The sequence below is a fragment of the Eupeodes corollae genome, chromosome 3 (genome assembly GCF_945859685.1).
Source record: "Eupeodes corollae chromosome 3, idEupCoro1.1, whole genome shotgun sequence".
Classification (NCBI taxonomy): domain Eukaryota; kingdom Metazoa; phylum Arthropoda; class Insecta; order Diptera; family Syrphidae; genus Eupeodes; species Eupeodes corollae.
In genome coordinates, this window is record NC_079149.1 from 751,369 (window position 1) to 895,547 (window position 144,179).

General features: G+C 31.3%; 7 protein-coding genes and 1 long non-coding RNA gene across 19 annotated transcripts; 4 read left to right on the forward strand and 4 right to left on the reverse strand.

Moving 5' to 3' along the window:
• Window positions 1–11,946: 11,946 nt before the first annotated feature.
• Window positions 11,947–29,260, forward strand: LOC129949905 (aquaporin AQPAe.a). Of its 2 annotated transcripts, none has more exons than XM_056061628.1 (7): window positions 11,947–12,137; window positions 24,514–24,630; window positions 24,913–25,016; window positions 28,014–28,157; window positions 28,245–28,392; window positions 28,461–28,735; window positions 28,797–29,260. In XM_056061628.1, the coding sequence occupies exons 2-7, from the start codon at window positions 24,543–24,545 to the stop codon at window positions 28,830–28,832; spliced, it is 795 nt and encodes a 264-aa protein (XP_055917603.1). In that variant the 5' UTR covers window positions 11,947–12,137; window positions 24,514–24,542; the 3' UTR covers window positions 28,833–29,260. The 2 variants fall into 2 exon arrangements, with proteins under 2 accessions (XP_055917603.1, XP_055917604.1); XM_056061629.1 differs by having other exon boundaries at window positions 28,461–28,684.
• On the reverse strand, window positions 18,373–19,051 carry LOC129949906 (uncharacterized). The gene is made up of 2 exons (XR_008782065.1): window positions 18,721–19,051; window positions 18,373–18,663 (listed from the first exon to the last, which is right to left on the reverse strand). It is a non-coding gene; the product is annotated as an uncharacterized LOC129949906 (long non-coding RNA).
• Window positions 29,261–33,427: 4,167 nt separating the features above from the next.
• On the forward strand, window positions 33,428–37,026 carry LOC129952605 (dnaJ-like protein 60). The gene is made up of 5 exons (XM_056065279.1): window positions 33,428–33,616; window positions 33,689–33,797; window positions 35,930–36,123; window positions 36,542–36,688; window positions 36,747–37,026. The coding sequence occupies exons 1-5, from the start codon at window positions 33,570–33,572 to the stop codon at window positions 36,895–36,897; spliced, it is 648 nt and encodes a 215-aa protein (XP_055921254.1). The 5' UTR covers window positions 33,428–33,569; the 3' UTR covers window positions 36,898–37,026.
• A 1,439-nt stretch (window positions 37,027–38,465) lies between these two features.
• Window positions 38,466–89,038, reverse strand: LOC129952127 (arylalkylamine N-acetyltransferase 1). 5 transcript variants are annotated; one of them, XM_056064571.1, is made up of 5 exons: window positions 88,172–89,038; window positions 75,955–75,982; window positions 44,058–44,228; window positions 39,636–39,788; window positions 38,466–39,568 (listed from the first exon to the last, which is right to left on the reverse strand). In XM_056064571.1, exons 1-5 carry the CDS (start codon window positions 88,201–88,203, stop codon window positions 39,149–39,151), a joined length of 804 nt encoding a protein of 267 aa, XP_055920546.1. In that variant the 5' UTR covers window positions 88,204–89,038; the 3' UTR covers window positions 38,466–39,148. The 5 variants fall into 5 exon arrangements, with proteins under 5 accessions (XP_055920546.1, XP_055920548.1, XP_055920550.1 ...); XM_056064573.1 differs by lacking the exon at window positions 88,172–89,038 and adding an exon at window positions 85,972–86,165 and having other exon boundaries at window positions 75,955–75,981; XM_056064575.1 differs by lacking the exons at window positions 75,955–75,982; window positions 88,172–89,038 and adding an exon at window positions 75,119–75,397.
• A 6,654-nt stretch (window positions 89,039–95,692) lies between these two features.
• Window positions 95,693–98,699, forward strand: LOC129950146 (N-alpha-acetyltransferase 35, NatC auxiliary subunit homolog). The gene is made up of 8 exons (XM_056061982.1): window positions 95,693–95,847; window positions 95,908–96,173; window positions 96,226–96,374; window positions 96,435–96,809; window positions 96,872–97,070; window positions 97,129–97,310; window positions 97,378–98,370; window positions 98,429–98,699. Exons 1-8 carry the CDS (start codon window positions 95,834–95,836, stop codon window positions 98,567–98,569), a joined length of 2,319 nt encoding a protein of 772 aa, XP_055917957.1. The 5' UTR covers window positions 95,693–95,833; the 3' UTR covers window positions 98,570–98,699.
• LOC129950147 (programmed cell death protein 2) lies at window positions 98,691–100,057 on the reverse strand. Its single transcript, XM_056061983.1, has 4 exons — window positions 99,766–100,057; window positions 99,608–99,705; window positions 99,470–99,551; window positions 98,691–99,413 (listed from the first exon to the last, which is right to left on the reverse strand). The coding sequence occupies exons 1-4, from the start codon at window positions 99,952–99,954 to the stop codon at window positions 98,712–98,714; spliced, it is 1,071 nt and encodes a 356-aa protein (XP_055917958.1). The 5' UTR covers window positions 99,955–100,057; the 3' UTR covers window positions 98,691–98,711.
• A 2,829-nt stretch (window positions 100,058–102,886) lies between these two features.
• LOC129949738 (protein tamozhennic) lies at window positions 102,887–118,564 on the forward strand. Of its 2 annotated transcripts, none has more exons than XM_056061367.1 (6): window positions 102,887–103,281; window positions 115,668–115,887; window positions 115,949–116,148; window positions 116,212–116,479; window positions 116,541–116,615; window positions 116,682–118,564. In XM_056061367.1, the coding sequence occupies exons 2-6, from the start codon at window positions 115,764–115,766 to the stop codon at window positions 118,541–118,543; spliced, it is 2,529 nt and encodes an 842-aa protein (XP_055917342.1). In that variant the 5' UTR covers window positions 102,887–103,281; window positions 115,668–115,763; the 3' UTR covers window positions 118,544–118,564. The 2 variants fall into 2 exon arrangements, with proteins under 2 accessions (XP_055917342.1, XP_055917343.1); XM_056061368.1 differs by lacking the exon at window positions 102,887–103,281 and adding an exon at window positions 103,372–103,544.
• A 6,576-nt stretch (window positions 118,565–125,140) lies between these two features.
• Window positions 125,141–143,207, reverse strand: LOC129951186 (putative uncharacterized protein DDB_G0274535). 6 transcript variants are annotated; one of them, XM_056063219.1, is made up of 7 exons: window positions 142,883–143,207; window positions 131,480–131,508; window positions 130,749–131,093; window positions 128,674–128,762; window positions 128,074–128,506; window positions 127,669–128,006; window positions 125,141–127,494 (listed from the first exon to the last, which is right to left on the reverse strand). In XM_056063219.1, exons 3-7 carry the CDS (start codon window positions 130,963–130,965, stop codon window positions 127,402–127,404), a joined length of 1,170 nt encoding a protein of 389 aa, XP_055919194.1. In that variant the 5' UTR covers window positions 130,966–131,093; window positions 131,480–131,508; window positions 142,883–143,207; the 3' UTR covers window positions 125,141–127,401. The 6 variants fall into 6 exon arrangements, with proteins under 6 accessions (XP_055919194.1, XP_055919193.1, XP_055919198.1 ...); XM_056063218.1 differs by having other exon boundaries at window positions 130,749–131,296; XM_056063223.1 differs by having other exon boundaries at window positions 127,678–128,006; window positions 130,749–131,296; window positions 142,883–143,204.
• Between the last annotated feature and the right edge of the window lie 972 nt (window positions 143,208–144,179).

Sequence of the window (144,179 nt, forward strand, 5' to 3'; positions counted from 1 at the left end):
TGCATCATATCGAGTCCTACAGCGTTAGATTTTATCGATAGAAGGGCCTCAACTACATCCTCCGGGGTAATGGGAGAGAAGTCGAAAAGGGGTGTATTAGGCCTAGCATTTGATATATTATTCTCCGATGAATTAACCCGGTCTGGAAAATGCGAGGTGCCTGTCGTGCTTGAGACGAAAGATAAGTTTAGGGCATTTATGTCAAGCAAATCTGTAGATTTGTTATCGAATTTACCAATTCCTATGTTTTTCAGATTCTTCCAAATCTCTTTGCTTCCCAATACGGCATTGAAACGTGTTGAATATGTCTGAGCTTTGGCCTTGCGTATCTCTCGAACAATTTTGTTTCGCAGTTTGGAATAATTTACATAAAAACTGTCAATGCGAAATAATTTCCAGCGTTTGAAGAATAAATCTCTTTTTTTAATGAGAGAGAGAATACTTCTCGTTATCCACGGTTTGCTATTTGGACTGAAAGTTTTAGTGCTTAGGGGCACATGACTATAATAAAGTTCATTAATTTTTTCAGTAAAAAATTCTACCTGCATTGAGGGCGAAGATATATCTAACAAAGAGTTCCAACTAATAGTGTTAAGATTTTGTTCCAAGGCGGCGTAGTTCAAATTACGGAAATCCCTGTATTCGATGGTATGGTTTTGCCGTGGAAATCATAAACTAAGAAAATAAGGTCGTGTTTTGAAAAACCTGGAGCAGATAGTTGATCGTAGTGAATAACTTTATTTCGATCACATACTAAAAAAAGATCCAACAATGAAGGATTACCATTATTAGGGAAATGTGTAGGCTCAGATGTGTTTACAGAAAATAGATTAAGCGTCAGAAATTGGTCATACACGTTATTTTCCTCTAAGATATTGCAGTTGAAATCACCACTTAGGATTATGTTAGAGTACGAAATTGAAACCTCTTCTAAAATAGAGATAAGAGGAGAAATACAAATGTTTCTGTTGGGTCGATATACTGTTCCCACTAAAATTTTTTCTTGACCATTCGAAATTTCTACGAAAGCGAATTCCATTTCACTTTCGTTACAAGAGACAGCTATCTGTCTTGATTTTAATGTTTCTTTGACATACATGGCAACTCCCCCACCTCTGCAGCGTACTCTATTTGAACGATATACCTTATAACCTGTGAGAGAGCATATGTTGTTGTTTTGAGATTCAGAAAGCCAAGTTTCAGATACACAAACCACATCAACCTTAGAACCTTCAAATGTAAAGCGAAACTCGTCAATTTTACATAGCAAACTTTGTGCATTGATGTGAGATACTCTAAGGCCAGTTTGATGTCCACTCAAAATATTAATCATGGTGCGCAAATTAAGATCACCCATCGCAAATGAAAACAATAAAATTTAAAGTGCACAAAGAAAAAACAAAGAAGATTTACTGTATGCTAAAAATCCTTGAAAGATAATGTATTGTAAATATAATTGAAGTTGTAAAGCTTAGTAGGAAGTTAAAGACAGTAATAAAAAATATGATGAAAAATTAAAAAAAAATTATAGAGTAAAAGCAGAAATTTAAAAAAAAAAAAAATATGAATATATTATAAGTAGGTATTTAAATATTAAACATTATTAATCAGCGTTGGCAACCATATTCAAATCCTCCAAGCAGTCGATCAGTTGAGCTTCTTCATTCATAAGTCGCTTGATGTAAACAACTCCTCTCGAAACAAACACAGTGCATAGTTTTTTTTGCTTTCTCAGAGCCATTGCATGCTGGTATATTGACAGATTGTTTTTCGTTAAAGCCTCTCGCATAAACAGAGCACTTGTGGAGTTTATGTCAATGTCTTGCAAACATAGCTCTCTATTATTTACTTTTCGAAAAAGAGCAACTGACTTCAACACATAATTTCGATCATACGGTGTAATGAATTTGATTAGAATCGGTGTGTCTTTAGATTCATTTCGAGGTCGCGTGCGATAAATATTTTTAATCGTAGGTGGTTTTATCGAAAGTGCATTACACAGCAAATTAAAAGTAGACTTTAGATTTTCGTCTACAAAATGTGGAATACCGAAAAGAAAAGCATCATTTGCAACGGCGCGATTTTCCAAAATTGATTGTTTTTTTTTTACACTTTGGATTTCGGTTTGAGTGATTGTGGCTTGTTTGTTTACATCGCCTACGGTTTTTTTTAATTCGCACAGTTCAGATTTTAAAGTGTCGATCGTTTTATTAGCGCTCAAAAGTGCAGTTTGAAGTTCGGTAACTTTAATATTAGTGGCGTTTATGGAGTTTTGCAAGAATTTAATTTCGTTGCTTATTTTATCGGATATTCTTGTTTCTGAGTTAATAATTTGTTTTGATAAGAGATTGATAATATAGTCGCTTTGTTCTTTACACTGCTGGCTAATAATATTACACTCTTCTTTCGCACTGATTACAGTTTTTGAAGGGGTAGATTGAGGATGATTATGTGGTGTTTTCGGTGTGTTTGTAGTTTTACTTCGCGTGCTAGCGGCAGGTTTCGCTGAGTTTGAGTTTGACATAGTTCGATTCGATTTCTTTATATATTTTTATTTATTATGTCTGAACAGAAAAAATAATTTTTTTTTTATCAAATATCAAATGCAGTTTTAATCAAATAAATTTTACAAAATATTCACTGTCACTGAAGAGGCAAATCAAACACAGAGCTCTTGGTAAGTTTTAATTTGAGTATTAACTTGTTACACTTGAGGTATAAGAAATAAAAGGAAGCCGAACTCTTATATACGTCTACTCCGTAGCCATATGACTTCACGTTTAGTTTTTCTTGAAGAAACCTTTATATCAATGTGACATGTCGATAAATTTTTTCAATTCTAATAGAAGAATACAAAATCAATGAAAAATAATATTGAAAATACATAAGCCTTTTTGAAACTTCCGTTTCCAGATATTTGATTCAAGAAAGCACGAAGGCCCGAAAACATGCTCTTGAATCACTTTGCGGTCCATTTGACCTAATCCGCTCCCGATTGTATAATTTGTAAAAAATACTAAGCTTCATATAATCTTGACTCTTTTGTTCAAGGTCAACAAGCTTTTAAAAATTTGGACAAATTGGTTAACTTGAATGATGTGAGTTTTTTTTTGCTAGTTTTGCATGGCTTTAAAAAAGTAGGCTGATATTCAAACACCTACTGCAAATAATAGCCATATATGAACAAGAAGGTGGTGAAATTATAACTACCGTGTTGTATCTTGTAGATATCCAATTTGATTTAGCCAGAGGGTATTTTTATTTTAACAGGTAAACTTAGTTTACTTACTTTTCAGGCTTTTGTTTTGTTGTTTTGTGGTTGCGCACTTTAAATTGACTCCAATTGCTTTCGTACGAATGATTGGTACGAGTACTTAATGATGTTTTTTTCTCTTCTATGAGCCTAACAATTATTAAGTGTTTCGCAAGCATTTTCAAAAATTGAATGTACACATTGTGTTTCTTCTCAACGTATGAACGATCAGCGAAAGAATTGGCTTATACCTTGTTTTAATGTTGATTAATGAGCTTAACTCACATCTATTTGGGCATTGTTAACAAAAGTATCTAGAGTAACTGCTAAGGTATCATTTTTATCTAACAAAAATATTCCCTGACATTTTTGCATCATAACTTTAAAATCAACTGGAGCTTGCGATGACAAGCACAGGTAGATCAAAATTTTACCAAAACGCAAAAAGAATTGTTGGTAGTGCTGAACAAATGTTTGAGTTCAATTAATAGTAAATAATCTTCATAGATCGTTGCATATAACGTTAACAAATTGTACTCTTCTTCTCCCGAGTTATTCCTTCAACTTTCAAAAGCTCATTCACCACTAAAAATGAAAAATTCACCAAATTTAGTTAAATCTAAATAATACAGTAGCATGTAAGATGGTATAATAAATTATGTTTAAAACACTTTCGATAGAATTTAAATTTCCTTTGTTTGTTTTGATTTGAATTTTGAACAATTTTGAAATGGAAACCGATTGAATTGATCTATCCTTTATTACGCTAGTTAAAACAAAATCTGTCCAAGATTATAATTTCTCCACCAGGTTGAGATATTTCTTCTTTTTTTAAAAGGTAAAAAGACATTTTTCAAATACTATGAATGCCATTTCAATCTTCAAACTCGCACCTCTTTTTCAAGGTTAATCAATCAATCCTTAAATATAAAAAAAGAAAAACATTCTTAGCCGACTAATCATAATCCGTTTTAAGAATTCAATTAACGCATCGAAAAACATTAATGATCAGATTGATGATTAATTTTACGTACGTTACAAAGTTTTGAGTAACTTGATGGAAACACCAAGTAAGGTAATAATGATGCTGCACCTTTTGCGCCTTCCTTAATGATCTGATCAAACTCCACCTACTTGGAATTTCCACCGCAAATCAATCAAACAATTTAATAATGTTTTATAATATTGAATTTTTTTACATTTGATAAGTCGCTGCGTATACAAATTTCCCTTTCCAGGATATAATAAATGCCAAACAAAGATCATTAAAATTCCATATCAACATCAACGTTGTTAACACATCAAAATGGAAGAAGACTAACTTTTGATGTAATGTTTTGCGATTACTTTTGTTTGTTAACAAAACGGCGTTTAAGTACGAGAAAATCCGCAATGAACCGCAATAAATTTTCTATCATTTTGAGATACTTATTTTCAGTTGTATATTTTTTTATTAAATTAAGCACGCCTTTTTGCGTGTTTGGAATAGAAATACTTTCAGGCTACGGAATGCAATTTTCCTTTGCATTTTAGATACAAGCCGTTTTAACTATACCTGATATGCATCGTTAATATCAACTATTTTGCGTTTTAGAACTTAGATGAGTTTTGTTTGTTGTGTTTATAAAATTAGATTAAATCACCTTCAGTTTCACACGTCTATGCACGAGTAAGTCTTTCCTCAAATTGAATTTAGCTTTAAAAGAATTGTAAAGAATGATTTTATCTTCCTGAAATCTGTAAATAAAAAATGAGGAATTAGGAAACTTAAATAAACTATCAAGAAATGAGATCTTATTATAATTTTGGTAGTTAAAGAAGACAAACATTAAATAAAGTTTAATTAAATTGTACCTAGTAGTAGAATTAGTTTTTTCAAAACAAGTGGATTTTAATTGGATGATTTTATTTCAAATTTAATAAACTTAACAATGTTAATAAATCATCTATTTCATACATATACAATTTATCTGACTTTATAACGAAGACGACGACCCGAATTCCGCTGTCAGATAGGATGATCCGTTCGACATAGACGACGAAAGTCAACAAACCAGTCCTCCCGACTTAGACGAAGTAAAGATTGCCATATCTAAGCTAGAGTCATAATAAAGCCACTGGAGCGGATGGCTTAAATGTCGAGCTCTTTAAAGCAGCTGAAGATGAATTGGTTAGGAGCATGCACCAACTTACCTGTAAGATATGGTCGGAAGAAAGCATGCCCGATGAATAGAACCTCAGTGTTGTTTCCCCGATCTTGAAAAAAGGAGACCCTCTTAAGTGCACCAACTAAAGAGGAATCAGTCTACTTAATACCGCCTACAAAATCTTCTCTTCCGTAATATGTGAACGGCTAAATCCCATTGTCATTAACCTGATGTCCTTATCAGTGTGGTTTTAGACTATTTTAGCCCACAGTCGATCAAATATTCACTGCAGATCCTGGAATAAACCCAAGAACACTAAATCCACACCCACCATCTTTTTATCGATTTCAAGTCCGAATATGACAGCATCTACAGGGTTGATCTGTATAGAGCCTTGTCTAGTTTTGGCATACTGGCAAAACTCGTTCGTTTGTGAAGGATAACCATGGAGAATTCACGCTGCTCCATAAAGGTTGGAAACAACTTAACAGAACCTTTCGATGTCAAAAATGCTTTAGACAAGGTGATGCGCTGTCATGCGATTTTTTAACATCGTGCTTGAAAGAATAGTGCAGTGCTCACACGTCAACGCTAGAGGCACTATCTTTCAAAAGTCTGTCCAATTACTGGCATATGCTGATGACATCGACATAATCGGAAGAACTCAGCGTGATGTCTTGGTCAAAACGTCCCCATCGACAGACGTAACTTTGAGGTAGTCAAGGACTTCGTCTACCTAGGCCTTCGCTGTAAACGCAGAAAACAACACAAGCGCTGAGATCAAACGCAGACTAACTCCTGCTAACCGCTGTTTCTTTGGACTAAGAAAGCAATTGAAAGGAAGAGTCCTCTCTCGAAGGACCAAAATGTGACTATATAAGACCCTTATCATCCCAGTCCTTCTATACGGTGCAGAAGGACTATGATAAAAGCGGATGAAAGCACCTTGGGTCGTTTCGAGAGAAAACTTCTTCGTGCGATCTGCGGTCCCGTATGCATCGAAGGGGAGTGTACGAGAAGATGGAACGACGAGCTATACGGGCTGTACAGCGACGTAGACTTAGCCATAAGGGTAAAAGTCCAACGACTAAGATAGCTGGGTTAGGTAGAGCACATGGAAGCCAATGCTCCGGCCCGGAAAGTCTTTGAATCCACACCCACAGGACAACGCAGTAGAGGAAGACTGCGGATCTGGTTGCACGCACAAGTGGAAAGTGACCTTATCCAACTTGGAGCGCAAAGCTGGAGACACCTAGCTAAGGACCGAGCTATATGGAGAAGTTTGTTGGGTGAGGCCCTAGTTCACAGGTGTGTAGCGCCACATAAAAAAAAAAATCAGTCCGATTTGTTTAAATGAAAATGTTGACATTTCTCGGCGTTTTAAGGTCCCTAGAATATATATAAAGATTTGTAGAGAGATGTCGGTGCGTACGTTCGTACGTTCGTGTGTCCGTTCGTTTGGAAAGCTTTTTTGCTGTCCATATCTTATAACCAGTAGAGATCTCGAAACCAAATTAATTTTGCTATACAGGTTATTATGCAGAGAGATATAGAAAGGACTCTTAAAAAATATAGTGGGTGTTTTTTTACCATAACCATTCACCCCAAAATATCTCACGAGCCAATACCACTAGCTACTTGAATTAAATCGTATCATATAAACTGTGACGTGATACCAAACCAATATAATATTGAAAAAAAAATTAAATGACGGTTTTTTTTTATAAATCAAAAAACTGAAAAAAAAATTGTCGCCTCGAATATCTTACGAACAAAAACTGATTTATCTCCAAAATAATTGTATGCTAATAGTTTTTGGAGACAGCGTTTTCGATATCTGGTATAATTAAAAAAAAAAAATTGTGAATTTTTAACAAAAAATAAAAACCTAAACAAAATTACCCGTAGTACCCGTGGCATGATGGTTAGTGCGTCGGACTGTCATGCAAGGGGTTTTGGGTTCAATCCCTGCCTGTGCTACCTTAATTTAAAAAAAAAAATAATTTTCGCGGGTACTACCTCTTGCGAGGAATTGACAAATCCTTCAAAAGTAATTCTAGTCATGAAAAAGTGCTTTCTCAAACTAGCCGTTCGGATTCGGCCTAAAATTGTAGGTCCCTTCCATTCCTGACAACAGTACTCGCACACAGGAATGGTTGAGAGTTGTAAGTCACTAGGCCCTGGTTCACAACGGACTGTTGCGCCACCACATTTGATTTGAAACAAAATTACTAACAGTTGGTAAAAAATGATTTTCAACTCAGAAATTCCCAAATATGTAAATGAAGGCATTCAATATGTGCTATTTTTGCAAATGTTAGTGGTAATTTTTATTAAATTTCTTAGAACATTTCAACTGACAACTTTTTTTTACAAAACACGAAAACGTAAGAAATTGTTTTCGACTCAAATATTAAAAGAACAAAGAAGAATATTGACCTCAAATTAGTGTGGGTCGCATCTACAAATGTAACAAAATATCGTTCAATTCTAAAAAATCACTGAACCAGGAAAAATTGCTTCAGAATGAAATCTGGGATTTGTTATTTACCGTGGCTTACAAGTCCTAAAAAGCAACAAAATTCAACACCTTATTTTTGTTTTTATGTATTTCAGGTGGATTCCCGACTCACCTCGTTGGATGATACAAATAGGTCGCGTTCTCGAAGCTAAAATTATTTTACAAGATTGCATTGAAATTAATGGCACAAAATACTGTCTACCCCATGATATTGACCAACAGAACAACCATCGGGTTGGTGGTCCCTATGGAAAGGTCCTCATGCTATTCGCCATATGATCTGTGTGCATCCTTGTTGGTCCTTATATATTGTAGTGAATGCTTTTAAAATATGTTCAAGCAATTTTCAAAACAAAAATAAAGTTATTTAAGATGCCAACGCTTTTTTGACCGATATAACTTCATAGGTACGCAAGTAATTAATGTATCATTTTATTAAAAATTGCATGGTTTGATCTCAGGTTATATTCTAAAAGAATGGTATTATTTTATGTTTAAGGTAATGGATGGTAGCTGGGTCCATCGATTCCGTGCGTCTACCTGACGCACAAAACGCACCCTAAACCCCAAAGTACTAGGTCGATTAACAGAGTTATTGGTCAAAAATGGAAAATTCAATTTTTTTCAAAAAAGAACCGATAAATTATTTTTTCTTTTTGGCTAAAATGTCATAATATGGCTTCCTTCAATATAAAAAATGTATTTGTATTGCTCCAGAAGGTAAGGAAAGAATGAAATATAAAACTTATATTGATAAGCTCTAAATAACTGTAAAACTTTATATATAAGACATTTATTTTTAAAAAACCTGTTGAAAAATAAACTATTTTTTTTTTTTGAGAAATTAAATGGTAAGTTTTCGAAAACAAGCTTTGTTTTCAGTTCCTTTTTTTAATCTTAAAACAAATAAAATATTTTTAAACAGATTTTTTGGATGCCTGAGAAAGTTCCGGCGGTTATTTTATTTTTTTGGAATTTCGATTCGTATCTACAACTTTTTTCAAAAAAAAAAAAAATTTAGTGTACGGGTCCCCTTTATTTAACCCCCTTATTTTCGTTGCTAAAAAAAACTTAGAGAGTTTCAATGACTTATGAATGAAGTTCTCTACCAAAATTCAACTTTGTCGGAAAATTGGAAAATTCAAATTTTTTCAAAAAAGAACCGATAAATTATTTTTTCTTTTTAGCTAAAATGTCTTAATAGGGCTTTCTTCAATATAAAAAAATGTGTTTGTATTGTTTCAGAAGGGAAGGAAAGGATTGAAACATAAAACGTATATTGATAAGCTCTTTCGAAAACAAACTTTGTTTTCAGGTCCATTTTTTTAATCTTAAAACAAAGGAAATATTTTTGTTTTTTAAACAGATTTTTGGATGCCTGAGAAATTTCCATCAGTCATGCATTTTATTTTTTGGAATTTCGATTCATATCTACAACTTTTTTCAAAAAAAAACTTTTAGTGTACGGGTTCCCTTTATTTAACCCTCTAATTTTTGTTGCTAAAAAAAAACTTAGAGAGTTTCAATGACTTATGAATGAAGTTCTCTACCAAAATTCAACTTTGTCGTAATTGCTTACATAATATCATCTACAAATTAAAAAAAAATCTAACAGAGAATTTTTATTTGGATTCTACTGTTCAAAGGTTTTTCCTAAAACTATGCAGTAATATACAATTACCAGCAATAAAATTTGAAAATATATCAACATGAAATTAAATCCATACATTATCTTCTGCATGGATTCCCACTGCCAATCGACTAAATAATACTGAAAAGAAATATTGCTATTTCCGCCCGCAATCTACTTAATGGAAATTTTTATAATGACATCAATAACACAATTTTTGTTCCGAGGTGTTTTGTTTTATTGTTAAATTATTTCATAAAGGTATGTGATTCACTTGCATAAAATTAATGGAAAACGATTAAATTACCTGCATTAACGAATATATTCATTATAAAGTAAAATTGTGTATATGTATCTATGGAATAAAGGTTTATACCTATGGTATGCCTAGTCAGAGTAAATGATCGTGATAATTGTCAGCACTGTCATTCTTAATGCGGTAAATATTATCACTAATTCTATACTTGTAGGTTTAGATACCTTATTCTGAAATATACATTACAAGGTTTTCATAGTTTCTTTTTCAATCAAAGTGCAAGAAACATTGTTGTATTCGAAAAAAAACTTAAAAAGTTGTAAGATTTCCCCTGTCTTAAGAAAATTTAAAGGAAACGCTAACCATTTTGGTGAAATGGTTTTCAATAGAAAAAGGCAATACAGTTAAAAGCAAATTTTTTCTATAACAAATCTGTTGTCTAAACAATTCTATAATATATAAAGGTTTTGAAATATATTGCAGAATATAAAAATTATGTTGAAAACAGTTTTTTTTTTAAACTTGAGCAAGTAGTTAAAATTAGAGGTTGGATTCGAATCAGCACTAAAAATCAAGTACACAACGTATTTTTCAAAGCTATTAAGGTAATAAATTAAATTTTTTTTCGAAACATCATATAGATTTAAATAAAGACTCATAGCTAATGAGAATTTCCAGAAACTAATTAACGTACTTAAATGATTTAAACTGTATTAAAAAGATAAGAATTGTACTTTTCAAACATAATATAATTTATTCTTAAGAATATTTTGAAGTTTTATTTAGTCTTAGGTTGTTTTAGCATTTTTAAAGTAGCATATTTTAAAAAACTGATGAGATTGAAAAATGTAAAGGCGAGATTAAAATATACGACATCTTTATCCTTTAAAAAACTGTTGTTTTCGTGTGTGTAACAATAAGTTATGCTTGTTAAAAGAACAACTTTTGATTTAAAGCATTTATAGGGTGTTTTTAAGCTGCATTATAAGTTTCTTCGGTTGTTTTCAAAGGTTTGACAGTTCAGCATATCAAACTGTGTTGACATGTCTGTTCAGTATGGCTTGACAATTCATTATGAGTCGTGAACATCCAAAACTCAAAGCTTCATAAATGTGGAAATTCACTAGAAAACATATGAATCTTTTGGCGAAGTTCATTGAATACTACGTTCGAGTGTTCATTGATGATGCTCATTTCAGGTTTATTGGCTTTGTTAGTATGCGAAATTTCTATATCAAGAAGACATTTAAGAATGTTAGCATTCGTTTTCAAATTAATAATTTGGATCACTCTTCAAATCTATAATGTTATGGCACGCTGTGGCATATGTAAGATATTTTTGTTTGCATCCTAGGAGTTTTCAATGCCACAAATAATATGGAATATTTGACTAACATCAACTAAACATGTTCAGAGTAAAATTTAAAATATTTAAATTTGCTCTGCTTCATTTTTGGTTATCACATTAAACAAATCATTTGTGCTACTTTCGTTACAGAGACATCAACCACTTCAATTTCAATTAATAACAATTATTATCAAAGAGAGGTCTTCAAGTCGCATAAAAGAAACTCAAACAAATTCTACACCAAAAAATCATCTCCAAAAAAATCATCACCAAAATAAATTTGCAACACATTATTCAATTCATGATTTAACCGCATCTGGAACTAAATTCTTATTATTATTTCTTCATTAGAATGATCTCAACCGAATTCCAGGCACATGTTTGGCTATGCTTCTCACTAAGGATTTAGGTATAGGTTCTATTAAAAGATCAAAGCATAAGAAAGCTTTGCAGTAAACAAAAAAAAACATTTGAAACTAGCACAAGCTTTATGTGATATCAGACCATTTTGAGTTCAAGTTTTGGTGTAACTAAGTCATCATCGTCTTCAGGTATCAATATCAAACCTCGTTAAACAGCCTCAGCTATAAGAAGGCTATAAACACATCAGTCATTACTTCATCGTTCATCATCAGTATAATTCTTCTCTGGCCTGGAGCTTAGCGTCGAGTCGCGTCATTTTAATTTCATTTCGGTCGTTCCGAATCAAACCAAAATAAAAATTCTGTAGGTACATATCTGTACTCCACTCCGAGACCCGAGTCCGAATGGCTTTAGTTGCTTTCGTAAGGTTCATTGCTTATTGTTAAACTGCCGCGATCGCACGCTAAAAAACTGTGCCCTGCATGCTTAATATCAAAAAGTATTTTTTATGTAGAATCTGTGTTTAATTTTGATTTCTTGTGAATTAACTGTTACAAAGCGGTTCAACCAACAAACCAAAGTTAAAGAAAGTGTTTGTCTTAAGTTTTATTCTTCGCAGGTATGATCAGTATTTAAAATTTATATCCTTATTTTATTTCAAGACAAATACAAAATAATTAATTTAATTAAAATAATTATACACAAACTCCAAGAATTTAAAATCTATTGTGTTTGTTTTTTAATAGGTATATTGTATATAAACTAAAAATTAATTATTTAAAACTTGTTAAATACATTTAATTAGCAGTGCTTTGGAAAAAAATACTTTTACAGTGATCTTGACAGTGTCCGTGATTTTATCTGATTAGCTGGTAGATAATTTTTGGCGTAATGATTTTGAATTCTAGTGCGAAAATAATTTAATGTACAGCGAAAAATAATATGAAACAGAGTGCAATTTAAAATACGAGTATACAACTTAATGTATTTCTTAATCAAACGATTGTTTTTTTAAGGCTGGTTTGCAAAAAATTGCCTAGCTCAAATTCTTTAGATCTCTTTTTCACAGAAATTAATAAATTATAAAAACATTAAGACTAATAGAAAATGTCTTGTATATTTTTAAGAACACTTTTAAAATTAATTAAATAAAAAGAAGAAAGACACTTTAGTTTCAATTTTTGACAAAAACAAAAACAAGAAATGTTCATCATTACTTTTTTAAATTCAACACAAAATACAAATATTCAAAAAATAAGAACAATTACTCAATTCTTTCTTTTCGTCGTTTTGATGATGTGGGGATAAAAGCCATCAGATAAACTTTTGCTCAGCAATGCAAATATAATTTTTTGTTTTTATTTAAATTATATTTTTCGAATATGAATCTAAATAATTCAAGCATCTCTGAAGTACATTATAACAGACAAGTATTTTATGAAGTAATTATATAAATTTGAGAGATGATCTCAAGTCCTAAAAAGTAATGATTGTGGTTGACACCATAGTTTATTTGTAACCATATTTTGTGCTGTTTATTACTTTCACCCATAAAGTATACGCGATAAATGTCTGCCAAAAATGTCTGCATTTATAAACACGTTTTTCCGAAAATCATTCAAGTTTAAATCTAAATAATTTATTTATCTGTGGGGTGTCCAAGTTTAACGTCGGTTGAATGCTTACTGTTCCTAGCCTTGGAGCTTTTTGGTTAGGCATGGTTTTAGAGATTCATTCTAGAAGCATCTAAAATTTAAAGAATAAGAATTTCCATCTTCAGAAATAATTTAAAATAGATATTTATATAAACAAAACAGTGATTAACTAAACACTTTTTTTCTTAAGTAAATTATAGCAGGTCATGATTGTTATGGCACCCAACCTGTTAAATAGCTTTTTTATATTTTTCACAGGCAATTCACTTAAATATTTTCTGTTGAGCATAAAACACAAAAACATTAAGAAAAAAAAAATAACGAAAAAAGAAATAACAACAAAATAAATCAGGAATATTAAATTTAAATTAGCTGACCATCCCCACAATGCTCGCTCTCACTTTGCTATAACTTTTTCGTCACGTATCACAAAACTCAGAGTGAACATGTAAATCTTAACAAAATATATTATTGTTGGAATACTAATATTTCATTATTGTTATTAAGCTCGACATTGAAATCTGCTTTCAAAAATCAATCAATAGGAAAAGCAACAAAATAAAATTACTTGACAATTGTTTTTTCGTCAAAAAAAGAAAAAAAAAAACAAAATACTAATTTTAAATTTATACAAAAACATTTGAGGATCTAAATAAACTTTTAACATAACTTAACGAAGATTTCTATTTTGTCTATGAAGTGGGCGGGAAAATACAGTTTTTTATAATGTACATACATATGTATGTATGTGCAAATATTTCTATGTACATTATGTAAATATTTAAAACAATTTAAGACAACAAATAGAATATAATGTATACAATTATCAATTTAACCAATGTGTGTATGATGTCGTGTATAAATAACAATTTTTTTAATAAGGTATTCTCAAATGTTTCCGCTCATGAATATTTTTGGTTTCAACTTTTTTTCGGAAAGATCATGACGCATGACGTCATTATAGTTCCAAAAAAAAAAGGTTGAAATAAATTTTACAAATATAAAACAGTAAATTTCTTCTACCTGAATGTAGTTTGGTTGTGGTCTTAAGACAATCTCGAGTTAAATTGATTTGGTATTCAGTTTGTGTATTCAATAAATTTGTTTAATTAGGTTCTAGAATTTTCATTAATTGATTTCTATTTAAAGTTTGGCTACATGTAAACAATAAAAAAACAAGTAAGAATTAAATTTTGGTTAAAGAGCAATCATTTTTGTTAAATAACAAGAACAATTTGTATGCATTGTTGTAGAGTTATTTTGTTATGACCTATTTTAAATGATTAAGAGCTCTTAAGGCTTTGAGCAGTATAGATTTCGATAGTTTTTATACAGAATTTAAAATAAATTGGACAGATGTTTTCATGGTAATTAATCCTGGTTGTTAGATAATTAATTTAATTATCATTATTTTCTTGCGTTTTTGTTGTTGTATTGTATTTGTTTTTTTTTTTCAATGTCTTATATTAAAAACCCCGAAGGTCTTAAGTCTGGGTGTATTTTATTTGCTAATTTAAACTAATTTAACAATTATATCTTCTCTTTTGGGATTTAAAATCATGAAAAATCCAAAAAATTCTAGATTCATGCTGCTAAAAATAATTTGTATTAAATTCAGTATTATGTTATATGTGCTAGTTACTTATTAAATTTATCTAAATTAATAAAATTTTCTAAAGAAAAAAGAGGCTGGGAGGACCCACACTAATAATTTCCTATTGGTAGCAGGTAAAAAGTTGCAAATAGTATTTTTTGTAATAAGATAATTTTATTATTAAGCAAATTTTTTTACGGAATAGATAGACATGCAATTCAAAACTTAAGTTTTATGTTAAGATGTATTCCAGGAGGTGCATTAATAATCAATTTTATAGGAAATCATTGGCTTTAAATATTATAAAATATTAACAAAAACATTTCCATGGCATTAAACAACTTTAACTCATAATACAATTTTTAGTACTTTTTTAATATTTTTTGTATTTCAGGTTTTTATTTCACTCTCAATTGGTTATAGCTTCACAAAATAACAATAACAATATTTGGTTTGAAATGTATTCAATATTTGTTTTTTTTTGTTATCAAGGTACTACAGTCGAAAATCATTTTTTAACTGTTGGTCCATTTTAGTAGAATTTTTGGATGGTTTTTATTTTTTATAAACAAAACTTTAAATTAGATTTTATCATATTTATTACATAATATTGTTTACAGTATCTTGTTTTAAATTAAGTGATTTTGAAGGCAGCTTAAATATTAATTCCTAAGTTATTTAAGTAGGACATTTTATTTTAATAGTAATTTTGTAGGTTTATATTATAAAAATAACATGCAATTCGATTTTGTTATTCAAATTTTTATTCTTCTTTATATAAAATTATTTTCAAAATTATTCTTGTTTGAAAAATATTTTTTTTCGGTTATTTTAATTTATAAAAAAACCGTTAGTTAAATTTTTTATCAATATTATATTTAGGACCGATAACTTCCCATCCTTTCTGTGGATTTGTTTTCCTTAAAAGTTTGTAGTTTTCGTGTTAGGTTTAAGAAAGTTGTCAATAGTTTAGTTTGAAAATCGAGTTTGATTAAAAAGATTTTTAGTCGTAAACATATTTTTTTACCAATTTTAGTAGCATTTCTTAAATTTTTACAAATTGGATGAATGAAATTAATTTGAGAGATATCAAGACCCGACTATCAATTTTTACCAAATTTGACTACTATTTCTTGTAGATTTTATTTTTTATGAAAAAACGGATTGTTGCATTTTTATAAAACTACTGAATATCGAAAATAATATTTTCTATGAAACAAAAAAATTAAAGACAATATTTTTAATTTTTGAAAAGCTTTTCCATTTAAAAGCAAATTTTTACCAAGTTTTAGTATTGTTTTTTTTTTGTTTAAGTTTTTATTTTTTGTAAAAATATATCAACTACATTTTTATCGAAATTCCAAAATCAAATTTTCCCAACTTTTATTAATTATTTGCTAGGTTTTTTTTTTGTAAAAAAAACTGTCAATACGATTTTTCTCAAATTTTTTTCAGAATGCTGCAAACAATATTTCTTATAATTAAAAATTAGTTGGAAGCTATAACTTAAATTTTTGAAAACACATTTGAGACCAAAATCAATTTTCACCAACTTTTGTTAGATTTTGTTTAGGCTTTTAGTTTTTTGTAAAAAAAAACTGTCAATTCGATTTTTTTCAAAATTTTACTGAATGTTGGAAACAATATTTTTTAAAAGATAAACGTAGATTAAAGCCAATATTTCAAAGTTATGATCAGATATATAAGTCGAAAATCAATTTTAATCAAAGTTTATTAATGTTTTTGTTTAGGTTTATATTGTAAGAAAACTGTGAATGCGTTTATTTTAAAAAACTGTCCGAATGTTGAAAACATTATTTCTTATAAGATTAAATAAGTTTGAAGTTATAATCTTAAGTTTTTGAAAAGACATTTAAGTAGAAATTTAACTTTACCAACTTTAAGTAATGTTTTTATTTTTTATAAAACAATTGTCAATTTTACCAGATGTTAAAAACGTTATTTTTCGTTGCACATATTTGTTTTGGAGATGAAATCATTTTTTATTCGTAAAATTTTCGAGGTGAAAATTTTTTTCATTTATTTTGCTATATAAAAAACCGTTCTTTGTTTTTTTTCCAAAAGTATGTTTGTTTGTTATCACGCTGCAATATATAATATAAAATTTAATTCAAGACTCTAGCGTCATTGGTTTGTGAGATTTTTAGGGTTAACCAAAATGTTCACCTTTTTTTAAACTGCTATGGTAAAAAAAACACTCATGTTATTTTATTGAGAGCTCTTTCTGCATCTTTCTGCACTATAATTTGTATAACAAAATTTATTTGAAGTCGATATCTCTTCTGGTTCTTGAACTATGGACGACGAAAAAAACGTCGCGAAGGAACGAACGTACGTACACAATCACGCACAGAAATCTTTCTAAAACTGTTTTATTTCGACTCTAGGGAACTTAAACGAGAAGTGTCAAAATTTTCAATTTGACAAATCGGACCCCTTATAATAACTTTCTATAAGAAGTTAAAAAAATGAAGAGATTAATCAAAAAGTTATTCAAATATTCGATATGGCCTAATTTTATAGAAGAACAAATTAGTTCTTTTGCATTTTTAAGTCATTACCAATAAGTATTTGTTTTTATACTCTTACATTTGTTGACATTAAAAATGTAAGTTGTACTGACATTTCTTTTCTTGGGTTATCAGTTTAAATAAACAAAACAGCCTGCTTAAGCTTTAAGATCATTCACCCAAGAAGATAAATAAAAATAAAAACAAAAATGTAAAAATAAACAAAAATATCATAAAAAGTGAAAAAAAAAAACACATTGCGACCTGTTTGTTAAAGTTGTATTCGTAAGGTCGGTTTTGTGTTATTTGAAAAAGATTTAAAATTTTACAAGAAATACATAAACAATTTTTAAATCTATCTTTTATCTCTTAGTTAAATTTTTGATATCCTTCAGAAAATTTCGTAAATATAGCTCAAAGAAAGAATCAACTCGAAATACCGAGTGGAACGTTTTATTGTTTAATAATCACCTTGCATAAAAATTTGACGGGATCTTTAATAATTTAGCATGACAATGGCAGAAAGATTTATTTCTTTTCTTCTTTTTCTTCTTTCTGAATGTATTTAATTATTTTCGTTGTCCAAAAATTACGCACTGACGTCATGTTGTTGTCAGTTTCAATAAAAATAAATTGTCTCTTTATTATAATATAAACATTTTGAATTCAAATTTTATTATTTTATATTTTGTTATTTTATTTCTATCTTAAGAAATTTCACTTTTATCATGACATGTTTAAGAAGAGTTGCATTACTCATCATACCACATAAAAATGTTACACCAATTTTCCATTGAAAAATATATAATTCTGAAAATAATTTTTGAAATATATTCGTAATACATAGATATTTTCAGAAATAATTATGTTAGCTCATAGGAATTTTTAAAATGTTTTTATGTTAGTCACAGTTTTTATTATTTGCAGTTTCTAATAGAGGGCGTTCCAAAAACAAGAAAGATTTGAATTCACATTCGATTGAGTTCAACCCAAACAAATTTTAGTTGTTATTCTAACTTTTTTTTTAATTTCTGTTTTATTATTTGCAACGCTTAAGAATTTTGAAGATATTAATTTCAAATAGAACAACAAATCCTCCTTGGCATTGCTCTTATATTTATTAATATGGATCCAAAAATAAAAAAGAAGCAACAAACTTAATGTATTACATCATAAACTCAACACTATTAATTTGTATTAAGTCACGTAATTCAAAATTACTGGTCCATATTACACTACACGTTTCGTTCAAATATAAAGAGAGATGCCTTTGAAACCTTATAAAATCCTAAGTTTAGCATTACCAACCTCGAACTTCTCCCCCACAATGACTCTGTCGAAACAACTTCACAAGTTATAGTATTCCTTGAATATGTAAATTGATTTATTGATCTTAAAGATTGATATTTATATCTGAGTTACCTTTTAATGTTCAAGTTTTTATACAACCATTTAAGTGGAATGAAATTATTATACTTTCCAGTTGACTTACTATTCAAAACTACCTGAATAATAAAGTAGAAATCATTAGGAACGTAATTTGTCATTTCAGTTGAGGTTGGAAAATGTATCTATTATTATCTCTGAAAATCAGTGCAGTGTCATGTCATGCAACTGAGATAAAATTACCACCTAATAAATTATATTACTTACAATAATCTTTCGAGTAATTTCATTCATAAATTGCAATTTTAAACAAGTGTATTTAAATTATTGAACAATCAAACACTGAGCTGAGTAGATAATAAATAAAAACATAGGATACTAATTGGTATAGTTAATCAATTTTGTTCTTTATCATTTCTACAATCAATAATAAAAAATAATATTCCTACGCACTTCGAATTCATAGACCGTGAACTTAAAATCGGCGTGGCAGCCAAACGTACTCGTATTATGTTATAAGAAAACTTTAAATTATTGTTTTGATGGTTTTTATTTTTCAATTAGTACTCTCTATTTTCCCGCCTACATACTTAGAAAAACGTCTTTTTTTAAATATGTCCCTCATTCAAAATGGATCATCTAGAGCTCTTAAGTTTGAGACTACTTGAAATAACTTTTTAGACTCTATCGCCTTGGGGACATATGGGCTTTCAGTTGAAGACTTTTTGAACTACATATGTACGTACAATGTATTCACATTTATATTTCTCTAACAGTTTGTGGTCTGTTAAACTCTCTACAAATTGGAATTGGTTCACACCGCTGATCGTTTAAGGCTTACTACAAAAGCGAAGCTCTGCGGGCATCATATTAAAATTGAATTGTCAATTAGGAATGTGACCATTCTATTATTTTTTAAAAGTTGTGACTTTTTCTATGAATTTATAAATTGAGACTTAGCCGATTGTGCAAAATATTTTGAAATTTGTCAACAGAATTTTTACCAAAGTAAATTCAAAGTAAAATAAATTATAGGTTTGGAGAATTTTTTGAATGAAGTTGAGACCATTTTTATTTCTAGAAAAGCTTTAAATCATTCACCCTCCCTAATGGTAACACTAGACGTGGCCGAGAGCTTATAATTCATTCGTATTATACTATGCCGGTTGCCGGCGGCGGTAGTGCCTGACCGGCAAATAGCTACTCTTGTTTAACCTATTATAGAATTGTGTTGATCTTGAAAATATTGGCCAACACGAACATTGGGAATATTTACCTTTACCTGGTAATTTATTTATGTATACATTACATTATATACTGCTTCTGCTGACAGTCAGAATGATTAACTATATTACTTTAAATGATGTCAGAATAGTTTTAGGGGTTAAATTTGATGATTAATTTTAAAAAGTTTAAATCCATGGAAAAGAAACTGGTTTTCAACATTTAAGACCTAATTTTATGTTGTGTATAGTTTTATGGTTTTGTGATCTTATAATTGAGTTTAAATTATTCGTTTTTTGTTTTTATTTTATGATTCATAAGAATGCTCGTAAGTCTTTCTAATTTGATATGATTTTCTTTGTTGTTGTTATCCAATTGGGATAGAGTGTTAACAATTTGTTTTTTTACGACTTTATATTTTTAAGACAACAATAACACTTGTAGTAGATGCTATTGCAAAAATAATTTATGACGAATGTGGATTCAACGACCGATGGCGTAGACGCGCGCGTACAGCTTGGGCAAATAAAATTTCCGATGACAAGCACGTTCCAAAACATTGGGATTTACGTAAAAGAATGTTTGCCGTCATTTGCATTTCTTTTTAACTATAACTGCAGCTACTGTATTGTTGAGATATTGATTATTGCACATTTATAATTTAGTATTTAAGGCTTCCTAAGCATAGAAGTAAAAACATTAATCAAATGATAAATATTACTATTGTTAACAGAATTTAAAAAGAATAGTTCAATTTTAAAAGAGAAAATTATAAGCGTCAAATATGCAAAAAAGTTTAATAGCTTTAATTTTAAAACAAAGATCGCGTGTTTTTTATTTACTTAATAGTTTTAGTTTTCTTAAGTGTTCTTTATCTTTGTTTATTAAAACAAACGTCTCAAAACAAACAAATTTATCATTTATAGAATTTAAGAAAATGTAACGAACAATATTTTCTTTAAGTACAAAATTCTGAATAATACAAAATCGATCAATACTATGAACAAGTGAACCATCTTAGAATATAGAAGGCGGACACTAAAATTATGAAGTAAGTTTAAGAAACAAGAAAATATTTTTGAACAAGGAATCTGTAATGCTAATTTATTGTAAAACCGAATCTAAGCATTTTTGAGATAAATATTTTTGATTTTCTTCAAAAAGCATAGCAATATACAAAAATTTAAACGTAACGTGAACATTAAGTAAATAGACCTAGAGCTGGAATCAAATTTGGGAAGTGGTGATCAAAATTAAATATTTTATTTAAACATTTATCTTATAGAAAAATCATTCATCATCAGACTCATCCGATGAAATATTCAAAGTCATGTCTTCACTATCAATTTCAGTGTCTTAATTTAGATTTTTGTTTACGCAGACATTTACAATGGTTTCTAGGGCCATAATTCCGTTAAACCATTTTAGTTACACGATGTTATCATCGATCTATCTTAATGTCTAAAATATTGAGGAACGGGAGTTAATGGATATTTAAAAAAATCTTTCATATCAATTTTGGATGAACTCTGTGAAAAGTAAAAAGTATCCTTCCTACCAAATTCTTACTATTTTTATTTCTCGAATTTTCTACGTGCAACTGTCTTTGTGACTTTGTATTCTGAAGAGTTTTCGGGATCGACTTTGCACTCATTTAAAAGTGTGTCGCGTTTTTTTCTTTCAATATCTTTAAACTGAGCAAAAACTTTTCGGTGGGCTGGGATGTACATTTACCAATGCAGATGTTAAATAGTCTATTACTATGCAGACGTGTTGTATCCGAAAAAGGATAACTGACATTTTCTGTAACCGTGTTTTTTTTGGAATTCCATATATAGTACAGTGAGAAATTGACAAAAACACGAACCCCAGTAGTCCAGTTTTTACATTTGAAACTTAATGAAATTGAATATTTGCCAGAATAATTTATCAAAAAAAAAAATAGCGAAATTCAGACCAGGTTTAAAATCGAATAAAATTCGATTTCAAAGTTATAATCAAACAATTTGACATAAAATAAAAACTTCAAAAAGGGGGTTTGTTCGTAGACTACTACATTAACATGTGGTGTTGAAGCGAGTTGGAAGCTCGCCTCAATTCTTTATATACCTAAATCGAGTTAAAATGAGCTTAATTTGCCTCGATTCCTGTCGGGGATCGGAGTCGATTCAAATATTGTGAAGAAACTTGTGTGGAGGTATTGGTTTCACAGATAATGCGTTATGTTTGTTTACAAAAAATATAGTTTTGTTTTAATCAAATTAAGAAAAAACAATTGCACATGGAGTAGGGAGCATATTCTTGTATGGTGCTGAACTATTCAGTTCTTCATTGTTTACCACGGATAAAAGTATCTCACTTGCGCTTTATAAGAATCATCGAAAAACCATTTGCATTTTCGAAAGTGCTGTCAAACTTAATCATTTTTAAATATTCTTGTGCGGTGGAAACACCGCATTTTATTTATTTAATCTAAACTTAGATAAACCTTTGGTGAAATCATAGCAAAACTTAATTATCTTTTCTATTGTTTGCTCTTGCAACATAAGCCCAGTTAGTCCATTTTCATTAACAAAACTGAATAATATCAACAGTAACAGATAGATTTTTTAACTGATGGAAAACACATGATTCCAAATGCACAACTACTTAACGAACACAGCCATCGAGATACAAATGCAATATCAATCGTACCAACATTTGAGAACGAAATCAATTAAGATCCATTCGAGACTCGTATAGATGTCAAAAACCCATCTGTAGTAAGATTGTACTTATCCTTTTATCGGTAGTATTCATATTGCGGACATTGTTTTTGATATTAGTGTAAGATCTTACTATACTATTGATAGAATTTCCAACAAAACACGGGTTATTTCTGTGGTCAATTTCTTGAAGTATTCGCGGGCCAAACCAAAGAGTCTTGCATGCACTTTTTTTTATATAGGGGATTTTTTCAGATTTTTGGATGTATCTCTGAACTCAAAATCTGAAAAATAACCATTTTCGAACTACCAGACGGTTGAATTTGATATAATGCTGCGTATATCTACACATTCACATCAAAGAACTTTGCTTACCGCTGCACTCCCAAAATTTGCCGCCGGCTCTTACACCATAAGTTATAAATAGTTGTCAATGTCTTAACTATTACACATCAGTTATAAGCAATAAGACTCAATATGGATTCGTTAGGCCAATTGTTTGTTTTATTAACAAGAATAAAAATGTAAATGAATCATATTCGCAATTTGGGTAAAAAATATTTTTTTATTTATTCCCTTTGTAGTATTCAAAGATCACTCTAGAGTCTAGAGAATACTTTTTTTAGTTTAATTGACTTTAATTTGTCTTTTGCAAATAAAACAATGATTTTTAATTTTTAATTCAAAATGTTCTTTTATTTTGTGCCGATTCTTCCAAAAAAGCGGTCTAGATTAAGAATCTTATTTTAGATAGAAGTCGATTTACTCACTCACTTTTAAACCGCTCCTATAATTTTTAAACCATATTGTTATGTTTTTTATTTGCTAACAAGTGTTCGGTTCTTGAGACAAATGAAAAATGATTAATAGTTTTAAATGATTAACAAACAAATTTGTGTCTATTTTTTAGGAAGTTTCCAAATTAAACAAAATTTTGTCAAAATCATACTCGTTTGTATTTAAAATCTCTAAACAATTAATACCTCAATTATTTTTGCAACCTTCTGTTGGATATTTTTCAGATATCTTAAAGTCAATCAATTTAATCAGAAAATATAAATAGATTTTCAGTGAATTAACTAGAAGAGTTTGAAGTCTGTCTTTCATGCCGCTACACAAACAAAATACATATACCTCGTTTACCTATTTTAATTAATTTTAAATGCATATTTTATTGAATCATCCAGGAGACAATATGGTTGTGGGATGAAAAGATTACCGCCTTGAGAATATTTTATTTTTTCTCAATTAAAACAATGACTTCAAGTGATTTTGAGAATGAAATTGAATTCAGATTCAGATTATAAAGATGACGGTAAAAAGAGTTTCGCTTGCACGTAAAAGTGTCTCTTGATGGCCTTGGTCTTGATTTTTAAGTCATATACAATAACTTATAAGGCTAAATGGATGAGAAGTTTTTTCTTCAGAGAATGACGTAATGCAAAAAAAATATATGAGATAATTGTTCCGTTTTTTACTATAGAACTTATCATAAATCAATATTTAACATTTATTCATATCAAACCCAAAAAAAAAACATTTAAAATAGGTGGTGTCTCTCTAACATACATTATATCAGCATTATAGAACTCTTTAACATCTGCTAGATAGAGTATCTTTATGACCATATCGTTAAGTGAAATGACAAGATATCATAGTCAGTTAAATAGCTCACTTGAGGCAACTAACCTACGCTATTAAAGTTTCAGACACAAAAAAGAACTCAGACAAGTGAGAGTGTAATGGCTGTAAGAGCTTCTACCTACTTAAAACTTGATATCGTCTTTAGCATTTTTGCATTAAATGAAAATATCTTTAAATCTTAAGTACATGAATTAATTTTGTAATTGAGTATAAAAAGCCTTCGCAAAAATGTAAAGCTATTTTTTTTTATTCACAGATACGGAAGTAAATTAAGAACAAAATAATATGGCTGGTTTTGAATACAAACTTGGAGTTAACGAACTCAAATCAAAGAACGAACGTTTATGGCAAGCATTAATTGGGGAATTTCTGGGTAAGAAAAATTGTCTGATTGAATTCTTTTGGAAGTTAAATTATGTTATTTTAATTTGGAAGGGTTGAAAGTATAAACTAGGTCACGCATCGCAGTGGATGATGATTATTTTATTATAATTCTCAAAATTTGTATGTCAAGAAAGAAGGCCTCCTTTTAGATATACATACTTATTTTAAACCTTCCGAATTGCTTTTCCTAAAGAGGCTTACACATTATATACCTTTATTTACTTATCTTTTATATTGTATTTTAACATCTTTTAAAATTTTTGTATTCCAGGCAATTTCATTCTAAACTTTTTCGCTGTCGGAGCCTGTACACAACCACAAGATGGACTTTTCAAGGCAATGGCTTTTGGTCTTGGAGTTTTCATGGCAATTACGGTAAGTTCAGTGCGATCGTGATGTTGTATAGTGTATAATGCAGCAGATGAACATAATAGTGGAAAAGTTTCAGTTAAACTTGATTATTTTGACCTCCAAACACAACATACCATGTTTGGCAATCCTTGATTAGTTAGACTTTTGAAAATAAAAAATATTATACAGCGTGGCATTCATTTCCAAGTAAATGAATAATTTATTACCTTTTACGACTCTCGCAAAAAGTTTCAGAAAAATGTTTTGGTTTGATGTGTATGTTTTTAATTTGTGTCTTACAAAAATAAAAAATTCAAACAGGGTCAAATTATTGAAACGAAAAGAAATATTATATAAAGTTATTTAATTAACTCTGTTTTAAAATTGAGAACTTTAAATAATTACACAAGACAAAAATATCATTGGAATTAATTTTGTGTATTGTTAAACTTTGCAGATAGTTGAAAGGCATTTAAATACGATTTCCGACGTATGTTTCACTCCTTTTTCCAATAAATCCCTCCATATCGCGTCAATGATGGCTTAAATATTGGCTTTCAAGAGTTTTGTATTCTGTCGGCATAAAACAATGACTAAACAGGATCCCACTAAACTGAATAAACGAGGGAGTCAGTAAACAGTGACACTTTAGAAAATAAAGTTGTCACCAAATTGGTTTTGCAATAAATTGGTGATGTGGTTAGTTTTAAGCTTATTATACTTTTGAAAAGCAGTATACCGTTCGCTAACACCGCAACGACAGATCCTTCCTCATTTCGAAAGAATTAAGAGCAAGCGATGTCGCCATCATTGCACCAAATTCAACCAGTCAAAAAGCTAAACGATTCATTGGCTGCGTTCAATCTCAGACAGATAGGGTATCCGGATACCTTTTTGTTGGTGTTTTTGCTGTAAAATAACAGCTGATCAAAAACAGCTGAGGTGTCAAAAACGGAATCCAAAGGTATCAAAGAATTTCTAGGGTATGTAGGTGTCTGACAACAGCTGATTCAACACATTGTTGAATTTCAAGAAACTTGAAAATTGATTTCAGCTTTTTGTATTTGTTGGTAAACAAAAAGATACAAAATGTTAGTGAAGAAGCTATTTGCCTCCGAATTTTAGAAGGTAATGATCTATTTGTTCAAACTTCAAAATTGACTTATTTCTATCTAGTTTTGTAGATGACTAATTTGATAGATCCAGCATTCTGAAGTTTTGAACAATTTGTTTTAGTGATATTGATTATGGAATGTTACTTGAGAAATATTCTTGTAATGTTGAACAGTTTCCCATTTAATATTTTACATTACATATCACACTACTCTCCACATAAATGAGAACACAGCACCTTGAGCAACTAGGCTATGTAAGGTGATAATAATACAAGACATTAATACGAGACAGAAGAGAAAGAACAACAGAGCAATGAACAAACCACTTGGACAATTTCGCTGTATGCAAAATGAGCAGAACTCTTAGCTAAATTGAACCTGCCTCCAGCTGACAAGAAACTTTCTTGCTTACTCAAGATCCAAACAAAAAACAACATTTTAATAAATATGATTTAAAATCATGAAAATGAAAATAAATATAAACCAACATAAGTGTTCATATATGCGTTTCGCTCATCAGAAGATGACCATTACACCTTTTCTTGACGCATATTTTCTCAAAAAAATCGAGATTTAATATAATCCGAGCTACATAGAGCTACTGTGAATTATATAGTTGCTACAAGTCTTCAAAGAAGATAAATTGTAGCTATTTTTAATGCCTTGCTATTTCTTCTTCAAAATACAATTTTTTTTTTCTCCAAGTTAAAAGTTCTTTTATTTTGCTCCACTTTCTGCAAGAGGTCCTATTAATTTGAAATTGTTAGTAAGAAATTCATTATAGATATCAAGACTAGTTTGTTCACATTTTATTGGCTATTCTAGTTAATGGTGCCCCTTAAATGGTTTTTAAAGAAGCGTTGGATAACCAAACGGATATATCATGTAACAAAGGTTCTTGCGTTGGTCCCACTATTAAGCTAAGACTTAATCTACTGTGAACAAATCAACTCAAAATCTTACCGCAAAGTTTTGACTTCGAAGCTTTAATGTTTCTCTGCTTTTTGTGGACAGCTGAAAGTTGTTTTTATTTTTTGACAGCTATCTCAATACAGCTATTCAACTCGTTCAACAACGTATCTAAAAATCTACCTATGCAACATACCCTACCCAACACGAGATTGAATGAAGCCATAGGCTGCTAGGACAGATAAAGAAGCGCCACCGACTTTTTAGAGATACAACAACCAGTATATTTTCTTATTGTTTACAATAAATACGAATTAAATTATCAATAAACACTTGTGTGCGCACTTATAGAGGTCAAAGATATAATTTAATTACCTAATTTTATTTGCCATTATTCCGATAAGACTCTGTAACAAAACTTGTTGTAAAAAAACACCAAACAAAGTAAATACCATTCTTATCTGAAGATTATTGGCTTCATTTATCTTAGTGTTACGTGAAATCTATTTCGATAAGGGTTCTTTTTTCAATTAGTAAGCTTAATTTTTTTGTTGACCTTAACTTTTTTAATTTTTAAATCATATCAATTGGAACCTTATCTACACTCTTCATGTTGAAATTACACGCGTTTTATTTTAATCGTTTGTACCCTCATTATAAATTTTCAAATTCAAATAAAGTGTTACAATTGGAAACCACGTAAAATTCAAATAAGTCATAAAAACGTCTCTAAGAAGTCAACACAAAATTTCATCACATCTCCTTTTGTGGTTGAATATAATTATCTCAATACTTGAGATGAAAATAAGTCAAATTTTCAAGTTTGATGCGCAAAGCCACGATGTGTGATCTCTGCTAGAATTGTGGCTTATCCGATTTCAGCTTAATAATTTTTGTATTAAAATGTATACCCAGGTCGAAAAAATAAAAACATGTCAATTGAAAATGCGAATTTGAAATTCAAATTAATTTATTCTCTCTCCCCATTTGGATACAGATTGTGGGTCATGTTAGTGGAGGTCACGTCAATCCCGCCGTGACGATGGGTATGCTCGTTGCTGGCCGTATAAGTGTTGTTCGAAGCGCTTTGTACATCTTATTCCAATGTGTCGGAGCGACAGCTGGCACAGCAGCTATTAAGGTAAATTAAAATATTATTTTGTCATACCCTCTTTCTGTTTGGATGTTTGCAAATAATAATATTTAATATATTGTTCCTTGTTTTTAGACACTTCTTGATGAGCAATACCATAATGGTCTGGGTCATACAAGTTTGGCACCGAACACTACTCCTCTTCAAGGTTTAGGAATTGAATTTTTCCTTGGCCTCGTTTTGGTATTGACAGTCTTTGGAGCCTGTGATCCACATAAACCAGGTTGAGTTGATAGTTGTTGTTAAAAATGTATGAATTTGTTTTAAACAATAAATATTTATCTTATATAGATTCGCGTTACACTGCTCCCTTGGCCATTGGTCTCTCTGTAACACTTGGCCATTTGGGAACAATTGGTTATACTGGCGCCAGCATGAATCCAGCCCGTACCGTTGGAACTGCCATAATGACCAACAACTGGAGCAACCACTGGATTTACTGGGTGGGACCAATCATGGGTGGAATTGCCGCCGCTCTTGTCTACACACAAGCCCTGGAACAACCTCCACCACCGGTAAGCATCCTCTCGTCCGAAAAATACAAGACGCATGCTGACGAGCGTGAGGTTAGTTAATAAGAAATGTTTACAAAATTTATGAATGATTTTGTTAATTTTATTTATGTAGATGAAGAAACTGGAGAGTGCGCGTGATTATGCTTAAGGAAACTTTCAAGTTGAATCTTTTATTTCTTGTTTGAAACAAAAGCATGTCCAATATATCTCTGGAGCTATATCACTTAAATTCCTTTGAAAGGAAATAAAAAGTCCAATATACGAAACAGAACTCTAAAGTATTCAAAACAAAAAAAAAACACCAACCGAAAAACAAAAGTTGTATCTACAGCGCTATATTTATATTTTTTTGATGTTTTATGTTATTTAACCTTTTTTTTATTTATGTTTTACTATCTTGAATCTTCTTGCGTAATTTGTTTAGCAGTAAAAATAAAAATAAAATAAACAACCAATATTTTAGTTGTAAGAAAAAACATTTTCACTGTCAAACATCAAAATGTAACTTTTTTATACATAATAATTTTTACTGATTTAAATCTATCTATGATGTAATATAATGTAATATAAGCAATATTTGTTTTGTTTTTCTTCTATTATTATTAATGCCTGAAAAAAAATGTCAAAAAAGAATCATTTTGCCTTTTTTGATAAAATATGTCACATATCAACGTTATTGATATTTCGACTTAAAAACTCGAGAGTTTTTAGGATATTATAATATTCACTCAAAAGCAAATGTTCGTGAAAATTCTTTGTTTGAACCAACTCGTTTCAAAGCGAATGTGCCATTAGTTTAAATCAAACGTGCCATTAGTTAGGCCATTTTTAGAAACTTGGATTATGGAATATTGACAATCAATTGATTCGTTCCGGTCCCATGATACGATCACTCTACGGAGCAGGTCAAAAACTTACAACTAAGATCCTAACCTATATCAAAACCATGCTTTGTCAGTTACATTTGATGGCACTATAAGTTAGACATTAATTTTATCAGAAGGACGACCGCTTTAAAATTAAATAAGGCTGACAAAATAGCAATTGTTATTAATTTTTGTTTTGATACTACAGGAGCGAACGCAGAATATAATTCTGGGAGGGTTGTGGGGGCTTGTGTGTATAAAAAAAATATGTATTATATTTTTTTTATTTTAAATGTCAAGTGTTTTTTTGTTTTTGGCATTATTTTATGTAGGTACTAAGAAACATGTATGAATAAAAATTGCATACATATATTTACACATCTGACTTGCTTTCACGATTGACAAAACAGTTTGACTTTGACTTCAAAGCTAAAACTTAATTTGTATATACATGATGCATGTATAAGTTGGTATGCCTTATTTCCTAGTTGCCGTTGTCGATCCCACCAGTCTTAGGCTGGACTCACACATGAATAAATGTAAGTTACAAAAGCAAAGATATGAGGTGAGATTTTTCTACAAAAACACTCTATATGAAGATATAAATCCTTCGTACGTTTCACCCTCCAAAACCCATTTGTTTACATTGTTGTATTTGTAATGTGGACGAATTCAACAAGAAAAATTGACGTGTTTTCACGCATACATAGAATGACTTCCTAAGATTTTTTTGGAAATTTCATATATTAGAGGACAAATTACACGCACACTAGACTAAGTTTATGAGGCTGATTTCCGGTTTAGCTTGTAGGCAAAGAAAGATGTCTACCGAGGATTTGTATCTTTATATAGAGTGTTTTTGTTTTTCTATTTTCAGATTGCAAGATTAAATTTTGAAATTGTCAAACACGTTTTTGTTAAACTCACCATGAAAATACTAGAAATAATGATTTTGAATGCGTTCCGAACCTTTAGACCGAAGACATACATAGAGTCATATTCATAGTTCCTTGGTAAGTCCTGATTTTGTCTTTGCTAAGTTTAACTTCACATTATATTATTCATAGACAATCTAAACCCGTCTTAAAACGATGATGTAAAGTATAAAAAGCAACATGACGGAACCATTGTTTAAGCTGTTTCCAAATCGATTAAACGTCAAAAATAAACAAACTGATTGAGTAAATTAAGTTACGAGACATTTTATCTGAAAATTTAAAAACAAAAATTAAAATGGCATAAAATGCAGACATTTATTGTTCTGATTTAGAGCGTTTGTGTTTTGTGCACAATTTTATCACCGTAGCAAATTTATTAAAATTTTTCGTTTAAAATAGTTTAAGAATTTGGGTTAAAAATTAACCCCCAAAACCCCTACCTGCGTTCGCCCTGTGATACCACTTTTGAGATATTTCTTAAAAGTAAGAGTAATGAATTAAACATGGCTGTAGAAATTCACTCGAAATTAAATTTAAATCGATTCAAAATATAAATTTGAGTTGTGAAATTCACTTTTATCTATTGATTTAATTTTTCGAACTCAAAACCAAGTGATTTTCCGTGTTCTTCATTCCGATATTTGCTATTTTTAAGTGATCTGAATTCGAAAAGAGGAAATTGTTTAAAAACAATAGTATCACTAAACTAATATAAACCATAACTTGTTTATGTAATGCACTTGGTTCGTGTGCACTTGCAGCTTCTAATTTTTAGGAACCCCATATGTCGAGTAAAACAATGTTTTAAAAACTGACACACCCAAAATCTAAACTCCGACGCCAGCGTTTTTCCAAAATATGTTATCGCAAAATACAAATAAGAACGAATTTTTTTAAAAACACAGAACAAATAACAACATAAGAATTTATAAAAATTATGACAATTAACTGAATTATTTATTGAACGCTGTAATGCTGTATTATGTCAGCTGCTTTAATTTCAATTGACACAAATTCGAAGTTATGAAACCGTGCGAATGTAAGAATCCTCAAAACAATTTCACTTAGTTTTCGGTTTAAATTTGGTTTTCATTACTCTACAATGAAAAGCTTTATATGTTTTTATATTTTTAAAATATAACGACATCCGGATACTAACCTACGCCATATTTTATCTTTAAATAAAATTTCTCATACACAAACCAGTTTTTGTAAAATTCACAATAGCTATTCGAGGTATTTCGTAATTGAAAAAATCGATTGAAAGATTTGACTTGATATACATATTTTGAGGCCGAACAAATTGGGTTTGCTTTGCTTCTCAAAGAACATGGGTAAGAATATTGAAGTTTAACAAAGACAAGAAGTTGTAACTGCCAGTAAATATATATTTTGTTACTGACAAATACATTAAAGTACAAAACGCGAGTAATTTCTTGTTTTAATAAAAAGGTGAGTGTTTTAAATTTTAAAACGCTATTAATTGAGGGAATTTTAAATTTTCAAAGCTTTCGAGAAAATTTGGAATACATTTTGAGTAAAAATAATTATTCGAGCCATTATAATTTCACCAAAATTTGTATTGCCCTCAACCCCGAATAACCTCGCAGTGCCAAAGGTTTTATTCACTAATAGAAAAAATGTCTTTTTCGCCTAAGTGACAAGCTGGGTATATAAAATAATTAACATCTTTGGTGTTGGAAAACAGTGCATGTACTGACAAATTAAGATAGATTATTTTCGATTTGACGTTTAATGTATCCTATAAAGTAAAAAAAAGTCCCGAGATACATTATTATCTTATATGAAAATGTTATGCATATTAAATTGATATAAAATGAGTCAAATAAATAAGTGTGTTATTACACTCAGACGTTTTTAGAAAGACGCAAATAAGTGTGAAAGAGGAAAAAAATTATAAAGTCTCAACCCGCAGAGTTTTGGCTTCAGGATTGTCTTGGATGCTTTTTGACGTTTCTCCTTCTTGAGGTTCTTTGTTTCTTGGCGTTGCTTTATTATTGTTTCTAGTGTTTCCGAGTAAACAAGAAATATGCCACCGGACAATTTCAAGTGGAGGAAAGATCTTATAACCGAATTAATTTAAATGAAAGACTGTTTGAGAAGTTCTAGTTCGAAAGTTTAAGCTTTGCATTCCAAATAGCCTGTTTATCCGTTCAAACAAAGTGGCAGCCAACTTATCACCTGGCGGTATTGCGTCTCTCAAAATTGTATTTTTTTAATGGCATTTGCTATGAACGACAAAAGCAAATTATAAGTTTCTTCATTCATCCTTATATAATTTAAAAACGATGGTTTATCATTCGATTTTAGTTCTTTTGTCGAGAAAGTGGAGGATCCAAACTCAGATCTATTTTCTCTCCAGATTTTAATCCAATTCCCTTTTTTCTTTTGATTGGAAATCTTTAAAGCATCCCCACAAAGGTCTTACACATCTAACAACATTTCTTCATCGGATGAGATGACATTAACAAATGAAAGATAAGTGTCAAAAACACGCAACCGAAAAACATTCGGGTGTAATAATGCGAGATTAATGGGATGTGTGTTCAAAATAAAATACGCGAAACACGCAGCATACAGAGAGTCTGAGTGTAATAACACACTAACTTACTAACATATCAAATATTTATATATATGAAAAATAATAAATAGTATGATTATGAAAGAAAAATGTTAAATAATTCTACCTGAGAAAATTGTTCTTAAAAAGGTAAGAATATCACCAGAAAACAACAACAAATACCCTAAAACAGAGAGAAAGTTTTTGTTTTTTCCTTGCGATTTGTTTGCAATTGATGGTTGTCGAAATTATTTTAGTGAAGTCTCAATCTAAACAAGCCCTAATGTTTAAAAATACTATTGTGAATTACGCGTTATTATCTGTCTTCTTGACATTTAAAAAATAACAACACTTGTCATTTACCGCTGATAGCTGACCTTCTCGCTTCAACTTGAAGTGAAAAGAAAATAAAAATTTTGTTTTTAAAAAATGTTTTAGAAAATCTTACATGAAAATAAATATATTTTCTATTTGAATAAAATCTATTTTTGTAATGCATTATGTTTTATAATCATCTTTTGGGTCCATTTTATTTATTTAACCAGTTGTAAGATTCGCAATTTATTAATTTCTTTGATTTTTGAAGCAAAATAAATTAATTGCGCTGAATTTATTTCAGAAATCGTTCATTTTCAAGTGATCCTCCAACTCACTACGATGTTCTGAATCTCAAGAAAAATTGTACTGCTGAAGAAATTCGGGAAGCTTTTCTAATACTTTCAAAAAAGGTTAGTAATAATTAAATTGCATTAGAGCTATGAATTTTCAGGTGTTGATTGGGAACGATTGTTTTAGATCACTGTCTTCAAAAATTGTATACAATGTATGCTTATGCTGTGATGACCTTCAAGTCCAGAAAAAAATATGTGTATAAAAACCAATGTACGTACCAACACTCTCTAAGATGATGTTATTGTTTCATCCGAATTAAGCTTACTATAAGTACATAATATGTCTATATGTTCTTTGTCCTAAACAGTGAAACATTAAAACTGGACTGAATATTGTCCTATCTATGTACTTTTAAAACGATGGCAATGGGCAGGTTCAGATAACATAAGGGACTTCATTTGCATTCAACTTAATTCTTTGAACTTTGAACGTAAATTTTGACCAAGGCAACTAAATAGTTTTTCAAGTGTCATGAATTTCAAATTCAGAACTTTACTTCACAAACCTCTACTTTAAGTTCATAGTAAAAGAACTACCAAAAACATTATATTCTAAGAAACAATCTTTAGGCTAGCTACAAGTCCATCACGATTTGTATTTTGTTTTGTAAAGAAATATTACTTATTTCCTTTCCGAATTGACAAGGAAACCATTTACAGAAAACATTAAATGGAGTAATGCAGAAAATGGACAGGTTCAGGCGACATAAGGGACTTCAAAGTAAAGCGCAAGTTTTTAGCATCTGATTGTCCAGCTGCCAAAAAATTGCCTTCCAATTTTTGTATTGGTAAGTTGACTAGGAAGTTAGCCAAGAAAAATCTCCCCAACTATCATGCCAAGTGAACTTACGTCAAAATGACAATCGATCATGTTTTTTTATTCAACCGAAAGCTGAACTTTATTACTCTATAATTTATCTATTTTTCGCACAGTTTTATTTAATATTTTATTTAAAAGAGTTTCTGGTCAAATTGGAAAAGAAATAAGTAATATTTCTTTACAATACAAAATGCATATTGGAATGGACTTGTAGTTTGCCTGAGTACTGTTTTGTAGAAAATAATGTTTTGGTAGTTTTTGTACGGTAAACTGAAGGTTGAAGTTAGGGAAGTAAAATTCTGAGTTTGAAGTTTATGACACTTGAAAAACTAACTAGTTGACTTGGCCAAAATGTACCTCCATTCAAGGAATGCAGTTGACTGCAAATGAAGTCCCTTTAGTTGTCTGAACCTGCCCAATTAATAAATCATAGAATAATAAAGTTCAGCTTTCAGTTGAATAAAAAGCATGGTGAACTTTCATTTTGATAGAAGTAGATTTGACTTAATAGTTAGGGAGATTTTTCTCTACTAACTTTCCATTAAAGTTTCCTTAATTTTTTGGCAGCTGTCCAATCAAAGACTAGAAACTTGCCTTACTTTCAAGTCCCTTATGGCGTCTGAACCTACCCATTGGCTTATTCATTACATCCGCTAGTTGATGTTCAGTTGAATTTTTTCAAAAAATAGTCAACGGTTGGTGTATGTACATATTATGAATTACTTTTCAGTGTCCTTTGATGATAAAATGTTGTTGTTTAACTTATTTGCTTTCTTTGATACAATATTTCCGCTCATGTTGTGAATGCAGCCAGCAAACCCCCTTCTCAACCTCGAAAAAAAAAATGAACAACGTTGTATTTTCTTAATATGTTAAACAATTTTTCAGATTTGCATATTGTTAATATTTATTACGGTTGTAGATATCTTAGCATAAAAGGCAGTTTCCAATTCATAAGATTTCTGCCCATTTTTTTAGTCAGATTGACAGAGAAGAAGAATTAAATATTAACAGAATTCACTTTTCATTCTTACCTAGAAGTCGAATTTGTACAATTTATATACCAAAGATCTTACAGACTTCTGTATTCTCAAAAAACATTAATCAAGTTTATCTTTTTGCTTTAAAAATTGAATCCAAAAAATTCTCTGTCGAGTCTCTGAAATTTAACAATAAATATCATACATTTGTGTAAGAAATTTTGTTTATATTTTTTGAGATTGCAGAAATCTCTGAGATCTTAGAAATATAAAATGAACTGTTTCATAGAGAAGTATTTGTTGACTGAATGATTACGATCATCCAATAATTCTTTTCTCTAATACCTTTTATTTCTTTTTTTATTGATACAAATAATTTTGCTTTTCAGTTTCATCCAGATGTTAAGGGGGCAAACACAGACCCAAAAGATACAGCAAAGTTTGTAAAAATTTCAGAAGCTTATCAGGTACTAAGCAAATCAATCACTCGCGATGCTTACGATCAAGATTTATTGACAAGAAGCTTTGGTGGCGGCGGAAGCACAAGCACAAGTAGAGGTTTTAAAAAACCAGAAGTTCATAGGTAAGTGCAGATCATTACCTGATCCAACACATGCCTGTCCAGCACATTTAATACCCAACGTTTGACTTTTGTTGAAAACATTATTTATGCATAGTTACCCTTTTAGTGGTTAGATAAATTGTTGATAAAAAAATATTTTCTTTATGGAAATTATATAAAATAACTATTCAATTTTATTTAATAAAAAATAATTACAGTGGTAGACATTTCAATTAGCATTATATTGCCACACCCGACAAATAATGTTTATTGAGCATTAAAAAAATACATATAAACTTATCGGTTACATTCACTTTTTGTAAAAGCTATCAATCAATCTACCTGCACGATTTCTGCATATAAGCTCATCAATTATTTATAGGAATAAATACTAAGTAAAATGTAAAAATCTTAAATTATATATAAAATTTTACTACAGGCCATGGGAGGTAAAACCAAACTTCGATCCTAATCCTGGTCCCTATTATGGCATCAAAGGAGTGCGAAAAGTTTCCAATGCAACCATAGTTATGCTACTAATAGGCTTCGCAACTATCGGAGTAGCAATTGGTTTCATGTCTGTAAGGTAAGGTATCATTTTTTGTTTCAAATTTTATAAAAAAGTAACCGATTTTATGTTAAAGGAAATCCTTTGAAATGAATCGCAATCAATTAGATATCACATCTAAGGAAGCTGGAGAACATCATGCCGCTGTGAGAATAAATGCTCAAAAGTTTGGCAACGATGAGCAGTTGAAGAGAATGGTCGATAGAATGTTAAACAGGCCCACATGAGTTTGAAAGCCGTAGTTTCGATTGAGACATATGTTACTTCTCATAGCAGAAGCCTGTGGATTTTATTATTTGTAGCAAATGTTTGTAATTTAGTAGATTGAATAAAGATGAGATTTGTTTAAAGACTAAGTATTTAATTCATTTTGTCAGATTCTACTTCTTTTTATTTTTTGAATAAAATTATCGAATGCAAATTCTAAAGAAATGCAAAAAAATCGCTATTTTGTATTTAATTGATTAATTGCTTACAACACTTATGTATGACATAAATTAAGTTTAAGCGAATGATCTAAGGGATATGTTTTGCAATATATGGAAAGTTGACACGTAACATTTCCATAGGAAGTCATATCTGGCGATATGATCACGATTTTATTTAAAATTATTTTTATTAAACTTATCGTTGCTAAATATTTTCATCTAATCTCTGAAGTAAAATGTCGTGATATAATAAAATAAACACTTTAATGTCCATCATAAAAATTGTTGCAGCTTCAAAATATGTAAATGAATGACGAGAATTCTATTTTGAATTTAAAAAAAACAATTAAGAAGTCTTAAGATAGATAAGTATTTATTTACGTATTACAGCAATTCGCGTCATTACTTGAGACACTATTTTTCAAAATCTGTCCAATTACATGCATATAACAATGATATTGACATAATGGGGAGAACTCAGCGTAGTGTTAATTGGGCTTTTTTGGGGGCAAAAATGGGTTTAGGGGCTAATGAGGGCAAAGCAAAATACATGCAGTCATCAAGAATGGACCTACAACACCGACGCGACGCAAGTCTCGGTCAAAACGTCAATATAGACAGACGTAAATTTAAGGTAGTTAAGGACTTTGTCTACTAAGGCTCCGCTATGAAAACAGAAAACAACAACAGCACTGAGATAAAACGTGGAATAACTATTTCTAATTGAGTAGTAAGGACTCTCATGATCCCCGACCTGCTATACGGTGCAGAAGACACCTTGGGTCGTTTGAAGAGAAAACTTACTCGCGTGATCTACGGTCCTGTTGTATAGAAGATGACTAGAGGAGAAGAATGAACGAAGAGCTGTTATAGGGCGACAAGGACTTATCCAGAAAAATAAAAGTCCAACGAGCGCATGGAAAAAACTGCTCCGGCCAGGAAAGTCTTTGAATCCATGCCCTCAGGACAACGCAGTAGATGAAAACTGCGGATCAGATGGCGCACAAAAGTGGAAAGTGACCTCACCCAACATAGAGTGCGCAACTTTAGAAATCTAGCTACGGATCGAGTTAGATGGAGAAGTCTGCTGGCTGAGACCTTAGTTCAAACAGGACTGTAGCGCCACCTTAAGTAAGTTAGTAGTATTGCAATTCTGAATAACTGGATACTTAAAATGCTTAATTGGAATTTTAAGTTAATTCCAAATAAGATTTACTTTAATAAAATAATACTTTACCTTCTGTTCTAAAATTCGGAAAATTCGCTACTTTGCTTTTAAGACCATATATGAAACTTAAAGATTTGTATTAAAGATTCAACAATTACTTGTCGAATTATGTAGGAAAAAGAAGAAAATGCATACAAAATTAATTTAAACGGTTTCATGTTTTATTTTCATCCAATATCATTATGAACAGTGAATAAGAATAAGTAGGTACACATACACAACACATTATAACAATTTTGCAATAAATTAATTTGCACAATTAAAAATATTCATATTGTTTATTCACCATCATTTTCAACACTCTGATGACGATTTCATGAACTAACTAAATAAACAATTATTAATAACTACTAAATTTGTACGTTATTTCTAGTTTAATTTTAAGTCACAATATTATCAAACTTGCTCTAACTAACTTTCCGTTATAAGTTCCTTAAAGTTTTTTTTTAAGTTTTTTTTTCAGACAATAAATACAATTAGCTACATATTACACATTTTAATTGACACTTAATTATTATTTTAAAAATACTTTTTTAATTGTTTCATTTATGGTTTCTTTGTTTTCTTTTTACTAATTAATAATAACATTTTGTAAAAATAATATTACATAATACAAGAAATACAAATACAATATTATATTGTAAATTTTTTAAAAATTATTGTTCTGTACAAGAGAAAAACAAATTAAAGTCCTTAACCCAAAAACATATACAAAATTTTGTGTTTAAATAAATATACATAGCATACAAAAATCACTCTTATTTGTTTAATATTAAAATCAACAACAATTCAATTTAAAAATAGATACCCTGTCAAGATGATTTAGTTGGGGGATTTACTAATTTCCTTGGCTAAAATTCGGGCTGCCACATGAGGCTTAGCTGGGCGAAGAACTACCTCACCGTTGATTTTGAAATTTTCAAATGGAAGCTGATAGACTTCATGGAATCCAAGTTTCTCCATGACCCGGGCCGAAAAATGACTTGTGCACAGGACATGCATCACAGGAATTGAATTTTCGCGCATATATTCGAGGACTTTTTCCGTTAAACGTCCAGCGATACCTAAGCCTCGGTAGTTAGTGTTTACGGAAACAATTTTGCCATCTAAAATAATGTCTGTGTCGGGGAAGACATCGAAAATGTTGAAATCTTCATCGATGTAGTCCATGAGGGATAGGATTTTCTTAAACTTGGGATGCTTACAAGACTTTGCTGCACTCTCATGTTTCTCATCGGGTTTCTAGAGCGATTAAAGAGAATATTATATTAGGCTATGATTTCAGAATGAGAATGGTTTATTTTCTTACCGGCCGACGCATAAGACCATTTATGAACACTCCAATGATTTCACCCTGTTTGTTGACAGCCTTAAAAGAACACGCTTCGGGTATACACTTCAAAGAGTATTCCTCCAACTCTTGACATTCACCGAGGTTGAGGTAAGTATTAAGTGGTTCATCCTATAAATTACAAACAAATAACACATTAGCAATTTGAAAACAATTTGGGAATTTTTATTTTATTAACCTCAGCATTTCGAAAACAAATAAACTATAAAAGATGTTCTGGGCACGATATTTAGATAAGAATTCAGCCATGATTTTTTTCAAATTTTTCACAGACATAAACTAAAAAATCACTAAAATGTTTTTAATGTTTCAGCAGATGTTTACAAAAGCTGATGTATATCGTGGCATTGATCAAGGTTCAATTCTTTAGAAAGATTTTGATTTTTGAATATACATAAGTTCAATGTTCGCCGAGGAGGAGCTATGGATGGATGTGTATTTTTAACATGAGAAAGCGTTTTTGGAGAAGAAAATTTTGCCTTGAAAATAAATGAGCGAAAAGTAATGTATGGTTCTTGTTTCATGAGACATGAGGCATGATTTTAAAACATAGTTAATATTTCATTAAATACAATTTGGGTGTTTTTAAGAGCTTGAAACATTCAAATACGAGTAATAATACAGACATTTATATTGTTGCAATAATGTCATGGTAGATCTCTTGGGTTCAATCTCTGCCTTGCAAGGAATTGACAAATCCTTCAAGAGTAATTCTTATCACGAAAAATCCTCTCTCTAATAAGACGTTCAGATTCGACATAAAAACTTTAGGTCCCTTCCTGAAAATTCTCGTACACAGTTATAGCTCAGGGGTGAAATCGCGTAAGGCTGTTTTGTCACTGTTTTGATAGTCAATTTTGATCATCAACTTCTCTTTGTTCTTTCTAAAATGATCGCTAAAACTTTACTATTTGCTGGCAGCACTTACCCAAGTTTGAGAAACTTGGTACAAATTACAACAAGCATTAATGTCATTTCGATCAGCTGTTGTGTTTATTGTGTTGAATTTTCAATTTGCAAAGTTTTGTTTCTGCGAAAATGTAAATATACCTTTAACTATACTCAATAATAGTTGTAAGTAAAAACAAACGTTTGTTATATTTTTCAAAAAATATTCTAACAAACCATAGCAAAAAAGTGATAGTCATTTTGATAATCACCTTACGTGGAGCAAAATCATCAATTTTGATGGCCAACAATAAAAAGTCACCTTACGTGATTCCACCCCATATTTATTTTATTTTTAATGTGGTTAATAATTTTAATGCCATTTAGTTTTTAATTTGTGATATCGTCGTGGCTGCGAGTTACTTAGTGCCGTAAAATTGTCGAAATCCACTATGAGTTTCGCAAACAGTTTAATTTCGTATCATTCAAAGTAAATTTCCACAATTTTGAAGCGTTATTTTGGGATAAACGATGTATGATGAATCGCCAAACCTTACTAAACATACTAGAGAAATTACAACAAAGTTCTCATACTGCTAAAAAAAACACCCTTTATAAGCACTATAGTACATCTATGTGTGCTATGATAATGTACCTTGTTTTATCAAAAATCAAACAGTTTTTTTAAATTTATTTGCAAAGAAGTGCTTAAAGCAAGACCTTCAGCTAGTTCCGATCTTAGAACAAGTTGTATCACAAACCTTACTTAAAAGATATGCACAAACTCAAAGCCGATTTTTCCTACTTTACAAATAACACAAATAGTCGTGGGTTGATTAAATGATTTGTATGGGTACAAATTATAGGTATCATTTTTTAATAAAATTGTTGCCTCAGTTTGATCAACAATAATTATGCATAACTCACAAACGTCAGGAACTATCCTCTTATTGATTTTAATCTCCAATTATTATTATTACCCATAGCAAATGAGTTATACTTTTGTTTCCCATAATTGAAGTCTTTTCATAAATTATGAATAACATTATTAATATTATTATTATTTTATCATCCGTCTAATCGTGCGTAATTTTCAACATTCTCGACGGCTCATACAATAACATAACTTAACTATTATGCAGCTTTTCCCAGGTACGAGTATAACAACCTTATAATGTGCATATTAAGCTGTCGATAAGTATGATTCTGATATGAATCATAATTTAAATATTAAAATCCGATTACAAAATAGTTACAACCTTTTATGTGGCACCAAGCTATTCTGCTCATAAATTATCCGGAATACAATACTACCGAAGGCGGGTGCGGTGGCCGGTGGCCGGTGGCCGATGGCAGGGCCAGCGGTGAGTGATACGCTGTACCTGTACTCGGGCCATTTGGTCATATTGTTGGCCAGGTGGTGTAAATGTGTTTCCCCTATTCCATACCCAATGTCCGTTCTCTGTTCCGTGTGCAGAGAACAGTGCAATGCATGGCAGGCACGCCTTGGCTTTCGTAGGTGGCACTTAATAAAACGTGCTCGATGGCACACCGATAATCAAAATAACATGTTTGTGAGTGCAGAAGTTAAAGGCCTCACTATATGGGTTTGTGTATGCCTCTCCGGGACCGGGCGACTAACGCCTAGCTTGAAGCGTTGAGTTGAAAACAGACGTTGTCTTCGAAAGTGAGGTAGGTCATTGTTTATTAAGTATTAGGAAAAAAAGTATTGCCAACTTAGTGCAAAGTATTTCCATTCTTAAACACTCATATGAAAAACATTTTAGAACCTTTAACTTAAATTGTTTTAGGATTAAGTAGACATTGAAGTAAGACTTAAATGTTTAATTCTGAACATAAAATAGGCTCACAGGATTTTTTCATGGGGTTAAACGGGACCTAACTCTTTCGAGGAGTTTTCAAATCCTCCAAGAGTAAACCTTCATTTGGAAAGTGCTTTCCCATATAAGATGTTAGTCACTAGGCCCTTGTTCTAAACGGACTGTTGCGCACCTAATTTATTGAAATTTATAGAAATATTTTATTGGAAGACACTTATATTAAAAACCTAACTTTTAAGAACCTTGAATTTAAAATTTTTTGGAATCAAGTAGACATTGAAGTAAGACTTAAATTTTCAATCCTGATCTTAAAATAGGCTTACAAGATTTTTTCACGAGCACTGCCTCTTGCGAGGAATTCACAAATCCTCGAAGAATAATTCTTGTGATAGAAAGTGCTTTCTTAAATTAGCCGTTCGGGTTCGGCTTAAAAGTGAAGGTGTCCTACATCCTTGACAACATTACTCGCACACAGAAATGGTTGCGCGTTATGAGTCACTAGGCCCTAGTTCTCAACGGACTTTTGCGCCACCTAATTTATTTATTTCCATAATTTAAAGTTATTTATTTTGTTTATTATGATAATGCAGAAACTTGGCAACAATGTTTTTTTGGGTAAATTATTGAGACAGATTTTTTTCGTGTAAGGTACTTTTAGCCTGCATAAGTCTACTCTACATTCAAACTTAAACTATTTGAAGAAAGATCTTTATCGCTTCACTTATTGGGGTCCTTTAGTACAAACCAAAAAAAATAGCAAAACAAAACAAAGCGGACATATTTGAACAACACATAGTTCCAGCTTTAACCTCAAGCCTCCACAGGTGGTTGGTTCTCGCGCTTATCCGTGTAGTATCAATATTCATGGGGTTAAACAGGGTTCATTTTAAAAATAAAAATAGAATAGAAGAAAAACAATAAAAAAAAACACCTCAAGCTTATGGATGCTTATGGTCAAGAACTCATTGTTATGCAAATGCAAATTAAATGAAAGGTGCACTAAATCGTGAGATTGTTGAATGTCGTTTATATGGCTAACAATCACAAAAGTGAATAATTGGTTAGCGTCATTATTTGTGTCGCCACCATATCGTCATCGCTCGGCTTGGTTGGAGATTGCCAAGCAATGGTGGTAGTGGCAGCAAGTGCTTACTTCCGATTAAGTTCAGCACGACTCTAGTGTAGTGATTGTCTGAGAATTACTTCCTATTGGCTTTTAGATTGTTTTATAAAGTATGACATATCAATTGTTTTATTTTTGAAATTTATGCTTGTAGGCTGGTCAGCATGACAGAAGTCCTCTTTTCAGATTTTCCGGCAACAAAGGTCAAGAAATTACTTTTGTTCTAACTTTCTACAATCGCTTTGTACTTAAACAACTTATTTAAACTTTTATACTAGAACATATGTATGTAATACTTTTGGTCAAGATGAATGTTAAGTTTTTTTGGAATTGTTGTTAATAGTTGTATGTTTTTTAATACTATAAATAGTCACTGTGTATTTATGGTACGAAAATGCGAAAATGTATGACTTAAGGTGTCCTAATTCAATTGTTTCTTCAAAAAAAAAAAAAAAAAAAAAAACAGATTTCCATGGTACATTTGTGCGTATACGTACTTTTTTGGGGGATAGTTTATTTTGTACTTACTTTGAAAAAGAATGTTTTGAGCATTGCAAGAACACCGTCATTATCTTTTTCCGTGATTAATTCAATGGTGTAAGGGACATCATCAACCACAGGTGCAGGCAATTGCTCAGATACTTTTAACGTCTTGTCCATCTTTTGTGTTAGCCTGGCGATGGGATTCAAGTCGGAAAGCTGTAGATTAAAGAAAAACATACATTTTTAGGGAAATAATTTTACAATGTTTTAATTAAAAAAAAAAATACTTAAGTATATTTTTTGATAGATTTCTGATGACGTATTTCAAGAATTCAAATATTTTAGTTTAATATTAAAGCTAACAATTAAACTTGATAAATAGTTGTTTACCATTTTGTTCTTGGTTTCAAACATTTTATTTCTCGATACATGTCGTTCTCTCTGATTGTTAATAAATAGTAATCCAAATACATTTTATTAATACTAAGAAAAAAACTATTGATATTGAAGGCCTTTGCCAATAAAATTAACAGCTACAACCGATACAAAAGGTTGTAATCTTAAATAGTTAATTAATTGTATTTGCATAATACACAAATTGGAGCATTTTAAATGTTTATTTAATTTATGTTTAGTTAAATCATTAAAAGTTAAAAACGATTATAAATGTCAAAAATTAAATAAACAACATGATTTTGTAAAACAAATGAGAAAAAACCTAACAACTATAATTTTTAGAATTCTGCAATAAAATTAGCAAAATTTAATTCTTAGTTACCATAAACCGGAACTTCGACGAAAAAAGGTGGTTCGGTTTTTTGAATATACTCGTAGGGTAATTTATAGTGATTTATAGATTATGGTAAGTATTTCAATTTTATCGACGTACCTATGAATATATTTTGCATTTCCATAATAAGAAGAAAGACATATCTATGTTAATACTTTCCAATTTTGAAGATTAAGTTCTTTATTAATATTCATAATATTTTGTTTATTGGGGGTAGAGATAAAGCTGATAAATTATTGAATAAACTTTTAAAATAGACTGTTATATTTTTTCTAACACTTTAAATTATTATGCATTCTAATATTTCGATCAAATGCTAAATAAATTATGCATTTAACTTTTTTTCTTTTATAAACCGCGTTGAGATATTGGGCATTTTTTTGTGTTAAACAAAAATTAATTGGAGAACGATTTGTGAAGGTTTTGATGCGAATTTGATATGATTTGAATTCGAATCCAGAGTAATCTTATCATTTCAGGTTTTTAAAATGACTCCCATTTAAGAACTTGCAAATTTTGTGAATTTAATTTACCATCAAAAGCCATATCCGATAATAGATAACGAGAAATTCTTTCTCAGTCTTAGTTGTATAAAAGGTGTTTTTTTTAGTTTTTAAAATGTATAAGTTTTAGGGATGTTTTGAGATCTTAAAATCGAAATAAAGTTATAATTATTAGAGTGTGGTAGGAAAATAAAGTGTATATTGGCCAAAATTTTAAAGTTAAAAGTACTATAAAAGGATTAAAAAAAAAACCTTTCGAAAAGAAAGAAATAGCATAATTTATTAAATTTAATTAAAATCACACTATAAATTATTTCGATGTGGCTTTCAAAAACTTTAGTTCTTATAACTATAATTGTGTTTTTTCAGTCCTACTACGTTACTCATGATTAAAAACACTGATAAATGATTGTTAGATAAACACGAGATTATAATAGCGTTATCTACTGTATTCATTTATAGGGGTAAATACAAAAATTAAGTTATAAATTATATTATTAACTTAGTAGAACAATAATGAGTTAAGAATTTTAATATTCATGCATACAAATTGAGTCAATTTAATTTAACAAAAAAATGTTAAAATAAAATAACATCTTAATTTTGTTTTTGTATTTTTATTGCTGAACGGCATTCCTTATGATAATAAATATTTAAAATTAATTTAAAAAAATATCTGTGATATACGGCATACAAAAGTACTGACAGCTTTAATATAAACATACAAAGAAAATTGTTTTTTGTTTTTGTTTGCATATTTAAAAAAAAATAATTAAACAGAGCCTATGTAATTATTATTCATGTCATTTCGGAGTTTTAATTTGTTTATAATAAAATCTGTTTGCCGACATGTGATGAGCTTAAATAATTCACCTAAGTACACAACACTGAATAAAAAACAATTCAATTTCTGGATAATAACATTCCACAATTTTCCTTATCAAGAATAAATTCTTTTTCTCTTGTGCCAATTAATTGGAAACTTTCTTTTCTTTAGCAGAGAAAATCGCATAAACAGGGTTTTCAGATTAATCGACACTTACCGTGTATCTTGATTCGTGCATAATTGAGCCATTTTCCGCAAATGATTGGGGTCCTTTCACCGACATTTGTTGTTGTTGAATTTGAAGCTCCATTTTTAGTTTGTTTAGTTTGGTTTTTATTTGTTTATTTTACTAATTAAGAGCAATTTGGTGTTTGCTTTTCTTTTTGCACAAAATCTTTTATTTGTTTGTTATTGGAATAAGGATATTTTTTTCTTATTGAATATCTAAATTTCAATTGAAACAATTCACTTTTAACAAAAATAAAAATTATTTTTCACGCACAGACGAAATTAAAAAAATGTCCTTTTTTCGTGAAACTATTTTTTAAAATATGTATATTTTATTTTAGTGGATTCTTTTACAATATATTCACACGAAAAGAATGTTATCAATATCAAGCCAAATCGCAGCTATGAATTTGCCAGACGTTCATTCAATCTTTTCTGAAGCGGAATGGCAAACCTGCGGCTCTATATATAGGTAAAATTCGCGAAGTGAGCTTCGAACTTACAACACCTTCTTCCTAATGGCCATGTTTCCCTGTCTCGTTTCAGTCTGCCTGGTTGTATCTGTATCTTTTCATTTCTGACTGTTAGAGTGTAGACTGAGTTGAGTAGCAGCTTGTGTATCTTTAGTAAAAAGCCGATTAGCCGCTTGCGTTGCGCTGTTTGTCGATACGGGCAGAGTGCTGCCGCGAGCACCTTCACCGCAGGCCGCCGGCCGTTAAGGTGTAGACAGGTTGGAGATCTCTTGTGATCACCTTAGGCAATGATCTTCGTTATTGTTATGTGTGTTTATTTTTATTTTGTCTTTCAGTTTATTTTTTATGTCACGTTTTTTGTTTGTTTATATCTCGTGGATCGACTAGGTTAGCAAACGGAAATCTCCGGCAAAAAGGAAAAAAAGGCATATTTACAATAAGTGTAACGGGGGTGTTGAGGCCGGCTTTGGAGCCAAATATATCTCACAATTGACAACACTTCCTGTATGAACCTATAGATCAATTCATATAGAACAAATTGACATCCACAGCAATTGTCAACGTTTGTTATCTTGAAATCTATAGAATGAAGGTGATAATTGTTGGCTTTGTTTTTATTTTGTTTACTTAAAAGTTATTAACTATATAAGAATTGTGTGAGAATTAATAACTGTGCTCAAACTTTTTAAATACAGAACTAGATCAAGACATTTTTTTGGATAGACTATAGTTTGCATGATACTGAGTATTTGTAAGAGATGGTTTTTAGCTGCATGGGAAGTTTCGATCGTTGTAATCAATAGCTTGATGGCTGTGAATATCAAACCGTGTTAAGATAAAGTTCTTTTCCCTAAGGTTTATCAATTCACCATAAACTGTTTAGTGTCAGAGAAACTCTTCAAAATGATGTAAATGTTTTGAAAGTTTTGTATTTTCGTTAGCAGCACCCTCACCCTCAAACCATTAAAGGATCAACATTACCTATAGTAATTGACTGTTTTGAGTGGTTGATACGCCGGCATTATTATTCGTCCTTATTGCTTTCGAATGATGAAGGACCTGCCGTTACATTCAATAGTATAGTGCTATCGATCCATGATGACTGATTTTCGTTTTCAAGGATGAATCACCTTCAAATGAATTACCATAAAGCGCGCTGAACTATGAAAGTATTGCAAACTAATTTGTTAAACTTCATTTCCATGACGTGGTCAAATAAACTGCTCCTTAAAACTAACTAACTAAGAATTGAAAGCCAACAATTGGTCAGCATTAATGTTATACGGTTAGAATCATTAAAAAAGTAGTGAAAATTGGAGTGTTTGAAAGGACTACCTATTGACAGATTTTTATAATAAAAAGACAATTCCAACAATATTTCTTTCTTGTATCGTTATTTAAACTTTTCAAGCTTTTCAAAAAAACATCTGATATATTGAAGTATGACTTTATAAATTTATTACTTGCGAAAATTAAACTCATCAATGTTTTTAAATACTTTATTTTGTAAAAATAAGAAAAAACAGTTTTATTATGATTATTCCTTAGAACCAGGTTTCCGTTTCCACTTCGTTGTTTAACCAAAATTTTTGGTTTATTTAATATTCTAGAATATAGAATATTGATAATCAAATTCTCATAACACTAAAATATATGCTTAATTTTTAAAATAAAATAATTATTTATTTTATGCACTTAAGCTCAACAACAAGTTTTAACTATATCAACCTATTTAAGAAAAGATTTATAAACACATTTCACTTAACGAATTCTAATCATAATTCGATCGAAATATTATTTTAATATAATTTAAATTACATATTCATTTTTTAACACATATTCGAATGAAGATACATCCATACGTATTTATTAAATTACTGGTATAAACAATATTTTATTTATTAATCTTTCGAATTCTAAAAAAATATTCAAACGATTTTCAGTCATAATTATTATACAATATAAACACACGAATGGCACATGCGATTTGGGTTCATTTTATGAGCTTGCAAAGGTTCTCTAGTTCGTTGACATCAAAAAAAAGTAAGATCCCTTTGAAATGCAACCTGTTCTTTCTTCAGACTACAGGATATAACTAAAGGAAACCAGTTTCTCCTGGTTCGGCAAATAATTTTTCGGAAATGACCAATAATACCAAATATAATAAAGTAACAGACTTCGAATGTGTTTTTATCTTCTCAGATTTTCCTTCCCATCATTCAAAGAAACTAGTCTTATATCTAACATCATCACTTTATAATAAGTACATTTAATTTTGTTTTGACCTATAAAACAGGATTAACAATATTTTAAAATTATAACAGTACCTAAAAAAAAGTACTTCTAAAAATGTTGACTTTGTGACATCCAATGCATTGAACAAAACAAAAATTAATCGGTACTTAAATTTTTTAGAAATCAAAAATTTTAAAGGTCAAAAGATCTTTGACTTTTCAAAAATTCAGAGAGTTGTATAATTAGTATGCAATAACTTGTATAAAATAATCATTGAATTAAATCCAAATTAGAACCCACTTAATTGCAAGTAAATATTATTTGCCACCGATCGCTCAAACAAGCCACAATATAAAAAAATTATGATAAATATAAATTGTAATTATAAGTTGGCGAATTGATTAGTGCTAATAATGGTTAAACATTGAAGCTCTGTCATTTAATTGTTGCGAATAATGATTGAATGATTAAAAATTGATGCTTGAAATAATTAGAAATACTTTTTTTAACAAGCTTTTCCACACAACAGTTACAAAAAAAGTACAAAAGTTACTTAAACTTTGTTAATTCCTTTACACACTCAATTTAGCAATTGAAGCATTTTACAACCCGACATTAATTTAATAAATTATTTTTCATAAGCAATTATGTTTGAAAATACCAAAATCCAAAAACAAACAATAATATTTTTTGAAATTTGAAAAAAAAAGAAAAATTAGATAGGATAATGTATAAACATGAGAGGACAATTCATTAAAATTTGAATTTGGTTTTGATTTATTTAAATAACAGAAGATACATTTCGAGAAACAACAAAACAAAGATAACAATAACATGTGGTATTCAAAAACACTTAGATGTTTTTTTTACATTTTGAATGTGTTCTCTTATTTGGATTGATGCCAAATTTTATAAACATCTATTAAGATGGAATTTATGTTTGAATGCGGCGATGAGGGGCGTTTTCATCTTTTGAAAAATGAATTGGTACAATTAATTCAATTAAAATGTTTGGACCAAAACAAAAGAAGAAAACAAAAAATAATAAAGCTTTTTATATAAAATATATTTGTTTGATATGTCCAACATCGAAATAAGAAAAATGAATATAAATGCAACTTCTTCTTTCGAATTTTAAATGGAATCTTAAGGGGCTGGTAAAATTACTTAAGGCTTTAAATATTTATTTTTATTTCTTTATTGCAAATATATTTAAAATTAATTAATGTATTTTTAATCCAAACATGGCAAGATCAGAGATTTACTTTTTTTAAGTGATTCGTACATCGTACAGGAAATAAAAACAACTCCATAATCAAAGGAATTTCTTCTCGAACTTTTAATTTAAAATTTCTTTTACAATGACCTTCCTTTTGTTATTTTCTGTTGTCGTTATTCTTAGCTTTTATTCTTCAGAGGGGTAAGTACAAGCAATAATTTATAAAGATCTTACAAGATCCTGATTAAAAAAAAAAAAACTTGCCTTTCTCAATTTTTCTCAAAACATTCGACCTTCCTCAAAATTTTATTTTTATTTTTTTTATTATTCGACTTTCCAAATTTGTCTTAATTTTTATCTCAACGCTTATTTGCATTACATATCGCGTGACTCTTATGTTATACAAAATAGTCAATATGTACATCTAGTTAAATTTGCATAGTGCTTATATTGCAAATTTATTCAAATGTTTTATAACAGACAAAAATGTTCTGGAAAATCAGAATTCATCAGAAATTCAAAGTCTAATTTTTAAGTGAGTCACTAAAATTTCTTAAACAACAACCTTATTTATGTCTTTTTAAAAAGTGATGACAAAATGAAAAACATAAATATTAGAATGTGTATGTACATATATAAAATTAACGAAATGTTTATATTTATGGTATTGATAGGAAATTTTTAAAAAATTAAAACAATGTATCCATTTATTGATGGTGAGTAAGCGAAATGGGAATCCCCTTTATTTAAAGACAGCTGATGCCTACATACGTCATGGATTGACGGAGACGATACATATTTTTTTAAGGTCGTGTTATTTAGCATTGGTTTAAATTATTAACATTTTTGTATTATGTTAATTTATTCTTTAACGTAAAAGTGTTAAGTCTATTTTTTTGGTGATATATTAAGCAAACTATCATAATTATATTTAAAACTATAAAAAATCTATCGAATGGAAATGACGTCTACGGATTTATTTTATTTAACCTTTATTTGGATTTGAATATTATTAGAAGACATTACGCGGGTATATATTATATACATATTCATATCCATGACGTTCTTGAGCACCAGGTAAGTCGGACGGTAAAAAAAAGTTAAGAAGGCCAGAGTAAATATTTAATAATATTCACAAAAATCTATTGATGGAGAAAACAGCTTTAAAGAATGGTTTCTTTGAGCAATGGGGAAATTTTCCTCTACAGTGCTTGATGTTGTTTATTTGTTTAATTAATTATATTGTTGGTTATGTTTCAATTCATAATCGTGAAAAGATTAAGATTTCGGATTCTTTTCGTGAACAATTTATTAGAGTTTACATATAAATAATATATTTGGTCAATTAAGTCAAAAATAAAAACTAATTGTTTTGATTCATTTCCAAATACTAAAAAAAATCAATTGGCATTCCTTCCAGTATTTCTTAAAAAGGTTTTTTTTTCTAAAAATTTAGAAGATATTTGCAATAACTTTTATTAGTTTTTATTTTTAAAATCCAACTTTTTTGATTTGGGTTAAGATTATATTGAAACACTTAGTTACAATTCTAACATTAAAGTTGGTGACCTTTATTTATCGACAGTTGATGTATTAAATGCTTTATCGTCGCTTGATAACAGTTTCTCTGCTGCACCGGACAATATTTCACCTTTAGTTTTGAAATTTTGTAAATATAATCTTAAAACCCCACTTTGCTTTATTTTTAATTTGTCCTTGAAACATTTTTAGATACATTTAAACATTCTCTGATAATTCTTTTGCTTACACTGATCTAAAGTATCTGTGGAAAATTATAGACCCATTGCTAAGCTAAGCTAATCCCCAAATTATTTGAAGCAATTGTTAAAATTAAGCTTTATAATCTACGAGTAGTTCCAAACCATATTTCCCTGCATCAGGATGGCTTTTTGAGTGGTAGGTCTACTGCAACAAATCTAGAAATTTTTACAAATTACTGTCTTGGTTGTTTAGAAAATCATACTCAAGTGGATGTAATCTACACCGATTTGTCCAAGGTGTTTGATCGGCTACAACATAATGTTGTCTTGAAAAAACTTAAATTTTTTGGCCTCCACTCGAATCTCCTAAAATGGATCAGAAGCTGTTTGGTTGGATGAAGACAATATGCTAAAATTGGTGATGTTCTTTTCAATGATATACAAATGATCTCAAGATTTTTCTATATGTAAGTTCTTCATCAGATGCTAGTAAAATTCAATTGGATATTGATAACGTTACCAAGTGGTGTATCATAAATATTTTAAATTTTAATGTAAAAAGTGAAGTATTGTTACGTTTTCTAAAATAAAGGATCCGATATGTGTGATTACAAAATTTGAGAATCAATTTTTAATGAGGTTAACAAATCAAAAGGATCTTGGTGTGATTTTTGACTCAAATGTAAGACCTTTACTTGATTATTGTTCCATAATATGGAATCCCTTTACACAATCAAGTATTTTGAGGATTGAAAAAATTCAGAAGAGATTTACAAAATTTGCCTTACGAAAGCTTTATAATTATTCAAATATGCCACCTTATGAGACCAGATGTGCTTTAATTGACTTAAAACCTTTAGTATCTAGAAGGAAATTGTATTCAGTACTCTTTGCTTACGATGTGCTCAACTCTTTATTTTATTTTTGTTGTCTCAGTTTAATATGTATGTTCCATTTCGGAATTTGAGTCCTAGAAATGGTAATTTTTTACATGTTACTTTTCATAGCACAAATTATAGGAACATAATCCAATAGCTGCTTCTTGTATTGCTTTTAAAGAATTTAAGTTTCTAATTGATTTTAATAAAAATAGATTAGATATTAAGAAAGATGTATTTTATTTGTTTTTACCACTGTCAATTTGTAAATATATCTAAAATTATGTATGTATATACATTTGTACATATGTATCCTGCAAGATGGTTTTTGTTATAAATCAGTCTTTTACAGAAAACAATTCTTTTTTAAATTTTTACCAGTAAGATTTTAGGCCAGAACATCGTTTTCATTTAACTTTTTTCTTGAAGTTATCTTTCTTGGTAGTTTTTCTTTGTCAAAAATGTGGTTAAGATGCAGTTGGTATGAGAACAACGTAGAAAAGCTTCAATTAAGGTTTCTGTACCTTTTATGTGCTTTATGGCAATAACTTAGATAATCAAACGATCATTTCGTAATATTTTCCATGCATAACTATCTTCTGATAAACTGTTTAGCTCAATTTTATGTAATATAAGAAGATATATGCACATATGTTTGTATGCAGAGTTTTGACCATTAACCTCTTTGCATATAAATATATGAAAACACATTTTTCGATTAAACTGGAATATTAAAAATGATAATTTGCAATGAATCAGAAGATACAAATTGTATGCCAAAATTAACGAGAACAAAGAAAAGTATACATATATAATATCAAAATAAAAACATTTAAACGAAAGTACTCATGAATTTAAATATTACTTATACTTATTGTTAAACAACAAATAAACCAAAATAAACAATGGAATCTTTTATTCATTCATTCTCCAATAAATTTAAACTACTTTATAACTTTCTGTGACTTTTGCTTCTGGTTGACAATTTAACATGCATTCCAATCAAAAATATTATCAAATAATTAACACCTGTGACACCTGACATCAGACATAAGACCCCAGACGATTCGGTAAAGAAGTATAAAACCAAAACAAAGACAAACCATAAGCGTATAAAATTGCAAAAACAAGTCCATTCTTAAATTGTAAACAATTTATTCAGGTAGTTAAATTTATTTCCAAGTGGTGAAACTCATTTAACATTCAATAGCCAATAGTCATTTGAGTTTGCCAAATTTGAATCACTTGTAATTGTTTAAATAATATATAGACAACAAAATAGAATTTATAAATATTAAAAGTCAGCAGCGGAAGTTAATTATACAACATTCTTCTTTTTGTTGGTTCTTATAGTCGATTGCAAGTCATTTTTGTTAAAATATTTAATTTGACTAACATTTTTGTTTGGACATATCTGAATTGTTTGTAAATATTTGTTGATAGTTCAAGCAAACATTACAAAGGTTTTTGTTCTTTATTTAAATATTTAACTTGTTTCGATAACTTATTTTTAGCTAATATTTATTTCTGGTGGCTTCAAACGATAACAAAAACATCAATAAATATATTTATTTATTTTATTAACACCTTTCCAAAATTATAGAATACCAATATAACTCGATTTCTTTATGTTTTTAAATTTTTGTCTGCTGATAAATTAAAAGGTAAAGTATTGTTAAGCATTAGTGCACTTAATACAATAATGCTTAACAATTGAAAAATCAAATATAAAGTTGAAAGCATGCTGAGGAACAGTTCACTGGTGTGAATATTTTTTAAGTTCAGTATAAAAATATATTTTCAAAAACAAGCAATCTCCAATAGTTGACTCATCTACAAGGTTACAATATGTTTTAAAAACAGGAATTTGAATTTTTCGCAGTTGATAAGCTAAGTATGAAGCTATAAATAACCAAAAGGGTGAAATTGTGATTCCCAAATAATATTAAAACAAAAATCAATCCTTGCAACAAGTAATTTAGTAATTTTATTTTGTTCCTTGTTTTTAAATGAGGTCAAACAAAATTAATTCCAGCTGTTGTTGTATACATTCCATAAAGATATTAAAAAAAGAACATGTATCAATGCATGAAATAAAATAAAATATTCCGTTTGATGAAAAAAGTGTAAAATAAAATAAAATTTCAAGAAATTTACATATAAATATAACAATATTGATCAAATTTTTTCATTGTCAATTAAGGCCGGAAAACGGCCAAATTAAAAAAAATCCGAATCGAGATTCATCAAGTGGATAACTTCACTTAGTTGAAATGTTTTCCTCTATTCATTTTACACAATTAAAAACAATTATTTAGCCTTTTAAATAAGCCATAAATATCTGAGAGCTTATCATTTCAGCAAATGATGTTCACACCTCCTTTAGTGATTAAATTAACAAATTTGTTAAAGTCATATTAATGTGAAGTAATTTATTTTAATTACATTTTTTTTTTATTAACTATCTGTCCAATAAACTATCTGTAATAAATTAACTTTAAAATTGACAGAAAAGTATTGTCTGTTATCCCGACTTTAAAACAAGCTTAACTCACATTAAACAATACATTTTATATTATGTACGTTTACCTTAATTGTAAGTCACATTATAAGAAAGGTATGACTAAACCGATTGACTCTATTTCTTTTCACTGAAAAATCATTTACAATTCAGTGGAATAAAATTTTCTCGCAAAACATAACAAGTTATACATAAATGGATAATTACTCAGGAAGTCTCTTGTAAGTTATATCAAAGGATTCCGGCAGCAAGATTGACATGTCACACTAAATGCCAAGCAATGAAAATATTGTGATACCTAACTATGAATAGTTTTAATACTCATAGTCATAATTTAAGTTTACTGAATGAAATTAATAAAATGTTAAAATATCTTTCCAAAGCGTAGTAGAGCCTTTAAACTGGAGTTACCTTTAATCTCGTTTTAAGAAAATCACAGAAGCCATTGACTTAACCTTCAAAACAATTTCTTTCGTCTTAAGAATCTCACCTTACTTCTTTCTTATTAAGGATTCAGGATTCATATTTCTAGTTTTCGAAAGTCTTAAACTAAATTAAACTTGTCCTTTTGGGTTTCTTGTTCCTATTGCATCGCTCGAGAATCAACATTTTTTTTTGGATAATCCAATAAATATTATATGCAAAAATTTAGACTTTGAAAAAAGCTTTAGTTTAAGCCAAAGGCAATAAGGCATACAAATATAGGCGCCAGCGAAAATTTATTAATTTTACCTCCTCCTTGGCTTCCTACGACAATGTTCACAAAGCTGTAAATCAAACCAAGTGACAAACTAAACATTAATTTATGGGTTTTCCAGTCAAACACAAGTTCCCAGTACCCACTTCAAATACATAGATTAAAAAACAAAGTAGGTACATATCTAAATGGATGATAAATGAATTTGACTTGACTCAATTTGTTTTTCAAAGACAACTGATTCGGTTTTTCTTCACTTAGATGGTGATTTTTCTTATGTTGACAAGGTTCTAGTAATGCAATACGTTTAAGCAGTAAAATATATCTTGGAGACGAGATATAATAGCCAAGTGCATTGTTGTGCACTAAAAGCAAGCTTGATTTGCTGTTTTGCGTAAGAAAACTAGAGCAGTTTATAATATATAAATGATTTAATGTAAGCGGATACCTGTCGTATTTTCCAAGATTATAAACTTATTGTTGGTTGAAAGTAGTTTTAGCGTGTGACACTCATTCGGATCTCATGATTTTCATCCGGAAAGGTTAACGTACTCAATTTATGCATAACCCAGTGAAACTCGGAGAGATGAAGGATTTATATAAAAATATACAAAGGTGGAATAATGCATTGGGAAAAAACGCAAAAGTTATTGCCTGTAGGCTACAAACGATTCGATACGGGTTTCTTGTATGAATGACGAAGTCACCAAACAGGACTTAATCATACTCGAAATTTGGAGAGACATATTTTTGCGAGATATCGCTGCAATTAATTACAATTTGGAAACATATGTATGTCCAATTCCCGTGAAATTCGATAGTGTTGAGTGATTTAGTGTTTTACAAATTATTTAAACAGAAACAATCAGAACGTTTGTGTGTTGTAAAAAGGAAAATAAAAGCTATTTATTAAAAAAAAATGTATTTAACTTCACAAGGTTTTGTTCAGCTAAAATATTTTTAAACACCCTGAAAAAAAATAAAATAAGAAGTTCCAAATAATTAACTTATTAAGTGTAGCGTGTACAAAGTTCCCCAAAATTCCTACCATTGGCTTTTTGTCTAGAAACAGGAAAAAGAATAATTATACTGATTATTTATGTTGGTAAAGTATAAACACATATGACACAATATTTTAGGGTAGTTTTTAATTTTACGAGAATAGCCTTTTTTTAAGGAGTAATGATGATTGAAATACAATAAAAAAAACCTTTCAAAATAATTTAAAGTTAATTAAAGGAATTTTTTTTTAATAGAAAGCTGTTAAACTTCTACCCGAAACGACATCCTGTTGTCTTATAGTTAAATAAAATGTTTTATTACTAGGTGAATAGTTATTTTCCTATTTAATATTATTTCAATTTTTTAAGGGTTTAATGATTTCAGAATTTCCTCACAAATGGTAAATAAAATAAGCTTTCTGATAACATACAGCTAATAATGTGGAAACGAAGTGCATACGATAGGAAACCCTCTGAATTACGACAACTGCAGAGACATCATTCTCCTGAACATCACATATAAGATCCTCTCTGCCATATTGTGTGAACGTCTGAAGCCGTTAGTCAACAACCTAATAGATTCTTATCAGTGTGGCTTCAGACGAGGAAAGTCCACCATTGACAAAATATTCACATTACGACAGATCTTGGAAAAATTCAGGAACTCCAAATCGAAACTTAGTATCTCTTTATCGATTTTTAGCAGCATCTATAGGGAAGAGCTTTAAATAGCAATGTATAGTTTTGTCATTTTTGTCAAACTTATCCGTTTGTGGAGGTTGACGTTGGAGAATTCACGCTGCTCTTCCAAGGTCAAAAAAGATTTCATCGATGCATTTGATGTCAAAAAAGGTTTTAGACAATAATTTTGCAAAACTAAACCGACAACACTAGAGGCACAATCTTCCAAAGGTACATCCAATTACTCGGATACGCAGATGATATTGACATAATTGGAAGATCAAAGCATGTTGTCAGTCGAGTCATTTATATAAATAAATAAATTTGGTAGCGCAACAGGCCGTTTAGAATAAGGGCCTAGTGACTTACAACTCTCAGCCATTGTGTGTGCGAGTATTGTTGTTATTGATGGAGGGGACCTACAGTTTTAAGCCGAATCCGAACGGCTAATTTGAGAAAGCACTTCTCAACACAAGAATTACTCTTGAAGAATTTGTCAATTCCTCGCATGAGGCGGTACCCGTGAAAAAACCATTAAATGGCATAGGCAGGGATCGAACCCAAGACCTCTGGCATGACAGTTGGACCTTTTTTTTTTAATTCATTTTTATTAATTCAATTTTAAACCTATCTTAAAGCTTGACAAAAATTCATAAAACTAGCCTAAATAACCATAACTTACAACCAACTTAATGGTCCCATACGCATATTATAGTTAAACAATAATACTTAATTCTAATGCCTTTCGGCCCTAAGAACTATTTTACTGCAATTCTTTTTATTTATTTTTGTATTTATAAGAAAATTTGAAAAAAAAACTAATATCAATATCATTTTTTATTTTTACTTAAATACTTCTTAAAATAAGGTCCTTAATATAAAATTTAAAGCTACTTGAAACTACTTATTCTACCTATAAACTACTTAAAACTAGAACAACCACAGCAGCAAATCTAACTATCTAACATTTTTTGTCATCCATATATTCTTGTCTTTTTTTGTATGTTTTTTTTATTTATATTTTTTTTTCTATTTCTTTTTGTGCCACCATGCCTATTCTACTTATAACTTATAACCCTAAAACTATAAAACAAGTATGTAAGCCGGCCAAGGCTTAAATCCCGACTACCCACTATCAAGTGCCGACTGAAGCCAATAAAACTGGTTCTCCTGCTTCACCCTCTGCTCCGCCTTGTGCCATGACGTCTTGATTATACAGGAGTCGCCTATCCACGGTTCGTCGTCTGATGTGGTAGATTAGTGGAACTGCCAATCTATCCTGTATCAGACCGCATCTGTCTAAAAAGAGGAATGCCTCTGGTGGAATGAAGCCGCTCAAGCTCACTTTCAAAATACTCGTCGTTCGGATAGAACGCCCCAAAAATTAAATTGTTTGTCGAACACATAGGTCTTGCAATGTGAACTCGAACGAGTTTTATCACAAAATTGTTAATTCTGTTGATTCGAGCCCCATTGTATAGGACCTCGTTGGAATAGTAATGCACTTAAGAAAATTCGGCTGTTCGATATAAGCTGGTACAGCGCGTCGTAAACTCTGCCGCTCAAACACCCGAAACTTCTCCATCTAAGAAGGAGCATCGCTGAACCACACATGACAACCATAAACGATCATCGGCCGTATGAGGGACATGTAGCAAGTTACCTTTACTCTGGGGTCTAGCGAAGGCTCCTCTGGCCCTGGTCAGAGCAGCATTTATATGTCTGTCGAAATATAAATACTAGACTTTTGCTCGCTAATGGCTGCCCGTGAAGAACAACGATGACCATCTTGCGCCAATTCTTGCAAGTATCCATCGTGACCCTAGCCAACGGAGTCCGGAACAGAATTGTCTCCGACTTCTGGACATTTATTTTCAGTTTCCAGTCGTCGCAATATCGCTGAATCTTGTTGAAATCCCGCTGCAAGAGAATTCTAATAACCTCAACCTTTCGGGCTGTTCTGTACGCAATTGCCTTTGTAAGACTACCTATAAGATCGCTGGTGTAAATGCTGAAGAGAATCGGCGAATTCACAGCTCCCTGTTGAAGATCATTTTTAATTGAGAATGTTGTGGTAGAAGTTAAATTGCCACAAACTTTCTACCGTTAAGCATATCATAAAGTATATACAACAATGGCTTGCTTAAGCCAAGCCTGCTCAGTTTTAGGTATAGACCCTCTAAACATACGGTGTCAAAGGCCTTTTCCAAATCAACTAGAACAGCACCTGTGCACTGTTGTTGTGATTTATTCCATTGGATATCAGAAACGAGTTTAAACGCAGCATAAATTGTGTCACGAACCTCCTTGAACCCGAACTGTTTATCCGGAATTATTTTGTTGTCCGCAGCCCACTTATTCAGAGCCCTATTAATTATTTTTTCGAAAACTTTCCTGATGCTCGGAAGAAGACTTATCGACCGAAGAATTGACGGGTTGGAGTTGTCCTTTCCCTTTTTCGGGAGAGGATGAACCACGGCGGTTTTTCAATGTATGCATTATTCAGTGCATTGTTGAAGAGTGTGGTGCAAATGTCAATTGCTTGCATCGGTTAATATCTTAGTACAACGTTGGATATACCATCGACACCTGCTGACTTTTTACTTTTTATTGAAATGAAGATGAGCTCAACCTTCGTCGTCAACAAGGGACTTGATCTTGTTTGCCCGGCGATTATGGCATTTGCCAAGGAATTTATTTTCAGTTTCCAGTCGTCGCAATATCGCTGAATCTTGTTGAAATCCCGCTGCAAGAGAATTCTAATAACCTCAACCTTTCGGGCTGTTCTGTACGCAATTGCCTTTGTAAGACTACCTATAAGATCGCTGGTGTAAATGCTGAAGAGAATCGGCGAATTCACAGCTCCCTGTTGAAGATCATTTTTAATTGAGAATGTTGTGGTAGAAGTTAAATTGCCACAAACTTTCTACCGTTAAGCATATCATAAAGTATATACAACAATGGCTTGCTTAAGCCAAGCCTGCTCAGTTTTAGGTATAGACCCTCTAAACATACGGTGTCAAAGGCCTTTTCCAAATCAACTAGAACAGCACCTGTGCACTGTTGTTGTGATTTATTCCATTGGATATCAGAAACGAGTTTAAACGCAGCATAAATTGTGTCACGAACCTCCTTGAACCCGAACTGTTTATCCGGAATTATTTTGTTGTCCGCAGCCCACTTATTCAGAGCCCTATTAATTATTTTTTCGAAAACTTTCCTGATGCTCGGAAGAAGACTTATCGACCGAAGAATTGACGGGTTGGAGTTGTCCTTTCCCTTTTTCGGGAGAGGATGAACCACGGCGGTTTTTCAATGTATGCATTATTCAGTGCATTGTTGAAGAGTGTGGTGCAAATGTCAATTGCTTGCATCGGTTAATATCTTAGTACAACGTTGGATATACCATCGACACCTGCTGACTTTTTACTTTTTATTGAAATGAAGATGAGCTCAACCTTCGTCGTCAACAAGGGACTTGCTCTTGTTTGCCCGGCGATTATGGCATTTGCCAAGGAATCGTTATTGAACCGCATGAAACCGTGGTTCTCAATTCGCCATTGTGTGATATCATTTCGAAGGTAAAAGTAATTGAGTAGGGCTCTATTTTCCCGGTCGTGGTTGGGGCTAATGCTAACATTCACCTTGTACACTTGCTGGAAAGCAGCTCCCACCGCCTCCACTTTTTCCTCCGGATCTTCAATTATATAAAAGTCATCGTCAAAGAAGGCTTCTTCTAGATCTATTTGCACTGTCCTGAGTACGCCCCTGTTCTCTTCAATTCTGAATATCTTGTTGATTTTAGGGAACATACCATGGTCACTGGAACTAACTATCCGTATCTTACGGTCCCAGTACTTGTTAATTGATAGTTCTCCTTAATCAACAGATTGACATTTTTTATTGATGACTTCAATGTCCTAACCTCCAAGTCGTGTGGGTCTGTAAGTCGTCTGTAAAAATGTTTGAGTCTTGTCAGTAAGCCACTCTTGTGCTTACGTATAGTGAGTCCAACGAACTAACCATCATGCCACGTATACTACCAAGTCCAGGTATATTCTGTTATCAAAAAAAGACATTGAAAGACGTCGTCTGGGCACAATGTCACCATGGACAGTTATAACTCTGAGGTAGTTAAGGACTTTGTCTACCTAAGCACCGATATAAATTTCGACAATGGTACCAGCGCTGAAAGCAAAAAAATAATAACTCTTGCAAATCGCTGCTTCTTTGGACATAGAAGACAATTGAGAAGTAAATTCCTTTCTCGAGCATCTAAAACCACCATCTATAAGACATTCATCATCCCTGTTCTCATTTATGGCACTGAGATGAAGATGATGCTAAGGATGCTCCGAAAAAAAAAAATCCTTCGGGTTGTTTTTGGTCCTGTCTGGAGAGTAGAAGAGAATATACAACGACGAACAATTGTAAGAGATTTGGTACAGTTTCTTAACAGACAGATTTGTCAATATGTAAATTCTAACAATTATTTATTTTTATCCTTAGGCTCATCGTAATTACTATGATATATTGGACGACATAACTCTTAAAATCATTTTCCTTATGTATGTTTACATAACCACAAATATTGCAAGGCTAGTTAGTTACACTTTTGACATAATTTGAAAAAGCTTTAACTGCTCATGATAAAATATAAATCGTATTATAATACTCTTACAAATATTCTTACAAGAGCACAATCATGTAATATGTCGAATCTTTCGATGTGCGGGACACCATTTATTATCTTAATCAATTTGACGTCCATCACTGATTTTAGCATCTCATGAAAATTCATAACTAAGTTGAAGTTCAAGCAATTTAATTACTTTATCGACTGAATCCTTCATATTCACTCCATGCTCGCTAATCATTTTTTCAATGTAACCCGCGACAGTACGGCGAGCGGTGCAGACTTAACATACCACATGCAACGACCGCTCAGGCATGTTAAAGCAATAAATTTTCAATTAGAATAAAAAAAAATAAACGTGAGTGTGAATTATATATATTTATGTGTAATTAGATACATAGAGTGTCCCCTTTCCTGCATAACAATCACAAGCCTATGAACTGTATCAATTTTTAACTAGATTGTTCAATTGTTTGTTTATAAAACCACCATCAGCACTGCAAAGTTTAAATATACATGCAGTACAGTAGAGTAGCTAATATAACAAAATTGGATACATAATGTAAGCCAATTTAAAAATGTTTCCTTATTTATGAAGTGCAATCCCGAAATTGAAACTATCAACACGCCATTTTTAATTTGTACAATTCCTAATAAAAGATGTTGAATCCTAAAAATAGATCCAGACAGAAGATAGGACTACGGTTTGTTTTTCAGCTTATGAGTTCAACTTAATCAGGACCACATCATGAGGATAATAAAATACAGCTTATAAGAAATCGATGATATGAGATAACCTCTTTACACCATTTTTATGGAATAAACGTTAGTATAATAAGTTGAGTCTTATGTATGTTATATTTTAAGACGTCCTATACTCAAAACTCTATATCAATGATCTGATATACGATCAACCATCAAAATTTATTTCCTCTAGTTTTAAAATAACTATACCCCATAGTACACCATCGACGTCTTGGCTGTCAACAGAAAATGACTTAACATTTCATTCTAGTGGGGGTGACTTATGCATGTTCAATTTATCTAAGCAAAGTGTTTTTAAGACGCTTTAGGTCCTTTTGAGATCGATGATTATTTTCATCGTTACTGGATTTATCTTTTTTTGGGTCACACAACTTAGGCGCCTACTCTATCCGAACATTAATCAAATGATGTAGTGCAGTATTTTGAAGGAAATTCGAAGCCAAGTGGAACTATTAAATCTTGGCCATATAGGTAGACTATAGAGACGGATAGTTTTTTTTGTTTTGTTATATTGTAGTGATGCTGGATGGAGCAATCGTTTCGCTCCGTTTCACCCCACTTCCAAGTGCATATAACCCGGACTGAATATATGGAAAGCTTTAAAAAGTGATTGTTGTTAAGTTCTCATTCGTGACCAGAATTATTCAGAAATGTTTGAAATTTAAATATATTCTTAATGTAGGCAAGTCGGTTTAGCTAAAGTATAGCTAAGTGTTTAGCCGGAATTAACCGACTGACATTTGACTATAAACTAACAATTTACACATGTATGTCATTTATATAAGACATTGATTTAAAAAATTCTCTTCCATATGATTGAAAAAGTTACTACATTTTATTTATAGTAGCTTAGAAATTGTGTTTTTATTTTTACCTTTGCAAATACAAATGTTTTCAACTACAATCACTTTGACAATATAAAGCTATTATTTATCCAGTAAATTGAAAAACACGTCCAATTTCTGTTTAATAGTGGTTTTACACCACTTTTCTTGAACGTACAGAATTTATTATTCACTAAAATTTTTTAACATTATTGATACAAGACCGAATATTTTGTCTAACCACGCAATTTTCCTACAAAATAAACATACATAACTCATCTTAAAGATATTATGTTTTCATATTAAACAATTATGAGCAAATAAATAATATGTTGTAAATCAAAACAAACACATATTTAAGAAATCATAATTCCATTTAAATAATAACGTCGTCATGGAATCTTTAAGGTAACAAAATTATATAGAAATAAAAATGAGAAACAAGTTTAAGAAATTAATTTTGCATTTATAAGGAGACTGTAGGGTGTGACTTTGACCAAAATTTAATTACTAACCGCTAAAAAGAATTTAAAAAAAATAATTCGAAAACAAAAAACCAGCTTCTCAAATACTTTTTTATTTTTTCATAAACCTAGTACCTACATATACGAGTACATAGGTATAGAACCGTTGTTCTTGACTCAACAAAAATTCAATTTTGTATAAATTGATATTTATTTTTGGTCAAGTAAATCTATTGTTTGACCCCATACAAAAAGTTAACCAAATAAAATCAATACAATTTAAGATTGAATGAGACCAATTTCAATAAAGATATATATAGATTCAGCAAAAATCCCCCAAAATTAATCCAACGGAATATTTTTGGATTTAAGTTATATCAAGATAAACCACCACCTGGTGCAAAAAAAAGAAGTTTGTGCATATATAAATGGTATAAATATATTGCTTGTAACTTGTGATAAACTTTGTTAGGGCTGATTCACAAAACTGATTAATTAAATTAAATGAAATAAATTTGTTCAGAAAGTAAGAAGAATATGTATATCCAATATGTAAGGACTACACTTTGTAAGTAGGGTTTTCTATCAAGAGGCTTCATTTTAATAAAAGTTTATTTTATTGTAAACATGAAGACGTGTCATTAACAATTAACAACATATCCTTTCCATACAATTTTCCATTGAAATTGGACATTCAGCTACAAGTGTGCGAATAGGTGCAAACTGGTCGATGTATGTCTCGATGATTTACCAATTCCATCTTTATGGCTCAAACACAAACAAGTTTTAGGTTCGGCTTCAACTGCGTTACGATGGGCCTGCTTCGAGGTTGCTTTGAATGACACTTCCAATATGACATTTCTAAAATGGCACTTCTGTCATTAGCAGCTGTTATTTTTTCTCAAAATAAAAAAAAATTGAGTTTTAAGATCGAAAAAATTAAATCGATCGCGAATATAGGTTACATAGTAGGGTGGATCGATTGATAAAAAAATTGTATGAATTTTTTTTTTTTTTGTTTGATGGGGTTCGGGCTATATATAAAAGGTGTCATAATAGCCTCTCAATAGGAATCCAAAATATTTTTAAAAAATTTCAATTTTAAATACTGCCCCAAAGACCTTAAAGATTTTCGAAATATGGAAAATCTAGAGAAAAAAAATTATATAAAATCGCTTACAAAATTGCTTATATTTTACAAGTTAAATATAAAACTGTATTTAAAAATCAACAGACTAACGCATAGGCGTCTGCTAGGGGAAAGAGAGGGGGGAGCAAAGGGGTCAGTTGACCCTCAATCTGGCTGTGTTTGTGCTCTATTCACATTCAAAGTCTTTGTTTTCTCAAATAACCTGCCTGTGTTTGTGTACTGGTTTGGTTATGTTTTTCTCCATTTCGGTACTGTAGTGTAGGGGTAGGAATATGAGGAGGGGAAATTGTTGAGTTGTTCTTCTTAGATTAACCTGCTGAAAAACCGGTTTTTTACGTAACTGCGACCACGAACACTTTCATTCACATTTACAGGTCCCAGTTATACAAAAACCGGTTTTTCAGCAGGTTAAATTGAAGTGACGAAGAAACCGAAAACTGGTTATTCTGAAAAAACCACCATCTCTTCCCTATAGCATTTAAAAAATATAAACCTAGGCAAGGCATTCCATATCTCTAATCCAAAAAGTATATGTAGTAGGCCTAACAGTATCTGAATTTTGTTTCGAACAAGAAACGAAAACCGGTTATTCAAAAAAACGGTTTTTCTGTCCGCTTAAAACTGGAAGGTTAAAGTGAAGGGGTAACAAAGCGAAAGAACTGAAAAAAACTGAAAACCGTAATTTTTGAAAATTGCCATCCCTTCCCTATAGCATTTTTTAAATATAAACCGACGGAACCCATATCTTGAAACAAAAAAGTTTTTGTATTAGACCTAGCAATATCATTTAGAAGTGTTTTTTTTCTGCGTCGACAAGTGCTTAATTTTCCTCATATAGAGAAATGTCTGTTTTACGGAGTGATTTGATGTGTCCAGTTTTCGGTTTTGGTCGAGACTTACCAAAAAATGTACTTCCAACATATGAAGATGTTATTCTATGTTTTTTGTGGATTAGTCGGAATAAACCAAAAGAATTCAAGAACTCGGTTTCCAATACATGTGATGTAATAAGTGAAAAATTAATTCAACTGTGGGAGTTTGCGTCCATACCAGCTGTTAATAGACCAGCGGTCAGTTTCGAGTAAAATAAAAAGTTATCATGAGAAATACCGAAACTTATTGAAACCCTACAAATCCAGAAAAGACGTAGAGTCTTACAAAAATCGCATTAAAATTTTTAAAGAAAAATCTCGTTGTCTTTTTGATATCGCGATATGCAAATGTAAGGATTTGAATTCATGCCAGTGTGAAAAACAATTCAAAGTGCCAGTAAGAGAAAGAGAATTTTTAATGGATCAACGAACGCAACGAAAAATGGTTATAAGCAATGTTGATGTCAAAGTAACAAAGCAGATTTCAGCATGCCTTCAAAGGAAAAGAAGACATGATGCATCACTTATAAAACATGCCACTAATGTTAATATTCCATCTGCATCAGCATCGCAATCTGTTTTGGAACAAACTCCGTCAACTAGTAGAGCTTTCATATCGGAAATTCAAAACGATGAAATACCACCCTCACCTGCTCGTCAAGATACAAATTCAACTTTGTCATCAGGATCATCACCGGAATCTTCTTTTGAAATATCTGTAACTCCAATCGGTGCAGAACATCTAACCACACAGAAAATTGAGAACTTATCTACAGTTGCGAAAACTCTCGATAGATTTGGGATTTCAGACAGGGCAGCTGCAGCAATTGTTTCAGCGACTTTGCAAGATGTTGGAATGATTTCACAGGACAATTTTGCCAACGTTGTAGATAGGCACAAAATCAGACGTGCCCGTGAGAAGGAAAGGGCAACCTTATCAACTTTGTCGATGTCTTTCCAAGATTTCCAGTTTGGGATATATTTTGATGGACGAAGAGATAAAACTCTAAGTATGATAGATAAAAGAAGGAAGCTTATTATTGAAGAGCATTTAAGTTTAGTTAAAGAACCTGGATCGGAATACTTAGGACATATCTCTCTTAAAAACGGAAAAGCTGAAACCATTAGTTCAAAATTAAAAGAGTTCTTTGATGAAAAAGGGATTGATAAATCCAAACTTGTGGTTATTGGAAGTGATGGCACAGTTATAAACACGGGATCCAAAGGGGGTGCTATCCGCCGTTTGGAACTAGAGCTCGGAAAACCATTGCAATGGTTCATATGTCAGTTGCATGCAAATGAACTTATACTTCGACACATATTTGAGCATCTTGATGGAACAACAACTGGACCACGAAGCTTTACAGGCACTTTGGGAAATGAACTGAAGGATTGTGAGAATTTGCCGGTAGTGTCATTTCAAGCTATCCAATGTAACCTTCCAGCATTATCAAATACTCATGATCTCAGCACTGACCAACGATACCTGTTTGAAATTTGCCAAGCTATCAGTTCAGGGATTTGTAGCGGCGGTTTAAGAAAGAGAAATCCCGGTAAAGTCGTTCACTCAAGGTGGCTTACAACTGCTAATCGAATATTAAGGTTATATATTTCTACTGTGGTACCATCGGAAAATTTGCAACTATTGGCCAATTTTATAATACAGGTCTATGCGCCATTATGGTTTGAGATAAAAACGAGACCTCAGTGCATTTATGGAGCTCGACATCTACAAAAAACTATGATATTGACAAGGTACCTGCCTGAAAATTTAAAATTGATTGTTGACCCCGTTATTCAAAGAAATGGCTATTTCGGACACCCAGAAAATATTTTACTATCAATGATTGCGGACGAAAGGGAAGTAATTCAAATTCTAGCTTTGAGAAGAATTAAAAAAGCGCGAGAGCACCTTGGAACATCATCAACATCGGTGCGGTCTTTTGTTTTGCCGAAATTTAACTTTAATGCTCAGGAATACATTGACATAATCGACTGGAATGTGGATATTTTATGTGATCCACCTATATTAAAAAACATTTGTCTGGAAGATATTAATGAATGTATCCAAGATCCCAAATTGATTGAAACATTAATTATGCCGTACATAAAGGATTACCCTTGCCACACTCAAGCGACGGAACGGTGCGTTAAAATTGTGACTGAAGCTTCAGCTGCTGTCTGTAGTCCAATGAGGCGTGATGGCTTTATAAGAACAAGAATTGAATCCCGAAAAAAAATGCCATTTTTCAATTCTAAAAAAGATTTTAAAATTTTGTAGTTTTTTCTTAACTTTTTGCTTTTTTTTTAAACATAGTTTTAACACTTTTTTCTTCATATTTTATTGTTTGTTACTTAAAATGCTCTTAATTACCATCCATAATAAAATTTAATGTCACCAAAGTAATAAAAAATGGTTTTATTTCTGAGGAACATTTATTTTTTTTACTAGTTTTTTTTGGTTTCAGGAGAAGTTTTGTATGACTTTGGGGCAGTACAAGATCGCAATTTTTTTCAATTTTTTTTTTTACCTGACATCATGATATATAAAGGCAACTTTTGGTTAGTGCCCAAAACCTGAATTAAAAAAAAAAAAAAATCGAGCCACCCTACTACATAGTCTATAATAACCAATGGGAATCCCTCGAAAAGCAAATGTTTTTTTGTTTGTTGACTTTTTTACAGCTGTTGAGCTGTCAGACAAAGCAAATGTTCAGCAAATTCGAACTAGAGCTTCCGTATGGAATCACATTACGTAACATTACGTTCTTTTCCTTGAGATTGTTAAACGAAATGTGAGGTCAAAGTTTCATTGGGATAGCATGCATTGAATTCTTATTGCTGAACTCGTAAACGTCAGGCAAAGCCGAACCTGAAGTGTGTTTTTGTGTTTCAGCCATAAAGGTTATATATTCGAGAAATAAAATAGTCAGGAATGTTTTCTCCCAAGTTTCTGAACTGCGACTTCAGAATAGTCACCATTTTTGTGGTGAATTTTAGCAATTTTAATCCTTTTTTGAATTTGTAGTAATGGCGTAATTTTATGATCAATGTTACTCAAATGTAACATACTTATTTTAAAACCATGCGTAACTCAGGAAGAAGATTCCTGTATAATGTATACTGTATACTGTACAACACAATATCCTTCAAAAGTTTTCTCCTTAAAATCAAATTATGGATCAAATAGGAGGACATTTTAGTTCATGGAAATTTAAGGTGGCCATTCCTTAATAGGGAGATACCAACTTTAATCCACTATACTGCCTCAAACTAATATAAATACATATATACATAAATATTGTGTTAAGTAATTGTATACCAAACTTGTATTCAGGTACACTGATTAGCCAAAATATAAAAAGAGACATAAAGATAACACTAACGGCTTTAAAATTGTTATACAATAATATTACTGCAAATACAGGATTTCCAAATAATTGTGCAAACGACTTCTGGTCCTATTAATTTTGAGGTGGTTGAGCATTCAAAAAAAATTAAGATAGTTGGAATTAATGATGTTTCGAATTCTTTAAATCAACTATTTCTAAATTTGACCATTTTAAGTCAATATTTGTTTAGTTTATATTATAGTTGTGACACAGAATAAAATGTTTCAAATAAAATAAATGACTTCGCATAATTAATGAAGCTATAACTTTTTTTGTATAGTTAAGTATTTTGCAATCGAAGGTGGCTTTTTGTGAAGTGCCGCCGCCGGTCGGCCGGTGCAAACTTGAAACTATAATTAATTTTTAGACTCTATCAACGGATGCGAGTGACTGCCTGAGACTTTTATTTCTTCCTCTGTTAAACGTATAACAAATTAAATTAATATTTTTGTATATATTTTTAAGCTTGAGAATTAAGGGTAGTTTTGTACAAAATCAAAAGGAAAGGGGCTTTAATTATTTTTTTATAAATTACAAGGAAGTTTAAAAAGGAGAATAATAATTATCCAATCCAATTTCAATGACACACAATTTATTTTTGCTTAACCAAAATTGACATAGAAAATTGTTTTGACCTAAGTTAGTCACTTTTTTATTTCAACTTTTAAGTATAAGAAATGAAAGGCTAATGCATTCCATTCAATCAAAGTTATTGCCAACGCAAGGACTTGCAATTATTGTAATTTTATTATCTGCTTTTATGTCATGTTTACATTTTTTTCCGATCATGATTAAGTACCACACACGGTGCTTATAAAACTTATATCAAAAAAAGTTCAAATTACATTAAAAACCTGTAAAATCAACCTACAAAAGTTGCAGCAGAAACTGACAAAAATAAAATTACATTCCAAAACCATGAACTTGAATCTGCAGCAATATCGTATGCTGCGGTTAAGAATAAGTTGTAGTCGTGAACCTGGCGCCTACAGACAATATACAGATTTAATTTATGTAGAAAAATTATTTTTTGTTTATTTTAAAAGAAATTAATTTTTCAATAAATTATCTCCACGCCGCACTTCGTACACAAATATTTCCTGTTAACATTTATAAAGATTGAAAGTATCTATGAGAAATATAGCCATAGTTATTAATAAATTTAAATGAAATGAAAATGAATTACAACATTTTGAAAAAGTTCATTTTTAGGAAATAAAATAAAACCAATAAAATAATATGAAGTATTTGAACGGACACAAACATTTAACTCCTTTTAAACTAAGCTTTTACCCATGTACCTTACAACTTATAGATATTGAATATTCAATGTATTGTTATTAGGCCAATTAAAATCTTAGAAAGGATGCACTTGAACTTGTAACCCTGAAGTTTTAATTTAACTCTTAAAATAGAAAAGGGAGGCGATCGCTGAAAAGATTATGATTAATACCACACCTGTTCTCTTTTGCATAATACAAATATTTGCATTTTTAAATATGGTCTCAATTGATGGTGGTCGTCAATTAAGCTATTGTATTGATAGAAAGTATTATTTGCACGAGTGTTATTATTTTCATTGAAAAGCGACTAAAGGTATAGTTTATAATAATTTATATTTAAATTTAATCCAAAGTGTTTAGGAAATGGGGCGGAGTTTTGTTTTATGGCCATGCAAATTGTGACAGGTGTTGCCTATTCTTTAGAAATAAATAAAATTCATATAGTGTCATATGCAAACCAGACCGTGACAATGGGCTATAGATGATTAGTATAAGGTTTATTGTTATGTTTGATGCAAAAAAGGAATATGAGTTTTTGTAATGCTTACAAACAAATATATTTTTTTAAACTGATACGTTCCTAGAAACGTTAAACCCTAAGCCGATGTTCGGCTTTTAAAGCCTTTTTATAACTAAAGGTTGATGAGAAGACATTAAAAGGTTACTTCTAATATTTTACTTTTTATAAAGTCATGAGTTTTACTTGCTAATATATAGGAGCTTTGTGGCAAGTTTTGCATTCGTAAGGTTTTAATCAAACATTGCTTTACGATGGCAAAGAATTCGAAAAAAAATTGGGTTTCTCGATTCCCTCCGTCTGTCCTTGCCCCTACAGCTCAAACCATTATGTCAATTAACTTCAAATCTGGAATTTAATATTTTAATCTGATTCCAGTTAGGTGTTTTTTCATTTTTTTTAAATAAATATAATTAATTAAAATAATTTTCTCAGAACAAACCAATAGATTTTTTTTTATTTTCTCTTAATTTATAATCTTCCTAATGTTGCTTCTTTTAATAAAAAGAGTATATACATATACATATTTGTGTATTGCTCCAGAAGCGTAATCCCCATATTTTTACTTGCGACGTGTAGGAACTTTATATCAAGTTTTGCATTCGTAAAAAATTTCGAACTTAGAATTTTAATCAAACATTATATTACGATGGTAGAGAAGTCGAAAAAAGTGGGTTCCGCGATTCCCTCCGTTCTGTTTTGTCTGTCTGTCCACGCTCCTATGGCCTAAGTTCAAACTTGAAAGTTAAGGTTATGAACAAATTTGCGTAAGGCGTTTTTTTTTTTCATTTCTTAAGATCAAAACTAATAGTGGCCACCATACAATTTTTTGGTCAAAAAACGAAAATTCGAATTTTCTCAAAAACAAACCGATAGATTTTTTTTTTAATTTTCTCTAAAATGCTATTTCTTAACTTAGCTGCTTTTAATAAGAAACACATACTTTTGTACTGCTCAGAAAAAGTACCGCTCATAGAACCGTTATTTTGTTTTTTAATTTTCTCAGCAACTTATGAACTGATTTCAATAATATTTTTTGAATAAGCTCTTATATTGCCTTAACAATATTTGATTATCAAAAGTGTAGTTTCTTATTGTTTGGATTTTTAAAAAAATACTGAATTTTTTCTTTCAATATTTTTTTTATACGAAATTCAAATGTCGAGCGTATATTTACAGTAACTAAATAACTGCTTACCAAAAAACTGCTTAAAATAAAATTGAAAAATTTTATATTTAAGCAAATAAATAAAAAATTAATTTAAAAAAAACGCTCTAAAGATTTTCAAAAAAAAATTTAAAAAATCAAGACCTTGTTGATTGATAAAATGGCATCTTAATTTTTGAAGACAAACTTATTTTTCACGTAAAATTTTAAATCTTAAGATAGTTTTTTTTTTTATTATTTTAACTGTATTAAATGTATCCGCCTCCCATCTCACCAGATGAAATCCTATGCATGAGCTCGAAAGAGCGCATCATTTTGACAAAATTTTAATAATATTTTTATCTTTTATCGAAATTAATGACATATTTATGTATTTTTATAACGATAACTATTGTAAATACTAATGATGTAGCACCACTGCATTGGATTAACGAATATGATATGTTTAATCAACAATTTATTTTAAAGTGTCTATCAAGAAGTATTGTATTGGTACCTTTGTATTCTGTTTCACACACATTTAACTTGCCTTGCCTATATAAAAGAATAAATACTTAGTACAAGTTAAAAAAACGAGTTAGAACGAGTATATGTATTTTCTATTCTATTCTACCTACCAATAACATTCCTTCATTATTATCATAAACATGTCTTTATCTATCTATCTAAAAAGCTTTGAACGAACTAGTAAAATACAAAAAACAATTGTTTTCGTTAAGTATGATTACATTTTTTCAATTCCGTCATGTTTTGTCCTAGAATGGGTTATGTCTTGGGATGAATCGCTCGTGCCATGACAAATCAAATGGCATTTAAATCTTTGAAGACAAACTTGTTTTACAGGGATATTTTTAAATCTTATATAGGTACTTTTAAAACAGACTCTTTGCATACAGGAGCAAGTTCGTGCGACCCAGTCGTACATTTTAATTTTTTAAAGTTTTATTCAGAACTGATCAACCTATTTCAATACAAGAAAATTGTCCACACAAGCTCTTATAATGTCTCAATAGTATTTATTAATCACAAATGTCATTGTTTTCCTTTTTGATTTTTTTTTAAATATTAAACAATTTCGAAATTTTATACCTTGAAAATGGGTCATTATTTTTTTACAAAATTGAAATGTTCTAAATAACTGCACTCTAAAAGTATTTTTAAACATAAATAATAAAATTAAAATATAAAAAATTAATTTAAAAAAAAGGCTCAAACGGTTTTCCCATACAAATTTTGAAAAATTAAGGTGTTTATAAGAATTTAAATGACATTAAAATTATGAAAACAAATTTTCTTCGCAGGTACATTTTTAAATCTTAAAATGCAGAAAATATTTTTAAACATTATTATTTGAAATATTCTATACAAACTTACTTTAAATGTTTAATTTATTGATCCTGATGGATTTACTGGTTTCTTAATAACCAAAAAATATAACTTTATTTTATATTAAATATTTATTAAATGAATAAGCAATAGCTCGGAGACGATTTTGACTGTTCAAAAAAGGGTTCAAAAAATAACTAAATCAAATATAAAAGTTAAATAATAAATAAAAGTTTAAACACCCTTAGTGAAAGAGGAAGAAAAATAAAAACAATGCATATATTCACACAATTTATAAATTTTGTTTAAGCTTTTTTCTAGGTATTATTTCCCTACAAATATATCTACTTTGTAATTTATTCTAAAATAATGTATAATATTTGTTAAAGCAGTCTGTTCGTGCGTGACTTTTTAGAAAATAATGCATCAATTACAGAAGTACAAGGGGCTGTTTAATGTTTTATAAATGAGCATATTCTCACGGATAAACAAACGATTTGTAACGGTAAATACTGGAGTAATGTAAGGCTTAAACTTAAACTGTACAATATGCGTGTTACAACATTTCGTGAACAAAGATAAAGACACATATTATATTAATATATATAATATACTCGTAAGTTCCACGTTTTTGTTGATTTCTTTTTATGAATGCATTACAATTTAGTAATATCTATTCTAAGTTAATTTAATTAAGAGCTCCATTTATTTTCTGCAAAACTTAATTTTGACTTAACTGACTGACTCGGAGTGTAAATATTGTATATTTACCTGCTTTCATTTCAGCTTAGAGCAAAATAAAAAAAGGAATACAAAGTGTGATCAGAACCCTGTGGAATGTATCCGCTCCCTGATAAGACATCATTCAACAAAGTTCGTGACAACTTTGTGTTTAAATAAAAAAATACAACAACAACATTATTTTAGCTTCATTACCTCGTCTCGCTTTTGTATCTAAATTAGCATCTCAGCCACGTTTGGAATTATTAAAATGTCGAAATAATGACAGCTATACACAACCAACACAATATAACTTAACACTTTGTTTTTATTTTCACTAAATTATTTTATCTTTTATCCCAATATTGTTTATACATTTTTAACACGAAAGAATAACCCATGCAATTGCAAAGAGTGCATACTTCATTAAAAATTGCACAATGTTTCAATATCATATAAGAAAAATATTTTTTTTCGGAAGTTGTAATTTGCAACCGCAAAGTTCAGATAAATTTATCTGAGTATTAATAAAACCTGCGTATAAAATCCCATTAAGTACACGTTAATGTCAAACGTCTCTTTCTCTATTACAATTTATAAAAGCTGCCTTCGCCTTATGGATGAATTATTTTTAGGCTTCAGAAAATATATTTCATGCGATTTACGTTTTTGTGAAGAGCCATAATTTAAACTCATTATGCAAGTACATACTGCACATTGGAAAACAAAAACTATAATTAACATTTCGAACTTACGCTTTGTATAATCATTTTAAAATGCTACGTATTAACAGTGCAGTAGAGAAAATGCATCTAGAAAACAATACGCGAATATTTATTGTATTATTAAACAAAAAAGTGTCATATGACAAAAAAGGTTAATGGGTTTATGTTTGGGTTTATGCCTTAAAAAACACCGGACTTTTGATGACCATAAACAAAGAATTATAAGCTTAATTACTGTGCAGTGCATGATGTGCAACTCTCTAAATATAATGTATTGCTTTTAGTCATTTCGACTTTAAACAACATACTCTTAGCAGACTCACTCACCTTATGATGGGTTTTATGCAGGATAACCTGAAAAGAAAAAAGATACAAATTATAGGTGTGCACTTAAAATTTAATATTTTTTATTGTTTTTTTTTTTTTTTTTTTTTTTTGTATCGTTTAATAAATAAAAACTTCTATAAACATAAGTGTGATTAAAGATTTGAAAATGATTTCGCAATTAAACATTTTTAGCACCCTCTTGTGAAGTCGGTTTATCAAAAGCATGTTGATCTAAATAAAACTTTGTTTTTATCTTTATATTTTCTACTTATGGTAAAATATGTATTTATTTAACGGTGAATATTTCTTTTAATGAAAATATAGAACAGAGTAAGTTTTATTTTTTCGTCAGCATTAATCATACGATTTTTCAAATATTTAATATATTTTAAAATGTACCTGTAAGAGAAGTTAAATGGCATTGCATTCCTTAAAAAAAAGCCTTAATATTTCCAAATTTGTATTTGAAAATTGTTAGAGCAGTTTTTTAAATTAATTTTGTATGTATACAATTTTTCAGTTTCAGTTTAAAAATGTTTTTGGTATGCATTTATTTAGAGCTTATTAATATACGTAAAACATTTTAATTTCAGAAAAAAATAAACAAACCCTTTTTGAGATATCCAATTTTGAAAGAGATGTTTAATATTTTTTTTTAAATCGGAAAAGTAATATTTTAATTTTTGATCATCAAATATTATTGAGACAGTGTAAAAGTTTGGAGTAAAACAAAAAAATGTTCTTTTTTTGTTAAAAATAGCCAATTCAAGAAAAAAAATTAATAAAAATCTATTGGTTCGTTTTTGAGACAATTAGATATTTCGATTTTTGCCAAACAAAAATTCGCCTAAGATGAATGGGCTAAGATCCTTAATTTCAAAATGTGAACTCAATCGAACTATTCAAAGCAGCAGGCGATGACTTGGTAGGGAGCATGCACCAATTCATCTGCAAAATATGGTCGGAAGAAAGCACGCCTGATGAGTGGAATCTCAGCATAGTTTGCCTAAAATATAAAAAAGGAGACCCTCTTAATTGCGCCAACTACAGAGGCATTAGTCTCCTTAACATTGCATATAAGAAGCTTTCTGCCGTATTATATGAACGTCTGAAGCCGTTCGTCAGCAACCTGATAGGTCTTTATCAGTATGGCTTCCAGGAAAGTCCACATTCGACCAAATTTTCACACTACGGCAGATCTTGGAAAAACACCAGGAGCTTCTAATCGATACCCACCATCTCTTTATCGATTTCAAAGCCGCGTACGACAGCATCCATAGGGAAGAGCTCTACAAAGCAATGTCTAGTTTTGGCATCCCTGTCAAACTTATCCGTTTGTGCAGAATGACGATTAAGAACGTACCCTGTCAAAGAAAGATGAGAGCGTCTTAGGATGCTTCGAGAGAAAAATTCTTCGGGTGATTTTTGGTCCCATACGCATAGATGGAGAATGGAGGAGAAGATATAACGACGAACTGTATAGTTAGCAGAATTAAAGTACAACGGCTTAGATGGCTGGGTCATGTAGAGCTAATGGACATCAACGCTCTAGCCCAGAAGGTCTTTGAATCCAATCCCGAAGGACAGCGCAGTAGAGGAAGACCGCGACTCAGGTGGTACACTCAGGTGGGTGAAGACCTCAACCAACCTTGCGTGCGAAACTGGAGACAGCTAGCTAGGGACCGAGCTGGCTGGAGACGCAGGTTGGTTGAGGCCCAGGTCCGCCCCGGAAGAACTTAACCGACCAAATGAAGGGATGATAGACAGACGAACGGAATCGTGGGACCCACTTCTTTCGACTTCTCCACCATCAATGTGAAGTTTGATTTAAACCTCGTGCTCGAAAATGTGAACAAATGTAATACTTGCCGCATAGCTCCTGTATGTCGCAAAAAAAAACTGTATTTTTAAGGAGATATTTGTTTATTTTATTGGAAAAAGGAAGGTATGCCATTACCAAATACAAAAACAAAATCGTTGCAGCACCATATAATTTTCAATGACCAATTCCTCGATAGCTCCATTGTTTAGGTCTTGAATAGAATGTTGAAGCATTGCCAAAATGTGTCTCCTAATCAAATTTTCCAACTTCCAATTTAATTTTTAACCAATTTTCTAAAAATTCTCTTCTCTAGTTAGAAAAACATTTTAGCAAATATTAAAAACAATAATTTTTAACTTCCCATAGGAAGTTATTGTAATGGGTCCGATTTGTCAAATTGAAAATTTTGACATTTCTCGACGTTTCAAGGTCCCTAGAGTCGAAATAAAAGATTTTTAGAAAGATGTCTGTGCGTGCGTGTGTACGTACGTTTGTACGTCCGTACGTCCGTATGTCCGTACGTCCGTACGTCCGTACGTTCGCGACGTTTTTTTCGTTGTCCATAGCTCAAGAACCAGAAGAGATATCGACTTCAAATAAATTTTGTTATACAGATAATAAGGCAGAAAGATGCAGAAAGGGCTCTCAAGAAAATTGCGTGGGTGGTTTTTTTACTATAGCAGTTTGAAAAAATGGTGAAAATTTTGGTTAACCCTAAATATCTTACGAACCAAAAACGTTAAAGACTTGAATTAAATTTTATATAATAGATTGTAACGTGATACCAAAAAGTTATATTTTTTGAAAAAAATCAATATAACGGTTTTTTTTTTAAATCAATAAAACTGAAAAAAAAAATTTGTCACCTCCAAAATTTTACGACTGAAATATGATTTTATCTCTAAAACAATTTTGTGCAACGAAGAATAATGTTTTTGACATCTGATAAGATTTTGAGAAAAATCTAATTGACAGTTTTTTTATAAAAAATAAAAATCTAAAAAAAGACATTATTCAAAGTTCGTAAAAATTGAATATCGATTCAAATATCTTTTCAAAAACTTGAAATTAAGGCTTCAATTTTATTTTATCTTATAAGAAATATTGTTTTCAACATTCTGAAAAATTTTGAGAAAAATCGAATTGACAGTTTTTCTTACAAAAAATAAAAACCTAAAAAAAAATTTATAAAAGTTGGTAAAAATTGATTTTCGACTCGAATATCTTTTCAAAACTTTGAGATATTGGCTTTAATTTACTTTTATCTTTCAAAAAATTTTGTTGTCAACATACAATTAAAGTTTGAAAAAAATCGAATTGACAGTTTTTTTTACAAAAAATAAAAACCTAAACAAAAAATTTATAAAAGTTGGTAAAAATTGATTTTTGACTCAAATATCTTTTCAAAACTTTGAGATATTGGCATTTATTTACTTTTATCTTTCAAAAAATCTTGTTGTTAACATTCAGTTAAAGTTTGAAAAAAATCGAATTGACAGTTTTTTTACATAAAATTAAAACCTAAAAAAAAAAATTATAAAAGTTGGTAAAAATTGATTTTCGACTCAAATATTTTTTCAAAACTTTGAAATATTGGCTTTTATTTACTTTAATCTTTTAAAAAATCTTGTTGTCAACATTCAGTTTAAGTTTGAAAAAAATCGAATTGACAGTTTTTTTACAAAAAATAAAAACCTAAAAAAAAAATTATAAAAGTTGGTAAAAATTGATTTTCGACTCGAATATCTTTTCAAAACTTTGAGATATTGGCTTTAATTATCTTTTATCTTTCAAAAAATCTTGTTGTCAACATACAATTAAAGTTTGAAAAAAATCGGATTGATAGTTTTCTTTACAAAAACTAAAAACCTAAAAAAAAATAATTTATAAAAGTTGGTAAAAATTGATTTTTGACTCAAATATCTTTTCAAAACTTTGAGATATTGGCTTTAATTATCTTTTAACTTTCAAAAAATCTTGTTGTCAACATACAATTAAAGTTTGAAAAAAATCGAATTGATAGTTTTTTTACAAAAAATAAAAACCTGAAAAAAATAATTTATAAAAGTTGGTAAAAATTGATTTTCGACTCAAATATCTTTTCAAAACTTTTAGATATTGGCTTTAATTTACTTTTATCTTTCAAAAAATCTTGCTGTCAACATTCAATTAAAGTTTGAAAAAAATCGAATTGACAGTTTTTTTACAAAAAAAAAACCTAAAAAAAATGTATAAAAGTTGGTAAAAATTGATTTTCGACTCAAATATCTCTTTAAAAATTTTAAGTATTGGCTTTAAAGTAATTTTATCTCATAAGAAATATTGTTGGTAAAATTTTTAAAAAATCGAATTGACAGTTTTTTTTTACAAAAAATAAAACTCTAAAATAAAACAATACCAAGTTTTACTTGGTAAAAATTTACTTTGGGCTCAAACAGCTTTTCAAAACTTAAAAATATTGGCTTGAAACTTATTTTATTTCACAAAAAATATTGTTTTCGATATTCAGTAATTTTAATATAAAAATCCAACAGTCCGTTTTTTCATATAAAAAATAAAATCTACAAAAAGAGTACGCAAATTTGGTAAAAATTGATACGAGTACATAAAGACAAACTTTTAAGCAAGACAAATCGACAGACGGGATGGGAAGTTATCAGTGTGGGTCGCATCCCAGCCTCTTTTTTTCAATGTATTTAATTATTTTTAATTATAACTAATGAAAGCTTAATATTATTTCTTAACGCTTTTATAACATTGATTTATAAAACTAAAACTCTGCTTGGTATCGATTTTTACGCGCTACCAACACAAAATTAAATAAATTTTCCTGCAAAGCATTCCAATTTTTCACCTGACTTCACTTAGGATTTATCTTTCTTTACATGAACCTTCGCTGGAAATGTTTTTGTACGAATGCTTCAATGTAAAGATTTTGTGTACATATTCTTATAGATCAATAAGTCTACTTTGGAGTGACATGAGTATTTGTCCACACACTTCAAATTGTTTATTGTTTGCTTTTAAAAGTAATCTATTATTTATTAGCTTCAGATGTTTTATAGGTATGTTATATAGAAAAAATTATGGATTTTTACTTAAAATTTAAATGAGTAAGATAAACTATCGCGAAAACTGCTCTTACCTGGATCTTTTTGAGTGGGCCAAAAAGAATTATTCACTGGTCGTCAAAGTTTTTTATTGGCATTGAAATTGCACTTTCCCAATGGGTTTCGTGGGTTGGGGTTTAGCGGCGGCTTCAAAATTAAGTCTTTAATATTGACTTGAAATATTTATATTATTTTATATAATATTCGAACAAAAAAAAAATTTAAAAGCTGTTAGCTTTCATTTGTCTGACAAGAATAAAAAAAAAACGCTGAACTGTTTTTGCTAAATTATTTTATACAGAAAAAGGCAAAACGGTATGAAAGTACATTTTGAACTTGACACGAACCTGTTGTTTAGCCAATTCTATACCATTCAAGTTTTTGAAATATACATATTAAGCAATATAAAAATAATGTTGAAAACAAACTGAAAGCTTTATATAGATTCAAATAAAGACTATCATAACTAATGAGAGTTTCCAAAAACTACGTAAGATTTAGTACTCGAATTTGGGACATCTTAATCCCTTAACAAAGTATTGTGCAACAGGCCAGTGTCATAACTCAAAATAGTTTAACCATTAGCATCTTACAATTTTAAACGTTTGACAATGGCTCATAATGATGTTTCTGGCAATATTGTCACATACATTTTTACTGCTGATCTGACGATATTATAAAATTTGGTATTTTTAAAAATTTATCTAGCAAACTTGGGTGTTTAAAAACAACTTCAACAAAATATTCAATTTTCTTTTTATTTTAAAGTCCTCTTTTAAACAAATGCTAAGCATGACATTTTACCATAGAATAGTCAACTAAGTAGATTTATTTAATTTTATTTCTTCTTTCTGTTTTCGCAACAAAAAAAGTTCTTTAAAAACCTTAATCTGATTTTTATATAATATATGCACATACAAATAAAATTAAACACATAAAATCCCAGACAAAATTGATTTTCCGCATGTTTCCCAGCCATCGCAATCTGGAAGAATACACTCGTGATTTATGCACATTAAGTTAATTTGAAGAGATACAAATCATTCGAAAAAAGAAAATTGTTTTTTACTTTTATTGTAATACTTTCGATCACTCGGGCGTGCACGTATTTTTATTTTGTTTTTGTATTCATTCTCTTCAAGGAAAATAGCCAAATCGTTGATTTATATTATTTTCCTTTGTAATCGGGTAAATTGGAAGAGGAAAACTTCCGTTCATTCTTTTTGTTTGAAAGAATTTATTTTATATCCTTTTCGAGAGGTTTTTTCCAAAGTTCAGATGAAATGGAATTATATTAATGAGGAAAAATAAACAAAGATACTTTTCAAGAGTTCAATAAAAAAAAATGTTATGCCATAGCTTTTAGGAAGATTGGTCGAGGATTGATTTATTTTTAAATAAATGTGTGTACAATTCATGTTGGTTATACGATAATATTGGGTTATTATGTTTTGTCCTTAATCATACAGTTTCTCGCAAAATTTTTGGAAATTTTGTATCAAACCCTGCACCTGGTATACAAAAGGTATGAAATATTAAAATATTAACGATTTAGTACATTTGTAAAGCCATATTAAGCATTTTTTTACCTAATTTCAAACTATTTCAACACCTTATTTTTTGTGAATTTTAATTTGTATGCAATATAAAAACTAACTGTTCGATTTTTATAATAATTCTACTATAATTCGAAAACAATATTTTCTATTACATGAAATTAGTTTGAAACCAATATTTTTAATTCTTGAAAAGATATTTGAATCGAAAATCCATTTTTACAAAGTTTTAGTAATGTTTTTCAAGGTTTTAATTTTTTTAAGAAAATTGTCAAATCTCACCGTATACCAAAAACGTTATTCCTCGTTGCATGCAATTATTTTGAGGATAAATCATTGCTTGTTCGAAAAAAATATTCGTAAAAGTTACTATTTTTGTATTTACAAAAAAAACCGTTAATTGATATTTTTCCAAAAATATACTAGTTTGGTATAACGGCACAATATATAATATAAAATTTAATTCAGCCGCTAGCGTTTTTCGCGCGTGAAATATTTTGGGATAACCAAAATTATCAATTTTTTAAATTGTTATTAAAAAAAAACTAACCACTCAATTTTCTCTCTTTTCTGCATCTTTCAGTATTATTATCTACATACAAAAATTTATTTGAAACCGATATCGCTACTGGTTCTTGAGATATGGACAAAGCTTCCCATACGCACGGGCATACGAATGTATGTACGTACACTCGTATACACATATGTACATGTCTCTAAAAATCTTTTATTTAGAATCTAGGGAAATTGAAATGTCGAGAAATTTAAAAATTTTCAATTCGACAAAATGTCAAACTTAAAACAAATCATCGTTATAATCTGACGAGCTTTTTAGAAAAATCGAATTGTTCTACAAAAAATGTTTAAAAATCGAAAACCAATATCTTGAGAGTAAAATAAACTAAAAACCGATTTAATTGCTGCAGCAGTTTTTCCACATTTTCTTAAATAATTAAAATTATATAAATTTCCTAGGCCTTTCTCGCTTTAATTAAAAAGTTCAACCATTGAAGCCACCTGGATAAATATATGCATATTTTCAATTTAAATACGAAAATCAATTATTTCTATTAAGAGGTTTCCAATCAATTCAAAATAAACAATTATTGTGCAGATAGGAAGAGGAAGCAATCCTTTATCCTTTGAAATTTATGTACACATATTGCAAAATTGACAGAAGAATCGTACTCATGCATTTTCAATTAAATCGGTAACCACATTCTATGGAAGCAATGGGAGCATATGGTGAAAATACACATTTTTGTATTTCTGTTTGGTTATCTTTTTAATGTTTGCTCGCCAGCTGGGTATGATGACAGGACGTGTCATTGATGTATGCTTTTAATTATGCAAATTTATCGTCACTGGCCGAACCAGTCGTCGTCATAGCTACAGTGAAATATGCAAACTCTATTGATATAAATTAATCTGGAATGGAAACCAAATTGATAATTCTCGTCTCCACTGTTACCTTAATTGAAATTGGGCAAAACAAAGTTAAAACACAATTTAAATTTATTACTTATAAAGTTTTTCATATTATGGTTGTTTAAAGAGTTTTTGAATAATATAATATTGATATATATACACTTTTGAAGCGGAAGTGACAACGTCAAAAGTGTTTTCAGTTCAGAAAACAATTTCACATCAGTTCACTTCAAACTTCTTGAAACCTCTTTTGACGAGGATTCAATTTTCAAAAGCAAATTGTGGAACACAGATGATGGTGGCAAAAAGGGAAACACTCATTTAATCTCAGATACTTTTTGTTCTTTGTTAACTTATATACATAAGTGTGTCTGTGTATGCTGTACGTATCTAAGGATAGGAAGGAGCAACTCTGGTTTGTGTTCTCTATAAAGAAGGAAAACATTGTAAACAGCTTTTGTTTACTGCGGAAATTGTTGGTGAAGACCTTAATGGATTAGTTTTACTTTAAAGGACTCTTAAGATGTATATAATTTTGTAGAGAACAAAATGTAGCTTCTCCAAGAAAGATATCGGAAAAGACGAGAAAATATATCTTATTAAGTAAATTAGGGTTTAACAATTTGTGTAGGCTTTTTTAAAGCATGGAAGGATGTGGATATTGAAATGGCAACAAATTAAAATGTGTTTTTTTTATTAACAAAATCACTGATCAAGTATTTACATATATATGCATTTGGGTTGTTAAATTTCATATATTATTTAAAAAAGTATTGTTGATTTTTTAAATCAAGTCGGTACTTCTGCCATGTATGAAAATTGTCTGCAGTCCGAAGATACTTTTCTTTCTCTATAATACACGGCTACAAGAAAAATTCAGAAATTTGAGGAGTCACACTGGACTCATGAAGGTGCATTTATAGAACATCGAAAGTTTGATATTAAAATGTATTTATTTATTAAATTATTTGTTTAAAAAGCTCTTGTGTATATCTTAAAGAGGGGACTCAGGCGTATACGTAAGTATTTGTACGCAGATTTCTTAAAAAACTTCTCTTCAATTTGGTTTGCTTGAAAAGTTTTATATTTGCAAGTGCATTATCTTTTTAGGAAAAATGTAAGTTCATAAGATTATGAACTTATTATAAACCTTATATTGAATAGAATCATTTTATCTTTAAAATACTACTTTAGATTGAAACCCCATAAACAAAAAAGTTAATAATACACTTTAATCTGATAAGCTCAACTAATTTTTTGAAGCAGTAAAAAAAGTCATTTAAACAGACAAATCTAATCTATTTGTCGATGAGTCAAAGATTAATTCTAAAATTAAAAGTAAACATACTTAATTATTATCTTTAAATCAAATTGTTACATTTTAAAACTCCTAGACAACTTGTTAATCCAAAATTTCAATCAATATTATTTCATAACCAATGACATCTTTTATCTTTATCTTGTTCAAGGTCAGTAGAGCAAATTTGGAATTCTAGTTGTAAAGGAAATTAGTACTCTCAAGAATATTTTCACAAACGAAACTTTTCATCTCTAAACTCTAAAAAAAGACCTTTTACAATATTTTCTCTTGGAAACCCTTTTCCAAAAATCTGTGGATTAAGATTCTTTTAAAATACCTAACGCCGTTTAAGATATAGTATTTCACACAAAAAAAATAAGTTATTAAATGAATATCAATTCAACTTATGTTTTTGGAACCTATAATATCAACAACTTTATTTATGCTAAATAAATTTAATTTTTGTATTTGAAACAACCTTGGCCTTTACAATAAATAAAAGTAAAGTTAGCAGCCTTGCAGAAACACAACAACTTAAGCTTGGTGTAACTTTTCAAAGTCCAACAAAATGAAACAAATTCCAAACAACCCAAATTCAGTGAACTTATCAGTTCTAACCTATGTATAAAAAAAACTAATTTCCTTAACATATCTACCAAATTTTATTGATGTTTTACTTTGAAGAATTATATTGAAAGAAAAAATATATAGAGCTCATTATTTTTTATTATGAATCACAAATTGTACTTGACCATTTATATTTTTGAAAACAACTTTCAGATCTCAAAATAATGCACTTACGTTTTATATTTGAAATTACGTTTTACTCGCTACTATTTCTTAATTTTTTTATTTGTAATATTCTAAGAGTTTCCGTTTTATTTTTTTTATTTTTTCAAACAAATATTTTCCCGACAATCGTAAATTCGTTCTGTAGGAATTTTGCAATCTTATCGAAAATTTATTCGCGCAAACACTACAAATAGTATAATTTTTTGTTGATAATTAAGCAAGCACACTTTCAAGACTGATTGTTACTAAATAAATTTTCGACGAAATATGTACACTTAAGTCGATTAATTGTTATATTTGCTGACAAGCTGATGATAAGCAATTTGATATGGCTATCAAGAAAAATAATTGTACTGTATACGTTGTTTGGTTTGAATTTATAAATATACGTTTGCGGAAAAAGGAGACCTCTTTAGGCTTGTGTTTTTGAACCATTTGATTATTGTTCACGCAATAATAACAAACAGAAGTGGCAAAAATGTGCTGGGACATTTGATATTACAAAAAATGTAAAGTTCTTTCTATGTATATTTAAATAAAAAGTGTGTCATATTTTTACTTTTGAGTTTTCTATACTGAACCGAAATTTGTCATAAAAAAGAATATAATATTGTTAACATACATTTCTTTTTCATTTTCGGTTTTGCATCGAATCATTGATACTTTGCAATTATCACATAATTTTATTTCTTCAAATTTGTATATAGAGGTTTTTAAAAACGAAACTTTTAGTATAGTTAATTTACAATCTATTATAAGTTATCATAAAATCTTGTAAGGGTTAATTTTTAATAGCTACGCGAAGGTTTTTCAAAGAAAAACACATACAATTCAGAAAAATGCATGAAATCTTTATTTAAATCGATAGTATTGTCCATGCAATTTAATTCTTGAAATAATATTTCATCCAAATTTTGGAATACTCTTTCCAACATTTCTTCCGGTATCTCAATAATAAATGCTTCAATGTTGTCTTCCAATGCGTCAATTGAAGCGGGTTTGTATGCATAGACATCAGCTTTAACATAGACCCACGAAAAATAGTCTAAGGGCGTTAAATCTCACGATCTAGGTGGCCAATCGACAGGTTCCGAACGTGAAATAAAATGTTCACCGAACTCGCCTTTCAATAAGTCCATTGTTGAGCGTGCTGTGTGGCATGCGGCACCGTTTTGTTGAAACCACATGTCATGCCATTCAAGCTCTTGTAGTTTTTGCAAAAAAAAAAGGTTGGATATCATCTCACGGCAGCGCTCACCATTCACAGTTACGTTACGATTCGTATCATCTTTGAAGAAGTACGGTCCAATGATGCCACCAGTCCATAAACTGCACCAAACTGTGAATTTTTCGATGCTTTGGTAGCTTTTGCAATGCTTCTGGCTGATATTCACTCCAAAATCGACAATTCTTCTTATTTACGTACCCATTGAGCAAAAAATGAGCTTCGTTGCTAAAAACAAGAAGCGCGCGATGAACTTTCTTAACAGAGCACACATTTTGATAATAAAATTCAATAATTTGCAAGCGTTGTTTGTTTGTAAAACGATTCATGGTTAAATTAACGATAATAGATCAAACTTAAGATGTTTGCCATTGAAATAAAACACGAAACGTGCACTAGCTGTTTAAACCAGTGTTGCACAAAAAGATAATAGCTAAAAAATCACCCTTTATAAAGAAGAATATGATTTTTTTTAACATTTTCTGAGAATTCCTGATCGTTTTATTTAAATTGCTGGTATATTGGAGAATTTATCATCCAGGAAGTGTTTGTTGTTTAAGATTTATTTTGAAAAGCCATATTTAACACAGATCACTGCAATTACTCATCTTGACAATCGCGATTAAATTAAAAATGCACAAACCGAAATTTATTTTCCAAAGTATTTTCTCACTTATTGTTTTACACCTCAAAACTAATTAAAGATATTACCAAAATTAAACATTGCTATAATTAAATTAGTTATTTATCCTACTGAAGTTTTGAAACAAGTTGACAGCTTTTTTCCTTTGGTTCTTTGTCACTAAATTACATAATTTCTCAAAACATATTTTCTAAATGTTTGATGCATGTTTTCAAAACATTTTCTCTCTAACTCATAATTAAATTTTATTTATTTATATCTTTTTAATACATAAATATAAAACAATTAATTAAAATTATAATTTTCACTTCACTGATATAATAAAATCTGTGGTTTTACCTTTTTTTTTTAATTTTTCTGGTCCATTTCTCATAAAGCCGTCATCAGAACAAATTAATAATGTTCCATTACAATAATAAATAACAAAACCCGCAAGCTGTTTAATTGCCCCTAGAATCTATTCCTGCCGCACAATTTTTTCAGCACAAACGTGTGGAGCACACGTACGATTCCGAGCCAAAAATCTATTTCCCGCTCATGGTGTCGCGTCGCGTCGTCGGTCACATAAATAAACAATCGGATTCAGCAAAAAGAATTTTAATGTTGAATTATAAAAATATATAAACTTATTTATATGAACGGATGGCGGTGCGTCAAGTTCATAAGTGATTTGTGTTCCACTGATGCGATTTATCTTTATTTAATTCAAACGCAAATTCTTTTCACAATCAAATAAATTTTCCGAACGGGAAAGTCAATCGCACGAAAACTGCTCGGCTCGTACTTATTCTTGGCCGATAAATATTCGAAGTGAAGACTATTGAGGATTTGGAAGTTACCGCAGGCCGAATCCCTTAGAACACTTCTCAAATGCGACGACGGCGGCGGCGGCGGTGGTGTGGCGGTTTCGGACCCGTTTACAACAGCACAATCGACCACTGGCTGGCGTTATTGTCACTCATCATGCGAAACATATCGGCTCTTATCCGAAACACAACAGCACTAGAGTCCCCTGTCCAATATAAAAATCTCACCCTGTTGTCGGTCGCTAGTTTTTGTCCAACAAAAACAACGCAAACATAAACACCGAGCCGAACCGTAGACGTTGTTGGTCGGAAGCACACACAACAAAATCGAACTCATAGTGTTTTCCTTATCCAGAGCCAGCGCAGCGCTACGTAAAGAGGAAAACAGAAATGAGCTACAAATGAAACGAATCCAAATTGAAACATTTTCCCAGTTTTGGTCGCATAGATTACGGTTTCCTCCTGTGCAATTGTATACTTGTATACCTATGCCACCCCCAAGGGTGGATACTTCGACTTCCACCCTTCGGGCATGGACGGCGAGCGGCGTGGATGTGGATCCCGTGCCAAGTGAACTTCCTGATATAACGCTTTTCCTATTCGCACAGCCCTTAGGCTCTAATGGAGCTGTACTGTATACCGTAAATGGGGACTTGGGTTTGCTCTCTCGCTCACCCATATTGATGGAGCAAAGTGGGGTTGGGGGATTGCAACCCTTATAGCTATCAGGCGAAGTAAGGTGAGCAATAGGTTTTAGGTGTGATAACTACAAACTTAGAACAGTGGCGTTTCTTTAAAAAACATATAACTTTTTCCCTTTCAGTTTCGGTTCTTGTGGAAGTTTTGAGGAGTTGTTAAGTTACCCCATATCACAACTTGAAGACTACTTTAGCACTCGTTACAAACCTGGTCTTTCAGCCCGGGAACTACTTAATAACGAATAAATTGTATACTAGAATTTGTAATTCATTTTTCAAAATGTTTTATGGCTGAAACACAAAGACGCTTCAGCTTCGGCTTCGCCTGACGTTTACGAGTTCAGCCCTAGGAATTCAATGCATGCTATCACAATTTAGCTTCGACCTCACGTTTCGTTTGACAATCATAAGGAAAAAAAACGTAATGTGACTCCAAACGGAAGCTCTAGTTAAATTATTTAAACATTTGCTTTGTCTGACAGCTTAATAGCTGTAAAAAAATGGCAACCAATAAAGTATTTGCTCTTTGGAGGGATGAAATAATAGAAATGTCATTCAAAGCAACCTCGAAGCAAGGCCACCGTAACGCAGACGAAGCCGAAGTTGAAGCGTGTTTGTGATTCAGCCATTAATGTTTAGCTGTCAAATACTTAGAAAATATTAAGAATGAAACATCGGTACATGTAAACTATTGCTAATGCTATGAAGAAGGCAACCTTAAGGTGGAAGAGCATCACCACGTGTCAAGCCTACACTAGATTTAAAGCGACCAAAGTGCTTACTTATCTCTTAGCAGATCGATAATCGGTGTCATAACCGGGCACTGTCTAATAGGAGAGCACGTCACGTGAATAGTCGTATTCTCAAATGAAGGAGGAGGAAACACCTCCTCTGTACATGCCCTGCTCTAGCTCAAAATCACAATAATTACCTAGGGGAATTTTTCTGTCGTCATATTACCATAATCAGTTTCTCACGTTTCGTAAGGGACTCAAACTGGTTTCATTGGGCTTAAAAGAAATCCTCAAGATCAATGTGATATCACAATTGGCCATTAAACTGGCCGAAGTGTGTCTTACTGCATCATGGACTGGACACTTTAAACACTTTAACCTAACCTAACGTAAAAGTGAAATAAAAAAAGTTGATAGAATGGTGATTAAATATCTACTGCAAAATCAAGGCGTTTCCGTTGAAAGATACACTGCATGAGACAAGTATCACCAACGGTGTAAAAGCCACATAAATCTTATCGTTTTGTGGCTTAAAAGGCAGGGAGGTTGATCGCCATTAAAGAAAAAAGGCTGATTGACGAAATTCGAATAAAGAAGAGCTTTCTGTATTCACGCAAAATAAATAAATTGGGTTGCACAATAGTCCCTTAAAAACTAGGGCCTAGTGACTTACAACTCTCAACCATTATTGCGATGCTAGTCATTTCAGGAATATATGGGACCTACAATTTTGTATATCCGAACGGCTAATTTAATAAAACACTTTTCATGACGAAAAATATTCTTGGAGGATTTGTCAATCCCGCGCAAGAGAAAGTACCCGTGAAAAAAACTTTAGGTGCCACAACAGGGGTTAAACCCAAGACATCTAGCTTTAAGTAAATCTGAATAAACTACTGCGAATAAGTGGAGAACAATTGGACCGATTTTGTCCATTTTTGTGAAATGTATTATACGAGTACTCAAAACAGGAAACCTCATGTGTAAAAAAAATTTAGATAAATTGAAAACGCTACGCCACTGAACAATATACGTGTGTACGCCGCGCGCCGCTGCCAATGGTACTCAGATTCTCAGATTTCAGATAGAAAAAGCTTCACAACGAGAGAACTTGTCAACAACATTACACACAATTTTTTGGTAAACTTGTTTATCAAACTTTTAGCTCTTGAATTGAAAATTAAACGTGGGGTGGAAAATGGAAATGACCCCCCATCGCTCGCGTGCCATGTTGCTGATTTCCATCTCGTGAGAAACAATGAGCGTGCCAGGGGCTACAATTTATTTGTATATACGCTGTACGCTCTCGATATTGAAAGCGTTTTGTTTACATTTACCAAAACACAAAACAAAATCAAGTCGATGGGAATATAAGATGTGAGTGTTCAGTTGGATGTTGAGTATTGAGGCTTCAATTCACCCCCATACGCCATACGCTGGCGACACTCCATGATGTGCCACTTTTTCTTCGTTGTACTGACTGCCAAAGAGAATCTAAAGGGTGATGGTAAGTGAGGACTGGGTTTTTGCTTTTTGCGGCGAAAGCAGATGGATGGTGTTTACTTTAAGAGGGAGCGCCTTACATTGATTCCGTCCATAAAAGCGGGTGAATATAAAACTGTTAGGATTTAATGTTTGGGGTTTCAGTATTCAGTTTGATCATAGAGTAGAGCCACAGCCACCCACTGGGCTTAAATCAGGTTGATTTTATTTTTTGTTATTTTTGTATTTCTTTCTCTTTTTCTCTCTTCTTAGATTGTATCTGCGTGGAATCTTGTATGTGAATGATTATTTGTTGCAACAGTTTAATACTAATACTCTTGCTACAATTTCCGATTTAGATGCTGATGGGGTGTTACACTACAGTAGAGTCAAAAATAACCAATTTGTTAAAAGTTGAATTAATGGTGTTAACTTAAATGCTTATTTATTATATTATTAATTTCACCTAATTTTGTACATAAAAAATTCAAATTTTAATTTATTCAGAATATATTAACTTCCAATTGAAGGTTATTGTTATCGGACCAATATGTGTGAAATTTATGAATTTAACCTAAAATACCTGAACGGATAATTGTTTAAATTTACTTTTTCGAGTTTTTCTAATGTTAATTTGGCTTAAAAATATTGTCAAATTGAGGAAACTTTTTTGGAAAGTTTACTGGACAAATATCAGCTGATCATATTTTTTTACCCAGCTGAAAGCTAAACTACGTAATAAGTTGTTTTATTTAAGACTTGGTAAAGATACCTTGTCAAGTTAAAAAAAAAAAAACAATTAGTTCTATTTTATACCTAAAAAACTAATAAATAATGCGATGGACTACATGTGAAGTCCTTTATGTTGTCTGAATCTGACTGCTATTTATTAAAACAATCACGTGTGTGCCCTCTAGGAGCCAGCTTTTGACCATATAGGACGCGTACTAAGCAAAATATTAGAATTTTAGGTTTGAACATGCTTTTTTGCCCATAACTTTTTGTAAAATGTATCTTTTTCAAAGATAGGCACAGCAAATTTCAGCCCCCTAGGTGGTCTAGATCAAGAAATAATAGAATTCAAAAATTGCCCCCTAGGAGCCAACTTTTGACCATCTATAAAACTGTGATAGGAGACTTTTTCGGCAGGATGAACTAGGAAAACGGGGGATTTAAAATGACTCCTGTTTTTTACCAATTCATTTTAATTTTGATTGTGCTTCTTACCATTTAGACTTTACTGTATGTATATCCAGTGTTAAACTATTTAATGTTTCCAACTCAAAGATACCTGTCATCCACCCCCTCCCACATTCAATCATTCCCTTAATATTGAACAGCCTCAATAACAACAAATACATTTTTGTTCCCTCTGCTCGTTTCAGGATTTGATAACACAGTCTGTTGCCTTCGCCGCATGGATATATTTCACCCATTCCCGATATTTCGTACCATGCGCAGATTCACTCACTACTCCATCCCTAAAGAGACACTAGGTATATGGCTACAAAGTGAATAATCGTTGCGATATTGGTTCCCATTATGTATTCAGTTTTCAAATAGACCACATTTATTATCATTTGTTGATGAATTCACGAGCAAAGGATGCCAGTGCCAGCCTTGAAAGCTCTTGTAACGAAAAATAGTAGCGTTAGGATTTAACCTTGTAGAGAATATTATCCCAGGGCTATGAATATGTGGAAATAAATGAAATAAATTAATTTTGCTAAGGGCATAGTACTTAATAAACATAATGTAAATCTTATTTATAAATGAAACTTTTTTAGCTTTTTTGCTATAATCATATGTAGGCGAATATATTGCTATGTATGTACAATGTACATTATATCATATTGAAGACACTTCCTATTTTATGCTTATCTAATTTTATGGCAAAAGTACTCGCTTTTTATGTGTTGACTATTTGTTATTCTTGCGCTTTAATACTTTTGCAAGAAAAATCTAAACATTAATAATTTAATTCAAATTGCTTGAAATGCAATAGAACAACGTTTCATAAACCAACATTAAAAATACCGTGCAACAAATTTTGTAGAGATTTACAGATTATAGGAAGTGCCATAAAGCAGATATGACAACGAATTTGTTTATATAACCTGAATTACTTTTAAATATATTCATCTTTGTTGCCCCACTTTTTCATGCCTTATAAGTTTTTCACACAAAACCGAAAACACGGTTTTCGCGAAATTACCGGTTTTGGCCGAAAACCTACATCGAAAACTTAAGTTTTCCCATACATTTTTGGTAAACCACAAGTTTTATATAAAACCTCTCGTAAACTAGTAGCAATTCAAAGTTGAACTAAACAAACAAACCTTTTGAAACATTCAGCGCTCAAATTAATGTTAACAAAACAGCTGATAGCTGCTGTCAAGACAAATTTTTCATTTTGAAATAAGTTTGGTCGTGGTAAGTAATATTATTTATACAATTTCCTACAAAATAAGAATTATTGCTTTTTTATTTACAGAATATGGACAGTTTGCCAATGTCGAGAATAAAAGCCCCGTTGAATATTTGCGGCACTGGCGGTTCTTTTATGGTCCTCCAGAGTTTCAAACGCACTTTGTTAAGAGAGGAACGGGGATTCACTATGGCTACTGGCGTGACGAACCCAAGGACGAGGAAGACTTGCTCATAATTCGTAATGACGTTTCCAAGGGATGCGTCTTTAAACTCGTCGCCGCAAATATGTTCGATACTTTCTCTTACTACATAGTGAAAAACTTTCCGGTAACTCCGTTCAATCACAAGGGCTTGGGTGAATTGAGAAAGGCGATAAGTTCATTTTTGGAGGAGGATAAGTATGAAAGAAAATCTCTGGTTGAGGCTAAGTCGCAGCGAGCTAGGAAAATTTGCGTCAAAACATTCCACAATGTGGAAAACGTTGTTCCAGTGAATAAAACAACAACAGTGAGCTATCGCCCCTTGATGGAAAGCAATGCCAATATCAAGAAGATCCTCAGTGCTTTGGACAAGCCAGGCGAGTCCTCAAAGGAAAAAACCAAAGAGATAGTCATGGAAAAATTGAAGCCCATCATTACAGCTTCAGTGATGGTTCTGGATGAGTGGGATTTTGGTACGGCCATAAGGACCCACATGAAGTCGTTTAAAATATTCTGACCCCGCCTATAAGTTACTCGGCCGGCCACAATATAAGGCGATTCTGAAGGCACATTATGCCAACAGAAGCAATAGTCATAAGCTCAGTATTTTGGATTGAATTTGTTGTAAAAGAAGAAGAAACTGTTTTAAATAAAATGAAAAAAATGAATAATAATAATATATTTTCTAGACAATTAGTGAATTATTCGGACCGGTTGAAGTGAAAAAAAAGGATGGCTGCAGCCAAGCAGCTTGTAGTTCTTGTTAGTTCATGTCGTGAGCCCATTCCACCCGTCCGAAGAACTTCAGTTGAAACTCTTCTTCGAGACGAGCTAGTGTTACAGCCTTGTCTGCGCTGATATGCTGCTCTATCACAGCATAGGAAAGGATTATCGACTTAAGGGTGTCGACGGCAAAGAAAAATTCTTAGGAGAATGTTTGCATTTCAAGAATTTTCAAAAAATTGAATCTTGAGGGAATACATACCATGTAATACACCTTCACTATGTGAAAGGAAGTACTTGAATATTTTCATTTTATCCACATCCGAGACGGTGGGTGGTGATATATTGGGAGGTTTTTGTATGTTCGTATCGAAACGTTTGTTAAACCACTCTAACATTTTACAAATAATTTGAGAAGAACAAAACTTACTCACAAATATTTCATCCATACAAAATTTGATATATAAATGTCAAATGAAAACGTGTAAACGTTCAATGTGAACGATTTTCGGGTTTCCGAAATCCCGGTTTTGGATTTGGTGTGAAAAGGCTATTAGATTTCTTGGTATACATCTATCCCACTATTCTTTTCATTTTCATTTTTTGGCAACTTTTTCGCAGAAAAATAAGTTCAATCTTAAATATTTGTCTTAAATACTGGGAGCAGTGTAAAGTTCAACATAATTTGGATTTCTTTTAATAAATTTTACGTTTGAGAATTGAAGAATATAATATGAACATTGTACATAATAGGACTGAAGCAATATTGCTGAATACACTCATTATCGATTCAAACAACCAAAGTCCTCCTCACCTGAACGTGAGCATTTCATTTGACATTGACATTTGACAGCAGACAAAAGTCAAATAAGAAAATTCTTGTATACCGATTGGTTTCGCTAAAATTTTGTTGCTATTTAATTGAATTTAATGAAACCCCTTGAGTAAGTTCTATAATTTTTTATTCCTAAAACTAAGCCTAACAAAACTCCTTTCGTTTGAAGTCCCTGCGACCCCCGACTGCAAGCGGCAACTGCTACTGCAGCAGCTGCTGCCGCCGCAGCTACCTCCGCTGCTATGGCTGCTTGCGGTGCGAGTGGGCCTGAAGGTGAAAATCCATCACAATGGTCAGCGGCAGAGGACTACAGATACAAACAGGATCTGATGAACGACGACCTACAGATGTCCAATATGGCCATGGAAAGTGGATCTATCTACCCACAGTATGAATGGACGGACATTACAAAGGAATTTTTCGAGGCCTGTTCGGGTAAGTTCTCAAAAAACAATTTAAATATGAATACATAAACATTGGCTTGTAGAACTGGCTCTGGGAGAACTCGCCCAAGACGACGTCTTCGGCCTTTTTGAAGCTATGTCAGCTATCGAAATGATGGATCCCAAAATGGACGTTGGAATGGGCTACAACAAGAACGACGCACCTCCTCATACATTTGAAACTGCTGTAGCTGTAAGTGTCATACGCTCCTTTCTAATTGATTTGTTAAAAAAATAACAACTTTTCCCCCAGGCTGGCATTTTAAAACTAGAGGACCTTGAGAACGCCGAATTGATTGGCATCTTCGACTCCCTCTTCTCTTGTATTGTCTCCTGGTTGGAGGGGAATTCAATGGACCAAGTGCTGTTTACATGTTTGTATCTGCATTCGCCACACAGCATAAAAGACAAATCCCTGCGGGCGTTTTGTTACGCTATTCACAATTTGATTGCCATTGTTAAGAAAATCATCATAACGAGCAGTGGAAACGAGGAGGAAGACTTTCAGCTCTACGGCAACTCTAGCTTCCTCTTTATTGAAGAAATCCCAGATGCCAATGTTGCGCCTGCGTTAAAAGAAGCCGAAGACGACATGGTTCGCCGGAGTAAATCAGAAACTTATCCTGAGGTAATTCAAGACATAATTGAGTTAAATTAACTTAAGCCCCATTTTTGTGATTATCCCTGCAGGATACTCTAGCTGTTGTCCATCGCTTGCGCTTTATGCGCTTCCTCTTTCAATCGATCTTGCAATTGCAACCCGACATCGTTCGTCCGTCAGCAAGCGAAGCAGAACTAGCCGAAATCCACAAGAATCTTAATGCAGCTTTGGAATTAGTGCCGCTGATTAAGAGAACCATCGAGAAAGGCACTCAACCAGAGCAGGACTGTAAGTTAGATATTTCACTCAAAAAAAGGAAACTCTCCACCTAAAAACTTCCTTCTAGCTGAAGCACCCAATCCAATGGGCTTTTCTCCGCGAGTTCACGTTCGCAATCAACCTCCAACTTTTCCCCGCAGTGCTAAAATCCGCGACCGCACATCGAGTCTACAGTTTCTAGAGGAATTAGTGCAGAGATTGAAATTTGCATGCAAAATTATAAGACAGAGGGATTACTATTCAGCCCTGGTAAGCTCAAGACTTCGATGTTCTTCGGAATAATCAAACCTTATACAAAATTACAACTCCTTTTCAGAACTTCTTTATCGAATTCAGTCGTAAGTCTGGCCAGTGTATCCTCTCGCGTAGCGTCCTCCAAGTTCTCTTCCTCTTCAATCGTCACCTTGTCTTTGGGGTGATTCCAATGAAGGAATTCCTCCGCGACTCCATCCGAGCTTTCAACGCCCCTCCGGTCCTGAATCCACGTTGTCCGTTGGCCAACGACCGGAAAATTCAACTGTACGTCGAGTGCTTCCTCACTTACTGCATCAACATGACCACATTCACGCACTTCATTGAGATTTGCGGCTACAATCGAGCCCGCCAAAGGGACAAGCTGGCCCGGCTGATCGAGGGATTCGCCAACATTCAAGTCGAAGCGGCCAGGATAGATTCTCATCTGAATATGGTAGCAGAACAGACTGACAATGTTGGGAAACACTCCTCGCATTTCGCAACTTGGGTGCTCTACAACTGCTTCCGGGCGATGATGCTCTTCCTGATGTCCGGGTTCGAATTGGAGCTGTACAGTGTGCATGAGTTCCTGTACATCTATTGGTATCCCTATGAGCTGTTGATCGGATTCATCGTGTCGGCGCTCACTCGCGCCGAATCAGCACTGCTCGAGCAGGAAGCGCTCATGGAGCAAATGAACAAGACCGGAAACTCCAAACAGCGCAAGCCAAAGCCCAAAAAGAAGAAGCAACTGAAACCTTACCGCCAGGAGATTGTCTACTATCACGCCATGTTGAATATGTGCGGAGGCTTTCACATGGCAATGGGAGCGTTTACAAAGGACGAACGCATTCGACAGCCGATGCCGAAATTCGACAACGAGGAAATCCGTTTCAATCGGAGATTCGCTCCTTTCGCAGCCCTCACCAGCCCCCCTCAGGTGACCTATCAGGAATTCAAGAAAATCAGAGCCCAACTTATGCAGATGCCATCGTCCGAGATTTACATGTGCGCGGCAAGGTACTTCGAACAAGCTCGAAATGTTCTGGAGTCCATTCAGAATCCAGAACAAGAAGTGAGTATGATAGGAGCCTTAATAGAATCCCTCTGAATGGTTCCGTTTTTACTTACAGATCCTCGACATGATCCATGTGGCGAAAGTCAACTTTGTAGTGATGAACGTCCTCGCCAAGGGTCACCAAAAGGATTCGAAAGCTCAGCCCGATTTTGATTTTAGCAAACATCGTTACTTCCCCATCATCAAACTCAACTAAAAACCTAGCGAAAAGTATTCAAAATTGAACCATACTCTTAACGTCCCAATGACTTGTCACTCAAAGCCCCAATGAGTGTCCCTTAATTTTTTTTTTAAGCAATAAACTGAACAAATTGATACCAAAGTTTGACATTGACTTATTATTTATTGTCATCTGAAATGATGTCTTGTTTGACTACGAACTCTGGGACATATTCGGTGGACGGCTGGCAGCTATTTTTGCAAGTGTACACCGCCAGGACGCCCCAGTCGATGTTGTCGTCCTTCAAGTAGTTCAGCATCTGGGGCATTATTTGGAACTCGAACTGTCGCGGAGCGGAGCAATTGGGGCACGGTGGGATTTCGATGTTGGTACCGACGGTCTTCGCTGGGTCGGCGATCCAGAGGGGTTCTCCTCCGATGTCGTATCGAAGAATTTGGGAAGGGTTTTTCGCCACTTGGCTTTTGAAGTTTCGGAAGAAGATGTCTGCGTTTTCGTCGTCTTCGGTTGCGAACTTACTCAGCTCGGATTCGGGTAGGTCGGCCATGGTTCCGGCCTTTCCTTCGTCGACTAGTTTCTGGAATTCCTCTAAGCGGCTTTGCTCGGTGCCTTCGTCGTCGTCGTGGTCGGAGACGCAAGTATCGGCCTCAATGACAACTTCGAATTCTGGGAAGGACACAGTGGGGATGAGTATGTCTTCGGTAGGGATCTTCTCCCCGGAGCGGCAAGGCACTTTGTGCTGCGGCCAATGAGCCCGTTGGTGCTTGGCGGAGCAGTAGTTGATGCCCTTGCACCGCGAACACACCATGCCTCCGCGGCACCCACAGACCGAACATATTCTGCAGAGCGGCTCCACGGCAGGCTGAAAGGAAAGGACTGTCATTGAGGGGCAATCAGTTTTTCAGAGCATGTTCTTACAAGGTCCTCATCTTCGTTGGGAGGAATCGCCGAATAGAATTGATTCTGTCGAGAAAGTTGAGATCGAAATGCTGAGAAGTTCCTAGAGAAGATGCAAAGAAAATATAACACAATTGAAATCGGATATCGATTACTTACTCTGCAGAGTTTGGGGTCGAACAAGTAGGTTCACGGCAAATGAAGATATAGATAGTCCTATGGAAACACGGAGGTTTTTCTTCTATCGGAGCATAGATCTACAGGAGTCTCATAAGTTAATGGAATAATTTGGAACTGGTAGAGGATTTTTGTATTACCTGACACAGAAAAGATTGAGGAGCACCACATTTTTTACATTTCAAGTCGTTGGTACTTGGAACTTTTTCCAGATCTAACCAGGCTGGCTTTCCACCGATTTTGCTTGGAAAATAGACATTTCGAAGTAGATTTGGCTCACATTCTTCAGCAAAACCTAAATCTATTTGTTTTTCCGCAGCAGAGCACATTTTTTATTGATTAACTTCGTTTTGAATAATTTTTTCTTTTCAAACTCGAATTTATTTATACGAAAAATTATATTGAAAAATCCAAAAAAAAATTGGATATAGATCTGTCAATATGAGAGCAGCATGTCGCACAAGTACACTTTGGGTAGAAAATAGAATCGGTTTAAGGGAGAACCTGCACTTGAGTTTATAAAGAGCGGTTGATTTTGTAAACTGAAATAGTGAATTGCATGGGAATGTGGAAAAGCGTTCACTTTTTCGTTAACTATAATTGGAAATTGTTGGTCACTTTCGCATGGTTTCCATTTTTTGAAGAGTGAGTTTTATCTCAACCAGTGTAAACATTAAATTCCTTAAGAAGGAAGCTGACAATCAACAATTTAGTGACGAGTTAAGACTGTATTTTATTAACCAAAGCAACTAGCTAACTTTCACCCCTAAACCCGCTCCCATTTACCCTTATCAAGCAACTTCAACTTTAACTTTTGTATGCTTGGAATAACGTAATATTGCTATGATTAATTTGTTTTATGTTTTATTTATTTTTCTTTTTTTTATTATTTTGTAAGCATATAATTATTTGTTGTTATATTGTAAAGCTTTGTAATTTAAATAATAACAGTAACAGTAACAGTAATAAAAACTGTGAATTGGAATATAATAATAAATAATAATAATAATAAATAAATAAATATCAATTAATTAAATGTTAAAAATAAGCAAACAAATAATAACAAATCTTATCCTTCTTCGGAATGAGCTTTATACGACCTAACAATTTAGTAAAATTTTGAGAAATTAAAAAACAAATTTTTATCCAGATAAAACAATTTACTGCATAAGACTGATTTAGTTTTTGATATTTTGAAAATTTTAAAACTGTTTGTCTTTTAAATTGTTGTGGTTTATAGAAAAATTGTATGACTTTGAAAGTCTGTACTAAAGTTAGTAAAATATATTCTAGACAATGGTTAAAAGATTCATTGAATCAATTTTTTTAAAGACTCGGACTAGTTAATTTTGGAGGACTATTGTGTTAAGAAAGACTACAACCATCTGGAAATTTTTTAATTCTTTTTCCATCTTCAAAATAATAAAAATATTTAGGATTAGCGGGCACATGCAACTTTTAGTTATGAAACTGTTTCATTTTTAAACTGAGCACTATAGCCTTATATGAGAGCCCGCGCACATGCAGAAGCTATTCTGTCGCCCACTCGAGCAACTTTTTAATTTGTGTTTTGACACAGTTAGTTTGTGTTTTAACACAAACTAGACGATCACCTCGAACCAATTGCTTAGTTTGTGTCACAAGGAATTATAGGTAACTGCGCGGACATTCAACTAAATTTTTCAATAATTTTCTGTAAGTGCAAGAGAGAGAGAAAAATGTAGTCAAGGTGAATAAATGTTTTCTGTGTATTGGTTTATTTCGTTTATTACTTTCGGAGTTGCTTATGTGCGTTATTTTTGAGCAACTAACGATCGAACTATTTGGTTTTAGTCTAAGACCGATATCGAAAGTCAATTGAATTTCCTTAAAGATTAATGATACCTCGGATTCGGAACATACTTGGTTTTTCAGCAGCAGTATTGCAAACCTCCGTCAAATCAATTAAATTTATAGTGCCTTTTTTCTGTGTAGTCGAGCCTTATCTGAACTGAACCGTTTAAATGGGCTTTTTCGTAGTCGAGCCTTATCTGAACTGAACCATTTAAATGGGATTTTTCGTGGTGAAGTTTCCATTTAAAAAAGACTATTTGAAAACATGAAAGTATTTTTATCCTTAATTTAAAGATGATTCACAAAAATCCTTAGTAAACTCGTAAAAAATTTGACAAGTATTGTTTTATAGTTATTTGCTATAAATAACCTGGTGAAGCAGGACTCACTCTTCAAATAAACCCATATATGTATGTTATTTTTGAAAGTATTCCATTATTAGCGCATAAAAAGTCTATTTTTAACTTTAAGGATCTTGCACATGAGAGTGAACAACAAATGAACGAATGGACGAACAAACGTGATTTTAAATATTGGAAAAAGTCAATTCTATAGTTTTTCTTATAATAATTATTATCAATTAATCAATGCTGTGAAATAATGCAAATTTATGTTCAAAACAATTTATTTATTTATTTTGTTTTTACTTTATGAGAAGTTTTTATTATTAATTATTAAAGATGAATGTATTTATTTATTTTTGTTCAATTAAATTGATTTATGTTTTTGTTAATAAAAATAAATTTGTTTCAAAAAAAAGTTTGCCTTATTGTATTTCTATGTCCTTTTGTCGTATATAGAAGACTATTCCATTCAAACATTTAATAAATCTTTGTCGCATGTGTACAAATTGTGTCGTATGTGTATGGGAAACAAGGAGATTTGGTGAAATAGTCACAAACGACAAAGGCATTTTGATCAAAATTGGCTCTAAATTGTGCCTTGACAACTATTTCGATATTATTTTAACGCAATTGAACTAACAATTTTGCGTTACATAAGTCATCCAAATTTCAAAAAAATTTGATGAAGGGTAACCGAGAAATAAAATTCTTAACTTTAATGTCGATTTCCCAAGTGTAGCCAAATGTAACATACGACAAACGTTTATCCAATCGACGGTATGTAAATTCATCCTTTACTAAAGAAAAGTTGAGTAGCGTCATCAAATTTTTACCATAATTCTTATTTTTGTTGCAAGCCCAATGTGAAAATTGTGATTCATAAACATTTTGTACTAATTGCATAAAATAATTGTTTAAAGGTTGCATGTGATATCTGCTTAATGAGAACATTATATCGACAAATTCGTACTGAACTCTTCCCATAACAAGTGGATTCAATCATTAACCTGAAACTGTTATACAATCTCCCCATTTTGACAGAACACCTTTCAAAATACCAACAAATAAAAAATAAACATGGCCTACCATTTTTTGACAGAGGCAGAATTTTTCCTCAATAACAAAGTGAAAACGAAAAGTACCTATATCGACGAGGTGTTGTAATGAAGTTTCCTCAAAATCAAAACTAAATCGCGTGAAAAATTCGTTAAAATCCAAGAAAAGAATTCGATTCCTTCGCATTATAAATCAAAGTGAAAGTCTCTGCAAGACAAATTCTCTTCGAACACGAATAAAATAAAATTAAAATGTAAAAAAGGAACTTCATCGATCTTCCGGAGTCGTCGTCGTCGTTTTCGTCGTAGTCGTCGTCATTTTCATTTTATCGGATTTTCTCATTTGCGATTCTATAAATAAAATCTGTGGAAACAGTGCAAAGAGCCAGCCTACATTCTCGCAAAGAATTGAGTGTTCTGTTGAGTAAGTGGTGTTTCGTATGAATTATTTTTATTCCCGTAGTTTTCTTCCACTTATTTCATCTTTTTATACTTTATTTGTTGGCTCCCAGTTTTAAAAATAAAAACATTAAAATTGTGATTTTCCTTGCCGTTTGTTGGACTGCCACCAAAATTATTTGTTTAATTTTGAAAACCGAATTGGGAACTAGGTGAAATAGCTTCCGCTAAAGCTAAACTAGCAACAGTTGCAGTGGCAGTTGCAGTTGCAGCACACGCTGACGCTCGGTTTGTGTCTTATTTTATTTGCATTTCAATCTCAATCTCAATTCCCAATAATTGTGAAAGAAAAAAAAAATAAATAAAAGAAACCTTTCTAGTGCGCCGTGATGTGTGTATAAATAAATTCAAATTCACACAGAGCACAGCACAGATTAGCTGCACCACCGAAATTCATTGAGGAAGGACTTTTTCGGTTTTCACTTCTTGATGGGATGGGAATGGGGATGAAAAAAAAGAAGAAGAATTCTCCTACCGACAACGACGTCGTTCAGTTCACGTTCGTTGCGATTCGGACAAATTCCTGTGGAAGTGGATGTTGGTTTTGTTCTTTCATTCATTCATTCATACAATTTGCGCGTAGGTTGGTTTTGAAATTGAATCCTCTCCCTTTGCCTTTGACTCTGTCTCTCTGCCAGAATACCTGCAACCTGCTCCTGCTCTTGCTCTTGCTGTTGCTCTTGCTCCTGTATCATCATCTTCTGCTTCCACCACTTTGGTTTCTTTACACTTTGTGTCATGAGCCAGAATATCTACGAACGAATATACATAAAAGATTAATTTCTACTATGAGCTCAGGGGATGGTAATGGTAATAAATATTTTATTGATTTTCTCCGTATTCAGTTTTGTGTGCAGTGGTTTGGCTTTTGCCTGTGATATTTGTTCTGCTCTTGCTGCTGTCACTGCTGCAGTTATTGAGAAGCAGACGTTATGAAGATTATAATCCGGTATTCCTTTTTGTTGGTGCTTTAACAAACGACACCTGAATGTGGTGTAATAAAAGTGAGAACTGCACTAATGATCCCTCGAGCCAGTCAGTGTTTGCGTAAATAATTCAAATGAGAGTGTGGCAACACGTATGCAGGATACTCGCTTTTTCTTTTTCCTAAATGGTGCGCCGCCGGTGTTAATGACTTCAGTTGTAACAACGCACTTATGAAACAATTAAAAACATATTTACAGTCGTGTTCTATGAGAAATGTTTGTTGTCATTTCGAATGCATAAAAATGCCGAAATTTGATTTATATAGAATAACTTTGGATACTTAAATGTTGGTTTAAAACTTGTAAATATTTTATTCCCTAAATATGTCCCATTGACATTCTAGAGGGTTAGAACAGATTATGACCCAGCGACCCTGACCTACACATGGACTACTCTCGCTGCCAAGAAATAATTTTTGGTTTTCCTCAAACAAGGAACAATTAATTGTTTGTTATAAAGGCTTTGAGTCTCCTTAATAATATGCTCTCTGAAATAGGCTTACCTCAATTAAAACACTCTTCCCTTTAAAAATGTAATATTTCTTTATAAGTGACATAGTTATGTTCCAAAAAATTGTCCATCATGTTGTTTTCCTTCAGCTTAAAAATTAAAAATATCTCATTTTAAAATAATAATAAAAGACCGATTAATTTATTGTTGAATGAATTAATTTATTATTAATTTAATTTGGTAGAGTATTTAATAGCGTTTATTTTGTTAAATATGATTTCCTGCATATATCTGACAATGACGTGCTACGTAGCATATGGGGCAGGTACAGACGACATAAGGGACTTGAAATTTATACTTGTTACTAGTATCAGCCAAAAAATTTACCTTCCAATTAAGACAACTTTAATAGAAAGCTTACTAGAAAGTTTGTCAAGAAAAATCTCTCTAACTATTAAGACAAGTCTACTTCTAGCAAAATGACACTCTGTTGTTCATGTTGTTTCATTCAACTGAAAGCTAAACTTTATTATTATGATTTATTTATTTTCTGCACAACTTCATTCAATGTTTTCTGTAAAAAGGTTCCTTGTCAGTTTGGAAAAGAAATAACTAATATTTCTTTACAATACTAAAAAATAAATCGTGATGGACTTGTAGCTTGCCTCAGGTACTTGTCCTTGTTGGTACTTTTTGTTCATTCCAAATTACATTACACTTGAAAAACTTACTAGTTGCCTTGGTCAAAATTTACGTTCAAAAAATGAAGTTTACTGCAAATGAAGTCTCCCCTTATGTTGTCTGAACCTGCACTATATATTAGTACGATTTTCACTTCTTTCTCAAATAAATTTAGCCGTATGGCGTCAATATTGTCTTCCAACTTCCAATCTTTGAAAAGTTTGTTTAGTTTTTCAACCTAAGCCAGTGAATTAGCCTCATAAAAAGTAATCAAAAGGCATTAAGTCGCCTAAACTAGAAGGTCAGCTTTCAGGACCACTTCTTTAAATAAAGTTGTCACAATAGTGATGAAAAAAGAGGCTGCGATGCGACCAAGACTGATAACTTCCCATCCCGTCTGTCGATTTGTCTTGCTTAAAAGTTTTTAGATTTTCGTATTTTGTTTAAAAAGTTGTCAGTTGAATCATTCTTAAAAATTTATAAACTACCAATAATATTTTCCATATAATGAAATAGTTTGATTTCAAAATTAATTTTTTTTTACGAGATTTTTAGTCGAAAACTAATTTTTACCAACTTTAGCAGTATTTCTTAAAAAGTTGTTTCTTATATAAACAAATACAAATTAGATGAATGAAATTAATTTAAAGTTAATGTTTTCTATTATTCACGAGATATCGAAAACCCAACATCAATTTTGCGTACTATTTTCTGTAGATTTTTTTTATGAAAAGACTAACTGTTGGACTTTTATAAAAAATGTACTCGATGTCGAATATTTACTGTGAGATAAAATAATTTTGAAGCCAATATTTTTAATTTTTAAAAATATATTTGAGCCGAAAGTAAATTTTTACCAACTTTTATAAATTTTTGTTTAGTTTTTACTTTTATTTTTTTTTGTAAAAAAAAAAACAGTCAATTCGATTCTTGTCAAAATTTTACTGAATGTTTACAACAATATTTTTTAAAACATCAAATTAGTTTAAAGCCAATATCTCAAAGTTTTGAAAAGATATTTGAGTCAAAAAAAATATATTTTTACCAACTTTTATTAATATTTGTTTTAGGTTTTTATTTTTTGTAAGAAAATTGTCAATTAGATTTTTCTCGAAATTTTACCAGATGTTGAAAACATTATTTTTCGTTGCACAAAATTGTTTTGCAGATTAAATCGTTTTTTGCACGTACATTTTTGGAGGTACATAATATTTTTTTTTATTTAAGAAAAAACCGTTATTTGGACTTTTTCCCAAAAATATATTTGTTTGGTATCACGTATATATAACATAAAATTTAATTCGTTCGTGAGATATTTAGGGTTAACCAAAATGTTCACCTTTTTTTAAACTGCTATGGTAAAAGAACCACCCATGCAATTTTCTTGAGAGCCCTTTCTGCATCTATAACAAAATTTATTTGAAGTCGATATCCCTTCTGATTCTTGAGCTATGGACGGAAAAAACAGCGCGAACGTACGGACATTTTTCTAAAAATCTTTTATTTCGACTCTAGGGCCTTGAAACGTCGAGAAATGTCAAAATTTTCACTTCGACAAATCGGACCCATTACAATAACTTCCTATGGGAAGTTAATAAATTAATAGTAGAAAGCGTTGAACGAAAAGCTGCCCTATTGTTGGATCTGATTAATTTTTGGAAAAAAAAACGTTGATAGCGCTCGACATTCACCATGATGACCGACAGCTCCTTCCTTATTTCGAAAGAAATATGGTCCGATGATTCCACAAGCATGTAAACAGCATCAAACTCTCAATAGGCAGATTCAGACGACATAAAGGACTTAAGGGTAAGGCAAGTTTCCAGTATCTCACTTTCTTGGAAATTTGACTGGAAAGTTGATCAAGAAAAATCTTCCTTGCTACCGAGTCAAGACTATTTATGTCTGCTGATCATCTTTTTTTAATTCAACTGCAAGCTGATCTTCATAACTCTGTGATTTATTTATATATCTCAAAATTTTACTTAAAGTTAAGTGTAAAAGGTGTATTGAAAAAGCAAAAAAAAAGAACCTTTTCGGTACAATAAAAAAAACTAAGAACCTGTTTAAAGACTAGATAATAATGTTATTGGCTCTTTCTAGAAGTAAAGTTCAAAGTTTTAAATTGATAACATCTGCAAAATTCTGCAAATGAAGCCCCTTCTGTTGTTTGAATCTGCCTCATACCTTTTTATTGAACAGAAATTTGAACACAGTTTGACATTGGTAAGGTTCACATAAGGTCCTTCATTTGCAGTCAATGGCATTGTTTGAACGTACATTTTGATAAAGGCAATTAATTAGTTTTTCAAGTGACATAAATTTCAAACTCAAAAACTTTACTTCACTAACCTTCAGTTTATTGAACAAGATCTAGAAAAAAAAACCATTGTTGTTTACAAAACGCTCCTCAAGCAAGCTCCAAGCTTATAACGATTTGTATTTTGTACTGTAAAGCCAATATTACTTATCTCTTTTTCAGTTTGACAAGAAACCCTATAACACAAAACATTCAATAGAATTGTGCTGCGTTCAATCTCAGACAGATAGGGTAGTCGGATACCTTTTTGTTAGTGTTAACAGCTGAGATGTCAAAAAGGAATCCCAAAGGTATCAAACATTTCTGGGGTATGTAGGTTTCTGACAGAACAGCTGATTCGACACATGGTTGAATTTCAAGAAACTTGAAAATTGATTTTTGCCTTTTGTATTTGTTGGTAAACAAAAAGATAGGAAATGTAAGTTGAAGTTGAAGTGATATTGATGATGGTATTTTCCTTGAGAAATTTTTTTGTAATGTTGAACAGTTGGCCATTTAATATACTCTCCGAGCAATGAACATACCACTAGGAGGATTTCGCTGAATGCAACATGAGCAGAACTCTTAGATAAATTGAACCTGTCTCCAGCTGATAAGAAACTTTCTTGCTTACCCAAGATCCAAACAAAAAACAACAGTTTTTTCTCCAAGTTAAAAGTTATTTTATTTTGCTGCACTTTCTGCAAGAGATCCTAATAATTTCAAAACATTAATAAGCTATTCATTACAGATATCAAGACTAGTTTGTTCACATTTTATTAGCTATTATAGTAGATGGTGCCCCTTGAATGGTTTTTAAAGAAGCGTTGGATAAGCAAACGGATATATCATGTAACAAAAGTTCTTGCGTTGGTCCACCATTAGGCTAAAACTTTATCTACTGTAAACAAACCAACTCAAAATCTTACCGCAAAGCAACTTCTGCTCATTTATAAATGAAATCGAAATTCTTCCAAACTATATCTAGGTATTGTCACTTCACAATGGTCCTCGTTTCTGTTAGGAGATTTCACAAGTAAATTATTAATCGTATAGAATTCCAATTGAGCTAAGAGGAAATTTAACATAGATTACAGATTAAGGTTATCTATTATTTATTAAATTGTTACGCACCTATCAATTCATCATCGTCCGACGAATTAGTTGAACTATCCATTTTTTTTTTGTTTTATCTTGCAACAATTTTGACTTCGAAACTCAAATGTTTCTCATCTTTTTGTGAACAGCTGAAACAGCTATTTTTATTTTTTTGACAGCTATCTCAATACAGCTATCCAACTCGTTCAAAATCCACCTATCCAAGATACCATATCCAACACAAGATTGAACGCAGCCATAGAATAATAAAGTTCAGCTTACAGTAAAAATAAAACAAACAAAAACAAGATCAACTGTCATTTTGACATAATTAGACTTGACTTTACCCGTGGCATGATGGTTAGTGCGTTGGACTGTCATGCAAGGGGTCTTGGGTTCAATCCCTGCCTGTGCCACCTTAATTTAAAAAAAATTAATTTTCGCGGGTACTTGCCTCTTGCGAGGAATTGACAAATCCTTCAAGAGTAATTCTTGTCATGAAAAAGTGCTTTCTCCAACTAGCCGTTCGGATTCGGCCTAAAATTGTAGGTCCCTTCCATTCCTGACAACAGTACTCGCACGCAGGAATGGTTGAGAGTTGTAAGTCACTAGGCCCTGGTTCACAACGGACTGTTGCGCCACCACATTTTTTTTTTAGACTTGACTTTATAGTTATGGAGATTTCGCTTGAATAACTTTCCAGTCAACTTTCCAAATAAGTTGCCATAATTGAAATACAATTTTTTCGCAGCTGGCCAATTAGATACTAGAAACTCGATACCTTTCGAGTCCCTTTATTCGTCTGAACCTGCCCATTCTCAACTGCAATACCAAAAAAAAAACCATTCAAACTTCTCATGCAGCTAAAAAGACACTTTTTATATAGAAAGAAAAGAAACATTTAATTTTTGGAATGCATGTCATGCCTTTGCATATGTTTCTTATTGTAATGACAAAACGAAATCAGAAACCAATGAAGACCTAGAATTAGAAACAAATTTTGTCAAACTTGAAGAGAAAATAATATCATTGAACGTTTTGCATGATCGATGATCAAAAATCAAGACAAATTTCTGTAGCCTCATGTTACATTATTTTTGTTTAAGCCATGAAAGGCTTCTTAAAACACTTTTACACCATTTCCTAATGTTAATGAGGTAGGTACATTTTAAAGGTGTCAACTAAAGAAGCTTAATTTCGCATGACATTAATTCCAGGTCAGTGACCATAATCAAGTTGTTATTTTAAGTTGAATAAATCTTGTATTCTTCAAGAGCTGAAGGTAGTATTAAAAAAAATCCTCAGTGTGCAAGGAAATATTTGTATGAGTTTTCTCAGTACAGAAAAAAAGCTTTTTCAAAGAAATCAAATCCACAGCAGGAACTGATTTCGTGGAAGTCGTTGCACGAGAAAAAAAAATTAAATAATGTTGGGAGTGTCATTCAACCTGCGCTTCAACAAAGTGCGTTTGCGTTGTAGTATAGTGATGTGGATGTCGCATACCATTCAACTTCATTAGTCTTTGCATTCGCGTCTTCTTAGATTTGATTGAACAAAAAGTACAACAACAACAAAAAACTACCTTGAGCATGACCATTGATAGGAAATAAACAACAACAAAAGCAAGACAATACTTTTCACTACGCGACTGTTGCTTTTTTGTTATTACCACTCTACAACTCCACTACTTGTTCATTGCAACTGCATTCACTCATCGCCATCGTCGTTGTCGTCGGCGTTCGTGGCTGTCGTCATTGTAGCCGTAGTTACTCTACTTTCATGTCATTGTTTCTGGTTGATGCGTGCGTACTTTAGCCCAACGAGTTTTGTCATATAAATTCATATTTCTTTGAAGCATTCACTTGTGACAAAATAATATTACATCCATGTACATATGTGGCTCCCAGCATAATTTGCCCACCACCCTCTTGTACTTGTTCTTGAGGCAAAGAAAAAATCAAACCAAACGAACTGAAGAAGAATAAGAAGAAGAAACCTTCCAAAGCAACTAAAACAACTGCAGAATATAAAACTACTTTAAACTAAAACAAGAGATGACGCTTGGAACGACTACTATTTGATATCCCACTCATTGCATGAGTCACCCTCAAGGTTAAATATTCAATCTACGACGACGACGACGACAAGACAACGTCGAATAAGTTGTTTATTTTATAATTTTTTTTGTTGGATTTTGTTTTGTTATTATTATCTTATTAGGGCTACAAGCGGGCTGGGCCGGGACGGGCGATGGGAGTGTGAATATTGTGAGCATGAGCACGGAAAGAGAGATTCCAGCTCGTACTGACTACTAGCAACTGGAAACTGACAACTGGCATTGGCCAGGCAATGAGTATGAGGCATAAGTGAGGAATATGTAAAGAACACAATGTGACTTATTATTTGCTCCAGGTGTTTATTTGACTTTATATCAAATTTATAGGTATTTTAGGAAAATAAGCGAGAATTGTATTGTTTGATGAAAAATTTAGAATATAAATATGAAAACTGTTTTTGTATTGATATTTATTAAGCTATCGTAATGATATGAGAGCAAATGATTCAATATTTTGATTTGGATCTCAAACAAACTGTATGCTTCATTAACTTACAGTTGTTGTTCGGTTTACATATTCCACATTCCTCAGATCGAGGTTGTTTTTCATATGAATATTAAAACCAAGAATGACTAAGGGTAACAAAAACGCAATTTATCAATTTCATGGTTCCATTCCGTCTTGTTATTTTGATGTAAATAATACTATACCAGTCTTGTTTTTTGTAAGGGCATTTTAAAGACTGCCATCTAGGTTCAGCATTTTATTTGAACTCGAAATTATAGCGAAATTGTAAAATAGGAGATTGATTTGAGATTTTCTTATAAAATTTACCGAAATGTAAAACACTGATATGAAATGTATTCTTTTTCAAATTCGATTTCGATCATTTCCTAGAACCTAGCTGAGTATAAAGATGTGCATTCTTGGTGTAAAATGCTACTAAATTCGCCGAAAGATACAAAACAAGTGATAATACTTGGTTTTTCGTCAAGATTGAACAAAACACTATTCCAGCAAATGTCCAAACTTCCAAAGGTTGCCATAGAAACTGATAAGAACGGATTTTTGAAATGCATACTTGTAACACAGATTTTACCTTATCTATCCAGGAAATAATAATAATAAGGACTGAAAGGTATGACACCGAACTTTGCTGTTTAAGTAACAAAACAACAATCAATCATTGTTGCACCTGATTTATGTTTTGGTGCCAATAACTTTGAACGATCTTCATGAAAGTCTTGTGTTGTTTTCAGTTTTATCAATGATCATTTTTATTACTATTTCATTTTATTGACCCAGTTGAACTTACATTCCATTTAATTAAAAATCTATATCAGATTAAGGTATGAGTAATAGTAAAATAATAATTCAACAACATTTATCGAGAGAAGTTTACTTTTGTTCCGAATTTATCATTCATTGGGCTTAAAGTGCACAACGATAAAACGGTGACTGACCTGATATACTGCGGCTGCAGCTGAATGAATGAATGACGAGTTCAAGTATGTGTTTATTTACGCAGACAGTTATAGACAGAAAAATGGTACACTTATCAATTTTCTTTTGAAAATTATAATTATTTGAGTTATCAGAGTAAGCGTTGAGTTCTAAGAATTTATTTAATTATTTATTAGAAATAATTATTATTTTGTTCAATTTAATTTAAAAGTGATGGTTTATTTTCTTGTAGCCAAAAAAAAAACAAGTACTAAGCAAAGAACAAAGTGTTTAAATGGCTGACGAAGAGTTTTAAAAGCAGCTTAGTGCCTTTTTGAGGCAAACTTTTCCATCTTCTTCGTAAGATGAGTGTGCCAAGTGTCTCTGATTCCAAGGCTTTTAATGCAATGTCTTCTTCTTCAGAGTTCTTCTTTTTTTATATTCAAGAATTGTTATCTATTTCCAAAACAACTAACTTACGACGAAAAGCAGACACGCCTTGTATTCAATCACTTATTAATTTCCCATTTCCTTAACTGGATGTTAAGCTCATATATGAGAACATCTCTTAGATGTTAGATGAAAGCCAAAGCTCTTTTTTTATAAACACCAAGTGTTTCCTTGATTCAGTGGTATCAAAGTTTTGCAAGAAGGAAATAACTTGCTCTTTAATCATTTAAAAACGTTCAATAATATGACCTTTAATTAGCCAACGAATATTATTGTGTTGCAGTAAGCCCGGATACGCGGCTTGACATTCACAAAAAAACAACAGCTCGAGGCTTATCAGGCAGCGTTAAACAATGTTGTTCAGTCCACTCCGTCAGAAACTTCCTATTTTCACTGTCCAATTTTCACTTTTTAGGATCCATATTATTGGTACGAAACGTTTTTAACTACGAAAAATTATAAAACAATCGATATCGAACGAAAGCTCCGTAATTAGATCTCACAATAAGACTGACAAACGATTCGGCCGCTTTTTCGATTTTTTGTCCGCTTGCTGTTCTATAAGTTTTCAATTGGATTAAGGTCGGTACTTTTAGGTATTTTTATGGTATTCCTCAATTTAGATAGGAGGACTTATCCATTCCACCAGGACAATTCAATTAATGTTGAATTATTGTGTGCTATATTTATGCCCATAGCTGTATTTATATAAAGAACACAATGTAACTTAATAAATTGTTGGCTTGTAAAGTATTTTACAATTAGTCATTGAAAATAACAAAAAAAGATAACGATACATTTATCCGTATTAATGTTTAGATTAGGATAAGAATTATCTTGCCGATTTATTGTTTGTTGTTTACTTTATTTAGTGTTTTGAATTATCGTTATAAATTAAAGTACATTTTTTTCTTATCTTTATTTTTAACTAGCGGCCCGTCCCGGCTTCGCACGGGTAGACATAAATAGGTACAGATATTTAAGTTATAAGCATGCTAATTAAAACTTTCATGAATCACTAAATTAAAAAAACGCCGTCATTTCATGGGTCTCTTCAACTTTAGAAACAGGAAAAAGTCACACGGAGCCATATTTACTGAATATGGAGGTTGGGGCATGAATACGGTATTGTGTTTGGCCAAAAAATTACGAACAAACAACGACGAGTAAGCAGGTGTATTACCGTGGTGCAAAAGCCATGAATTGTTTTTCCATAACTCTGAGTGTTTTTTTTCGGATTGCTAACCGCAAGGTAATACTCCTTATTAACCGAACGACCTTGTGGTAGGATCTCTTGTTGCACTATGTCATTATAATCCAAGGAAACAGTAAAAAAAAACCTTCACATTTGATCGAACTTGACGTGCTTTTTTCGTTGGTGACGTTGGATGCTTCCAGGTGCACGATTGTGCTTTGGTTTCGATATCATAACCGTTCACCCATGTTTCAACACCAGTTATGATCAAGCAAACTTGGATCGTCGTTGACGTCATTTAACAGCTCCTGAGAGATTGTTTTCTTGGTGGAACATTGTTTAAACAAGCAATTATCGCCGAGCTCCTTAAAACCCGTGCGAGAAGCACTCTTTCCTTAATTCGATACCAACTATGAAAAACAGTTTGTCCCTGGGACAAACATTATTTGAACGGCCGGCCGCTACATAAGTACATCCGAAGCAGTGTGGAGGATATTAGAGTTGTGCCTATTTATGTCTACCCGTTCGAATCCGTAACGGGCCGCTAGTACTTAATATAGGCTATGCTAGTGATAATGTAGCTTTCTAATGAAAAAAGAATTATTAAAATCGGTCCAGTACTTTTTGAGTTTATTCGTGACATACAAAAACACAAAAATACAAATCATTCCTCTTTATAATATTAGTGTAGATATTTTTAATGTCATGAATCAGTTTTCTTTTTCAAAATTGTGATAATGAACATATTCTGTTTTTTTAAAACCATTACTTTTTAAGAGTCAAAATACAACTAACAATATTATTAAATATAAAACAAGTTAACATTCTTATTTATCTCACGAAGAGTGTAACGAATGTTGAATTCATTTTGGAGAAGGTGAAATTATTACGATTGAGGTTTTAAAGGCATTTAAAAGAATTTGGTAAGTGCGTAGGATTGCCATTCCAGAGGCCTTGGGCTCAATCCCTGCCTGATCCATATAAAGTTTTTTTTTCACGAGCCTTTTGCGAAAAATTCACAAATTCCAGAAGAGTTTTTCTTCTCATGAAAAGTGCTTTCTCAAATTATCCATTCGGATTCGGCTTAAAAAAAAAGCTTAGGTTCCCTCCATCCATGACAACTATACTCGCATACAGAAAAGGTTGATAGTTGTAAGCCACTAGGCCCTAGTTCTCAACAGACTGTTTCGACTCCTAATTTATTTTGATTAATAATTGATAGAGTTGGGAATTAGGCTCTTTTATACAAAATGCGTTAATTTCACATTCATGAATCTGATATCCAAGAAATAAACCTTGGAGTGCGACGACCTTTCTTTTATTTTTATAAATAATCTTTTGCCTGAAACTTTCTAGTCCATCTAATTGTTTCACTGACGACAGTATTTAGTTTTTTGAAAACTCAATGTTAACGTATGGACTGTCTCAAAAACTTAACCCTAACCTCTAAATGGGTGGTCCTTATATCAAAAACTAAGTATCTTTTAGTTCTAGGTATGTGTATCATAGACCATCTTTTGTGGAGTCGCTTAGCTTTAGGTTTTCAGAACGACCTAAGAAGTGTTTTACCTCATCCAAATTACCTAAACTTACAAAGCCTTATTTGTAGTTATTTTCAAAAACTTCTGAATTTTATTTTCTAAGCTCTAATAACTCAAAAATTAAATTTAATTTTCCTTTTCTAATTCAAGGTTTAACTCAGGAAAAAACGAACAAATTAACAACACCAAAGAGAAACACAAAAAAAGCTTACAAAAACGAAACGATAATAATAAAAGAGAGTTAAAATGTCTGATTTTGTGCCACGTGATATTTTACCGGATTTGTGGGAAGAAATACTCCAAAGGCATTGGACATTTCTAGAGACTGAAGAAAGTATGCAAAAACTAGAGGAACGAAAGAAATTAGAAGGTAACTTTCAATCTTATTCAACGTTAAGTCCTTTTCTAATTTAATGATTTTAATAATTTAGCATGTTTAAAAGAGTTCCTCTGTGTTGTGCCACATGATAGGAAATTCTTCCTACCCGAAACAGCTCATGTGTTAAAGAAGACTGTCAAAGAACTGGATGATTTTAATGCTTTCAAGGCAATGGTTGGATTCGAGTCAATAAGTCAGTATGCTAATAATCTCTTCACAAAACCATGGAGAAAAGAGTACAGAATTATAAAGGTTAGCAATTTTTTTTTTACCACACAAGAGACAACACTTTAAAATGTACCCATTTCTTTTTAGATGTATTCCGGTTTTTATCAACATGAAATTAAATCAAATCTAGTTGATGCAGAAAAACTCTTTGAGGCAATGGGCTACCGTCAGATTTCAAATCAGATTCTGGTGTTGGATGGACCGATTTGTCCGGATCAGGTCACAAATGTATCTCGAGACGCTATGGCCGCGTATGTTGAATGCCAAATAATGAAACAAATCAAAGCTGGACTGACCGCACTCCCACTTGTTTGTTCTTGGATTGATATTTTTAAATTTAGAGAAACTCATTTAGGTATTTAAATAATGCCCAGAAACTAAAAACATCCTTGAACTTGTATTTTCTTTTTTTAAAGGTGGCGCATCTCAGGCAATCAAAGCAATAGCTTATGCAGAACAAGAAAGGAGGTTTCGGGCAAAGAAACTTGCAGGTAAGTCAAATTTATCAAAAATTCATTTATAGAAGAATAATGCAATTATTCTTTTTGTTTTTGTAGAAGCTCAATTTACATCTCAAGTAGCGCCTCCTCCTCCACCTGTCGGCCCTAAAGGTGCATCCTCGTGCGAAAACTGTGCAGTTCATGGAAACTATCATCATCACTTGCATCCCTCAGCTGGGCCTCCGATTCATCAAATTCCGAATGGATGCAATATGCGTTCGCAGCCCAGCTATAACCCTCCCTGCACTCTTCATCACCCCACCAGCAATATGATCCATTGCAAACACCCAAACTACTCACAGATGTCACACTCTAGAAGTCTAGAGCACTACAACGAACATTCAGATGGCCCTCCCTTGCCCCATCGTCACTCCTTCGACCAACCCCCACAATCCCACCAGCCTCAGCACCTCTATGACAATCCTTACGACTGTGTCGAAAGCTATCAAAACGCTTGCAACTTCAATGCATACAACCACCCGTACAATGTATCAGGGAATCGTTATCCTCTACCTTACAATATATCCAACCAATTGAACAATCACAATCAGTACGCCTACACTAGCTCCGGAAACATGTATCATCCTGTTGCGGGATGTGGCCATAAAATCCCCCCACCAGCTATCGAATCTTCGGCATATGGAGATTGCAATGGGGGCTATGCCAAAATAACCCCCTGCAATTACACTCCCCATCAGTCATCACGAAATAGCGGTGGAGGCAAAGACTTTCAGAACTACAGGCAAAGATCCTTTCCGCCAGATCATCAGCTAATCGATTTCGAGGAACGACCTGCGCCCCATGAACTCCCCCACTCTCACTCCCGCTCTCAAAACAACAGTTTCGACTTGCACGACCGCACTACACAGATCTACGATAACAGGCGAAGTCGTTCTAGCATGACGCAATCAACTCTGCCCTCACAAAAGGACATCTACAGCCGTAATCACAACAATCACATAGAAAGCTCAGACGACTTGGATGGTAACTATGTGTATGCCACGCCCATACCTGTAAAACATCGAAAGGTGACGACTGAAAAATACTTGAAGAACTCGGAAATCCTACAAGAGTACGAAAAGATACTAGACAATAAAAAGCCTCCATTGGACGTTGTTGTTCAAACCAATGGCGGATCCCACACATCTCATGCACCCTTGGATAACTTTGAGAGCTTCGATGACTTTGTGAATGTTGAAAACCCAAAAGGCAGCTTAAGCGACTCGACTGCTGCGACAAAAGCTCCCAAGGCCAATAAAAACCAAGATGGAGTTGGATCATTTGAGTCATGGGACTACGTATTTCAGAATCTCGAAAAACACGGCTATTCAAAGGATCTCGGTGAAAGAGGCGATCTACTGGTACAAAGCCTTGATCTAGACTCCCTGAATATATCGGCGGGAAGTCATATTGGAACGGAAAAGCGCCGCGTGAATCGCAACCCCGAGGCGAAACCTCGCCCGTTAAACGGCGAAAATGGAAAGTCTAAAACGCTCGAAAAGGCTGTCCCGGTTTCTTCACGGAATAGAAATGGCACCGAAAAGTCAATACTGAAGGTACAACCCAAGCCCGTCGAGAATGGTCAAGTGTTGCACTTAAAACCAAGTCTGAAATCCAGCACCAAACACTTAAACAATAATTTCGAAGAAGATAACAATCATCATCAGCAACAACAGCAGCAATCCTCAAACGAGCGAGTTGTGTCAAGTCGGTTAAGTAGCTCTTCATCACGACCGCCTTCGATCATAGCAAATAATACGATCAATCCAATTGCGACTCAAGTCATTGTGACAAGTCCGAACGAATGGAGCTGTAGATTTTGTACGTTTTTGAATCCTGACACCAAACGAGTTTGTGAGATGTGTTCGAAGAGTAAAAATTTGATTTTGGAGTCGACTAATACGCCGACTTGTGTTTAATTAAATTGATCTTGAACTTTATTTATTGCTTTCAGTTTTGAGTTTGAGTTTGAGTTTGAGTTCGAGGTCTCTTACAATCTCTGTTATATTTTATAATAATCTTTGACTTTCTCTCGAATTGTTATTTGGTATTTTTTCTATATATTCATATATTATATTTCTTGTTGAAAATGTTTTGAAACAAAGTGTTATGTGTTCTCTAAGAGATGAGTGTTGAAAAATATCCACAATAATTCAGAATCATCTTGAATCAAAGGAAAGAAGAGTCAAAATTGTATTTAGGTTTTGCCATTTGTTGCTATTTGATTGATGTGTTTTTTGTGTGAAGATTGCATTTACTCTTAACTGTTTTTGTTTTTTTGATTAATCAGTTTTGTTAATTAATTTATTTTATATGAAAGTTCATTGTTGTTTATTATGTGATTGCAAGCTTTTAAAATTGTTTTTCTTTATTTATAAAATGTGTGTGTTTGAATATTGAGGCAAATTCTTCTTCTAAGTCAAGGTAACAAAAGTTAACAGGAAATATTCTAAGCTTTCGAAAACCTTCTACAAATTCAAAAACATTAAAGATATGAACTTGTCACGATAACAATTCCTTGCAGTTAATGTAGCTGACATTGAAGTATGGCGAAAAAATATTTACTTTAACTTTTAACAACTTGCTCCTTTAAATCGAAAATGTTTTTTTCAAAACATTGCTAAGCAATGGGTTTATGCAACAACGATATTATTTTGCATTTGAATGTTTCTCTAAACAACTAAAAGAGGTTTAAAGATGTATCAAGCTTAAGCTGGCCATACAAGAATGAACCATTTGGCTCCAAACCAATTAAGTTTGGTAACTTTTTGTTCTACTGATTAGTACGAGTAATCTTATAATTTAATTTTTGACGATTTGGAATGTCTCGATTGAGTAAAATGTCATGTTTCAAACTGCCCCAGCAAGCTATTTAGCTCGTTAGGGAATGGCCTGCTCCCTGATTTACTAGTTCGCAGTGAAATGTTTTAAAAGGTACAAATTGTAAACTTCTTTCAAAAGTTCAAAAAATCTTGAGATATTATCAAAATATTATTTGTTGCTCAATTCAGTGATGAAACTCAAGGCAAGATGTTCCAACATCGATTCTAAAAAGAATTATTTTATTTGGAAGAAGTTTAAGCATTATTAGTCTGATTAAACATATAAACTTTTGATGTAAGGGAACTTTGCTTCTAAGGGAACGATATTTAAGCCGATCTTCATCTTACTTTGAACCAGCTCAAACATTCAAAATTCATCAAGGGAGTTTGTGTATTTTCTAAGAGATGTACTTTTACTTCTTTTTGAACACATAATATTTATGTTAAAAAAGTTATTTACCTCTTATATAAGTTTAACTTTACTAAAATTGTTAAAAATTTGATGAAAAAAAAAACAAAATTAAGAAATAATATTTCTCTTGTGTGCCTCCTTCTTTATTCTTTAAACTTCGAAATTCTTTGAAATGAAAAGATAAAAGAAATGTAAAGAAAATATCAAATCGTTTTAAGATGATATTTATTTATTTAGTACCTAAATAAAATTTACTTATGTTTATGTCATTGTATATGTTATTATATTATAGAATTGAATGGAAATAAAAAAACAAAAACAAAATTATAATACAAAATAATTTAAAAAATAAACACCAACCAAAATCGTTTGATTATGATGTGTGTAACAACCCTATCATTATGATTATGACAATGCTTTAATTAAATCAATACAAAATTATATTAAATTAATATGAAACAATTAAAACAATAATAAAACAAATAAAAACCTTATATGTAATATTAAGAAGAAAATAAATCATACAAAACAAAAATACTACACAATACACTTTTGGATGATTACATGATCTAAATTCTACTTACCTACATTACAAAAAAAAATTAAATACAAATATTATATAAAATTATAACTGTTAAATCAATTGATTGTGATTCTATTGTAATTTATAGATGAAACAGAAAAACAAAAGAACATAAAATAAATAAATAATAAGATTAATTAAATAATTTTTGATGATTGGAAATACATACATTTAAAACCTTTTAAACAAAAACAAAATGAAGATAAACTAAAGACATACAGAAGAAGAATAACAAATATCTTCCTTACGAATCACAAGAATTAAACAATAAAACAATATTTATTGCTATTTTAAATTTAATAAAAAAAGAAACAAATATTTATGAAAAAGTATTAAACAAACATAAAACTCGTCTTTTATTTTTAGACTGTAAGAAACCATTTCTTTTGTATCTTGAAAATGGAATAATTTTACTTTAAATACAAACTTAAGGCATGAAAAATCCCTAGAATTTATTCGAAAATCGTTGGTTGGCGTCCAGCTGGAAGAATCCTACAAATCTTCATAGCTCAAATCGTTAGAAAAAAATCTATAAGCTTTTTTTTCGATGATGAGCGCTTTCAATTGCGCTCAAAAATTAGGAGACAAATGTTTTAGAAGAACAGTAAACAAAATACAGAGAAACATTATAAGGTAACTTCTACAGTTCCTAAATATTACAAATTATTACATACGAAATTTTTGTAGCGGATATAAGCAATGAGCAGTTCCGAGGGGTAAATTGTTACAAACTAATTTTGTAGCTTACCAAATCTTTGTTTTTTTGTAAAGGGTGTTATTCATTTACATGGAAAGTATTGATGGTTGTTGTCAATGGTTTGAAAGTTCAGAATTTGAAACTATGTTTACATTTCTGCTCAGTAAGAGATCTGTTCATTTTCAAACTATTATTAACAATCGTTTACTTTTGCGATTAATAAAATATCATGATTGTTACGATTTGTTACAATGTGACCACATTGTTCCTTAATGCATTGTTGAAGTGTCAAATAGTTAGGATTTGCAGCAAAAAAAATCTTGAATATTTTTGTACTGGAAGGTGAAGACGACGTTTTTATATTGAACTATTACAAATTATTTTGTATTGCTTAATTTGGGAAGTGATTAAATTGAAAGTACAGTTCATTTTTGAATTAATTAAATAATAAATAAATCGGAAATTAAAGATCAGTTTCAATAGAAAAATATATGATACTAATGAATCAAATGCAATTAATTAATTATTAATTGCTTTTTATTAGATTTCGAACAATGGATAAACCAACGGCTAGCAGCATGGCTGATGAAAATAGCTGCTAATAAGTGTACACCTGGGTTCATCTTCCTAAACAGATTCAAATTTAGGTGAAATTATAAAAATTTGTAGAGGAATAACCTCGTTACAAGCTGCTTCAACCGAAGGACAAGATGGATTGTTACCTCACCTACAAACTGAATTTGTTTATGCTCATTCAAGTTGTCGACAAAAAGTATATTGAAAAGTACAAGAAGAATATTGAAATATATAAAAATAAGGTCCGTGAAAATCTCTCATTATCACCTCCAAAAAAGAAACTTCGAAGTAGCATGAATTTCAATAACTTCAATTGGGAAAAAACAGAATTAAATAAAGCTCGGCGGCGTTGGCAGATTTCATACATCAACACTCTAACTTTAAATGAATCCATCACGAATTTTATAGCCGTCCAGAAAATTGATTATTAGCGAGATACCCATAAAAGGATTACTGGTAAAACTGACTTACATACACTTGCAGCAAAATATCATTCGGATTGTTATAATAGTGTTTGGGACCGCTGCCTTTGTGGACGATGAATTTACACTTCAGTCTGTACCTCGTCTACAGTTTCTACATCTTTCGCACTTTTATAGTAATGTGACTGAGGAAAATGTAATAGAATAAGCCGCAATGAAATTAAATATTGAAAAGAAAACCATGCGCTGGGGATTCCCGTAAGCCACTTCGATGCTGCTTTGGACGCTTCAATCTGGCCTAAACATATCCAATTAAAGACATTTGTAAATTTTCCGAAAGTGGATTGCAACACCAAGATGAAATAGCTGATCCAAAGTTAAAAGCGAATTTATATGAAATTCGCGTATATTTTCAAAATGCTGCTGGTTTACGTACGAAAATTAACGATCCTTTTCGATATCATTATCATTGTTGAAACATGGCTGAATTCTAATTCTACATCGTGTGAGCTCTTTGGTTCTTCGTACAATGTTTATTGTAAAGATCATTCAACTAAGACAGGATGGGATTGAGGAGATGGTGTTTCGATTGCCGTCCGAACAACTTTCAACAGTACTCAACACAAATTAAAGAATGATGCAGGTGATATTAAGCAGCTTTGTGTTTGTGTAAGTTCTGAAGATTCTGCTGAAATTAAAGATATATTTTTTATTGTACGTTATTTTCGCCCAACGTGCGGAGTAGATTTATATACCGAACATATTTCTAATGCTCATGCCAAAGCAATAGTAAGTGAATTAACACATAACAAATTTCCTTGAATACTTGGTGATATTGGCTGGTGCTACATGGAAGAAGATCATATTTTGTATACCTTTCAATGCAAATAAAGATGTAGAAATGTTAGTAGTTGATTCATTTTCTTCTATGGGCCTATTTCAATTTAATAATGTTAAGAACAGTTTAAATAATATATTGGATTTAGTTTTTTACTAACAAAGATTTAAAGTATTCCTTAAAAAGTTCTGATTTTCCTCTTTTAAATAACTCTATTCATCATAAGGCTATTTTTTGTCTTTTGAAGTTATAATTATGCTTCTGCCCCTTTCGAAAAACAAAAAAAAATTAATTATGCAAAGGCAGATTTCACGGCAAAAAAATTTATATAATACTGGTAACTGGAAGGATTTATTGGAATGTAAGTCTGTAGATGATATGTTTAGAAGTTTAAAAAGTATTGTTAATGGAAGCATTGAACGATTTGTTCCTGCCCTAACTAAGAAAAAGTAGTTTAAGCTTCCATGGTTTAACAAAAGGATACAAAATTTTGAAAATGCTAAAAATAAGGCATTTAAGCGTTATAATGCAAGATTTGAAAAACGTCATCATTAGAGAGCATATCTCGAATGAAAAAACTATTAAAAAACAACTAATAGAAAGCTTTCACGATGATATTATCATTTCTAAAAAATTTGGTCCAACACCATTATATGTTTAAAAAAAATTAACCATGTTGTATTAACAGAAAATTGGTGCAATCAAAAATATAATTGCAAAGAAGAATTTCATATTCTAAAAGCGGCGAGGGAAATTATTCGAAAAGATAAATATAAGAGCCCAAGATAAAATGCTTCAAGATGTTGATGAATCAATTAATGGATATAAAAAACATAGTATGTATTAAATCAGCAGAACGGAATCGTTGCGCATTAAAAAATGAATGTGCAGATATTAAATTTATTTACACGACTCAATAAAAGTATTTAAAAATATCAATGAAGACCCCAATAATAAATTGCAAGCAGGTGAAGCATGTGTTTTGAGTTTATATGGCGTTTCGTCTAAAACTCATAATTTAAATACATTGAGGTTCAATTCTTTCATAAAAGCAACAGTGAAAAATACGAGTGTTCTTTTGTCATTACTGCCTCCAACAACTGATGCAGCGTTTGAGCACCTTAAAAAGTGTACCTACAAATTCAGATATGGCTAGGAAATGACGTAGTTATCGAAAATTGGGGATGGAAGTATTCCAATAACATGCACATTCCGATAACAATGAATCAACTACCTGCTCCGGATAATTTAATGCAAATGTTATTTTGTAATTGCAAAAAGGGATGTGGAGTTGCGTGTGGATGCCCAAAAAGAGTGTTATACTGCAGTGTAGCATGTTTACAGTGCAGCGGAAACAGTTTTTCCAATACTTTTTCTATTACATAGGTCAATGAAATAGAAGAAAATATTTGATGTAGACAAAAATGTAATTTATTTGAATAAACAGAAATTTACACGTTAGAGTACGCTTCGTTTTTAATTAAACTAGCCGAGAAATTCCATTTTACATAGCAGCTGTAGCTCCGATCTCCCCTCCACGTTTTTCTACCTGTTTTTTTCTAATAATTTGTTTAAACAATGAAAAAAATGGAGTGTACAAACAAATTTTGAGTAAACATTGGAATTTATAGTTTAAAAAAAGTATCCCACATCGATCATATTAATCCATTCACTACAACACTAATCCGAGGTTTTACGGTTTTGAATGCTGAATGTTTGTTAAGAAAGAACATTTTTATTTAAAATGTCTAACAACTCTCATCCCTAAATTATTTTTAACGAATTATAATATAACAACAAGATTTAACAATTGTTTTTTAATAGGCTTGTGTTAAGTGAGCATTTAAAGTTAACATTAAAGTCATGGTTGACGCCATACTGCTAGATTTATTCGAAAAAGACTGATCTAATGAACTATTAAACTTGTAGCTGTGTCGGACTTATACCGGTCATATTTAAAAAAAAGATCATGAAATTAATTATCATATTGTAATAATACAAAACAATATTTCGGTCCTGTGTTATTTAAAGTTCTCAAGATCTTTAAAAAAAAAACTGATATTTGCTTTTTCTGGAATTTCTGAAGTAATTAGTAAATGAAAAATGAAAAAAAAATTATTTAAATTAATTTAAAAACATGTTAAAAATAAAGAACCAACATTAAAATCTTGTTTAAGGATCAGCATTTTATTTAATTTCTAACTTTGTGTCACAATAATTATCATTAGTTTTTTTGTTGTTGTATTCTTTTGTATTTGTTGTTGCAAGGTTTTTGGTTTTCTGTTCTCTAAGAATAGGTACACTGTCTAAATCTAAAAATTTAGCACTTCTTCTATTTTATAACTTTGTGATTTGGTGTTTGCCTCTGTTTTCGAATTAAAATTGGTATACATGATCGATTTTAACTTTTTTGTTTGTCTGAGAACACAAAATATTTAATTTTTAATTTTTTTTTTAATTTTATTTCATTGTTTTTTACTATAAGTTAACTTAACGTTGTAGTTAATTCGTTTTAGAGAACGTTGTATATTTTCTGCATTTCATAATGTTATAGTACGAGCTGAATTTGTCTTAATTTGCTAAATTTTATTTTTGTTTTTATATTTTTTTTGTTTCTAATTTCTAATATCAAATAAGAAATATAATTTTATTTCTTATAATTTTACAAAAAGGCCGTCGTAAAGTCTTTTTACGTAATTGTTAAATTGTTTTGTTGTATTTTTTTTATTCATTGTATTTCATTTAACGTTTCTGGATTTATTTGTTTTTTTTTTGGTTTGTATTTGATGAACAAATTAAGAATTTGAATTATTTTGCTTTGTAAAGAGAAACTGTTTAAAATGACAAATTGATTAGATTTTTTCTTAGAAACAAGATATAATCTTTTTTTGGTTTTTTGTTTTTTTTTTTTTCTTTATTATGTAAAAATATATATACGATTATGATTTGATTTTGAATATTAAATGTTTTTCTTTTTTGCAATTTATTTAATTTTATTTTTAAAATATTTAAATTTTAATATTTAATTTTAAACATACACATTGTTTTCTTTGTATTTTGAATAAATTTGGCTGAGAAAGATATTACTTTTTTTCTTTTTTTAATTAATGAATTCTTTAAAATAAAGACTAGATAATAAAAACTGTTAAAAAATGTGGTTATTAAGCTCTTTGTTTTGAAAATTATTATGTACCCATGGAAATTTTTTGTAACGAGTGAAGGTTCATATCTCATAGCTCAAATTTCAAATTGGATTCATTTTTAAATTTGAAAAACAAGCAAATTATTTTTGAAATTCTTTTAACGAGCCTTGGCTCGTTTTACTTAGTGGTAACAAGCATCCTTGATTCTTAAAAATAAACATTGAGTCCTTTAAATACACAAATTACACAGTAAACAACACAATAAGCAGTGTTAAAACTTACAGCCAGTTTTGTTTTACTTTAAGGGAAATCATTTTAATAAACTTGTAATAGGTTGATTACATTTTGTTTAAAGCTATGCATTAAAATTTATAAAGAAGTCTTATTAAGGATGCTGGTGATGTATACAAAAAAATGTCTTGAATAAATCTTGGTTCAATTCTTGACATCTGCCACTCTGCTATTCCTTTTTAATAAACTTGCTAACGCAAAATAATTTTTGTTAGAAAAAAAGCTAAGCCAAGTCAGGATGATTGTGACTTTTATAATGAGTGTACAAAAGTTCTCAGATCCAAATAAAATCAACTTAATTTTCAGGTGGGCTTTGTGTTATGTTGTGCGGGTAGATACGAGTATCAGTTGTATTTTAATTTTGGCATTTTACTTTTTGTTTTAGTTCAAAAAATATCTTCTCTCATTTATTTTTGTGCAAGTATGCTAGATTGTATGATTTGTTTTTCAATTAAAATATAGACTTGGTAGATAAGAATTTAAAAGGATATTCACTTAAAGTCAATTTTGCAATGTCCTGAAAAAACGACATCATAATTATTTAAAACCCAATTGTATATGGTTATAAATTATAAATGCTAAATGTAATTATAGTTCAATTCAATAAGAAGATTAAAGTTTATTAAAACAATTGTTCGAATTTGAAAAAATAAGTCTACTATTCAATACGCACCTTAACTTTAAGTAAATATCCGTTTTAGCATTCTGCTTTATTTTCGAATACTAATCTTATTTTCTTTTGTTTGTCTTGTATGATGACCAAGTTATAATAATAATTGTTCATGTTCAGTGCAATTTACCTAAAATTAATTACTAATAATATATAATGAAATCGTCGTGCAATAGGCAATATTTCCATCATTGTTAAGTGTTAAATGTCAATGATTTCTGTTTTCATATCTACGATATAAATTTTTTCATATTTTTTGTTTGGTTTTCTTAATTCGCATTGTAAACAGGATAAAATTGTGTCTTATGTTTTTAATGCAGTAATTACAAAATCGTGCAGGCTGATCCTTGCATAACTTCACTAATAAACATTGGCGCGCCAGCCCCAAGTCCGCCATCTGTTTTTTGATGTTCATTCTAGAATACAAAATGGAATACAATTTAGTTGTGATTATAATTGAAACTTAAGAAATCTTTAGTTATGTATTTTCACAAGAAAAATCTGAAGAAATACACACACAGGTTCAATTCGCCTTAATTTTATATATTGAAAATTATATGCCCTAATTTAATAATAAAAGTTACACATACTTCACATACATCATCATACTCGCAATCGAAATAGTGACTTTGACACTCCATGCAGCGACACTGATCCGACATTTTGCACGTAATTCCCCATTGCTTGGAAATGGCTTTGTAGATTTCCTTCGATGATTTGTTACTTATGATTTCCGAACGCTCCTGCTGCTGCGAGTAGTTTCCGCTCATTTGACTCATTTGATTCGAGTCCCAGCCACCATCACTTTCGCTGTCACTTTGCTGATTCTCCTGGTTCTCTGAGTACTCTGGTGGAGGTTGATTTTGTGAGTCATCATGATTACTGCAATCCAGGTCCTGTTGCTGGTTGTTTTGGTTATGATGGGATTCTGATGAGAAAATTCGAATTTATAAATATTTTTTTTGTTTTCATTACAATGCACTCATAAAACATACCGTGCATCAAAGGATCACAAAATCCTGAGTTATCCGAACTATGACAGGCACTTCCACTACAACCATCTAACAAATTTTCCTCTGACGAAGGTGCCGTCATTCTAGAAATTAAATATTCAGTCGAATCAATTGATTCCTTGCGATTGTCAGGTTCGTTATCGTCGTCTTCGTCGTTGTTTTGTCGGCAATGATTCTGGTTCTGACTTTGTTGATTGTTGTTGTGGGCGTCCTCAGCGATATGTTCATTCGATTCTGTGTTCTCAGTGCAATCAGGATCTGTGCATTGGTTTGCTATCTGCTCACACGAGGTCCTTCCCGATGTGCTCTTTTTAATGTTTGATGATTGATCCCCACTCTCACGACTGTTACAACCGTCTTCGGCGGACAAAGTCAGTCGACTACCTAAGTCAAGACTATTTGCAAGGCGTGTGTTCTTCAAAACATCATAGATTCAACAAAGAAAAAGAAAGAAAATAGGAGAATACAATTATGAGTACTCAAGATAAACTGTCAACGCCATCAAAACCGCCGATGGCTCATTTCAACAATTTCTTATGCTAAAAGGAATCAATTTAAACGAAGAAAAAAATATTAACTCACTTCCTCGAGAACGTGTTCGTAAGAAGGCGGTGGGCTTTTTGGTACAGGACTTTCTGATGTGCACTGGGTTATGGTGGGATTCAAATATCCTGGAAAATATGAATGAATAAATTTTAACCTTAAATCATTATCAGTAAAGAAAAAAGTTAAGTTGTTGTCATCACATTGACTTGTGAGGTCACCAACTTTACTTTAACACTCTAGTCGTGTCATCATCATCATCATCGTCGCCCTTTACATAAGTCAAGACACGAGAAGAAGGATAGACAAGTATTATGGATGGGGAACTGCCACTGTACGTAGTATTCAATGGTTTACGAGCATGTTTGTCATGTGGGTGGAAAATGTACTAGCTTTTTATAGGAGACAGGACTTAGTTACGCCCACACCTGCTTAGATTCAAGAAAAAAACGTATAATTTTAAATGGAGTTGAAGATACAACCGGAGGGTATGTGTGTTTTTAACATAACACTTGGCTTTTTGCAGTTCTTTCTTTGAATAAAGAAGACCATCAGGTTGTGTACTAGTAGATTAAACGAGGTGACCGTACATAATTTTTGAATATTTATCAATTCTATTAAATTTTACGGAAAAGTTTTAGTTTAAACGAAACCAAAATTTTATTACAATATGCAGAGTTCAAAGCTCTCAAAATCTCCTTTTTTGTATATTCGTATTTGTATAAAGGGCTTAGGGCGATAAAACATCATTTTAAGGCGGTTTTAAATATTGAAGTTAAAAGGTAGAGTTTATATGACATTAATTTTGTAAGTTTAATGGAAAAACTCTAAATTCATTCAAAATTGGATTTATTTTCCAAAGTGAGTGCGTTTTCGGTTTAAAACGTAGGGTAGACCATATTAAACTTTCTTAATTCAAATGCCTGGCAAAAACAAATTAAAAATATACAGAGGTGTCAAAATTGTGTAATAATTCTCCAGACTATGGCATTTAATAGTACTCGAGGAATTGACATAATTTACAAGAGTAATTCTTATCATGGAAAGTTCTTTCTCAAATAAGCCGTTCGAATTCGGCTTAAAATTGTAGGTCAACTTCATCCTTGACAACAGTACTCGCACACAGGAATGGTTGAGAGTTGCAAGAAACCTTTTGCACGCACTTGATTTCAACAATTGGTAAGATGTTTTAACAAAACTGCGGTAGTGGTTACGAAGCATAGGTTAAATTCAAAAATGTTTGTCATCGATTACTGATCAACAGAAGAAAGTGGCGTTAAATACTGGAAGAGTATAAACGAAGCGCCGCAATGGCCAATCTTGAGAGCAATCTTTTTAAATAATAAAATTGATCTCAAATGACATAGTTTTTTTACCTTATTTTGTTCAACTTTCTATATTTTATACTTTTTATTTGTGAAGCATTCAAATTAATGTTATACCAATCCTGTTCAATTGTTGGGTATTAACGTTTTTGGGGAGACTAATGATTACAATTTGTTTTTTATCGCTCCAATTACTTTTTCACTGTAAACAAATTTGTGGTTCACTTTACTCACTCTTTGGAAAGGGAATACAATGTTATGATTATCCTCAATGGAAAAAGACCAATGTGAGCACCGTAAAATACAGGTACTAATTCTCATTATTGTTTTAATATTTTTAAAAATAAAACAAATTATTGAGGCTAACAGATTCTAAGTTTTGGTGTTTACTGTAATCGTGATACAAGAAGTTAAAATAGGAGTTGAATGTATTTACTTGGTGTTCTCGAACTGAAACAGGGAATTAATACTGGATTTTCAAAAAATTAATTCGAAAACAATATTTTGTATTTATAAAAATATATAACTACTTTAAAGCAATGTCTACATTTAATTTTTAATTAATTTAAAAATCTGACAAATTTAAGAGTGATTTTATAACACAGATCAATGAATAGGCCAATATTAGTGTAATAATATTTCAATCAATTACTGCAAGTAAATATTTTAAATAGGAAGGTATATTACGATGCAAATACAACATGCATTGAATTATTGTTTTTCATTTTACCAAAAAGCATTTATTTACCAAAATCAAAACAAAATGAAAGATAATTTAAAAATTCTTACCCAATCGTAAATTATTAGTTTTGTTTGGCAGCAAAGATTTCCTTTCATTGCCCATTGATCCCAAACTCGTGCAGTCGGCCGAATCAATTGTCGAACTACTAGCTCCAATCGTAGTCGAATGATTGAGGAGAGCTTCGTTAACCTGAGGATCTGAATCGACTTCTTGGGAGGTGCTTCGTGAGCTGCCCATCCGAAATTTCAATTTAAAAGGAGCCATATTGAAAAGTCTTCTTCTAGTCCGTCTGACGTCTTCGCTACCTCCAGCTCTGCCCCGTCTCGGCCTTAGTTCTTCCACTTGGGAATTTATGTTTACAATTTTTCTATTTACGAGTATATGCTTACTTGCTACAAATTATATATTCAAAACATTGATAGCATAATTTATAAGTTTTTCATTTTAAATGCAAACTTTTGATGCTTAACATTTAAAGAGATGCATATATACGAGTATTATATCTGATTCTATTGAGATACACAAAATAGACACATAAAAACATTGACACTTTGATAGGTGATAGGTGTTTAGCAGATGTAGAAGAGTTTCAAACCTGAAAAAAGAGTTTCGACACACGACTATTTAAATTAAAGTGGCTTATAATGGAACAACGAGAACTAAAAAATAAATTATTTTGTGTGTGGATAATGTTACTTTAATGACAAAGAAGTGCTGGATGAATGTTTGCCATGCTAAGATTAAGTATGAAATAATAAGGTTTTAAATTCGAACTTACTTTAAGTTACAACGAACACACCTTCAATGCTGAAATTAAAAAATAAATAATATTATTTAACTTGTGTAATATAATTATTTACTATTTAAATATTTTGTAAAGCTTTTTTTTATTTTCCTTTTTAAATTTTAGCCAACATTTCAATAATGATTAATCTATTTCTTTAGTTATTAATTGAGGTTTTTCGTCATTAAGAAATTTGCAAAATAAAAAGTTTTTGGTCAACGAAAGAAATTGTGTTGTTTTTATTTTAAACTTGATATAATAAAATGGTGTTTTTTTAGCTGCATTGTGCAAATAAATTTATTTAATGATAAGGCTCAGTTTTGATTAAATGGCCAATAAGCAAAATTTCAGTAAATTAAAGATAATATTGAAGCCATTGAAAAGTCATCATTACATCAATTTATATTGATTGTTTGGTGGAGTTTGCAAGCCTCATCTCGTTTTGTAAGGATATGTTTAGTCATTGGTTTATGTCAAAAATCTAGTAAAATTAGCATTAAAAGCTAATGACCAAGTCATTTAAGTCATACAGACTAGAGTAGACTATGTAATTCGTAGACGCTGTCGATATATGTTGGAAATACTATTTAAAAAATAAATGCTTTGAAATTATCAATAGATCCATTTCATAATAAAAAAGAGGCACACTGTTAACATCCCATCCCGTCTGTCGATTTGTCTTTCTTAAAAGTTTGTAGGTTTTTGTAGTGGTTTAAAAAAGTTGTTAGTTTAATTATTCTTAAAAATTTCCAAATTACAAACAACATTTTTCATATAAAGAAATAATTTATTGAAAATCTAGTTTTGTTAAATAGATTTTCAGTCGAAAATAAATTTTTACCAATATAAGTAGCATCTCTTAAATTTGACCAAATTGGATGAATGAAATTAATTTGAGAGATATCAAGAAACGAACTTCAATTTTTACCAAATTTGCGTACTATTGTTTATATATTTTATATTTTTATGAAAAAACGGACTGTTGGATTTTTATAAAAAAAACTATTGAATTTCGAAAACAATATTTTCTGTGAAATAAAAAAAGTTTGAAGACAATATTTTTAATATTTAAAAAGCTATTGGAGTCGAAAGTAAATTTTTACCAATTTTTAGTATTGTTTTTTTGTTAGGTTTTTACTTTTCGTAAGAAAACTGTCAATTATATTTTTGTAAAATTTTAACTGAATATTGACAAAAATATTTTTTAAAAGATTAAAGTAGTTTAAAGCCAATATCTAAAAAGTTTTGAAAAGATATTTGAGTCGAAAATCAATTTTTACCAACTTTTATATATTTTTTTTAGGGTTTTACGTTCGCTACGTTTTTTCGTCGTCCATAGCTCAAGAACCAGAAGAGATATCGATTTCAAATAAATTTTGTTATACAGATAATAAGACAGAAAAGTGCAGAAAAGGCTCTCAAGAAAATTGCGTGGGTGGTTTTTTTACCATAGCAGTTTGAAGAAAAGGTGAACATTTTGGTTAACCCTAAATATCTTACGAACCAAAAACGCTAGAAACTTGAATTAAATTTTGTATAATATATTGTAACGTGATATCAAAGAAGTGTATTTTTTGAAAAAAATCCATTTAACGATTTTTTTATAAATAAAAAAAAATTTGTCACCTCCAAAATTTTACGACTAAAATATGATTTCATCTCCAAAACAATTTTGTGCAACGAAGAATAATGTTTTTGACATCTGATAAAATTTTGAGAAAAATCGAATTGACAGTTTTAAAAAAAAAAATAAAAATCTAAAAAAAACATTACTCAAAGTTGGTAAAAATTTAATATCGGTTCAAATATTATATCAAAACCTTGAAATTTAGGCTTCAAACTTATTTTAGCTTATAAGAAGTATTGTTTTCAACATACTAAAAATTGCTGAGAAAAATCGAATTAACAGTTTTCTTACAAAAAATAAAAACCTAAAAAAAAATTAATAAAAGATTGTAAAAATTCATTTTCGACTCAAATATCTTTTCAAAACTTTGGGATATTGGCTTTAATTTACTTTTATCTTTCAAAAAATATTGTTTTCAACATTCAGTTAAATTTTGAAAAAAATCGAATTGACAGTTTTTATACAAAAAAAGAATACTAAAACTTGGTAAAAATTTACTTTCGAGTTTTTCAAAAATTAAAAATATTGGCTTCAAACTTATTTTATTTCACAGAAAATATTGGTTTCGATATTCAAAATAAAATCTACAAAAAAAGTACGCAAATTTGGTAAAAATTGATACGAGTACATATAGCCAAACTTTTAAGCAAGATAAATCGACAGACGGGATGGGAAGTTATCAGTGTGGGTCGCATTCCAGTCTCTTTTTTTTTTTTGAAAATGACAATATTCTTCTCTAAAATTTCGATAACCTTCTCTTTTAATTGATTTTTGTTGCTTTTGTTTTAAAGCCTTCACTTTATTTCTTTCCACTCAATTACATTGAGGTATTGTGAGACATGTTGGGTCTTGAGGTGGTTTCTGGCCTTATAAAGTAACGATTCAGACGATCTAATTAAATGTTCGCTATTTCAGTTTCAGTTTTTTGTGGGCTGACCCAAATTTCTTTTAAGGAAGTCTAATAATTTCCATTTGTCTATACCTAATCTATGTCTATATATTCAAAGGTTCCCCATTTCACTTGCTGTATAAAAGTGTCACTCTCTTTCTTGAATTGCGTATTAGATTTTTTTTCAAAAAAATTGCCTCCCGTAAGATCCAAATCAGTTAACTTAAAAATAATAATCAGCATGCCCAGTTTTGGGAGTATTAGTGAAAGAAGATGCAGTGTTGCTGATTCATTGAACCGTCCAATATAAATTTAGAAAGCAAATGCTTTTAAGCTTAATTGTTTTATTCATTTTTTATTGTTTTTCTTATAAAAATAGAAGCACACCCTTAACAAAAAAAAAAAAATAAAAACAAAACTAAAACGATTAAAATCGCCCCTGGTCCTTTGTAACCATACAACGACAAATTATACTCAACCATCATCGTCGAGAATAAAATTCTTAAATTGCAAAAAGCAACAACACACCCAAAAAAACATAAAAACAAAACACATTCCTCAAGAAGTATGTTATGTTATATAAAAATAAAGGATTACATCATTCCCATAGGTCATAGTTAATTATTAATGTGAAAATAATATTCATTTCCTCATAAATAAAAATATTCTTCGTCCCATAAGAACACAAAGTCTCGTAATACCTCCTCTCTATCTGCTTTTACAGAGGAAGGTCATTTATTTCATATTTTCCTTTTTATTTATTTCGTCCTTTTTTTTGTTTGTTGATGATGGTTTTGTGCGTAATAGACGTAAGGGAACCCGAAAAAAAAGCGTGTCACAAAGTAATATTTTCATCCGAAATATAAAATGCTTCTTTTTATCATACTATCGTCAGAACTAACGCTAATAAAGGACACTATAAGATAACAATACAAATAACAATCTTTAAGCTTCTTTAACAAGGCAAATAATAGTAAAGGCTAATGTCTTCCTTTTCGAGCTTCGTTTTGGTAAAAAACAAAAAATATAGTAATTATTTTTATCAGTAGGTTTTCGGCGTTAAGCATTCGCATGACACAACCTCAGCATGCAGATTCTACGCCTTGAGGAAATAAGTTAACTTAGTACGTTAATATTTGACCTACACAACAATCAAGTAGGTAATGAAATGAAAAAAAAAAAATAGCTAAACTAATAATGATAGGAATTTTAGTAGAAATATTTATAACAGCTATAGGCAGTAAACATTGCAAATTGCGTATTAAGGTGGCTTGTCATAATATTTTAAAAATTGAAAGAGTTGTTTTTAAGTATGTATATTCTAAAAATATTCAAACAAAAGTTAATTGAAACAGAAAATTATCAATGATCAATTTTTTACATCCTATAGCGATTTACTGCCAAATTGGATGAAATTGGTTCAACGAAGATTCGATGTTTTCAGAGTTTTTACTTTTTATTCTTCCAACTAATATCCAATAATTAATATCACTTTTCTATCCTTCAAAACAAAATAATACTTATTACAAGGATACCACGTTTTCTCTTAGTCAAGAGGTTCTCTCCTGGCTAAGAGAAAACGTGATATCAACTTCTGATATCCGCATCTTCTCTGACAGTCAGACTGCTATTAAATCTATTTACGGTGTCTCAACCAAATCTCAAACGGCCCTCGATTGTTGATCGTCTCTTATGGCGCAGCAATTTAACATTGACCTATGTTGGGTGCCGGGCCACAGAGACATCACGGGAAATAGTAGAGCTGATGAGCTCGCTAAAAATGGAACCGTCATGCCTATTTCACCTGAAAGGAAGAAGATAGGTATACCAATAGCTACATGTAAACTTCTGCTAAAAGAAACAGCTTTTGCGATAGAAAACTCTAGGTGGCACAATTTACCAACATACGCAGCCACAAAACTCGTATGGCCTTCTTTGGACCTAAAGCGCTCTAAAGGATAAATGTGGGGTTTCTTTTTGATTCTTGTAGACAGGTGAAATGTAACAACTTTTGAATTTTTTTTTCGAACATTTTATGAAGTAATACACATTTTTAAAATTTAAGGATAGACGGAATGGTAGCAACTCAACTTATTAAAAGTGGTATTAAAATTAAAAGTTGCGTAATTGAATTGACTTCTAATAAACTCCTAAATAAATAAATTAATTTGGTGGATCAACAGTCCTTTGAAAACTAGCTCTCAGTGGCGTATAACTCTCAACCAATCCTGTGTGCAAGTTTTGTTAGGGATGAAGGGAACTTATATTTTGAAGGCCCAATCCTAATTTAAGAAAAGCTAATTTTCATGACAGGAATTACTCTTGCAGGATTCATCAATTCCTTGCAAGAGGCAATATAATGAAAACAAAAAAAACTTTTGGGTGGCACAGGCAGAGTTTGACCCAAGACTTCTGGCTTGACAGTCCTACCATCACGCCACGGGTACTGCTATTTTTTTGTTTTAAAATAGCTCTGTGTTTAATTTGTTAAAAACCATAATTATTTAGACAATCTGTATAGAAAATATGTACATTTTCCCATTTTCATTGTTTCATAATCCTTAGGCTTTAAAAAGAACTGTCATTGCCACTCACGGCTAAGAAAAAACAAACAAAAATAAAAATAAAAATCCTGACCCAATACTGCCATTGTTATTATCCTACGTTGCACGAAATAAGGATTTCATATGTCATCAACATCATCATCTTTCTTTTTATTATGTACTTCCGAGTGTATACGGAATTCACCAGTACTATACAATTATTATTATAGTACACATTGTGTGCAATAAATTGTAGAAATTTTAATTATTACGTCAGGAGATGAAACAGAATATGGTACATGTTCAACGACATCACAGAGAGTTTGCCGATGGCTCTAGCTTGAACAAAAAATACAAGAAATTTTATCTCATGCATTTAAGGTTCTGTTACTGAAGCCTAAGTATTCAATTAAATACGAATATTGGTATCTGTGTATATATGATCGATTAAGTGAAATGTGAATATGGTTGGGAAACCAAGTTAACAAATAATAATTGGACAAGGAAGAACTCATTATAGATATTATTGATTTATTTTAATATCAGGGTATGCCATATAACAATTCAATAGTGATTAAACGCCAACTATTGGAGATTTGGTATTCACATTTTATGGAATGTGGTTTGGTTCTGCATAACAAAGGAAGGATTTGATAGCTTTCAATTTCAATCAATGATTGTTACCTGCTCTATAGAGTACAAATACATAATTGGTTTTGTGTCGAACAAAAACTTCGAGATTTTAATCAATTAAAAACTAATACAACGATGACGGATAAAAGTTAGTCAAACAAGAGTCTTCCACTGTTATCACTGATAAGCTAGAACTGAGACTAGTGAACAAAATAGGGAGTTATTGTAAACGGTCCGATTTGTCAAATTGAAAATGTTGATGTTTCTTGACGTTTCAAGGTGTAAAGAAGAGATTTTTAGAGAGAGTACAGCAGCTTTCTTTTAGTTGATTCGAGATAAAATATTTACTATAACAATATATTAATAACGGGTTTTTGAAAATCACAATTTTTTTTTAATTTGGTAAAAAGGCAAGGTGGAAACTAATTTTTTTCAATGTTATCACTTCCAATCAATCAATCCTACCACTTTTTTTTCAAAAAAAGACTACTATTAGGGTGCTGTACGAAGACTTTTTGGACTAAGTGTATGTACGTACGTCTGTATAACCGTAATTTTGGGAATCTTTTTTCGACAAACATGTCTCAAAAACCAGTAGAGATACCGATTTTAAATAAACAAATAATAATGCAGAAAGGAAACTCAAAAAACCCCTGAACTAATAATACCAGCGACTTGAAATAAATTTTATGTTTTTATTAACTTCCTATGGGTCCGATTTGTCAAATTTAAATTTTTAGATTTCTCCACGTTTCAAGGTCTCGACTTACAAATAATAAAAACTTAAAAGAAAATTCAACAAAAGTTTGTAAAAATTGGTACAAATTTATTTCCGACAGGAATATCTTTTCAATAATTTAAAATTATGGCTTCCATTCGGAAAAAATTTGAGAAAAAATCGCATTGACAGTTTTTTTACAAGAAAATATAAACCTAAACAAAAAAAATGAATGAAAGTTGGGAAAAATTAATTTTCGACTCATATATCTTTTTGTAACTTTTTAATATGGGCTTTAATCTACTTTTATCTTTTAAGAAATATTCAAATATTTAAAAAAGAATTTAAGGTTTTTTTTTACAACAAATAAGAACTTAAAAAACAAAACTAAATCTTAGTAAACATTTATTTTTGAATCAAAAAGCTTTTGAAAAATTAAAAATAAATAATAAAAATAAATATTGTTTTCGATATTCAGTAGTTTTCTTTATAAAAATCCAACAGTCCGTTTTTTCATAAAAAAATACAATCTACAAGAAATAGTACGCAAATTTGGTAAAAATTGAAGTTCGGTTCTTGATATCTCTCAAATTAATTTCATTCATCCAATTTGTTAAAATTAAAGAAATGCTACTAAAATTGGTAAACATTTGTTTTCGATTAAAAATCTATTTAACAAAACTAGATTTTCAAACTGTAGCGCCACCTTAAGTAAGTAAGATTTTCAAACTAAACTATTTCCTTATATGAAAAATATTGTTGGTAATTTAAATGTTTTTAAGAATAATTGAACTGACAACTTTTTCAACCCAACACCAAAACCTACAAACATTTAAGCAAGACAAATATACAGACGGGCTGGGAAGCTATGAGTGTGGGTCGTATCCCAGCCTGTTTATTTTGTGACAAGACACCAAACTGATATAATTTTGAAAAAAAAAACGGAAATACACATATCTGTCCCCTTGAATACATTACGAGCAAAACATGATTTTATCCCCAAAATATTTGTATGAAACATAACGTTTTTATCATCTGGTAAAATTTTGAGAAAAATCGAATTGGCAAAAAACATTACTAAAATTAGTAAAAATTGGTTTTCTACTAAAAATCTCGTTATCAAAAAAAGATTTTAAAATCAATCTAAATATTTTATTATATGCAAAACGCTGTTGGTAAATTTAAGTTGTTTTTTTTTTTTAGAAAAATTCAACTGACACATTTTAAAAAAACACGAAAACCTACAAAAAACTGATAAAAAGGGTTTCCAACTTAAATGTTAGGAAAACAAGAAAGATATTGACATCAAATTATTTATCTCGAACAAAATATTGTTATGAATGTTTCGTTAAAGTTAAAGCAAGACAAATGGACAAACAGGTGGGAAGTTATCAGCGTGCTTATCTTGTGTTCGAAATAACTTGGAGACAGTTTCCATAATTAAAATGACCGAAAACTTACATTTTTAAAAATCAAACCAAATTTTATTATCACGGATATGGTTTTATAGGAAGAATTAAACCCTCACAATTTTGCGTATTGCATAAATAAAGGTTATTTAAAAAAAAAAACAGTTTATACTTAACTATTCCTTTTGTTACCTTTAGTTCAAACGACTAATAGACACATACTGACTTCACAAAGAGACTTAAGAAAAGTTACAATACTTACGATTAATTTTATACACTAGTTTGAAAACTAAATCGTTCTTGTCATTAAAGGCTCTCAAAATGACCACGTGGTATGTTTGTGAACTTGTTGAAGTGCAGACATATGCATATATAAAGTTGTTTTCATAGATTTATCGTGAGTTCTAGTTTTAATATTTATTTTATATCTTTTTATTGTCCCCATTCGAATAAAATACTTGTGGACAAATTTCTACACACAAACAACACTTAAATGTGCATTTATGCAAAATAAATATTTACGGATTTCAGTTTCAGTTGTTATTTTAATTTTCACTTTCGAGGAAGCCAACCAAAGCATTTTATGACAATGTCATGTTTTTGGTTTCACATGTACAACAATATATATTTATTTTCTAACATTAAGGTTTTTAGAACACTGATGATGATTGTGCATAGGAGCATTTAATTTTAAAATAAACTATTTCTGCACTGTACTGAACGGCTGCATGCCGTTGGGTGAGAGTGAGACCAAGATTAACTACTGTCTCTGCCCTGAAATATGTAATTACTCCAGAACAATGTAACAGCCCTAATTTTTCACAACGTCCTCGTTTTTCTTTTCTTTGCATTTTTGTGATTCCTTTTGATATTTCAAGGATGTTTGGGCTTAAATAATGAAAAAGCATCAAAAATTAGGACACACCAACAACGACTGACAAAATAAAATAAAAAAAACTACAACAACAAAAACAAAATAGATAACAATAAAGTTAATTTTTGTGCAAACAATAACAGGACTCCCTGTTCCCTCAGTGCCCCTTTCACCAAATATATTTCTCGAGATCCTTTGTTTAGAACTATAATACAATGCAAGGATGGAATGGCACGACCGAAGACGACGACGACGATGGGAGCCAGGGGGTGCTCTGAGCAGGGTAGGGCAGGGGCAGGGAATGCGAGGTTTTTGGAATGGGATGAGACCGGAATCTTGTTGGGTTGTTAGTCAGAGTAAAGCTGCTGGCTATGGATGTTGAAATGGAACTCCTGCACGCCCACGCTATGCTCCTTTCAAATATATATATTCCTTGTTCCTTGCAGCTATGCGGGGCTTTGAACGAGGTTGTACGAGTACGAGTACGAGTAGGTATAGGGGAGAAAAAATAATACTCTTGAATCTTAATATGAGAGGAGTGCATCATCGCTCTTTTGTTGTTGGTGGCACCATCACACAGTTTTGCAATACAAAAGGATGCAAATAGCTTTTTTTGTGCTTTATTGTCTTAACTTGAATGAACAGAAAAAATAAAAAATAAAAACAAACAATAAAACAAAATAAAACTATACGTATACACAGCAATTGATTACGATTATCATTGCGCTTTTAAAACTATCTTTAACTTTTCACAATGAATATAATGCAGCGTCCTGATGCCTCTCCTTTGCATATCGCCATGATGCATCTGAAATATTGTATATTTTTTTAAAACGATTTATTAGCTCTTTTTTTTTGTATGTTCTTTTGAATATTATACAATTTTCGTCTGATGTCGGAGCAATATTTTGGATCTTTATTTCAAATTTCAAACCTCTTTATAAAGGCCGTTTTAAAAACTGCAAATTTAAAGAACGTGCAACATTCATACCCTTTTTGCATCGAAAGAAAAATGAACAATTTTAACTAAATGAAACCTAAACTATTGAAAATTTCAACAGCCTTATGCAAATACTGACCTTAAGACGAGTTAAAGGCCTAATTAAAAATCTTCATATTTAAGGATTTAAACGTTAATTATTAATATTTAAATACAAATGTAAATGAAATATGTTCCAAATTTTAACAGCTTACTATTCATATACCTACTCTACAGTATATCAATGGAAAATAAATTCTTGGATGGATATTTTAAGGAACTGTAAAATTAGTTTTTCACATCAAACTGTAATAGAAGAATACAAAATGCACCAAATCAGTAACCGTTAATTATACAATCCATTCACAAAATTGAGTAACTAAACACTTTTAAAAAAATAATGAATACCCAATTATTAAAATGTATAAGTATTGATCCTAAAATGTGTTATTTTAAACAGTGTCTTACAACCAGCCAAAAATTTTAACTTCAATATAGAACATAATAAGACTTTGACAAGTAAATAGTAAATATTTCTATTTATGTACTCGTAGGTATTTATATAAAATGCAACAAAGATTTAGAATCGACACTGATCTCTACAAAAATACCTAAAATATCTTGCTGTTTTGACTTTGAAGGCTATATACTAAGTGGCTAAATGCTGATGAAGAAGTAAATCCACAGGGAGATAAAACTTGAAGTCCTCTAAAGAAAAGTAGATTGCAATTTGGCAGGGGATTTTCTTTTCATTACACAAGGATGAAGTACGAAGCTTAAGTGAAAACTTAGAGGATACTTGAAGTTTGTTCTATATAGACATACTGTCAATAGAATTTTATTTCAAAAATACTTACTGAGGGTTCGTCATGAATAAAAGAATATTTCATAATCTCACGAAACGGTCTCCTGCACAAAACGAAAGAACGTATATTTCGCCTTCTGTTCAGATGTTACATCTCTAAGGTAAATCCGAATGAAGCCATTGACACATTCAGGGCAATGCTCAGAACTTGTTATTATTATATTATTTTTTGTTCGTCTTAAATTATCGTTAATTAAGTCACTCAGCAAGAACACAAGTTGAATACTCATGTAATAAACAGACCATTAAAAAAATTTCGCCACATAAACATAATTTTGAGAACTTTTTGTAATTGAAAAGCTTACTCTACTCCACCAGCCCTCGTTATTCACCTGAGTCGAAATAGAGCTTGATTTAATTTTCGAGAACCAATTAACCATTTCCCAAAAATACCTACAATTCTTTATGTTCGGAAATGTACCAGGGATTCTTAAGATATCTTAGAAATTATGTCTACGAGACAACAACAACAAAAAGAAGGAACAAAAATAACAAAAAGTGGGAACTTTAAATCATCTCGTAAGAACTTACCCTTGTGCTGATTTAATGGATTGAGGTCGAATAAACATAAATATACACACATACAGACACAACACTCCTTTATCTGTGTAAAGTAAGGACGACACAAAAAAATAAAACACTTTCTTTTCACGGGGAGGCAAAGAAAAGATGAAAGTTAAGGCTTGAAAAAAAGGACCAATAAATAAACTATGACTCAGAGATGCCACTCCAATCACTGAGCGAATTAAGTGGTTCTATTACACGTCAAACAGATGATTAAGCAATGATGTATTATGTCAAAAATATACACAAAATATATACATACATATATATATTTTTTATAATTAAAGCTTTCTTACTTTTTTTTGTATTTTATTTTGTAGGGGGCGAAGAAATTTGGCCTGAATTGCACTCAAATTTGTCTCGAAACATAAATTAAAAACTGAATTTTAACACTGAGGCTTTATCGGTGGAGTAAAAAGGTCGATAAGTTTCATTTTAACTTTTGCATAATGTTTAGTTTTTTTAGTTTGAAATATCTTTTCAAAGAATATTGATATTTCTGTTCCCAAAATAAGGAAAGACAAAAATAAAATTTACAAACACGACCCGACGAACGCGACTGCCACCATTTTGAATGATTTTTTCCACAGTGATGTGCTGCTCATGACTGTTTGCGAAGGAAGTCTTTTTGGGGCTAGCAAACCCATACAAAAAAGCCACAGAGAAGAAGAGCCGATGTTGTTGCCTTTGCCTTCAACGAAGTCGATGTTGTCGGCTTTTCACCCCCGAAAAGTTGACTCTCCTTTGTGCGAGTACGAGAATAGAGGGGGTGGTTGGTTGGGTTGTTGTTTTGTGCTGTGGAAGAAGTGGCAGTTATTGGGGTGAGTACATAATTTTGTTAACAAAAATGGATTTACAAGGATTAAAGGAACGCAAGCGTAGAAAGGATGAAAAGTAAATGAAACTTAGGGAAGCTTTGTTTAGATAAAAGCTTGGATTTGGTTTGAGTACTTGATAAGCTTATTTTTTGGGGTTGCCATTGTTATTTTCTATACACGGAGAGAATTGAAAAATCACTTATTAGGAAATTTAAGGTTGCAATTTACGAAAATCCATTTTTTAGTAAATCAAGGCGATTTTATTATAAAATGAATGAGAAAGTTGTAATTTAGCATTCAAATCTTCGTAAAATACGAAATTTTATAATTTTGTTATCATTATCGAAAGTCATAATTCGAACTTGTTGGAAATAAATTAAATTAAAACTTTTGTGTCGATTGCGACACAATCACGATATTAATATAGAAGCTGCAAGATTCTTATTTACCAAATACCTATTTGCTGATTTAAGAAAAAATTCGACTACCTATCTTCAGGGTAATAATTTAAAAATATTTATATGGTGATTTGCATTTACTCAATGCTCAATGTATTTCAAAAGGCACGATCTTGTCCCTTCGGCAACGCTGGTGCCACCCGTTACAGCATCATAAAACAAAAAGGTTATACAATACACACAGTTGCATTGTAGTGTATATACACATATACAATTTAAGCATTTACAGCTATGTGGCTGGCTTTGCACATGGCTTCTGAATTAAAAATCCATATCATTCGATTCGTTGGTAAGACAGTCGCGCGTGCGTTATTATT

What these genes read in the sequence shown, in the direction of transcription:
- LOC129949905 (XM_056061628.1), top strand. Translation starts at nt 24,543, where the DNA reads ATGGCTGGTTTTGAATACAAACTTGGAGTTAACGAACTCAAATCAAAG. An exon ending in CTGGCACAGCAGCTATTAAG is followed by an intron (nt 28,158 to 28,244) that starts GTAAATTAAAAT and finishes CCTTGTTTTTAG; the next exon opens with ACACTTCTTGATGAGCAATA. An exon ending in CGCATGCTGACGAGCGTGAG is followed by an intron (nt 28,736 to 28,796) that starts GTTAGTTAATAA and finishes TTATTTATGTAG; the next exon opens with ATGAAGAAACTGGAGAGTGC.
- LOC129952605 (XM_056065279.1), top strand. Translation starts at nt 33,570, where the DNA reads ATGTTTTATAATCATCTTTTGGGTCCATTTTATTTATTTAACCAGTT. An exon ending in TTCTAATACTTTCAAAAAAG is followed by an intron (nt 33,798 to 35,929) that starts GTTAGTAATAAT and finishes TTTGCTTTTCAG; the next exon opens with TTTCATCCAGATGTTAAGGG. An exon ending in ATTGGTTTCATGTCTGTAAG is followed by an intron (nt 36,689 to 36,746) that starts GTAAGGTATCAT and finishes TTTATGTTAAAG; the next exon opens with GAAATCCTTTGAAATGAATC.
- LOC129952127 (XM_056064570.1), bottom strand. Translation starts at nt 46,441, where the DNA reads ATGGAGCTTCAAATTCAACAACAACAAATGTCGGTGAAAGGACCCCAA. An exon ending in TCAAAACATTCTTTTTCAAA is followed by an intron (nt 39,789 to 44,057) that starts GTAAGTACAAAA and finishes TGTAATTTATAG; the next exon opens with GATGAACCACTTAATACTTA. An exon ending in ATGGTCTTATGCGTCGGCCG is followed by an intron (nt 39,569 to 39,635) that starts GTAAGAAAATAA and finishes TAATCGCTCTAG; the next exon opens with AAACCCGATGAGAAACATGA.
- LOC129950146 (XM_056061982.1), top strand. An exon ending in AATCAGAAACTTATCCTGAG is followed by an intron (nt 96,810 to 96,871) that starts GTAATTCAAGAC and finishes TTATCCCTGCAG; the next exon opens with GATACTCTAGCTGTTGTCCA. An exon ending in GGGATTACTATTCAGCCCTG is followed by an intron (nt 97,311 to 97,377) that starts GTAAGCTCAAGA and finishes ACTCCTTTTCAG; the next exon opens with AACTTCTTTATCGAATTCAG.
- LOC129950147 (XM_056061983.1), bottom strand. Translation starts at nt 99,954, where the DNA reads ATGTGCTCTGCTGCGGAAAAACAAATAGATTTAGGTTTTGCTGAAGAA. An exon ending in CTCAATCTTTTCTGTGTCAG is followed by an intron (nt 99,706 to 99,765) that starts GTAATACAAAAA and finishes AGACTCCTGTAG; the next exon opens with ATCTATGCTCCGATAGAAGA. An exon ending in CCAACGAAGATGAGGACCTT is followed by an intron (nt 99,414 to 99,469) that starts GTAAGAACATGC and finishes CTTTCCTTTCAG; the next exon opens with CCTGCCGTGGAGCCGCTCTG.
- LOC129949738 (XM_056061367.1), top strand. Translation starts at nt 115,764, where the DNA reads ATGTCTGATTTTGTGCCACGTGATATTTTACCGGATTTGTGGGAAGAA. An exon ending in GGAACGAAAGAAATTAGAAG is followed by an intron (nt 115,888 to 115,948) that starts GTAACTTTCAAT and finishes TTAATAATTTAG; the next exon opens with CATGTTTAAAAGAGTTCCTC. An exon ending in ATTTAGAGAAACTCATTTAG is followed by an intron (nt 116,480 to 116,540) that starts GTATTTAAATAA and finishes CTTTTTTTAAAG; the next exon opens with GTGGCGCATCTCAGGCAATC.
- LOC129951186 (XM_056063222.1), bottom strand. Translation starts at nt 130,965, where the DNA reads ATGGCTCCTTTTAAATTGAAATTTCGGATGGGCAGCTCACGAAGCACC. An exon ending in AACTAATAATTTACGATTGG is followed by an intron (nt 128,763 to 130,748) that starts GTAAGAATTTTT and finishes CATATTTTCCAG; the next exon opens with GATATTTGAATCCCACCATA. An exon ending in AGTATGATGATGTATGTGAA is followed by an intron (nt 127,495 to 127,668) that starts GTATGTGTAACT and finishes TTTGTATTCTAG; the next exon opens with AATGAACATCAAAAAACAGA.